At 42.8% G+C, this 144,179-nt stretch overlaps 3 protein-coding genes, 3 long non-coding RNA genes and 1 pseudogene across 11 annotated transcripts in view; 3 read left to right on the plus strand and 4 right to left on the minus strand.

The window, feature by feature from the left end:
* The first annotated feature begins 6,360 nt into the window (after positions 1-6,360).
* On the plus strand, positions 6,361-29,212 carry LOC112580427 (zinc finger protein 160). Of its 2 annotated transcripts, none has more exons than XM_025270239.3 (5): positions 6,361-6,510; positions 8,903-8,961; positions 14,295-14,377; positions 20,002-20,128; positions 27,195-29,212. In XM_025270239.3, exons 3-5 carry the CDS (start codon positions 14,363-14,365, stop codon positions 28,583-28,585), a joined length of 1,533 nt encoding a protein of 510 aa, XP_025126024.2. In that variant the 5' UTR covers positions 6,361-6,510; positions 8,903-8,961; positions 14,295-14,362; the 3' UTR covers positions 28,586-29,212. The 2 variants fall into 2 exon arrangements, with proteins under 2 accessions (XP_025126024.2, XP_025126026.2); XM_025270241.3 differs by having other exon boundaries at positions 20,002-20,118.
* Positions 18,772-19,170, minus strand: LOC112580434 (annotated as a pseudogene).
* Positions 29,213-40,743: 11,531 nt separating the features above from the next.
* Positions 40,744-48,473, plus strand: LOC123465113. The gene is made up of 2 exons (XR_006640192.1): positions 40,744-43,375; positions 44,731-48,473. It is a non-coding gene; the product is annotated as an uncharacterized LOC123465113 (long non-coding RNA).
* Positions 48,474-56,189: 7,716 nt separating this feature from the next.
* On the minus strand, positions 56,190-75,845 carry LOC102397654 (zinc finger protein 320). 5 transcript variants are annotated; one of them, XM_044931621.2, is made up of 5 exons: positions 75,525-75,613; positions 72,811-72,896; positions 71,274-71,350; positions 66,898-67,014; positions 56,190-56,524 (listed from the first exon to the last, which is right to left on the minus strand). In XM_044931621.2, exons 3-5 carry the CDS (start codon positions 71,286-71,288, stop codon positions 56,405-56,407), a joined length of 252 nt encoding a protein of 83 aa, XP_044787556.2. In that variant the 5' UTR covers positions 71,289-71,350; positions 72,811-72,896; positions 75,525-75,613; the 3' UTR covers positions 56,190-56,404. The 5 variants fall into 5 exon arrangements, with proteins under 5 accessions (XP_044787556.2, XP_044787552.2, XP_044787553.2 ...); XM_044931617.2 differs by lacking the exon at positions 66,898-67,014 and having other exon boundaries at positions 75,525-75,845; XM_044931618.2 differs by lacking the exons at positions 56,190-56,524; positions 72,811-72,896 and adding an exon at positions 66,014-66,315 and having other exon boundaries at positions 75,525-75,717.
* An 8,696-nt stretch (positions 75,846-84,541) lies between these two features.
* Positions 84,542-105,445, minus strand: LOC123464557 (zinc finger protein 347-like). The gene is made up of 4 exons (XM_045163229.1): positions 105,287-105,445; positions 95,788-95,914; positions 87,591-88,849; positions 84,542-84,649 (listed from the first exon to the last, which is right to left on the minus strand). The coding sequence occupies exons 2-4, from the start codon at positions 95,819-95,821 to the stop codon at positions 84,542-84,544; spliced, it is 1,401 nt and encodes a 466-aa protein (XP_045019164.1). The 5' UTR covers positions 95,822-95,914; positions 105,287-105,445.
* A 93-nt stretch (positions 105,446-105,538) lies between these two features.
* LOC123465114 lies at positions 105,539-107,220 on the plus strand. The gene is made up of 2 exons (XR_006640193.1): positions 105,539-106,295; positions 107,166-107,220. It is a non-coding gene; the product is annotated as an uncharacterized LOC123465114 (long non-coding RNA).
* Positions 107,221-138,275: 31,055 nt separating this feature from the next.
* LOC123465115 overlaps positions 138,276-144,179 on the minus strand; it is a 9,915-nt gene continuing 4,011 nt past the window's right edge. Inside the window, exon 2 of the long non-coding RNA XR_006640194.1 lies at positions 138,276-138,733. This is a non-coding gene — a long non-coding RNA (uncharacterized LOC123465115). The remainder of the gene's footprint in view (positions 138,734-144,179) is intronic.

Consider the following 144,179-nt stretch of genomic DNA (forward strand, 5'->3'; position numbering starts at 1 on the left):
TCTGAGAAATGCTAGGCTGGAAGAAGCACAAGCTGGAATCAAGATTGCTGGGAGAAATATCAATAACCTCAGATATGCAGATGACACCACCCTTATGGCAGAAACTGAAGAGGAACTAAAAAGCCTCTTCATGAAGGTGAAAAAGGCGAGTGAAAAAGTTGGCTTAAAGCTCAACATTCAGAAAACTAAGGTCATGGCATCTGGTCCCATCACTTCATGGGAAATAGATGGGGAAACAGTGGAAACAGTGTCAGACTTTTAATTTTTGGGGCTCCAAAATCACTGCAGATGGTGATTCCAGCCATGAAATTAAAAGACACTTACTCCTTGGAAGGAAAGTTATGACCAAACTGGACAGCATATTAAAAGGCAGAGACATTACTTTTCCAACAAAGTTCCATCTAGTCAAGGCTATGGTTTTTCCAGTGGTCATGTATGGATGTGAGAGTTGGACTGTGAAGAAAGCTGAGTGCTGAAGAATTGATGCTTTTGAACTGTGGTATTGGAGATGACTCTTGAGATTCCCTTGGACTGCAAGGAGATGCAACCAGTCCATTCTAAAGTTGATCAGTCCTGGGTGTTCATTGGAAGGACTGATACTAAAGCTGAAACTCCGATATTTTAGCCACCTCATGCAAAGAGTTGACTCATTGGGAAAGACTCTGATGCTGGGAGGGATTGAGGGCAGGAGTAGGGGAAGACAGAGGATGAAATGGCTGGATGGCATCACCGACTCGATGGACATGAGTTTGAGTGAACTGTCGGAGTTGGTGATGGACAGGGAGGCCTGGTGTTTTGAGATTCATGGGGTCACAAAGAGTCAGACAGGACTGAGCGACTGAACTAAAGTGAATAATGAAAAGAATGCCTACGAGATTTTGAATCAAACAGCCTGCTCTGAAACAAACCTAAGTGTGGGAGTTGGCTACTAGAAGTGCATCTAAGAAGATATTGCTAAGACTGATATATTTTGACATGTGTTTTTTAAAATAATGTGTAATCTGCCATTTTTGAATGTTCTGAAAATGTTGATTAGATCCCATGATTTGATGGGGGGTATGAAGTTCATCCATAAATCCCAAATCTTCGGAAGACTGTATTTTTCAGACTTTGTTACCCACATTTGAGAAAACGTTGTTGTTGTTCAGTTGCACAGTCATGTCCGACTCTTTACAACCCCATGGACTGCAGCAGGCCAGGCTTCCCTGTCCTTCACCATCTCCCAGAGCTTGCTCAAACTCATGTCCATTGAGTTGATGATGCCATTCAACCATCTCATTCTCTGTCGTCCCCTTCTTCTCCCACTTTCAATCTTTCCCAGCATCAGGGTCTTTTCTAATGAGTCGGCTCTTCACATCAGGTGACCAAAGTATTGGAACTTCAGCTTCAACATCAACCCTTCCAGTGAATATTCAGGATTGATCTCCTTTAGGATGGACTGGTTTGATCTCCTTGCAGTCCAAGGGACTCTCAAAAGTCTTCTCCAACATCACAGTTCAAAAGCATCAGTTCTTTACCACTCAGCCTTCATTATGGTCCAGCTCTCATATCCATACATGACTACTGGAAAAACCATAGCTTTAATATACAGACCTTTGTGGGCAAAGTAATGTCTCTCCTTTTTAATATGCTGTAGAGATTTGTCATAGCTTTAGAAAATAAAGACCTAAAATATATTACAACTTGCAAATAGAAAGTGAAAAATTCTAATTATGTTCACACTCAACATATAATCAACTTGAAATTACATTATGGACATAATTTAGTGTAATTTCCTAAACAAGTTTTGGGGAAAGATACTTAACATTTGGGCTTCCCTGGTGACTCAAACAGTAAAGAATTCGCCTGCAATGAACAAGACCTGGGTTCGATCCCTGGGTTGGGAGGATCCCCTGGAGGAGGGCATGGCAACCCACTCAAGTATTCTTGCCTGGAGAGTCCCGTGGAGAGAGGAGCCTGGCAGGCTATGGTCCATGGCATCGCAAAGAATCCGAAACAGCTGAGTGACTAAGCACGTCCTCCAAAGTATAGAATATTTTAAACAATGATGGAGCTCTCATCTAAAGTAAGAAAATGTTTTTTTCTCCTATTTTGCTTTCTGTTTTTAGGGTCCTATACGAAATTTTAGGGTTCTATACGAAATTATGGATGCTAGGTAAACTTATTGTGATAATCATTTCACAGTATCAGTTAATTTTTCTCTGTAGCTTAAACGTTCAGTTCACTTCTGTTGCTCATTCATGTCCGACTCTTTACGACCCCATGAATTGCAGCATGCCAGGCCTCCCTGTCCATCACCAACTCCTGGAGTTCACTCAGACTCATGTCCATCGAGCCAATGATGCCATCCAACCATCTCATCCTCTGTTGTCCCCTTCTCCTCCTGCCCTCAATCCTTCCCAGCATCAGAGTCTTTTCCAATGAGTCAACACTTCGCATGAGGTGGCCAAAGTACTGGAGTCTCAGCTTTAGCATCAGTGCTTCCAAAGTAATCCCAGGGCTGATCTCCTTTAGAATGGACTGGCTGGATCTCCCTGCAGTCCAAGGGACTCTCGAGAGTTCTCTCCAACACCACAGTTCAAAAGCACCAATTCTTCGGCGCTCAGCTTTCTTCAAAGTCCAACACTCACATCCATACACGAACACTGGAAAAACCATAGCCTTGACCAGATGGGACCTTGTTGGCAAAGTAATGTCTCTGCTTTTCAATATGCTATCTAGGTTGGTCATAACTTTTCTTCCAACAAGTAAGCGTCTTTTAATTTCATGGCTGCAGTCACCATATGCAGTGATTTTGGAGCCCAGAAAAATAAAGTCTGACACTGTTTCCACTGTTTTCCATCTATTTCCCATGAAGTGATGGGACCAGATGCCATGATCTTCATTTTCTGAATGTTGAGCTTTAAGCCAACTTTTTCACTCGCCTCTTTCACCTTCATCAAGAGGCTTTTTAGTTCCTCTTCATTTTCTGCCATATGGGTGATGTCATCTGCATATCTGAGGTTATTGATATTTCTCCCAGCAATCTTGATTCCAGCTTGTGCTTCTTCCAGTCCAGCGTTTCTCATGATGTACTCTGCGTGTAAGTTAAATAAGCAGGGTGACAATGTACAGCCTTGACGTACTCCTTTCCCTATTTGGAACCAGTCGGTTGTTCCATGTCCAGATCTAACTGTTGCTTCCTGACCTGCATACAGATTTCTCAAGAGGCAGATCAGGTGGTCTGGTATTCCCATCTCTTGAAGAATTTTCCACAGTTTATTGTGACCCACACAGTCAAAGGCTTTGGCAGAGTCAATAAAACAGAAATAGATGTTTTTCTGGAACTCTCTTGCTTTTTCCATGATCCAGCAGATGTTGGCAATTTGATCTCTGGTTCCTCTGCCCTTTCTAAAACCAGCTTGAACATCAGGAAGTTCACGGTTCACATATTGCTGAAGCCTGGCTTGGAGAATTTTGAGCATTACTTTACAAGCGTGTGAGATGAGTGCAATTGTGCGGTAGTCTGAGCATTCTTTGGCATTGCTTTTCTTTGGGATTGGAATGAAAACAGACCTTTTCCAGTCCTGTGGCCACTGCTGAGTTTTCCAAATTTGCTGGCATATTGAGTGCAGCACTTTCACAGCATCATCTTTCAGGATTTGAAATAGCTCAACTGGAATTCCATCACCTCCACTAGCTTTTTTCATAGTGATGCTTTCTAAGGCCCACTTGACTTCACATTCCAGGATGTCTGGCTCTAGGTCAGTGATCACACCATCATGATTATCTGAGTCGTGAAGATCTTTTTTGTACAGTTCTTCCGTGTATTCTTGCCATCTCTTCTTAATATCTTCTGCTTCTGTTAGGTCCATACCATTTCTGTCCTTTATTGAGCCCATCTTTGCATGAAATGTTCCCTTGGTATCTCTAATTTTCTTGAAGAGATCTCTAGTCTTTCCCATTCTGTTGTTTTCCTCTATTTCTTTTCATTGATCGCTGAGGAAGGATTTCTTATCTCTTCTTGCTATTCTTTGCAACTCAGCATTCAGATGCTTATATCTTTCCTTTTCTCCTTTGCTTTTCGCTTCTCTGCGTCTCACGGCTATGTGGAAGGCCTTCCCAGACAGCCATGTTGCTTTTTGGCGTTTCTTTTCCATGGGGATGGCCTTGATCCCTGTCTCCTGTACAGTGTCACGAACCTCATTCCATAGCTCCTCAGTCACTCTATCTATCAGATCTAGCCCCTTAAATCTATTTCTCACTTCCACTGTATAATCATAAGGGATTTGATTTAGGTCATACCTAAATGGTCTAGTGGTTTTCCATACTTTCTTCAATTTCAGTCTGAATTTGGCAATAAGGAGTTCATGATCTGAGCCACAGTCAGCTCCTGGCCTTGTTCACTGTATAGAGCTTGTCCATCTTTGGCTGCAAAGAATATAATCAATCTGATTTCAGTGTTGACCATCTGGTGATGTCCATGTGTAGAGTCTTCTCTTGTGTTGTTGGAAGAGGGTGTTTACTATTACCAGTGCATTTTCTTGGCAGAACTCTGTTAGCCTTTGCCCCACTTCATTCTGTACTCCAAGGCCAAATTTGCCTGTTACTCCAGGTGTTTGTTGACTTCCTACTTTTGCACTCCAGTCCCCTATAATGAAAAGGACATCTTTTTTGGGTGTTAGTTGTAAGAGGTCTTGTAGGTCTTCATAGAACCATTCAACTTCAGCTTCTTCAGCATTGCTGGTTGGGGCATAGACTTGGATTAGTGTGATATTGAATGGTTTGCCTTGGAAATGAACAGAGATCATTCTGTCATTTTTGAGACTGCATCCAAGTACTGCATTTCGAACTCTTTTGTTGACCATGATGGCTACTCCATTTCTTCTGAGGGATTCCTGCCCCCAGTAGTAGATATAATGGTCATCTGAGTTAAATTCACCCATTCCAGTCCATTTTAGTTCACTGACTCCTAGAATTCTGACGTTCACTCTTGCTATCTCTTGTTTAACCACTTCCAATTTGCCTTGATTCATGAACCTGACATTCCACGTTCCTATACAATATTGCTCTTTACAGCATCGGACCTTGCTTCTATCACCAGTCAGATCCACAGCTGGGTATTCTTTATGCTTTGGCTCCATCCCTTCATTCTTTCTGGAGTTATTTCTCCCCTGATCTCCAGTAGCGTATTGGCCACCTACTGACCTGGGGAGTTCCTCTTTCAGTATCCTATCATTTTGCCTTTTCATGGGGTTCATACTATTCATGGGGTTCTCAAGGCAAGAATACTGAAGTGGTTTGCCATTCCGTTCTCCAGTGGACCACATTCTGTCAGACCTCTCCACCATGACCCGCCCATCTTGGGTGGCCCCACATGGCATGGCTTAGTTTCATTGAGTTAGACAAGGCTGTGGTCCTAGTGTGATTAGATTGGCTAGTTTTCTGTGAGTATGGTTTCAGTGTGTCTGCCCTCTGATGCCCTCTTGCAACACCTACAGTCTTACTTGGGTTTCTCTTACCTTGGAAGTGGGGTATCTCTTTAAGGCTGCTCCAACAAACCGCAGCCACTGCTCCTTACCTTGGAGGAGGGGTATTCCTCACCACCACCCTTTCTGACCTTGAACGTGGAATAGCTCCTCTAGGCCCTACTGCGCCGGCGCAGCCACGGCTCTTTGGAGGTGGGGTTGCTCCTCTAGGCCCCAGCCCCTGGCCTCGGACGTGGGGTAGCTCCTCCCGGACGCCGCCCCTGACCTCGGACGTGGGGTAACTCCTCTTGGCCGCCTCCCCTCAGGCATGGGGTCCTCCCGGCTTCCATCCGTGACCTCGGACGTACACCATATTTGTCATTGTAAGAGTTGCTTATACAACCCCCTTTTATGTCAGTGTTTAAAGAGTTGGGTTTAGAAAGGGAAATAATTAAAACACGTTGGATAACAGAAACAGTAACACAATTTATAATCATTTAAAGTGTCTTGCTCTTTTTAAGGCTGTGGTTAGTGACCCAAATGATCACATCCTTTAAGTCCTCCATCTCAGACACCCAGGTACTACTGATCCTGAGTTTGTTGAACTCAGCACTATGCTGAGTTTGCTGTTTTGTAGTAGGGAATAGCCCATTTCTACCCAGGGAGAGTTTTTTATTTGTAATATAGAGACTAGAACTGCCCAAGTTCCCAGATCCCTGAATTGCTTCAGCCTCACTAGCAGGATCTGAGCACAACATGCTGTGAAAAACAGCTTTTTATTGAGAATAAACCCTTTTAGTCTTACAAGGAAGTATCTTGGCTTCCAACATAACTTGAAGCTTTTACCTGAGCAGTGTTACAGACCGTAACTTAATGCTGTCAAGGTAACAGGCCCCGCCCCCCTCCGCTGCCGGCCCCTCCCACGAACTCTGCGCACAGCGGGTGCTCGCCCCGCCCCTGGTCGGAAGCCGAGGCTCTAATACCAAAAGCCCTTTCACACAGACCCGGAAGTTGGAGAGCCCGGAGCCGAGATCCCCGAGGGGCGCCTAAGCTTCCTTCTAGAGTAAGTTTGCAGAGCTCGCTACCCCTCCAACCCCCACCTCCGCCCCCGCTCACTCATCCTCATGGTGTGGGAATTGCCAGCGACCTGAAAACCCTGGCACCCGGTGCTCGGCCCCGAATAGACGCTGCCGCTGCCGTTGCGGCCTAGTTGTCTTTTCGTTTGGGTTTTAAAGTGTTTTTGAGGCGGTTTCGGCCCTCTGTCCGCGTAGACACCGCCTCTGGCGACATTTTCCTGCTTAAAACCCTTTTTTACCTCTGGCCTCGCCAAGTAAAGCCCTCTCTCGCGAGTTGGAGTCGCGCCCCGCCGCGTCGCCTTCTCGACCGCTGGAGGCAGAGCCCGTCGCCCCCGCTCCCGGAGAGGCCGCGCCCTCTCCCTGGTCCCGGGATTCCGGAGAGCCCGCCCCGCTCCTGAGCCCCCTCCTTCCCAGCCCCTCTGTCCTCGCGTCTCCTGAGGCCGGTCCTTCTACCCGCAGGCCCCCCCTTTCCTGTCAGCCCGTCCCCTCACCCCGCGTAGGGTAGGTGACCTGGTCCAGCCTTGTGACAGCCAGTGCTGTTCCATGCCCTATTCAACTCGGTCGGAAAAGGTGCTCTTCCGGTCCCGGGGCGTCTCGTTCTGTGGCCCACTCAGTAAATTCAGGAGGCAGGAGGATCAGGAGAAGCAGAGTCAGAAGGACTGAGAGAAATAACTGCAACTGAGGAGAAAAGCATCAGGGAGAACCAATGGGAAAACTGAGAATGGCTGAGGGACTTGCAAAGGGATAGTCAAGTCAAAGAGATTAAGCCTTGAAAATAGCCCAGTGAGTAAAATGGAGAAGTATTAATAAATTAGAAAGCCAGATCTCCAGGGATTGGAAAACAGCATAGGGAGAACTGCCCCGTGTCAGTGATGGGAACGGGGAGGCGAAGCGCAATGAAGGACGTCAGAGGTGGAGAGGCCCTAACTGGGTTTTGGCCGGGTTTGAGTCCAGGCCTCTTGGGTTAGAGTCCCGAGTTGTGTTTTCATCCGGTTGGGGTCCCGCCACAGGGTTTGCGTCTCAATCTGAGGTGGCCGGTTTCATAGTGCTGGCAGAGAACGAGGTAAGGAGCAGAGGAAGAAAGGGGCTGGAAGGAAGCATAGCCACATGGGCTGCCAGAGAGTGGGGAGGAAGGGAGAGTCACAGCGAGAGAAGAGGAGTAAACTGGAGCGCAGAGAGGGAGCGGAAATGGGGGAAGAAAGAGGTAGACATAGGTATGGATTTTTGAAAGGCTCGGGAAGGTTTGGGGAGAGAGAGCATTTCGATGGGGAACGCATTGCAGCAGCCTGGGACAGGACACGTGTGAGGGAGGAAATAGGACAGGAACAGCAGGAGAGCAGAGGGAGAGAAAGAGACACCGAGACCCAGATGAAATAGGGAGATAGGTGAACAGAGGGGTAAGCTCGATCCAGGTGTGGCCAGTTGTTTGGATACAGATGATTTTTTTAGTTATACAGAGGAGGCTGAGAATTTCAAAACTCCTGTCTATAAGACTTGTGTCTTTTTTTTATTACTTGTGGCAGAAGATGACTTTCATTTGCAAACCCTGTTGAGCCTGGGGCAGTGGCTTGATTCACTGAGTTGTGAGTGAACCCTTTCCCTTGTCCTATCATAAGGTAGAGATCAGGGAAGAAGAGACCTGGAGCAAGAAATGACTGACTGTGTCACTCTGTGGTAGCTTTTTTTTTTTTTTTTAAGTTTTTTTGGCTGTGCTGTCTTCGGTTCTGTGCCGTGGGCTGAGGAGTTGTGGCTCCCAGGTTCTAAAGCACAGGCTCAGTAGTTGTGCACAGGCTTACTTGCTTGTACTTGTGGGATCTTCCTGAACCAGGGATAGAACCCATGTCCCCTGCATTGTCAGGCAGATTCTTATCCACTGTATTACTATTGGGTAGCATTTTTAAAGGAACACTTTTTTTTTTTTTAATGGATTCACATTTTCTCCTTTCTTTGTGTGTGGTGCTTTTTGTGGCTTGGAATAGGTCTTAATTCATTCAGTTTCTGTAATCATTTTTAACTTCAGAAATACGCTTTTTTAGTTTCCAGTATTGACTCATTGGAAAAGACTCTGATGCTGGGAGGGATTGGGGGCAAGAGGAGAAGGGGACGACAGAGGATGAGATGGCTGGATGGCATCACTGACTCAATGGACGTGAGTCTGGGTGAACTCCGGGAGTTGGTGATGGACAGGGAGGCCTGGCGTGCTGCGATTCATGGGGTCGCAAAGAGTTGGACACAACTGAGCGACTGATCTGATCTGATCTGATTCTACTCTTATCATCCTTTTCTAAATATGATTATTCTCAGTGTTTTTTTAAACTTTGACACCAGATTTTTAGATTAAAAATAATTCACAATTTTTTTTTTTCAAATTTTTTTCAGATTCATTCCTTGCCTGAGTGCTTTCTTCCCTTCATGTCGTACATTTGAAATTTTCTTTGGTAAGTAGTAAATCATCTAGACTATTTTGTGCCATACTTAGCAAAAATGTTACCTCGTTTATCAGTTCTAACGAGGTAGATGAACTAGAGCCTATAATACAGAGTGAAGTCAGAAAGAGAAAGACAAATACTGTATATTAATGCATATATATGGAATTTAGAAAGATGGTAACAGTGATCCTACATGCAGGGCAACAAAGGGAGACACAGATGTAAAGAACAGACTTTTGGACTGAGTGGGAGAAGGCAAGGGTGGGATGATTTGAGAGAATAGCATTGAAACATATATTACCATATGTAAAACAGAATGATCAGTGCAAGTTCGATGCACAAAGCAGGGCACCCAAAGCCAGTGCTCTGGAACAACCCAGAGAAACTGGGTGAGGAGGGAGGTGGAAGGGGGTTCAGGATGGGGGTATACATGTCCAATTCATGTTGATGTATGGCAAAAACCATCACAATATTATAAAGTAATTATCCTCCAATTAAAATAATTAAAAATTAAAAATGAGGAAACTGAAATTTTACAAGTTAATAAGCAAAGATCACCTCCCTTCCCTTTCTCTGAATTCATAGAGAAATAACATCTTGGAGGGTTTTATGTATGGGACATCGTGTAATAAAATAGACATATTTTCAACTGTGGTTTTACCAAAGACATGAATTGTGTGTATGTGTTTATGTGTGCACACACAAATGGATATTTCTGGTCTCAGCTCTTTACCAGAGAATAATGGAGGTATGACATTAGATCTTGTGAAATTAAAGGCATTTCTTTGAGATATGGGAAAATAAAAGAACATTTAACACAATAAAACCAACAAAATAAAATGCTTCATTCTTTCCTTTCAAAAAAAGAAAAAAAAACACCTAGTTTAACTAGTTAGTCTAATGGTCTGTTTTCTCCATTTTCTATGATCAGTGAAAAATGATCTGTGAGGTGATATGAAGATGTTTCCCTCAGGTCCCTTTTTGACTTTTCTGTGCAAATGAGGAAGGATGGGCTGGATTGACCTGGAACCTTCCAACAGAGCTTCTCTATTCATGATAAAAACAATTGCTCAGATCCTATTTCTAAGCTGACCCCTTACAAAGTTTTTTGTACCAGTGGATATATATTTTCAATTCTGTATTTTTAAAATATTTTACTGCAATCTTATAATAAAGAATTACCTGCTTGGTATCAGTTTGACCCAATCTTGAAAGAAAAGTTTCTTTTGCTTAGATACGTGACAGATGTTCCTGGTGTTAAATGGGATGGGCATTAAGGACAAACTTGGCCCCCTTGCACTTCAGCCTCTCATTTCATTATTCAGTTATACCTGGTTCTCTTCACTCAGCTCAGACCTTCTCATAAACGGCTTCTCTCTTGGCCTGAGGGAGCCTACTTGTAACATGGAGATGAGAGACTAGACCGGAAACTCAGCGTGAGCAACACTGACCCCTGAAATGATTAGCCAAATTGGCTGTGTGTCTGTGTGTTGCAGTTCTGGTTTGGAGGGAGTGTCTGGTGGTAATTAGAATTTTAAATAGATCCCAGTCCTCCCTCAATGAAAAACGAAAAAGAAAACTGTAGGATAGAGGCAGGATCACAGGCTGAGAATCAGATGACTTCTGTGAATAAGGCTAAATCTGAAGGGAGATTTTTTTTTTTATGTCCTGACGTTAGACCTCCACTGGCTTTCATTTGTTCTTGGGACAAAAGCTTGACTCCTCGCTGTGGCTCCACAGCCCTCTGTCAAGCTCAGGGCCCTGTAAGAGTCTCCAGCCTCACGAGCTGACCGTTTGCTCGTGGTTCAGCCTGTCTTGGTCTCATTTACCTTTTCTCTGTTTCCAAATACCAAAACCATTTCTGTCTGACTTTGTAGTTCCTTTTCTCACCTTCAGGTCACCCTGGCTCAGGCCCTTTGTCACCCTTCAAGTCTAGGCTCAGAGAGGTCTCCCCATCCCCTCCTAACAGTCTCTCTCATGTTACCCAGGTTTATTGCCTCTGTATCAGTTGCCAGCAGCAGAAATTAATGCCCTTCTTTGTGGATTATTTTAAGTCCTTCCTGGTTCCCCTCTTTTTAGGGCTCATAGTTTTCCTCTTCTTCCCAATGTGGCTGCAGTACCTGATACCGGAAATGTCTTTAGATGACAGGACTATGGGTTGGGCTGAATAATCCTCAGGGAAGACCAAGAGAACAGGGCAGGTGATGAAGATGTTTCCCATGTTCTGAACATTTCAGCTGTAATTGATCTTTACCCCATGTGACTACTTAATTACTCAAAAGAAGAGCCAAGAAATATAGGAAATCCCGAAAAGCCCTACAAAACTGGTGCCCTCAAGCAGTGGGCTAAGATGTCCCCATGTTTAGTCTGCTGGATTTAGTCCTCTGCAGCCCCCAGATCTAAGCTCTGTCCATCCAGGACCAGTCACCATCGTGGATAGCAGCTTTGCTTTCTAGGAGTTCATGTGCTCAGTGTCAACGATTGTGATTTCAGTGCACTGAGGATGAGCAGAAATGCAAAACCTAACGGGGCAGGAAGAAGACGCTGCCTGCCCCCCTGCAAGGGCTAGAATATCTTCCAAGTAGGTGTGGGTGGGGAAAACAAGAGAGAGTGAGACCTGGAGACCCTTGCTTTGAGACTTCATCATCTCAAATGCCTTTGTACATGGACTCCATAGTGGCCCCAGGTGGTGGCAGACTTTCCCAGGAGCGCCAGTCTCTTGGTTTCCATACTGCATGTACAGTGTCCTTTAGGTGGTAGCTCGTGGACACTCCTCTTGTGATCCCCTTTGCCAAGAAACCCCAGTGCGCTTTAGTCTTGCTTAGTCCAGTCATGCAGGGAGGAGAGGTAGACAAATGGGGAAAGCTGAGGGAGCCTGGTGGGGTCTGCAGGAGGCTTGTGGCAGTACTTGGGGGCATCAGGGTGAGCCCAGTGAATGGAGCGTGCGCCCATCCCAAGTGTAGTTGCAGGGACAAGGCAGGTGTGGATCTGTTGGAAAGGAATGTCTCAGTTCAGGCTGGAGAACCTGGGAGCGGGTTTGTTGGAGAGCCCGCATGGAATGGTTTGAAGTTCCAATGCCTTAGCTCGTGTTCCCGGGACAGCAGTGCTGAGGCTGACACTTGCCTGCACAGGTTTGATTTGACAACTCGTGACCACACGTGAGCAGCAATGAAGGACGTGGAATTCAGCCAGGAGAAGTCTTTTCCAGTGTTAGAACTGTGGCCTGGGCTGAGCCCGCAGGCACCTGTGGGTGCAGGAGGATGGGAGCCTTGGGCTTGAGGGGCTGGTTCTAGCAGGTGCCCCCAGCATCCACTCCACGCCCTGGCTTTTGTTGGCTCTTTTAGCAGGCAGGCACCATAGAGTAACAGGGAATATCTCAGGTCATTTTTTGCATCAACTTTGGTATCATTGTGTACTTGGGGTTGCCTGTGAAGAAAGGTTCATGTGCATTTGGAAAGATACCAAGAGAATCTGGAGTGTTTCCTTGGAAGATGCTGAGGTCTCAGTGGGCCATGTGGATCATTGGAATGATCCCTTTTTCATAGTCTTTGGAGATTTCGATGTTTGACCTGGATCACTCAATGTGAATGAAAATATGGTGTCTTGTGTCTGTGGATCCTTGGGTATCCTCTTTTGTATTTTGCCTCATGTGTGAGTCATCAGGGCTTGGAATGCTTTGTGTTTGTATAAGAGGGTTTGAGGCTCATTATGGGCTCTGTGTACACCATGAAAGTTTGTAAGTTTGTTTGAGGCCCACTGGGAAATTAGGAGTACTAAGGTTAAGGTTGCAGAATGCTTGTTATATGGTGGTCCTGCTCAGTAGGGATCTCTGGGCCCAACCTGAAAAGAGTCAAAGTCCTATGACGTAGGGGAAGATGGCTCCGAAAAATCAGAGGGCAGCCCGGAGGCTCGTCCTCTAGAAGATGGAGCTGCAACTCTCTTGCTGCCAGGCAAGTGCTGGGTTCTCTGTTATCTACTCCTGTCCCTCCCAAAATAAGCACACACACAGGCATGGTAGAGAAGACACAGAATCTTAACTGCACTCTTGGTGGTAAGGTAAATGGTACTGCTTTGTTGGAAAATAAAATGGAAGTTCCTTAACAAATTAATATAAAACAGTTCTACAGTCTGTCAAACCCATTTCTGACAGATATCCAAAGGAAAAGTGATCAGTTTTTCAGAGATATGTCCGGAGTCCCATGAGTGTGACTGGATTTGCAGTAGCCAAGGCATAGACACAGCCCAGATGTCTCTTGACAAAAGAATAGGTAACAAAAGTGTGGTATAGAAATATTTATTATATACTGTATACTCATGAACTATTTTTTCTCTATATATAAATATAAAAATCAAGAATCCTGCATTTATGCCAAAATGAATGAACCTAGAGAACATTATGCCAAGTTAAATGAGCCTGACAAAGGAGGACAGACAGTATGTGGAAACTAGAATTGTCAAACTCATAGAGCCATCGAGTGATAAGGCTGTTACCAGGAGCTGGGTGGAGGGGGAAATGGGGCACTGGTAGTCAAAAAGTAGAGATTTTCAGTTGTAGAATAAGTAAGTTCTGGGGATCTGAGGTACTGCGTGCTGCCGTTAGTGTTTCTATATCCTTGAAATTCACCCAGAGAGAAATAATACAGTATATTCATAGGTGGAAGTGTAACTTACTCGACTATAATAATTATTCAGTGTATGAATCTACCACATAATCACTTTGTACACAGTACGTTTATACCATTTTTGTTAGTTACACCTTAGTAAGGCAGGGAAAGAAAAAGAGAGTTGGGGGGTGCTCTTCTCCTCTGAATGGTGCTCAGCCCAGGCTTCACGTTTCATTCATGGGGCCTTTGCATACCCATGTTTTGTACCCTCTGACCAGAGATTTCCCCTTCAGGTAACTTGTGTTGGTCCACAGCTCGAGAATGTTTAAGATGCCCCAGCTGATTCCAATCTGGATCCCTCACTGAGCATCAGGACTCTGAGTCCTCCCAGTCCTGAGGGCTGAGATCTGGGCTGAGAAGGGCGTGCTCTGTTCTGACTGAGGATGGATCAGGGCCTGCTGTGTGACCTGAAGGAGACTGCCTGGTCAGCGGAGGTGCCCCCTGTTGCTGTGGACATGAGGCCTCACCAGGAGGGGAGTGTGATCCGACGGAAAGTGTGGGAAAGTCGATGTTGGTCTGTCTGCGGGAGTTGACTGTCCTGAGTCCCTCCTGAGACAGTGGCCACAGGGGACTGTGTGTTCCTCATGGTGAGGGCTTCCCTGTGTGTGTGGTTGGGGCTCAGGAAGGGGATGTGTTGACTCTAAGCATTAAACAGCATGTTTTCAACTTTCATGATAGACCTCTGAAGACTTACGTTGCCTGAGGAAGCTCTGAAGTTAAGGAAGAGGAAAGAAAAGGAGTGAGGCATGGCTCTTTCTCAGGTAAGGTCATATTTAGTCTGTCCTTCCTGAAATGCCCTTCTCTGGACTTGCTAATGGTGTCTGACTGTGGAGTGTCCTGTGTGACTCCTGTACACGCACACTCACCTGGGGCCTTCCCTCAGGGCCTGTTGTCTCCACTTAGATCCCGTCTCCCCATGACCTGGTGGCCTGGCCCTTGTGAGGAGGCTCCCCTGGGCACCATCCTGGGCAGGGCTTCTCACCCATGGGTTGGAGACAGGGTCTTAGTGCTGTTGGGAGTCAGGGATTGCTTAGGGCCTATCTGGATGTGCTATCTGCTCTATCAACCAGGGTAAGGAAACTGCACGTGGAAGTCAGGTATTAATATGCACAATAGCCGGTAAAATCTGGGAATCAGATCAATTAGGGGAAGTTTGTTCTGACTTTTTTAAGGCAGTTCAAACTAAAATGTGGGTCAATCTCTTTAAATCCTTATTGCTAATAGAATGGAAAGTTCAGAAATAGACATTAGTGAAACAGTGTTTTTTAGTTCATTATCAGATTTAAGCTATGAAATGAATCTAAGTCTTTGGCAGGTGGAAATATTCATCACCTCCATTCTTCAGAGGTTGTCCTTTCACTCTGTGGATTGAATCCTTTGACACAGAGATGTTTTAACCTTTAATGCAAGCAAGATTCCACCTTCATTCTTTTGCTGGTGGATATCTATTTTCTCAGCATCATGGTTATGGAGACTGTCCTTGCCCTTTTGTGTATCTTGACATCCTTGTGAATATACCTTACATATACACAAAGAATTATTTCTGAGTACTGTGTTCTGTTCAGTTGCTTTGTCTGTTTTTATACCAGTACCACATCACCTTGATTACCTTGTAATGGGTGTTGAATTAGAAAGACCTCCATCTTCCTTCTTCAAGAGTTTTGCTGTTTGCTCTTTGAATAGTTCTGTGACTTTCACCATGTTTTATTCTGCTTCTACAAAGATTGCCATGGCAGTTTTGATAATGAGTTAATTGATTGATTGATCCTTTGTGTGGTTATTAAAGAGTCTTTTTTGATATAGCATATTTCTTTTGTAATCTTTATGATTTTTACTGATGAAACTTTGTCATGTGGGAAAGAAGATAAATTTACTTCTTTTTCAATTTGGGGACCTTTGATTTCTTTTTCTCATCTAATTGCTCTAAGGGTTTCAGTGTTTTGTTGAACTGCAGTGCAGAGTGTGTGTCCTTGCCTTCTTCTTGACCTCAGAGGAAAAGCTTTCATTCTTTCCCCATTGCTGTGCTCTTTTCATAATGGCATTTATTATGTTGATGTTGGTATAATTTATTGTTTGTCGTTTGTTGAGTGTTCCATCTTGAAATGTTGTCAAATTTTTGTCGAATGATTTTTTCTGCATCGAGATGATCCTGTTTTTTTTTTTTCCATTAATCTGTTAATGTAGTGTTTCATATTAATTGATTTTTGTATGTTGACTTCTCCTTGCCTTATATGAATAAAATCCACTTGGTCATGGTGTCAGATCTTTTTATTTATTTTAATTGAAGGATAATTGCTTTACAGAAATTGTTGTTTTCTGCCAAATACCAACATGAATCAGCCATAGGTATACATATGTGCCCTCCCTCCCATCTTCCTCCCTATCCCACCCCTGTAGATTGTTAGAGAGCCCCTGTTTGAGTTCCCTGAGTCATTCAGCAAATTCGCATTGGCTCTCTGCTTTACATATGGTAATGTAAGTTTCCATTTTACTCTCTCCATACATCTCACCCTCTCCTTCCTCCCCTCCCGCTCCATCTGTTCTCTGTGTCTGTTTCTCCAGATCTTTTTAATGTGTTGAAGTGGGTTTGCAAGTATTTTAATTTTGCATCAGTATTCATCAGGAGTATTGGTTTCTAGTTTTCCTTTCTTGTGTCTTTGGGAAATCATCAAACTATTAGAATCATGATTGCTCCATACAATTAGCAGGATTAGTGGTAATTCTTTTGTAAATGTTGGTAGAATTTGGTCCTGTATTTTTCTTAGAGGTTTCTGACTACTTTTCAAATCTCTCTAGTTATAATGGGCTTCCCTGGTGACTCAAATCATAAAGAATCTGCCTGCAGTGCGGGAGACCCAGGTTCTATCCCTGGGTCGGAAGAGTCCCTGGAGAAAGGAATGGCTGTCTAGTCCAGTATTCTTGTCTGGAGAAATTCCATGGACAGAGGAGCCTTGTGGGCTACAGTGCATGAGGTCACAAAGAGTCAGACACGACTGAGTGGCTAACACTTTCACTTTTAACACTTCTCAATTTTTTAATTTCTTAATAAGTAAAAGAGTTTGTATGTTTCTGAGAATTTGCCAGTATCTCCTATATTCTGTCATTTATAGGCATTATTGGTCATAGTCCTTCCTTATCTTTAGAAACTTTCTTTGACCTCAGTTGTAATCACTCCTGTTTCATATCTGTTTTTAGTTCTTTGAATCTTTTTTTTCTCTTTTCCTTAGTCTAGGTGGGGTTTTCCTATACAGTTTTTTCAAAACATCAACTCTTGGTTTGTTGATTTTTATATTTTTCTGCTTTCTATTTTATCTCTGGTTTAATCTTTCTTATTTACCTGTTTCCTTCTGCTAAACTTGAGTTTAGTTTGTTTTCCATTTTCTGCTTCCTAGAAGTCTAAAAGTAGAGTTCAGATTTAAGATCTTTCCTCTTTTTTACTGTAAGCATTTAACAGTTCAGACTTTCTTTTTAGTACAGACTTCTCTCTGTGTTATAAATTTTGTAATGTTGTCTTTTTGTTTTCATCCATGTATTTAAAAATTTCCATGTGATTTTTTTCTTAGACCCATTTGTGGTGTAAGAGTGAGTTGTTTAATGTCCACATTTTGGGAATTTTCTTTTTTTCTTGTGTTTATTTCATTGTTGTTAGGGAAGATACTTTTATGGTATCAGTCTCTTAAAGTTGTTAATTTTGGCCTAACCTGTGGTGTCTCATAGAGAATGTTTTGTGTGTCCTTGAGATGCATGTGTTTTATGCTTTTGTTGGGCCGTGTGATCTGTACATGCCTGTTCAACTTGAACGTTGAAATCTCATACTATTCCTGTGCCACTATTTATGTCTTCCTTTCCCTTAATGTTTGCTTCATTTTTCTGAGATATCTAATGTTAGATGCATATATATTTTTACTTGTTACAGCTTTTTGGTAAATTGACCATTTTATCATTATACAATTTATCTCATTGCACTTTTTTTTTTCCTTCAGTTTATTTTGTCTGATATAACAGTCTCCCCTGCTCTCTTTAGGATGGACTGTCTTTTCCATCCTTTCACTTTTCACCTTTCCATGTCCTTAGGTTTGTGAGTGCTACTTGTTTCAACTCTGACAAACTCTGTGTCTCTTGCCCTGTGTTTTTCCTGTTACTTGTTCTAGTGGCCCCTGCTCATGCACATCGTATGGTGGTGAAAGACAGGCACCCTGGACAGCTCCTTTCATGCCACTGTAATTTCAGAAGGAATGTATTGAATGCTTCCTTCCCATCATGATGTTTCTTGAGATAGTCTTGCTTAATAACTATTTTTTTACATATTCTTTTTGCCATGATTTTTAATTCTCCAAGAAGTTTTTTACTTTACTATTGTGATCATTTTTTTTTGTCATAATCTAATGACTCTTCTAATTTCAAATCACTGTTTTATTGATGGAAAAAAAAGCAAAGAAAGTCTTTGGCTTCTGTTAATGCCTTGCTATGTAAATTTACATGGATAAAATTGTATTTGTAGTTTTGTATATGGTAATTTTATTATGAATTGAATTCAGGTATTTTTTTTTTATTGTTTTTACCAGTTTTCTTTTGGTAGCCTAGTATAGAATCCTGTTAACAAACTCAGCTGAGTACAAAAAATACATTTTTATTGTCTGAAAGATGCTGAAATACATGTGAATAAAAAATAAATGTGGATGATATAAAATTGTCTAATAAATCTGTCAAGAGATGAATCCTCTCATTTCAGTTAATTTTTTATAGATATGTATGCATGCATGTGCAAGTCTGTGGTTTAGATAGAAGACATCATGATTTAAAAACTACATATCACTTTTTTTTTTTTCAGTTGAAATTATGTTATCAGTATAATCTGTGGCCTTGGAATTTTCTAAACAATCCTGTTAGTGTTTAAGGAGTAAATGACTAACAGTTGTGTTTCTGTATCCACATCTATAATGACCTTTCATGCCATTCCACATTGTTCACCTTGGACTTTGTTTTTTTTTTCATAGTAATACAATATTTATTTGTTTTCCTTCTGTGAAACCGTGAGCCCACCACTTTTCCCAGGCTGGCTGGGGAGTTACAGGAAAGGGAACATACAGGGCAGACACAGGGGAAAGAACTATGGGAGGTGGAAACAGCTCCTTCACATCGTGAAGAAAATGAGCTAGACCACCATCAAGCAAAAGAGCCCCATGGCCTTTGAGAGGGCCATGCCCATGGCGTAGAAGAGCTACTGTTTGAGAGAAGGGTTCCTGGCATAACAGTGATGAAGCTCCTGAACACAGTCCCACTTCCAGGCCTGGAGCCAGCCACCCTTGCTGTGGCAGCTCCAGCTCCAGGGAACTTGTCTGCTGTGTCAGAGTCCCTTGAAATGGCACTGGTTCGGAAGCTGTGGCTAGGAATAAGTGAGATGGTCCGGGGACCTGGGGCTACCAAGCTGCTGTGGCTCTCATCGGTCAGTGTCTCCAGTCCTTCACCACCACTGTGGACAGTGATCACTCAACAGGGGGGAGGTTCTCCCGATCAGGGAGGGGGTGGAGACGAATTTGGCACAGGTGTCCATTTTCAGGGGATGAAGGCCAAAGGCCCAAGAGCTGCTCCCCATGCAGACAAAACAGAGGGGCAGGGAGGAGGCTCACCTTGGACTTCTTTCAAGTTTTCTTTAGGAGCCTTCTGTCAAAGGATTTTTAATGTTCTCTGTATTACTTAACTGTTAGATGCTTAAGCTTCAGTTGCTGAGCCCAAGCCTCTGAGTTCAGGTGCTTCGTGTAATATTTACCTTCTTGATCTGAGTTGAGTTTCTCAGAGTGTCTGTGACACAGTTTTTCTTCTGTAAGGTGGGAACAGATGGTTCTTTAATGAGCTATTACATTGATGACAGGTTCTTGCCTGTAAAGTACTTGTTTAATGTTTAGAGTAATACTACAGTAATTTAGAGCAGCCGGAAGCCTTCAGACACTTTTGGTCCTTGCTGCTGTTATCAACGTCATAACTGAAAATTTTGACCTTTCCATTAAAAGTGCCATGGACTTTGTCATCTCTGAATACACCACTCATGCTGTACCTCATCTAGATAATGAATTGCACTCACTGGGTAGAACATAAAATCTGACACTTCTGTATAGCCAATATACTGTTGAGTTGTATTTATATATATTTCATGGATTTTGAACAATGATGAAAATTCTGTATTAAATTGGAGGATCTCATAAGGTCTTAGGAAAAGCATAAGAAATTAAAATTAGAGATCCATAATTTCTCCAGATACCCCTGCATGGATCTGTTAGAACACATACTTGAACCAAGTCAATCCTTAACCCTTACTACCCTTTCTCTTTTGCATGAAAATGAGAACGTTTCATGGCCCTTTTGGTGACATGTGGTTTCATTTCAGGAACGACTGACCTGTGAGGATGTGGCCATTGAATTCACTCAGGAGGAGTGGGAATTCCTGGACCCTGCTCAGAGGGCCTTGTACTGGGACGTGATGCTGGAGACCTGCAGGAACCTGGTATCTGTGGGTGAGGATGACTTCCTTCCAGAGCTGCCCTTGGGTATCTGCATTTTCCCTGTGTGCCCCTTGGGAGGCCCTGATGTCTTTCATCTGAGGCTTCTGGTGACTCGGGCATGATACAGCTTCACAAGGTTAAACTGACCCTCGTCAGATGCTGTGTCTGTTTCATGTCACTGACTAAGGATCATACCTGCACCCCGTGCATTGGCAATGCAGAGTCTTAACCACTGGATCACCAGGGGAGTCCCAGAATTTCTGTTTCGGATCTGAATAGTATCTCCACATTGGAGCACGAGAAAAAGCTCTGGACAGTGGGGAGCGATGTAAAAATAGCTAAAAATACAATGTATAAAGAAAAACGAATATCTCAAAAGGGCTGTTTTTTTCTGTTTAGGAGTGGGACAAGTTGGTGGATTGGATTCTCTGTGGTGGTTACTTAGGAAAATGTAAGGAGAGTGGATAGAGAGATCGTCTTTTTGATCCTAGATCCTACGAGGGGAGCATATGTGAATCTCGCAGGCTCTTAGCTTGCCATCTGTAGGTCGAGCGCATGGTCCCATATCCAGATCCTGTAATGTCTGACCTTCATGTTGTGTTATTTTTATTCTTGTGCTGCTCTACCCAGTCTGGGAATGTCAGCTGTTCCCGATGTTACATTCTCCTTACTTTGTATCCTTTTACCTCTTAAATTTCTTTGAAATATATTCCTGAGGGTTTGAAATTTTATCTGGTTTCTTTGCTGTGATAACCCACCTATGTTTAATTGGCAGCCTCTGGTGAGTCTCTTTGGAGTGGATTTACTAGGTAACAGAAAACTGTGATGGAGACACTATTCCTAATGTTATTTTCTTGCTCTGTACAAAGTCACCACTTGAAGCTATCCAGTAGAGTGGTCAGTATGTTCTAGGATTATGAGAGAGAAAGTATCACGAGAGCCTGATACATCTTTCCAGGTTATTTTCTGGCTTTGGAGACTCTGTCAAGGGCACCATGACAGTGTTGTTCATGTGTATCAAGGACCATATATTTTAGCCTCTGTAAATGGTATGGGAATTTATCCCAGGACAACTTTGTCCAAGTTCACATTCTCATATCTATGAGGCTATTGGCTGCACTGTTGTTCTGTGCATTGTAAGTATTTTTTATTTTTTCATTGAGTCCAAATTTCTGTGTTACTCTTAGTGTTTCTGTTTTGTATTTGCAATGCTTTGGATGGTTGATTGGGGAATGGTCCCTATGGTGGAACTGATGATCAGTCCCTCTTAAAATTCTTTGTATATTCTTTTTACTCATTTATTATCAGATATATGATTTCCACATATTTTCTCTTTTACTGTTGATTGTCTTTTCAAACTCACTGCATTTTAATGCACAGTAGTTTATAATTTTGATATAGTTCAATTTATTATCTGGTTTTAATTTGTGGCCTGTGCTTTTGGTGTTATATCTGGTAAATCATTTGTGGGTCCAATTTCCAGAAACAGTTCCTGCACGTTTACTTCTAGGAGTTTTATACATTTGGGACTTAGGTTTAGGTCTTTGAGCCATTTTGAGTTCATTTTTGTCTATAGTGTAAGATAATGTTCCAAGTAAATTCTTTTGCTGGTGGGTGTTCAGTTTTGTCAACATGTCTTGTTTCATAGACTGCTTCCCCCACTTAGTAGTTTTTACACCCTTGTGAAACATCATTTGAACATCTCCACAAGAGGTGTTTTTGTTTTTGTTTTAACCATTCTTTTTAGGTATGCTGCTGCTGCTGCTAAGTCGCGTCAGTAGTGTACGACTCTCTGCGGCCCCACAGACGGCAGCCCACCAGGCTCCTCTGTCCCTGGGATTCTCCAGGCAAGAACACTGGCGTGGGTTTCCATTTCCTTCTCCAATGCATGCATGCATGCATGCCAAGTCGCTTCAGCTGTATCCAACTCTGTGTGACCCCATAGATAGCAGCCCACCAGTCTCCTCTGTCCCTGGGATTCTCCAGGCAAGAATACTGGAGTGGGTTGCCATTTCCTTCTCCACTTTTTAGGTATAGTTAATTTACAATGTTGTGTTTCAGGTATACAGCAGTTTACAAGACACTTAATATAGTTCCCTGAGCTATATCGTAGGTTCTTGTTGTTTATCTATTTTGTATATATATTAGTTTGTATATATTCAGACTCCTAATTTATCTCTCCCTTTCCAGCCCCTACCGCCATTCTGCACTATCTCCTTTGGTAACCATAAGTTTGTATTTTATGCTGGTGAGTTTATTTTGTGAATAAGTTCATTTGTATCATTTATTTCAGTTCAACATTATAATGTCCTATGATATTTGTCTTTCTCTGTCTGATTTCACTTAGAATAATCTCTAAGACTGTCTATATTGCTGGAAAAGGCATTACTTCATTGTGTTTTATGCTGTGGAAGTGGCAACCCACTCCAGTGTTGTTGGAGTTGTTGTCTTCAGTGCCATGAAGAATTTCACGGACAGGGGAGTCTGGCAGGCTGCAGGCCATGGGGTCTTAAAGAGTTGGACACAGCTGAGCTACTTTCACTTCACAATATTCCCTTGTATATATGTACCACATATTCTTTATCCCTTTATCTGTCAGTGAACATTTAGGTTGCTGCTATGTTTTGCCTGGTATAAATAGCGCTGCTAAAAACATTGGGGTGCATGAATCATTTTGAATTGGTTTTCATCCTTTCTGGATATATGCCCAGGATTGGAATTGCTGGTTCATGTGATAGCTCTATTTTTAGTTCTTTATGGAACCTCCATGCTATTCTCCAAAGTGGCAGTACCAATTTATGTTCCTTCCAACAGTGTAGGAGGGTTCTCTTTTCTCCATACCCTCTCAAGCATTTATTGTTTGTAGACTGTTTGATGGTGGTCATTCTGACCAGTGTGAGGTGATACATTTTTGTGGTTTTGATTTGCATTTCTCTCATAAGTAGAGATGTTGAACATCTTTTCAGGTGACTGTTGGCCATCTATTTGTGTCCTTTGGAGAAATATCTGTTTTGATCTTCTGCTCAGTTTTTGATTGGGTTGTTTGTTTGTTTTGATATTAAGCTGTATGAGCTGTTTGTATATTTTGGAAATAAATCCCTTATAGGTAGCATCATTTGCATATATAGTCTCCTAGTGCAAAACTTGTATTTTTGTTCTTTTTTTGGTTTCCTTTACCTTGCAAAAAGGTTTTAAATTTAATTAGGTCTCATTTGTTTGATTTTGCTTTTATTACCATGACTCTAAGAGATAGATCCAGAAAAATTTTGCTGACATTTATGTCAGTGTTTTGCATTTGTTTTCCACTATGAATTTTATAGTATCTGGTCTTGCATTTAGATGTTTAATGCATTTTGAGTTTATTTTTGTTTGTGGTGTTAGAGAATGTTGTAATTTCATTCTTTTTCATGTAACTATCCATTTATCCCAGCATCACTTATTAAAGCGACTTCTTCATTCTGTATTCTTTCCTCCTTTGTTATAGAATAATTGACACTAAGTAAATTGGTTTATTTCTGGGTTTTCTATCCTGTCCTACTGATCTGTGTTTCTGTTTTGTGCCATTATCATACCACTTCCCTGGTGGCTCAGAGGGTAAAGCATCTGCCTATAGTGCAGGAGACCCAGGTTTAGTCCCTGAGTCAGGAAGATCTCCTGGAAAAGGAAATGGCAACCCACTTCAGTATTTTTGCCTGAAAAATCCCATGGACAGAGGAACCTGCTAGGCTGCAGTCCATGGGGTCACAAAGAATCGAATATGACTGAGTGACTTCACTTTCACTTTGTTGACTGTAAGTTTGTAGTATAGTCTAAACTCAAGGAACATGATTCCTCCAGCTCTGTTCTTCCTTCTCAAGATCATTTTAGTTATCAGAGTCTTTTGTATTTGATACAAATTAAGTTTTTCTTTGTTTTATGAAATATGTCATTGTTAATTTCATAAGGGTTGCATTGAATATGTCGATTGCCTTGGATAGTATGGTCATTTTGACAGTGTTACTTCTTTCAATCCAAGAACATGGTATATTTTCCATCTGTTTGTGTCATCTTTGGTATCAGTCATCAGCATCTTATAGTTTTATGAGTACAGTTCTTTTGACATTTTAGGTAGGTTTATTCCTTAGAATTTTTTTATTTTCTATGAGATGGTGAATGGGATTGTTTCATTAATTTTACTTTCTGATATATCATTATTAGTGTATAGAAATGCAGCAGTATTCTATATATTTTGTATCCAGAAAGTTGACTCTGTTCATTGATGAGGTCTAGTAGTCATCTGGTGGCATCTTCAGGATTTTCTGTGTGTAGCATCATAGTGACAGTTTAGCTTTTTTTTTTTTTTTTTTTTTTACTTGAATTCCTTTTATTTCTTGTTCTTTTCTGATTGTTGTGGCTAGGACTTCCAAAAATGTGTTCAACAAAATTGGCAATAGTGAACATTCTTGTCTTATTCATGTTGTTAAGGGGAATGCTTTCAGTTTTTCCCTGTTGAGTATGATGTTAGCTGTGTGTTGGACATATACAGTCTTAATTATGTTGAGGTAGGGTTCATCTGTGCTGACTTTCTGAAGGGTTTTTTTTTTTTTATCATAAATGGCACTTGAATTTTGTCAGAACCTTTTCTGCATCTAATGATCTTCATATGGTTTTTAGTCTTCAACTGTTGTGATGTATTATACTGATTAATTTGTGGATATTGAGAAATCTTGTATCCCTGCAATAAATTCCACTTGATCATGGTATGATCCTTTTATGTGTTAGTAACTGAATCTGCTCTTTTGAACTCAGGTAAGGTCTAGGAGAGTAAAGCCTTTTTCTACAAAAATAAGTTGGATGCCTCAGAAAGGCTTTTGTAACTGGGAAGGTCTTCCAGAGTCAGTTTCAATCCCTCCTTTTCTTTGATACTCCTCGATCTTGAGATGAACATGTGTGGAAGAAGAAACAAAATAAATGTCCAGTAGAGAGGTTAATCATACTTGGCAGAGGAACCCAGATTTAGATAGCCTTTTCCTGGATTTTCCTTCTGATTTATGCTAATAAGATTCTTACACAATATCCTGGAATATTGTGTATGTTTTTCTTGAATATAAGCATTCCATTGTAACTTACAAAATTCACAGTTGGATACATTACATTGTAAATAGTATAACAGGTATTATCCTCCTTTCTCCATATATCACAGTCACTTTTAAAATCTCTCTTGTTTCTGTCCCATACCCATAGTATAATGGCCATAAACTTGCTGAACCAGTTCTTTTCTTTTAAGGTCAGTATAGTAGTTTGTGCTCTCAGTTATTTTCCTAAAGACATGCAGTCATAAGCTGTTATCTGACATAAACCTGTGTACCCTATGCTCCACGCAGGCCCTTTCTTAGTCCTGACCATTCCTCACATAGTACCTTGATACGGATGGAAACATTGTTCTTACCTATCACATCCCTCCACCTTCTACATACTCTCACTGTAAAGATAATGTCTGGTCATTTATTGAACAAGTTTCTCAGGACATGACCTAAATCACTCTGTACATCCATGATGGCTCACAAACCATTTCGAGATGGGGTGGTTAAATAATAGTTAAACAGAGTACTTCTCTCTTATATCTTCCTTGATATTTTCTTTCTAAGTTCCTTGTATTTTTTTTTTTTTTTTAATATTTTCTAGTCTATTCATTCGGTGGGTGGTCATGTTTACAAAAAAGTTTTCTCAGTCTGTAGGTTCAGATTCATATCCTGGTTCTCTTACCACTTTGTGCACCAATTGGGTGTGTTTCCTACTCTGATTAGAGAAAAACATGTTATTTTACTTCATGCCTTTTAAAGCAAATTAGTGCTGTCAGTTGTATTACAGTAATGCATGTTTTATAGTAAATACTCAAAATTTACTTAAAGCTAATATCTATATTCTGTCATGTTCTTTATGATATGACTTTATCTACATTATATCTTTTTAAATTTTTATTAATTTTTTAATTGGATAATTGCTTTACAGAATTTTGTTTTCTTTCAAACCTCAACTACATTATATCTTGTATGCTTTTCACTTGCAACATTTTTCAGCAATATTGTGTCTGACGCTAGTCAATAAATACACAAAGCACTCACTTTATATTTATTATATTTTGGTGCCATTAAACCAGGTAATTAAGAATAGTACATGGCTAGAGATAAGCCTTCCTTGGTGGCTCAGTGGTAAAGAATTTCCTGCTAATGCAGAAGATGCAGGTTTGATCCCTGAGTCAGGAAGATCCCATGGAGAAGGAAATGACAACCCACTCCATTATTCTTACCTGGGAAATCCCACGGACAGGAGTCTGGTGGGCTACAGTCCACGGGGTCGCAAAGAGTCAAACACGACTGATCGACTGAACAACAACATAGGTGGGGATTGCTTTGGTTATTGGCTGTTAGAAAACTGGTGAATATTTTACGTCTTAATTTATGTGTCATTTAGCGTGTATTCTGCAATACAGCTGACACATACTACTTGTTAACATTGTAAAATGCCTTTTCTTTTTGCGTACGTAGTTCTAGAGCAGATTTAGAAAACTGTGTTGTTTCCAAAAAATTGTTTTAGTCATATTCTTCATTTTCTCATTTGTTTTCGACTGTAAACAACCAATTATGAATAGTTAATTATTAATTGGGTAAGCTTGGTTTTGGATTATTTACTGTTATAATATATAATACATTGTTTAGAATTTATGTACAGTAAGTATGCAGAATACAATGATAGTATAATACTTTTCTTTTCAATTTGAGACAACTGTTGTTTGATACATTCCTAGGGGTCCTGGTAGAAAAATAACCCTGTTTTTGAGAGTTGGCCTAAGATTGTCCAATGTGAGTGTGTTTGGCATATGGTTTTTAAAAGTAGGCTACCTTAATGGTGAATTTATGTTATCATGCTTTCTTAAGTTAAGTATTCTATTACTTTAGTGTTTGTAGAAACTTAAGGTCATCATTGTGGTGTTTCATAACTTGGTGTAAGTATTACTTTTGGTGTAATATATATTCAACAAGAAAGATTTATTTGAATTATTGTGAGCAGGATACCTGTGGTTCTTTTTATCTTGTAGATATCTCTCCTACACATGTGATCAAGCATTTACAACCCAAAGCGACCAGTGATAAACGAGAAACATTCCAAACATTGATGCTGGGAAGACCTGAAAGCTGTGAAATTGAATGCTTTCATCTTTGGGAAAGTCAGGAAAATATGTGTGACTTTGTGTGTCAGGGGAGAGATGACAAAAGAAATTACAAAGGAACACCTGTAAGCCTTAATGGAAATGTGCCTGATGGAAGAGATTCGCATGATATAAAGGATGCAGGAATCAAGCCCTTTGGAAACAGGCTTGGATTTAACTTTCAGGATAAACTGCAGATATTTCAAACTGGCGGGATAATTTCTGAATATTATGAAGTTGAGAGGTCTGTCAACAACAGTTTCTCATTTTCACCACTTCAAAGAACCACTGTTTCTAATATATATGGGAATGATTTCATGAATCCTTCAGTAGTAACACAAGACCTCAAAGCACAGAGGGAAAAACCTTACAAATGTAATGAGTGTGGGAAAGCCTATCTTAAGGGCTCATACCTCATTAAACATCAGGCCATCCATATAAGAGAGAAATCACATAAATGTGAAGTATGTGACAAATTGTTTGATCAAAGTTCACAGCTTGCACGTCATTTGAAAATTCATTCTGAAGTGAAATGTTACAAATGTAACGAGTGTGGCAAAACCTTTAATGATAGCTCCACCCTTGCTAGACATCAGATAACCCACTCAGGAGCAAACTTACATAAATGTGATATATGTGGTAAAATCTTTGGTCAGAATTCATTCCTTGTAAATCATCAGAATATCCATGCAAGAAAGAGAAGTTACCAATGTAATGAGTGTGGCAAAACCTTTACTGACAGCTCAAATCTCAGGAGACATCAGAAAATTCATACAGGAAAGAAATTATTTAAATGTGATATATGTGACAAAGTCTTCAGCCGAAATGCACACCTTGCTGGTCATCAGAGGGTTCATACTGGAGAGAAACCTTACAAATGTAATGAGTGTGGCAAGCACTTTAGTCAACCTTCACAGTTCATAAGTCATAAGAGATTTCATACTGGAGAAAAACCTTACAAATGTGATGAGTGTGGCAAGGCCTTTCGTGTAAAGTCAATCCTTTTAAGTCATCAGACAGTTCATACTGGTGAGAAACCTTACAAATGTGATGAGTGTGGAAAAGTCTTCGGTCAAAAACCACATCTTCGACTTCACTGGAGAATTCATACTGGAGAGAGACCTTTCAGATGTGATGAGTGTGGCAAGTTCTTCAGTCGAAATTCACACCTTACAAGTCATCGGAGAATACATATAGAGAAACCTTTCAAATGTTTCGAGTGTGGAAAATCCTTTATTCAGGTCTCAGCACTCACTAAACATCAGAAAATCCATACATGAGAGAAACTCATGTGAATGTGGTATATGTTAGAAGTCTACAAAATTCAAAGTTCAAAATTTACACCCTACTCTTGGTCAGAGAATTCACACTACTGAGAAACCATACAAATGTCATGAGTCTGGCAACATCTTAGGCTTCATGAGAAAATTCATACTGGATAGAAGCCAGATATATATGTATTTATTAGTCAGGTCTTTAGAACATGGATTCATTCTAGAAAGATTCCTCACAAATTCCACAAATGTTGGGGGGGGGGGGGGGAAACAAACAAACAAACAAAAAACCCTATCCTCACTGCTCAAGTCTCAACAGTAGTATCAGAGTATTTATCCTGGAGAAAACACACAGCAATGTAATGTGTGTGGCGAGGATCTTACCCAAAAGTCACAAGATAGGAACATAGTGGAGCCATACTTCCCAGATTCAGTGATTGTGGCAAATCCTTTACCTTTTTCACTATATTTAGTCTCTGATGACTTTAGTTCAGGTACTCAGCAATTGCAGTAAGTTCTTTTCTTGTAAAAGAAACCTGAATTCTAACTCAGCAAAGATGATTCTTTGGGACAGTAGCCCACCATCTTTTTGGTCTCCTGGCTTTCTGAATAAAGTCACTATTCCTTGCCCAACAAGTAGTCTCTCAGTTAATGGCCTGTTGTGTGGTGAGCTCTAAGATCTTCGCTTTGGTAATACATTGATCAAATGCGTTTGCTACATGCATTTCATAATGGTCTCAGGGAAGGAATCAGATGAAGGGGCTGACTTCATTAGATACGATTCATTCACATCCGTGTTTCCTGGAAAAACACATAGCCTGAATTACAAAATTCAATAGTGTGTGTGATTTAGCAACAGGGAGGGCAGAAAATAATGTAAAACTAGGACATGACTCATCATGGTCAGTAGGATCAGGAAGCCCTTCCATACATAGTCCAGCCTGTATAAAACATAATGTTCTACCAACTGACCTTGAACAGAGTAGCCAAGATGTTAGAAGGACTGGGCTTTTCTTAGGAGAGGGACAGTTACCAGGGACTGATGGTGTGCTAGGGACAATGCATAGGAAAATGGCCATGTTCTCCATTGGATAGAAATAACTGTTGTATGTATGATTAAAGATTAGTTACTCTTATTTGTGGAAATTGAAGACAGAGCTGTCACAGTCTTTGTAGACTGGGACCTGGGGACTGGAGTCAACGAGAAGAAGGAAGCAGGGGACCCAAGTCTCGAGTAAAACAGGGTGCTTTATTTGCAAAAACACATGTTTCTATATCTTCATACAAGGCAGCTTTAGGCAGTAAAAAAATTGAGGAAAAACAAAGCCAAGCAGATAACAATCTTGAAAGGGCCAAGAAAGCATTTCATATCCTGAGGAAGAGGGGCATAACTGAATAGATTACCTTCAAGTAAAAGGTCACTGAAGGGAGTCACTGAAAGGAATCCAAGCAGATGCTCTTTCTCATGACCTCACTCTTGAGAACTGCATGCAGCTCTGCTCGTTCCTGTTTTCCAGGAACTCATAAGGAATAGAGTCTTTGAGAAACACAAAAGAAGAAAATAATATATTGTATCCTTTAAAGTTGAACATCCCTTGACAGTTCCCTCTTTTTTATTTTTTCATAATTGGTGATGACTGTAGGTACTTTTGTGAAAAAGGCCCTGACAAATTGAGTTTGTTTAGTTTGAACAATTTTAGTTGAAAGGCATGGTATATTACAAATATAATCACCAGGATAATTATCAGTGTTATAGTTCCAGATGCAATACAATGTGTAATGCTTTGAAGCCATCTTCGAGGGTCAAGCGCAGATAATTGATCAGCTAGCTGTTCAGCTAAGGTTCCCAAACTGTTGGAAGCGGGTAGACTCCTAGAGAAGGTTTCAAGGATTTCCTTTTGCAACAATTGTACACGTTTCAGTTCAGTTCAATTCAGTCGCTCAGTAGTGTCCAACTCTTTGCAACCGCATGAATCGCAGCATGTCAGGCCTCCGTGTCCATCACCAACTCCTGGAGTTCACTCAGACTCATGTCCATCGAGTCAGTGATGCCATCCAGCCATCTCATCCTTTGTCGTCCCCTTCTCCTCCTGCCCCCAATCCCTCCCAGCATCAGGGTCTTTTCCAATGAGTCAACTCTTAGCATGAGGTTGCCAAAGTATTGGAGTTTCAGCTTTAGCATCGGTCCTTCCATTAAATACCCAGGACTGATCTCCTTTAGGATGGACTGGTTGGATCTCCTTGCAGTCCAAGGGACTCTCAAGAGTCTTCTCCAACACCACAGTTCAAAAGCACCAATTCTTCGGCACTCAGCTTTCTTCACTGTCCAACTCTCACATCCATACATGACCACTGGTAAAACCATAGCCTTGATTAGACGGACCTTTGTTGGCAAAGTAATATCTCTGCCTTTTAATATGCTATCTAGGTTGGTCATAACTTTCCTTCCAAGGAGTAAGCGTCTTTGAATTTCATGGCTGCAATCACCATCTGCAGTGATTTTGGAGCTCAAAAAAATAAAGTCTTGACACTGTTTCCACTGCTTCCCCATCTATTTCCCGTGAAATGATGGGACCGGATGCCATGATCGTTTTCTGAATGTTGAGCTTTAAGCCAACTTTTTCACTCTCCTCTTTCACTTTCATCAAGAGGCGTTTTAGTTCCTTTTCACTTTCTGCCATAAGGGTGGTGTCATCTGCATATCTGAGGTTATTGATATTTCTCCAAGCAATCTTGATTCCAGCTTGTGCTTCTTCCAGCCCAGTGTTTCTCATGATGTACTCTGCATATAAGTTAAATAAGCAGGGTGACAATATACAGCCTTGACATACTCCTTTTCCTTTTGGAACCAGTCTGTTGTTCATGTCAGTTCTAACTGTTGCTTCCTGAGTTGCATACAGATTTCTCAAGAGGCAGATCAGGTGGTCTGGTATTCCCATCTCTTGAAGAATTTTCCACAGTTTATTGTGATCCACACAGTCAAAGGCTTTGGCAGAGTCAATAAAGCAGAAATAGATGTTTTTCTGGAACTCTGTTTCTTTTCCATGATCCAGCAGATGTTGGAAATTTGATCTCTGGTTCCTCTGCCTTTTCTAAAACCAGCTTGGACATCTGGAAGTTCTCAGTTCACGTATTGCTGAAGCCTGGCTTGGAGAATTTTGAGCATTACTTTACTAGCGTGTGAGATGAGTGCAATTGTGCCGTAGTTTGAGCATTTTTTGCATTGCCTTTCTTTGGGATTGGAATGAAAACCGACCTTTTCCAGTCCAGTGGCCACTGCTGAGTTTTCCAAATTTTCAAGCATATTGAGTGCAGCACTTTCACAGCATCATCTTTCAGGATTTGAAAGAGCTCAACTGGAATTCCATCACCTCCACTAGCTTTGTTCGTAGTGATGCTTTCTAAGGCCCACTTGATCACATTCCAGGATTTCTGGCTCTAGGTGAATGATTACCATCGTGATTATCTGGGTCGTGAAGCTCTTTTTTTTTTACGGTTCTCCTGTGTATTCTTGCCACCTCTTAATATCTTTTGCTTATGTTAGGTGCATTCCATTTCTGTCCTTTATTGAGCCCATCTTTGCATGAAATGTTCCCCTGGTATCTCTAATTTTCTTGAAGAGATCTCTAGTCTTTCCCTTTCTGTTGTTTTCCTCTATTTCTTTGCATTGATCGCTGAAGAAGGCTTTCTTATCTCTCCTTGCTATTCTTTGGAACTCTGCATTCAGATTCTTATGTCTTTACTTTTCTCCTTTGCTTTTGACTCCTCTTCTTTTCAGAGCTATTTGTAAGGCCTCCTCAGACAGCCATTTTGCTTTTTTGCATTTCTTTTCCATGGGGATGGTCTTGATCTCTGTCTCCTGTACAATGTCACGAACCTCCATCCATAGTTCATCAGGCACTCTCTCTATCAGGTCTTGTCCCTTAAATCTATTTCTCACTTCCACTGTATAATCATAAGGGATTTGATTTAGGTCATATCTGAATGGTCTTGTGGTTTTCCCTACTTTCTTCAATTTCAGTCTGAATTTGGCAATAAGGAGTTCATGATCTGAGCCACAGTCAGCTTCCCGTCTTGTTTTTACTGACTGTATAGAGTTTCTTCATCTTTGGCTGCAAAGAATATAATCAATCTAATTTCGGTGTTAACCATCTGGTGATGTCCATGTGTAGAGTCTTCTCTTGTTGTTGGAAGAGGGTGTTTTCTATGACCAGTGCGTTCTCTTGGCAAAACTCTATTAGTCTTTGCCCTGCTTCATTCCGTATTTCAAGGCCAAATTTGCCTGTTACTCCAGGTGTTTCTTGACTTCCTACTTTTGCATTCCAGTCCCCTATAATGAAAAGGACATCTTTTTTGGGGGTTAGTTCTGAAAGCTGTTGGAGGTCTTCATAGAACCGTTCAACTTCAGCTTCTTCAGTGTTACTGGTTGGAGCATAGGCTTGGATTAGTGTGATATTGAATGGTTTGCCTTGGAAATGAACAGAGATCATTCTGTCATTTTTGAGATGGCATCCAAGTACTGCATTTTGGACTCTCTTGTTGACCATGATGGCTAGTCCATTTCTTCTAAGGGATTCCTGCTCACAGTAGTAGATATAATGGTCATCTGAGTTAAATTCACTCATTCCAGTCCATTTTAGTTTGCTGATTCCTACAATGTCGACGTTCACTCTTGCCATCTCCTATTTGACCACTTCCAATTTGCCTTGATTCATAGAGCTGACATTCCAGGTTCCTATGCAATATTGTGCTTTACAGCATTGAACCTTGCTTCTATCACCAGTCAGATCCACAGCTGGGTATTGTTTTTGCTTTGGCTCCATCCCTTCAGTCTTTCTGGAGTTATTTCTCCACTGATCTCCAGTAGCATATTGGTCACCTACTGACCCAGGGAGATCGTCTTTCAGTGTCCTATCATTTTGCCTTTTCTTACTGTTCATGGGGGTTCTCAAGGCAAGAATACTGAAGTCATTTGCCATTCCATTCTCCAATGGACCACATTGTGTCAGACCTCTCCACCATGACCCGCCCATCTTGGGTTGCCCCACACTGCATGGCTTAGTTTCATTGAGTTAGACAAAGCTGTCGTCCATGTGATCAGACTGGATAGTTGTCTGTGATTGTGGTTTTAGAGTGTCTGCCCTCTGATGCCCTCTCTCAGTGCCTACCGTCTTACTTGGGTTTCTCTTACCTTGGATGTGTAGTATTTCTTCATGACTGCTACAGCAAAGCACAGCCGGTGCTCCTTACCTTGGACGAGGGTTATCTCCTCACGGCCACCCCTCCTGACCTTGAACGTGGAATAGCCCTTTTCCGCCCTCCTGCACCCGCACAGCCACCGCTCCTTGGATGTACGGTTGCTTATTTTGGCCACCACCCTGACCTCGGGCATGGGGTAGCTCCTCTTGGCCGCCGCCCCTGACCTCGGATGTGGGGTAGCTCCTCTCGGCTGCCGCCCCTGACCTTGGATGTGTGGTAGCTCCTCTAGGCTGCTCCTGTGCTGTTGCAGCCTGGTGATGGAAGAGTTAGTTCCCCAAGCGAGAGTCAAATCCATGCCCCCTCCCCCCCCCCCTTTTTTCCCCTTTTTCCTCTGTGCTTAGTTTCACTCACTCATAGTCACATGATGAGGCTTCAAACATTTCAGACCTCAAGCCAGAGCTCCTGGTGCACAATGACTGCACAGATACCTCACTTCGGAGGGTGGTGTGCAGCCGTGCTGCACACAACACTCAATTCAAGATGGTGGCTCCAGGCTGTACATTTAAAGAAGCGTTATTATGTGTATCTTGCAAATGCAATTTGGTTTGTCCCCAATTGTAAGCACTGTGGTTGAACCCAAGAGGAGTGATACAAAATTGAGTACAATTCCAGTTGCAATTTAGTAATACTTGTTTTTGTAAGTCTATTAATTGATCTCCAGTCCATTGGATGGCTCTTTTTAAATCCTGAATTTTATCTTGAACTTTTTTCATATATCTGAACCTGTGTCCCATATACTATGAGCATCTTTAGTCCAGTTTTGAATAAAGTTTTGTGTTTGAAGTTTGTAAAGCAATGTCTGCGACAGCAGCAATGGTGTAAATGGCTATTAACCCCCATATGCCAAGAATCAACCATCCGATGAATCACTTAGATCGTCGGAGTAATTTAGTGAGTAACTGAGAGGTAAGTCTTGCCATGGAACCCTCTTTCCAGGGTTGTTGGAGATCTACTGGCAACCACAGACTATGTCGAGATTGAAGAATCAAAAGGGATTCTTTTTTTTTTTTTTTTTTTAGAGAGAAATAGAGGATTTAAGACAAGTATACAATGTGCAATCTATACAAGTCACAGAACGTAAAGTCTTTTTAAATTGTAAGTTTCCTATGGCAATAACAAAAGGAAGGGGAACACAAGCTTGTATAAAATATGAATGAGTATAATGGAAGGAATAGTTACTATGACTATGACTCGTCCCTATGAACTATCCAGTCCAAGTTCCAAGTTTTTCAGTATTTGTAGCAAGTTTCCAGATGTCCCATTGTTCAGGCCCAATTCGTTTATTGAGGAAAATTTGAGGGCGATGAGGTGCCATTCCACCATCAAGCCAGCCAAGGAGTCCTTTGTCCATTGAACTGTTGGTAATCTTCCATGTTACTTGAGTAACATAATCACACATAGTACTGTTAATGTCATTTGAGCAGTTAGATAACCACATACCATAGGGTCCCCAATCAACAATGGTGTAATTGGCCACAAACATTAATTTCCATGATTTAGCTTGACATCTATCTCAATAAATAGGAGTATATTTAAAATCCTTATAAGTAAACCCCTTACATTCCAATTTTTGTCCTTTTCCTAGAGTTTTGTTAGTATTGACATCGTTCTCATAAAAGGACAGGACAGTAAAACAGTCTAAACAATGTGCGGAAGTTCTTTTTTGGAGGCAGGATGAAAGCCCACGTTTGTTGACTAACATTAATACATAATTCTGTTGGGCCCATGCATAAAGGAAGAATTTCATAGTCTAGAGAAATGTTAATTAATCTTTCTTCCTCAGGATGAGAGGGCCCCTCCAAGCTCCAAGGAGGAGGCATTTGTACAAGTCATTACTGGATACGACCAGTCCTATATCTGTCCATTCTACAACCTGCAATAAAGGGGGGTTAGGTATTTAAGGCCAATAAGTGTGATTAATCAAGACAGCCTGAGCGGGGGAAGAAAAAACAAGCAAAGCAAGCATAGCTGCAAAAATGTTTTCAGGATTCCGAGACATTCCCTGTTGAGAAACCAGATTTTCAGCTTGATTAGTAAGGGTTTTTATCTGTCCCCAAGTAGGGAGATCATAAGATTGATGACCTCGAGTGCGGTGTGTCTTGGAAATTTTTAAAGTCTCCATGGCTTGTACTGGAAACTCCTCCTCCTGGAGAGTTCCCGGTTTCTTCTCTATTTTGAAATACGGTGGCTCCCCTGGGGTGGATCTTCTGAAGAAGGAGCCAACTGATTTTGTTGGGTCCATCTGGAGAAATAGAAGCATACCCCTTTTCCTGTAATATTAATTTTCCAGATTTCCATTGTTTAGTGAACCCATCTTGATACCAAATGGGCAGAGGAAGGGAGGTATATATCCTTCAATGCTTTGAAATGATTTTCTCTTTTGTCAAAATATCTCTTTGCGGTAAGTTTAAAAAATTTAAAACAAATAAAGCTGTATTAACAATAGTTATAGGATTAAAGAATATATTGCATTGGAATCTAATAAAGTCTGCTCTGGATAAGTGTCAGGGGACCTTCAACTTTAAGGGATCCAATATGTTGCGTTTTCTTTCTTTGTGTGCCGTTTCTCAAGGACTCTCTGTTCCTTACCAGTTCCTGGAATACAGGATCCAGCAGCACTGCACGCAGTTCTCAGGACTGAGATCATGGGAAAGACCACCTGCTTGGATTCCCTTCAGTGACTCTCTTCAGTGACCTTTTACCTACAGGACTATCCATTTTGTTGCAGCTGATGGAATTTCGTTCTTAATGGCTGAGTAATCATTTTATTGAAGATATATAAGCATGCATTTCTGCAAATAAGGTACCCTTGTTTCACTGGAGACTTGGGTGCCTCGCGTCTTTCTTTTCTTTGCCTTCTTTTCATAGACTCCAGTCCCCAGGTACCCGTCTGTAAAGACCATAACAAGTGGTGCCCTAACAGGGACCTGGAGAACGCCCTTGTGAAGCGGACAGAGTGACTGTGGACCTACAGAGGTTGGTAAGTGCAGGGATATGGGACAAATGGCTGGAAAGACCCACCACTTTTCTACTTTATTTCATCATTTATTTAAAGTTCAAGGACTTTCGGTTTCACATTAGCGAATAAAGGCTTATCTCCAAACGGTGGTTGAACATAATCCCTGGTTCCCCGATGAAGGCAGTTTCAATTTAGAAATTTGGAACCAGATTAAAGAGAATGTTAAACGAGCTTCAAGACAGGGAAAAACTATTCCAATAGATTTCTGGCCCGTATGGGCTCTTATTAAAGCTGTGATTCTGCCATTTCAAGGTAATTCTAGCCTCCCCCTGATATTTGACAACAGGCGGAACACTTTTTACATGAATATGAATTAGATGATGAAACTTTACAAAAGGCTCAAGTAGAACAACATAAAATATTTCAAAATTTCCACACCAACCCTGCCCCAAGTGCTCCTCGTTTAATACAAAGTAAATTGCAAAACAGTTTCTTAGTTGTATTAGACTTCACTTACCTCTAGAGTTTTTTATACTCCCTTCTCTCCATTCCCCGATGGGACTTCTTGCCCAAGAAGAACACCCGATAGAATGGATCTATACCCATTTTAGAAGGACAAGGTCACTTACGCCCTATCTTGATTTGATCACTCTAATAATTATCAATGGGAGAAATAGAACTAAGACTAATTGGCTCCAATCCTCATAAAATTGTAATACCTGTTAATAAATATCAATTCGAGAATGCACTATAAACTTCTACCGATTTCCAAATAACCTTTCTGGAGTATTTTAGAGAAATTTCATTTCATTATCCTTCTAACAAACTCTGGAATTTCTTCAAAAATACTGAATCATCTCTCGCATTGTCACATCACAACCTATACCTCAAACTGATGTTTTCTATACAGGTGGGACCAAATATGCCAAAGCCCATTCTGGTCTCTCAAAGAATATAAAGTCTTTTATACTAAATTTTTTGTGGGCTCCAAAATCACTGCAGATGGTGATTGCAGCCATGAAATTAAACGATGCTCACTCCTTGGAAGGAAAATTATGACCCACCTAGATAGCCTATTCAAAAGCAGAGACATTACTTTACCAACAAAGGTCATCTAGTCAAGGCTGTGGTTTTTCCAGTGGTCATGTATGGATGTGAGAGTTGGACTGTGAAGAAAGCTGAGCACCAAAGAATTGATTCTTTTGAACTGTGGTGTTGGAGAAGACTCTTGAGAGTCCCTTGGACTGCAAGGAGATCCAACCAGTGCATCCTAAAGGAGATCAGTCCTGGGTGTTCATTGGAAGGACTGATGTTGAAGCTGAAACTCCAATACTTTGGCCACTTCATGCGAAGACTTGACTCATTGTAAAAGATTCTGATGCTGGGAGGGATTGGGGGCAGGAGGAGAAGGGGACGACAGAAGATGAGATGGCTGGATGACATCACTGACTCGATGGACATGAATTTGAGTGAACTCCAGGAGGTGGTGGTGGACAGGGAGGCCTGTCGTGCTGCAATTCATGTGATTGCAGTCAGACACGATTGAGCAACTCAACTGAACTGATAACTAAATTTCATTCTGCTCAACAAAATGAATTATATCCTCTTATTCAAGTTATTCACCTACATCCTTACTCAATTAATATAGTCTCTGACTCCTTATACTCAGTTTTTATATTAGGAAATATAGAAACCTCTATTATAAATTCCAATGAACCTATTATTCAACAACTTTTTCTCGAACTAGAGTATCTTATTAGGGACTGCACTTCCATTTATATTACCCATATTCCAACACATTCCTGCCTTCCCGGCCCTATGACTCATGGTAATGAACAAGCTGATAAACTTGTTTCTTTTGCTACTCCTGAGGAACAACATGCTCTATTGTACAATAATCCTGGCTCCTTAAACCAAATTTAGAAAATTCCATACCGCCATGCTAAAGAAATCATTAATAATTGCTATACTTGTAGACCCCTACATCTTCCACCCATTGCACAGGGTGTTAATCCTCGAGGATTACAACCTAATGAATTATGGCAAATGGATGTAACTCATTGCCCTGAACTTTCTCCATCTTCTTTCCTACATGTCTTTATCGACACAAATTCTTTTATATGGGACACATCTCTTTGAGGTGAGGCTGCACAGCACGTCATAACCCACCTATTAGCTTGTTTTGCAATAATGGGAACTCCTAACTCTATAAAAACAGACAATGGCCCTGCATATACTTCTAGGCAATTCAAACAATTTTTACAATCATTTTCTATTAAACATACTACAGACATTCCTTACAATCCACAAGCACAGGGCATAGTTGAACGAGCACATCACACACTGAAACTACAAATTAAAAAAAAAAATTTAAGGGGGAATACACAGGAAATTTCTATCTTCCTTATCCAGAGCAGATTTTACTAGATCTCAACATTATATATTCTCTAATCCTATAACTATTATTAATACAGCTTTGTTTTAAATTTTTTAAGCTTACCGCAAGGAGATTTCTTGACACAAGCAGAAAAACATTTCAAGGAATTGAAGGATACTTGTCTTCTGAAACTCCAGTACTTTGGCCACCTCATGTGAAGAGTTGACTCATTGGAAAAGACTCTGATGCTGGGAGGGATTGGGGGCAGGAGGAGAAGGGGACGACAGAGGATGAGATGGCTGGATGGCATCACTGACTCAATGGACGTGAGTCTGAGTGAATTCCGGGAGTTGGTGATGGACAGGGAGGCCTGATGTGCTGCGATTCATGGGGTTGCAAAGAGTTGGACACGACTGAGTGAACTGAACTGAACTGAAAGCAATGGAAATCTGGGAAAGTAATCTTTCAGGAAAAGGGGTATGCTTGTATTTCTCCAGATGGATCCAACGGACTCATTTGGCTTCCTCGGAAGATCTGCCCCAGGGGAGCCTCCGGTGTTCAAAATAAAGACAAAAAGACAAACCCCAGGGATGAAAAAATTCCAACACAGGCCATGGCGGCTCTAAAAATCTCCAAGAAGCACCACCCTCGACATCATTGACCTCAAGATCTCCCTACTTGGGGACAAATAAAAACCCTTACTAATCAAGCTGAAAATCTGGTTTCTCAACAGGGAATGCCTTAGAATCCAGAAAATATTTTTGTTGCTATGCTTGCTTTGCTTGCCTTTACCTCCCCTGCTCAAGTTGAATTAATTAATCATACTTACTGGGCCTATCATGAGAAATGCTGGACTGAAAGAAACACAAGCTGGAATCAAGATTGCTGGGAGAAATATCAATAACCTCAGATATGCAGATGACACCACCCTTATGGCAGAAAGTGAAGAGGAACTAAAAAGCCTCTTGATGAAAGTGAAAGTGGAAGGTGAAAAAGTTGGCTTAAAGCTCAACATTCAGAAAACGAAGATCATGGCATCCAGTCCCATCACTTCATGGGAAATAGATGGGGAAACAGTGGAAATAGTGTCAGACTTTGTTTTTCTGGGCTCCAAAATCACTGCAGATGGTGATTGCAGCCATGAAATTAAAAGACGCTTACTCCTTGGAAGGAAAGTTATGACCAACCTAGATAGTATATTCAAAAGCAGAGACATTACTTTGCCAACAAAAGTTCGTCTAGTCAAGGCTATGGTTTTTCCTGTGGTCATGTATGGATGTGAGAGTTGGACTGTGAAGAAGGCTGAGTGCTGAAGAATTGATGCTTTTGAACTGTGGTGTTGGAGAAGACTCTTGAGAGTCCCTTGGACTGCAAGGAGATCCTGCCAGTCCGTTCTGAAGGAGATCAGCCCTGGGATTTCTTTGGAAGGAATGATGCTGAAGCTGAAACTCCAGTACTTTGGCCACCTGATGCGAAGAGTTGACTCATTGGAAAAGACTCTGATGCTGGGAGGGATTAGGGGCAGGAGGAGAAGGGGACGACAGAGGATGAGATGGCTGGATGGCATCACTGATTCGATGGAGGTGAGTCTGAGTGAACCCCGGGAGTTGGTGATGGACAGGGAGGCCTGGCGTGCTGCGATTCATGGGGTCGAAAAGAGTCGGACACGACTGAGCGAGTGATCTGATCTAATCTGACTGGGCCTATATACCCAATCCCCCCTTTACTGCGGGTTGTAGAATGGACAGATAAAGAACCAATCTTATCCACCAATGATTCAGTACATAGGCCTCCTCCTTAGCTTGGAGGGGCCCTTTCATCCTGAGGAAGAAGGGAGACTAATTAATTTTTCTCTCGAGTATGAAGTCCTTCCTCTATACATGAGTCTAGCAGAATTATACATTAACTTTAGCCGACAGACATGGGCTTCCATTCTGCTTCCAAAGAAGAACTTTCGGAGATTGCTTGGACTGTTTACTGCCCTTTCTTTCTATGAGAACCATGTCAACACTACTGAAACGCTAGGAAAAGGACAAAAATCTTTATGCAAAGGGTTTACATATAAGAGCTTTAAATGCACTCCTGGTTCATTGGGACAGATGTCAAGCTAAATCAGGGAAATTAATGTTTGGGTCCAATTACACCATTGTTGATAGGGAACCCCATGGTATGTGGTTGTCTAACTGCTCAGATGATATTAACAGCACTGTATGTGATTATGCTACTCAAGTAGCATAGAAGGTTATGCTACGATGGAACATTACCATGACAAAGGACTTCTTGGCTGGCTTGACGGTGGAATGGCACCCCCTCACCCTCGAATCGTCCTCAATAAACAGATTGGGCCTGAACAATGGGACATCTGGAAAGTTGCCGCGAGCACCAAAGAACTTGGAAGTTGGACTGGATATTTCATGGGGACCAGCCGTAGTCATAGTAACTATTCCTTTTGTTATAATCTTTCATATTTCATGCAAGGTTGTGTTCCCCTTCCTTTTGTTATAGCTATAGGGAACTTGCAGTTTAATAAGACTTTACATTCTGTGACTTGTATAGCTTGCAGATTGTATAATTGTCTTAATTCCTGTGTTTCTTTGAAAAACAAATCCCTTTTGATTCTTCAGTCTCGACGTAATCTATGGTTGCCAGTAGATCTCCAACGACCGTGGAAAGAGGGTCCTATGGCAGGACTTGCCTCCCTGCTGCTTACTAAATTACTTCGATGATCTAAATGATTCATTGGATGGTTAATTCTTGGCATTTTGGGATTAATAGCCATTTGCACTATTGTCACTGTCGCAGACATTGCTTTACAAACCTGAATTCACACACACACCTTTATTCAAAATTGGACCAAAGATGCTTATACTATGTGGACCACTCAGGTGCAGATAAATGAGGAAGTTCAAGATGAAATACAGGAAATAAAAACAGCCATCCAGTGGGTCAGAGATCAATGAATAGATTTACAAAAACAAGTTATACTAAAATGTGACTGGAATTCTTCTCTATTTTGTATTACCCCTATTTGGTTCAACTATAGTGCCTACTATTGGGAACAAATCAAATTTCATTTGTAAGACATACATGATAATGCTTCCTTAAATGTACGATTATTACAAAAGGAAATCTTTGAAACCTTCTCTAAGAGTCTACCCTCTTCCAACAGTTTGGAAACCTTAGCTGAACAGCTAGCTGATCAATTACCTGGGCTAGACCCTCGAGGATGGTTTCTAAGCATTACACATAGTATTTGATCTGGAACTATAACGCTGATAATTATCCTGGTGATTATATTTGTAGTATACCAATGCCTTTCAACTAAAATTGTTCAAACTAAACAAACTCAATTGGTCAGGGCCTTTTTCACAAAAGTATCTACAGTCACCCCCAATTATGAAAAAATTAAAAAGGGGGGAATTGTCAGGGGATGTTCTACTTTAAGGAATCCAGTATGTTGTATTTTCTTCCTTTGTGTGCCATTTCTCAAGGACTCTCTGTTCCTTATCAGTTCTGGAAAACAGGAACGAGCAGAGCTGCATGCAGCTCTCAGGACTGAGATCATGGGAAAGACCACCTGCTTGGATTCCCTTCAGTGACTCCCTTCAGTGACTCTCTTCAGTGACCTTTTACTTACAGGACTATCCATTTTGTTGCAACTCATGGAATTTCATTCTTAATGGCTGAGTAATCATTTTATTGAAGATATATAAGCACGCGTTTCTGCAAATAAAGTACCCTTGTTTCACTCGAGATTTGGGTGCCCCACATCCTTCTTTTCTTCGCCTTCTTTTCATCTACTCCAGTCCCCAAGTCCCGGTCTGTAAAGACCATAACAGATAAGGAAGATAGACATGTTCCTGTGTATTCCCCATTTTAAAATTTTTTTTATTTGTAGTTTCAGTGTGTGATGTGCTCGTTCAACTATGCCCTGTGCTTGTGGATTATAAGGAATATCTGTAATATGTTTAATGGAAAATGATTGTAAAAATTGTTTGAATTGCCTAGAAATATAAGTAGGGCCATTGTCTGTTTTTATAGAACTAGGTGTTCCCATTATTGTAAAGCAGGTTACTGCCGCTGCTGCTGCTAAGTCACTTCAGTCGTGTCCGACTCTGTGCGACCCCATAGATGGCAGCCCACCAGGCTCCCCCGTCCCTGAGATTCTCCAGGCAAGAACACTGGAGTGGCAAGTTAATAGGTGGGTAAAAACATGTTGTGTAGTTTCACCTTGGGGAGGTGTGGCCCATATAAAAGAAGAACTCGTACCGATTGAGATATGTAAGAAGGAAGAGGGAGAAAGTTCAGGGCAATGAGTTACATCCATTTGCCATAGTTCATTGGGTTGTAATCCTCGAGGATTGATACTTTGTGCAATGGGTCGAAGATGTAGGGGCCTACAAGTAGAGCAATTATTAATGATTTCTTTAGCATGTCGGTATGGAATTTTCCAAATTTGATGTAATGAGCCAGAATTATTGTGTAATAGAGCATTATGCTCTTCAGGAGTAGCAAGAGAGACAAGTTTATCAGTTTGTTCATTACCATGAGCCATAGGGCCAGGAAGACAAGAATGTGTTTGAATATGGGTAATATAAATAGGGGAAGTGTGGTTCTTAACAATAGATTGTAGTTCAAGAAAAAGTGGTTGGATAATAGAATGACTAGAATTTATGGTAGAAGTTTCTATATTTCTTAATACAAAAACTGAATATAAGGGGTCAGAAACTATATTAATACAATAAGTATGTAGGTGAATAACGTGAATGAGAGCATATAATTCGATTTGTTGAGCAGAGTGAAATTTAGTATAAAAGACTATATTCTTTGAGAGATCAGAATGAGGCTTTGGTGTTTTTAGTCCCATCTATATGTGTTCTCAAATTGATATTTATTAATAGGTACTACAATTTTATGAGGATTGGGGCCAATTATAGCCTTAGCTCTATTTCTTCCATTGATAATGATTAGAGTGATCAAATCAAGATAGAGTGTAAGTGACCTTGTCCCTCTGAAATGGGTATAGATCCATTCTATTGCGTATGCTTGTTGGGTAAGAAGTTCTGTGGGAGAATGGGGAGAGGGGAGTATAAATAATTCTAGAGGTAAATCAAGTCTAACACGAGTAAGAAATTGTTTTTGCAATTTAGTTTGTATTAAACAGTTTTTCTCGTGCCTCTTGTTAAAGTGAACAAGGGCTATTTAAATCCGGATCTCTTTTTAAAGTGTTAAATAGTTAGTTGATAATTTGTAATGTCTAAAAGGGTATAATCCAATTTATATTGCCTAAAAGTTTTTGAAAATCATTCAAGGTTGATAATTTATTAACATGAATCTGTGTTAGTTGGGGAGTAATATGTTGTCTATTAACAAATCTTAAGTAATAGTAAGGTGTAGATGTTTGATTCTTTTCAGGGGCTTTGATTAATTTAGAAGCTTTTAAGCATTGTTGAGCTATGTCAAACATCTGTTGAGTTTCTAAAATAGATGGAGCTGAAAACAATGTATCATCCATATAATGAATAACAAGAAAGTCAGGAAATTGTTTTCTCACAGGTTCAAGAGCTTTGTCTACATCATATTGACACATGGTGGGAGAATTCATCATTCCTTGAAGCAACACAGTCCATTGATAATGTTTATGAGGCCCGATATGATTATGATAAGGAAGAAAGAAAGCAAATCTCTCTCGGTCTAGAGGGTGTAAAGGTATAGTAAAAAAGCAATCCTGTAAATCTATGATAATAATATTCCAGTTTTGAGGAATAAGTGGTAAGTGATGGAATTTCTAGTTGTAATGCACCCATAGGTTTCATAGATGTATTAACTTTTCGAAGATCTGTTAAAAGACACCATTTGCCAGATTTCTTTTATATTACAAAAATGGGAGAATTCCAAGGGGAACAAGATTCCTCAATATGTTTTAATTTCAATTGTGTATCTATAAGTTCCTTAGCAGCCTCTAATTTCTCTTTTGCAAGGAGCCACTGCTCTGTCTAAATAGGCTCATCATTTTTCCAAGTTATTTTAATAATTGTATTGTTTGTTAAATAAGTGGTGGCCCAAAGGAAAAATGTGGAATATATATTTGAGTTTGCCATTGCATAAGTAAATTTCTTCCTATTAAATTAAGGAGTGCATCCATCACATAAGGTCGTAATGTTGCAGGCTGGCCTGGTCCCTCATTTGGATATATTTGGACATTTTGATAAACCTCTTGTATTTTGGTTTGAGAAATCCCTGCAATTTGGTGAGAAATTTCCTGTATAGGCCAAGATTTGGGCCATAAATGTTTGGAAATAATGGTAATATCAGATCCAGTATCAAGAAGACCAGAAAATCTTTTGCCATTAATTTTCATATTTATATTTGGTCGTGCATATTCAAATACTATTGATGTCCATAAGGATTGCTTTTCATCTGTACTACCAAATCCACCTGTCCTTATACCATTAGAGGAGTTAATAGAAATGTAAGGTAAAAGAAGTAATTGGGCAATTTTGTCCCCCTTTTTGAATTGTCATAGTATCTGAGATGACATCATAATTTGAATTTTTTTTTATAATCTGAATCAATTATTTCAGGGTGGATAGCCATTTCTTTAGAAGTCAGACTAGATTGGCCAAGTATAAGGCAGAAGGTTTGTGGGGGTAGGGGTCCATAAAATCCAGTAGGTATTCTAGAAGGGACTGCTTGAGGAAAGAGAAGAAAATCATTTGGTGCCTGACTCTTGTGTGAGGCCTCCCTCATAGCTCTGCTGGTAAAGAGTCCGCCTGCAATGCAGGAGACCCAGGTTTGATTCCTGGGTCAGGAAGATCCCCTGGAGATTCTAGAAGGGAAGATATTCTAGAAGGGACTGCTTGAGGAAAGAGAAGAAAATCATTTAGGGCTGGTATATTGATGGCATCATTGCTGGATGTTGAAGGTTTGAGGGAAAAGATGACGTTTGCCCCTGGTTTTTGTTGATGGGGACCCACCCGGGGAGTCCCCATCTTTTAGTTTCCTGAAATAGGGTTCCCTTCAACATCATACTTAGATCGATATTTTTAGCCCAATGTACCCCTTTGTGACATTGAGGGCAGACTCCTAGAGGTTTTTTAGTAGTTTTAATTTTTTCTGTGTGTTTTTTAGGGCAGTTCTTTTTTAAATGGCTCTTATCTCCACAAACAAAACATCCTTCATTCCCCTTTTTAAAGGCAGCAGCCATTGCTTCAGCTAACATTTGCATTGTCTGAATTTCTGATCCTAAGTTGCGACAAGCCTTCAAATAATCAATAACATTCCCAATCTCACGAATTGGAGTGATGGCTCTTTAACACTCCTGATTCGCATTCTCATATGCAAGTAGTTTTTCTAATTGCACTCTTGTCTCTTCTCCAACAACATTATGGGAGATAGCAACTTCCAGTCTAGTTAAAAAATCAGCATAGGCTTCATTAGGCCCTTGTAATATCTTTGTGTAGTTACTTTTAGGTTCCCCTTAAGGAGTAATTCGATCCCAGGCTTCAAGGGCAGCTTCTTTCAATTGCTCATGCCACAAAGGAGGGCATTGTATCTGAGCTTTCACCAAGTCAAATTGCCCCATCCTGGTTAACATTTTAAAAGTAATTTGGTTTTGGGGAGTGCCAGCTCGAGTGTTAGAATTGGCATGATCTCGGGTCACATCATGAAACCACGTTATCCATTGAAGATATTTTTCTGGTTTAAGAAAAGCTTTTCTCAAAATTCACCAATCATAAGGAATAAAATTTCCAATAGAAGATGCCATAGCATTTAGAAGTTCTTTTGTAAAAGGAGAATGAGGGCCGTACATAGTTACAGCCTTTTTCATCTGTTGCATGTGAGAAAAATCAATGCCTTCGTATTGTGGTATTAGTTGCCCTTGAGCATAAACATTCCCTAACACAGGAAAGGCAAAAAGATCATCAGCCTCAGAGACTCGAGATTGCAAAGCCAGTAAATCAGAAAGCCTTCGTCGTGAAGAAGAACGAGTGGATCGTCTGTTTTCATAAATATGAGTGTGTGTTAGGGGCTTATAATTGTCATCAAAAAAAGTAATGTTGGCTTTAGTGTCAGAGAGCATCAGAAGAATCATCATCAGATTAATTTTGTCCTCTAATTGAGGGGACCTTCGGTTTCATGCCCGTTACAAGAGGAGGAGGAGGAGTGCTTGGGACAGCTGGAGCAGGGATGGTGGGAAAGTTTTGAAACATTTTATCTTTCTGTAATTGGGCCTTCTGTAAAGTCTTATCATCTAATTTATATTCGTATAATGAGCATTCCGCTTGTTGACAAATATCAGGGGGGCTAGCATTGCCTTTAAATGGCAAGATCACGGCTTTAATGAGGGCCCACAAGGGCCAGAAATTTATTGGAATATTTTCTCCCCGTCTTGCAGCTTGCTCAACATTTTCTTTAACCCAGTTCCAAATTTCTAAATCAAAACTGCCTTCATCAGGGAACCAGGGATTATATTTAACCACCGTTTGGAGACAAGGCTCTATCTTTTAACGCAAAACCGAAAGTCCTTTAACCTTAAATAAATGATAAAGCAGAAAAGTGGTGGGGCTTTCCAGCCATTTGTCCTATAACCCAGCACTTACCGACCTCCGTAGGTCCTAACAGTTACTCTGTCCACTTGCCTAGGGCTTTCACCAGGTCCCTGTTCGGGCGCCACTTGTCACAGCCTTTGTAGACGGGGACCTGGGGACTGGAGTTGACGAGAAAAAGGACGCAGGGGACCTAGGTCTCGAGTGAAACAAGGGTGCTTTATTTGCAGAAACGTATGTTTCTATGTCTTCATACAAGGTAGCTTTAGGCAGTAAAATAATTGAGGATAAACAAAGCCAAGCAAATAATAATCTTCAAAGGGCCAGAAAGCATTCCATATCCTGAGGAAGAGGGGCATAACTAAATAGATTACCTTTAAGTAAAAGGTCACTGAAGGGAGTCACTGAAAGGAGTCCAAGCAGATGCCCTTTCTCATGATCTCAGTCCTGAGAACTGCATGCAGCTCTGTTCATTCCTAATTTCCCGGAACTGGTAAGGAATAAGAGTTCTTGAGAAACGGGACACAAAAGAAGAAAATAACATATTGGATCCCTTAAAGTTGAACGTCCCCTGACACAGAGCAATTATTTTGAGCATCAAATTTGATCGGAACCAGGATAATATGTGTATGTGTATGAATCACATTTAACAGCTGTCATTACCATTTGCTAATGTTGTATTCAAAGAACTACATTCTGAATATATCAAGGTTTCCTGTTTCCATGAATAAAATGTAAACACTTCTGAAACGGCCCTGGATGAATTGTGTTTATTCCATCAACACAGTTTTATCTCCCTTCAGTACTTTATAAGAGCAGCTAAGAAAGTAGCATTAGGCTTTCAGGTTTAAATAAATATAGAACAATTTCTTGTCACCATGGAATCAAACAACATGAAGTTTAGGGGTTACATAGTCAAAATTTTTAACTAAAGTTACTCTCTCTACACTCTATAACAGAGCATTCATATGACTGTAATCCAAATAGCACAGCAGTGCATTTTAGACTGACTTCCATTAATGTGCAAAAATTACATCAAATAAACTTGAAGGTCTAATTTGCTTTTGCTTTATTTTTATTTTTGGCTGTGCTGGGTCTTCGTTGCTGTGTGTAAGCTTTCTCTAGTTGCTATGAGTGTTGGCTTTTCTTGTTGGGGAGCACAGCCTCTAGATGTGAGGACTCAGTAGCTGCAGCTCACAGGCTCTAAAGCATGGACTCGGTAGCTGCAGCACACACAGTTAATTGTGGTATGTGGGATCTTCTCAGACCAAGGATGGAACCTGTATCCTCTGCATTGACAGGCAGATTCTTAACCACTGAACCATTGGGGAAGTCCCTAATTAGCTTTATTGAATGATTGATGCATTGGGCAGAATTCAACCTGGTAAATGGGTGCACCAAGCAGCCTGACACAGTGGACAGTCTCAGGATATTGAGGGTATTTTCATGTGCATTTTGATAGCGTATGTATTACAGATTTTTGGCGTGTCCTTACTATGAAGTTTTTATTTAGATATGGGCTCTTGGTGTTTCTTAGACTTGGGTGACTGTTTCCTTTCCCAGGTTAGAGTGGTTTCAGCTGTTTTCTCCTCCTAAGATCTTTCCTGTCTTCTTCTGGGACTCCTACAGGGCAAATATTAGTGGCTTCTTATCCCAGAGATCTCTGTAAATGTCCTCCTTTTATTATTTTTTATTCTGTTCAGTAGTGGTGATTTTCAGTGCTTTTTCTTCTAGCTCACTAATGTGTTTTCTGCCTCATTTAGCCTGTTCTGATTCATTTTAGTTTCTGTTTTTTGTTTGTTTGTTTGTTTTCATTTACTATATTCCTCAGTTCTGTTTCATTGGTTGTTATATTTTCTAAGTCTTCGCTAAAGACTTCTCATTTCTCAGGTCGTGCATTCTTCTCCCAAGTTCTTTGATCATGTTTACTACCATTACTCTGAACTCTTTCAGGTAGATTGTCTATCTCCACGTTACTTAGTTCTTCTGGGGTTTTGTCTTGTTCTTCCCTCTGAAATATATTCCTCTGTCACCTCGTTTTGTGTAAATTTCTATTTGTACTTTAATCTATCTGGTAGTGTAGTTACGTTTCTTGACCTTGGAGAAGTGGCCCCCTGCAGGAGATATCCCAGGCATCCTTCCCCCGATCCAAGAGCCATAGGACATCTAATCCCAGGGTGGTGTCCACATGTATTTGCGGACATGGTTTTCAAGCTGTGGGACTCTACTTTTCTTGCTTTTGGTGGCTGCCCTCTGATGTGAAGAGCTGACTCATTGGAAAAGACCCTGATGCTGAGAAAGATTGAGGACAGGAGGATAAACGGGCGACAGAGAACTAGAGGGTTGGATGACATCACCGATTCAATGGATATGAGTTTGAGCAAACTCCAGGAGATGTTGAAGGACAGGGAAGCCTGGCGTGCTGCAGTCCATCAGGTTGCAAAGAGTCGAACACAACTGAGTGGCTGAACAACAACACTGCTGGTTGAGGCTGGTCTGGAGGCTTGTGCCTGCACAGTGGTGGTTAGAACTGGGTCTTGACACTTTTGTGGATAGAGTTATGTCGAAAGGCATGTGTACAGGAAGCCTTTGGGCATCCTGTCTGCTGATGGTTAGGGTCGCATCCTGGCCCTTTCATCCTTTGGCCTTAGGGGCCCCATTTCTGTAGCCTACAGGTTCTGAGTGGAGCCAGTGTCAGGCCAAGATGGAGACCTCGTGCAGAGGAGTGCTCTCTCGTAGTTCTGCCCTCAGGATCTGTGTCCCCTCGGTGAGCCACAGCCCACCCCCTACCCCCCGGAGATCCTTCAAGACCAGCAGGCAGGTCTCACCATCCAGGATCCTAGCAAAAGATTGTGTTTTGCCCTTCGTCTCAGTGTGCATGAGGCTTCATCTGCACCTCTTAAGAGTGAAGTCTCTGTTTGCCCCATTCCTGTCAGACTCCTGCAGTCAGAGCCCACTGGTCTTCAGACGTAAATGTTAAAGACCTCTTTGACCTTATTCATTGATTCATGGGTTGGTCAGCATCCCACCTGGTAAATAAATATGTGCTCCCATAAGCTGTCTGTCCTCTTTACACCAAGGTATATATGAATCAGTGGATTGTTTTCAAACTTCTGTGACCTGAATATGCTCATAAATGCCATGATGTGTACAAAGTAGGTGCAGCATAAACACGAAGAAGCTGAGTTTCTTTAGGGGTGGGGTTCACTTCCATGAAAAACTGAAATGGCAGAATGGTTAAATGAAATGTTTAATTTGGGAGTTGGCTGTGATCAGGTGCTTGAAAGTCAAGTGAGTAGAGCTGCACAAGCACACAGTGAAGGGAATGACTATGGATTCCAACTGTATTTTGTGACAGGGAACTAGTCTCCAGTGCCAAATGCCTGCAAGTCATCCTGCTGTTTCTCAGTGTTGTATTCACATTCAGAGCATGAAGATCTTGCAGAGAAAGTGAGATGTGTTCTTTTTTCCCAATCGAAAATACTTTCCTTGATAACTGATGTTAAATTGTACTCAAACTCACTTTTATATCACAATTTGGAAGTCCCTGTTTTAATGCTTTATGCATGCTATCTTTTTGAACTCCAAAATAAGTACTGATGTTCTTTCTCGTTTCCCAGATGAAGGAACTTGAATGCAACAAAAATCACCCCATCCCAGGAAGTGACTGAATCGGAGCTTGAATCTACGTTGTCTTGCCTCAAAGATCTCTTCACCATGTTGCTACACTGAGGCCCAGGTTGTTGGCATGGCTACAGTAATTCTTGTTGCAGTTGACAGGGCCGAGGTGCAGGCAGGCACAAAGCATGGGACGAGTCACCTTGTCCCAGTTGTATTTCTGGGGGAACAGCTGAGGGGAGGCTCCCTGAGGTGGCACTTCAGGCAGCAGACCAAGTGCAGGTGGACTCTCTGCATATAGTAATTCTGAGACAGTAGGGCCATCCACCAGCTCTGTGCCCACAAAAATCAAATGACGCTGGTCAGTTAGGATGACCTCAGTGTGTTTACAAAGATCTGTTGGAATAACTTAACAGAAAAACCTGAACAAACTGTTTGGCCAATCCAATAAATATCTGTGTCCAGTGGGCTGCCTCCCAGAAGAAAAAGACAAGGCATAAACATTTCATCAATGTATTTAGACTTTTTTTAAGACCTAATTCTGTTGCGTAGTTTAGTCTATAGAATACTGAAAATGTAACTTTTATATGCACCATATGTGTGTGCTAAGGCACTTCAGTTGTGCCTGACTGCTTGTGACCCTATGGACTGTAGCCCCCCCGCCCCACCCCCCCCCCCGCCGCCAGGCTCCTCTGTCCACGGGATTCTCCAGGCAAGAATACTGGAGTGGATTGCCATGCTCTCCTCCAGGGTATGTTGCTGACCTAGGGATTAAACTGTTCTTTACCATTAGCATCACCATGACCCAGTGATAAGTGCCTTGTTGTGGTAGTCCGGAAACGAACCCACAATATCTCCAGACCATGTCTTTAGTTACATTTCATCAGTCAGTGTTGCCAATGAATGTTTAAATAAGATGTAGGTACACTGATTACCATATAATCCCAGAAGAGAGATTATCCAAGGTGAAGTGGTATTTGTTTAGGCAAGAATGGTTCATTCTGATTGATAGAGAAGACACATTTCCTTTTAGCCAAGAACAAGTGTAAATTGGTGCCAACTACTGAAATAATTGGACAAGATTGTGGTTGCTGAGGTTTAGAAGAGAAACATAAGAGATAAAACACTTTAGAGTAACAATAATTTATTATCTATTAGAAATCATATCATTATTAATGGAGAACTAAAAGAGAAACTCTTGGCAGAACTCTATTAGCCTTTGCCCTGCTTCATTCTGTACTCCAAGGCCAAATTTGCCTGTTACTCCAGGTGTTTCTTGACTTCCTACTTTTGCATTCCAGTCCCCTATAATGAAAAGGACATCTTTTTTGGGTGTTAGTTCTAGAAGGTTTTGTAGGTCTTCATGGAACTGTTCAACTTCAGCTTCTTCAGCCTTACTGGTTGGGGCATAGACTTGGATTACTGTGATATTGAATGGTTTGCCTTGGAAACGAACAGAGATCATTCTGTCGTTTTTGAGATTGCATCCAAGTACTGCATTTTGGACTCTTTTGTTGACTATGATGGCTACTCCATTTCTTCTAAGGGATTCCTACCCACAGTAGTAGATATAATGGTCATCTGAGTTAAATTGACCCATTCCAGTCCATCTTAGTTCACTGATTCCTAGAATGTTGAGGTTCACTCTTGCCATCTCCTATTTGACCACTTCCAATTTGCCTTGATTCATGGACCTAACATTCCAGGTTCCTATGAAATATTGCTCTTTACAGCATTGAAACTTGCTTCTATCACCAGTCCCATCCACAACTGGGTGTTGTTTTTTCTTTGGCTCAATCCCTTCATTCTTTCTGGAGTTATTTCTCCACTGATCTCCAGTAGCATATTGGGCACCTACCGACCTGGGGAGTTCATCTTTCAGTGTCCTATCTTTTTGCCTTTTCATACTGTTCATGGGGTTCTCAAGGCAAGAATACTGAAGCGGTTTGCCATTCCGTTCTCCAGTGGACCACATTCTGTCAGACCTCTCCACCATGAACCGCCCATCTTGGGTGGCCCCACACTGCATGGCTTAGTTTCATTGAGTTAGACAAGGCTGTGGTCCGTGTGATCAGACTGGATAGTTGTCTGTGATTGTGGTTTCAGAGTGTCTGCCCTCTGAAGCCCTCTTTCAGTGCCTGCCATCTTTCTTGGGTTCCTCTTACCTTAAAAGGTAAGGAGCGCAGCCAGTGCGCCTTACCTTGGATGTGGGGTAGCAGTTTAGGGGGAAAAAAAAAAAGGTACCTCATGTTCCCGATAGTGACCTCAGCTCTGCAGTCACGGTTTTAGAACTTGCTGGAAACTCGCAGACCTGGGTAAAGAGGGAAGAGGAGCTGGGCGCTGGGCCTGAGCAGAAGGGCGGGGCCTGAGTAGAGGCCACTGAGAAGGGCAGGGTGTAGAGCACTAGCCAGCTTCCTGCTGAGAGGGGCGGGTGCATGATCTTCTGTTTGGTTCCCAACATAGCTTGTCTGGGCTGAGAAACACTTTATGGTCCCACCACTTCATGGGAAATAGATGGGGAAACAGTGGAAACAGTGTCAGACTTTATTTTTCTGGGCTCCAAAATCACTACAGATGGTGACTGCAGCCATGAAATTAAAAGACACTTACTCCTTGGAAGGAAAGTTATGACCAACCTAGATAGCATATTCAAAAGCAGAGACATTACTTTGCCAACAAAGGTCTGTCTAGTCAAGGCTATGGTTTTTCTAGTGGTCATGTATGGATGTTAAAGTTGGACTGTGAAGAAAGCTGAGTGCCAAAGAATTGATGCTTTTGTACTGTGGTGTTGGAGAAGACTCTTGAGAGTCCCTTGGACTGCAAGGAGATCCAACCAGTCCATTCTAAAGGAGATCAGTCCTGGGTGTTCTTTGGAAGGAATGATGCTAAAGCTGAAACTCCAGTACTTTGGCCACCTCATGCAAAGAGTTGACTCATTGGAAAAGACTCTGATGCTGGGAGGGATTGGGGGTAGGAGGAGAAGGGGATGACAGAGGATGAGATGGCTGGATGGCATCACTGACTCCGATGGATGTGAGTCTGAGTGAACTCCAGGAGTTGGTGATGGACAGGGAGGCCTGGCGTGCTGTGATTCCTGGGGTCGCAAAGAGTTGGACACGACTGAGCGACTGATCTGATCTGATCTGATGGTCTTCCATGTCTTGTTTTGCACCATTGATTCCTCCCTAGTTTAGGTAACTGTCACAGAACAGTTTTAAGGTAAAAACTTAAAATTCTGTGGGATCATTACACTGTAAATTAAGGTTTATTCTTAACTGGAGTCCTGCTGATGAGGCTGAAGGGATTCAGAGATTTGGGAACTGAAACCTGGTGTGGTGGCGGGGCTGGGGGTTAATGTAGGGTGGTGGCTGGACCCAGAAACCCAGATATTCCTGCAATTAGAATGTAAGCAGTTTAAGTAAACAACTGGATTTGTGTAGGGATGACAAGCTAGAATGTGAAACACACAACTCTTACAACCAGCTACTTTCTACTAACATCTGTAAGGAGAAAAGTGTCTTGACATCCTAATTCTTCAAAGATCAAGCTCGTTAGACACTACAGTGCCCCACCAACAGTGCAGAAAAACAGGCACCAGTGTGCGCTTTGGAGATACTGACCTTGGTACATAAGTAAGTGCCTCACGGGGCCATCCACCTCCTCAGCAAGTCTAGATAAGTTTGAGAGTCCCGTTAATACACTGCCAAGTAAAATTCAGGGTGATCAACCAATAACTGGGAGATCTGAAAACTAGGAGAAAAAGTGAGTGTCACTCAGTCGTGTCCAACTCTTTGTGACCCTGCCAGGCTCCTCTGAGGGCTACAGTCCATGGGGCCACAAAGAGTTGGACACGACTGAGTGACTTTCATTTTTTCTCCTAGTGCCTAGTGGGCTACAGTAGGCTCACTGCCATAGCTATGAGAAGCCTGCACACAGCAACTACAGAGTAGCCCCCATTTGCTGGAACTAGAGAAAGCCCATGCAAGGTAAAAGATCCAGCAGAGCAGAAAAACCAACACTGAGTGATCTGGACTGACCAAGATAAGAAGCATCAGGACTCCAACCTCCAAGCAAACCTAAGCCAGCTTTATGTAGGTATGGAATTTATACTTGGGGGTACTTAACTGGGTACTAAGGAAATTCTGCTTTAAAAATGGGAGCTGCTTTAAATTATGTCTGGCCAACATGGGAGCTCTTTTTGACATTCCAAAACTGGCTAGAGAAAGCCAGTTTTGTAAAACATCTGAGAATTCTGACCCTAAAGGATTAAGTCCTTCTAAGACGAACCTGCATTTCTTTCCTTGTACCTTTGTGATATCAATGTTCTACCCATCCTTTGAGGCATTTTGTTCTGAGAACTTGGTCTGGAAGGTACACACAGGGTTGTATTTGGCAGCCAGTCGAATAGACTGGACCAGCTCTCAGGGAATTTGTCATAAGGGGTCCCAGCCATTAATGGTCCCTGCCATTATTTTAACCTTCCTTTTGTCTGCTTGGACAAGGGCTTTCACTTTCTTAGACTATTTTGAAGGCTGCATTCTTTGCACCCTCTTGTGGTGACGTGTCTTATCGCCTTGAGGGGCTGTTGGGCTATTACTACTCAAAAGCCAGATGGTGGATCCTTTAAATAAGAGAAACTTTTAAACTGCGGCACTTTCAGAATTCACTAGCAACAGCTTTCGGCTTCCCAGGAGGCACTAGTAGTAAAGAATCTGCCTGCTAGTGCAGGAGACAAAAGGGCAGGGGAGCCTGGGAAGCTACAGTCCTTAGTGTCGCAAAGAGTCAGACAGGACTGAAGTGACCTAGCGTGCACCTGCACGCACACACACAAACACACACACACAGAAACAGCTTTCTTATAGTTTTATTTGTACCTCTGAAAAGATCAAATTAAAAGGTGAATACAAAGACATATAATGGTTAACTTTAAGAACCCCATAACGAAACAAACGAACAAAAAATTCAGTCTGGGAGAATTTATTTGTGGTTTCAGCTTCCCCTCAGTGGATCTCACAGGTGCTTATACAAACATTAGATGAGAGACTTCGCTGTAGGTCCAATGGTTAGGAATCCACTGCCAGGGAACACGGGTTAGCTCCCTGGTCCAGGAAGACATCATATATCACAAGGCAGCTAAATCCAAGCATCACAACTACTGAGCCCACATGACCTAGATCCGTGCTCTGCAACAAGAAAAGTCACCACAATGAGAGGTCCGCGCACCACTAGAGAGCAGCCCTGAGCCCAATAAATAAGACCCAGCACAGCCAAAAATAAACAAATGAATCATCCCCACAACCCTGTTGGTGGGAAGAACATGATTCATCTGGGGTTGTGAAGAAAGTGATTACATTTTATGAATCAAGAGGACATCCATGATACATTCGGAATAAAACAATAGCAAATGGTAATGGCAACAGTTAAATGTCAATCATACACATACTATTTGATTTCTTTCGATTAAATTTCCACTCAGATAACTGCTCTCTCGATGGTCAGATGGTATAGCACCCAGTCCTACAACACGCTGTGGTCTGTGTATGGAAGGGCGCCCTGAACAAACATGATAAGTTATGGCACAGTTTTACATTATTCTCTGCCCTTATGTGATGCCAATTCACACACCAGTGAATTGAATAATGCAGTGTCCCTGTTTTCTCAGTAAAGATGGATATGAATGAACCACACTTAATCAGGTTAGGCTCTTCATCTTACTAATTCCTCTGCAGAGACCATCATGAAAGGCCTGTAAGACAGCTGCAGAAGGTTTTCAAACTACTGCAGAAAAGTCATAGTGAAAGGTTGTTGCTGAACCACGAAAAGACACGGGGACTCTTGGCCTCCAGAGGAGAATTCAATCCATGACCAGAGATGAGGCTTGACTGCTCAGTGCTTTTGTGTAATAAAGTTTTATTAAACTATAAAGGAGACAGAGAAAGCTTCTGACATAGGCATCAGAAGCGGGCAGAAAGAGTACCCCCCTGGCTAGTCTTCAGCTAGATGTTATATAGTCACTGCTGCTGCTAAGTTGCTTCAGTCATGTCCGACTCTGTGCGACCCCAGAGACGGCCGCCCAACACGCTCCCCCATCCCTGGGATTCTCCAAGCAAGAACACTGGAGTGGGTTGCCATTTCCTTCTCCAATGCATGAAAGTGAAAAGTGAAGGTGAAGTCGTGTCTGACTCTTAGCGACCCCATGGATTGCAACCCACCAGGCTCCTCTATCCATGGAATTTTACAGGCAAGAGTACTGGAGTGGGGTGCCATTGCCTTCTCCGTATATAGTCACTGCTGCTGCTGCTAAGTCGCTTCAATCGTGTCCGACTCTCTGCAACCCCAGAGATGGCAGCCCACCAAGGTCTGCTGTCCCTGGGATTCCCCAGCCAAGAACACTGGAGTGGGCTGCCATTTCCTTCTCCAATGCATGAAAGTGAAAAGTGAAAGGGAAGTCACTCAGTTGTGTCCAACTCTTAGCGACCCCATGGACTGCAGCCCACCAGACTTCTCCATCCATGGGATTTTCCAGGCAAGAGTACTGGAGTGGGGTGCCATTGTCACTAGCAGTCTGTTAATGAAAGAAAGGAATGTCTTAAAACTCAGAATAGCACAAGGCCCCTCATCCATAAGATGTATTTGGGATAATCTTAGCACCAGATGATTCATCCCGGGCCATAAAAGGATTGACTTGAATCTTATAGAAAGGGCAGAATACCATACAAATAGTTTTGTTTACATAGATTAGGGGAACAACATCTGAGTATAACATACTGGTTTGTCAAGTAGCTTCTGAGCCATTAGGCGGGACCGACTTGAAGACAGAGTCTGGGGTAAATGCACAGTACATTAACATAGCTTAAACATTTCCATAAGAAAAATGCATTGGTTAACTCATGGTTTGAGAATAGTTAACTTCAGGTGAAACCAGGTGTCATTATGGCAACACAGTATTTTAAGAGAAACCTCCTTTTAAATTTGTATAGAGCAGGAAAAAAGTATCGCTTGTTTGTTTCCTCCTGCTGCTTAAAAGAGATAAAAATGTCTGACACTTGCAGCCTATTTCTTTGGTTTGGAGACCCCTGGCCTTCCTGCCTGTTACCCTCTCAATAGTAATATGGCCTTCTCAAGAAAACTCCACTAATTAAATACTTTACACACTGAAATACTGGCCTATCTTCCTACATGTCCTTCAGTTTCAACATATTAATATACACCTCATGTCATAAGTTTCAACATATTTAATGTAATTATTCTGCAATAGTATTGGAGGTTAATGTTGGAGAACTAAAGATTTATTTATTCCTAATATGAATTGTCTGATATGTGGCCTGCTGTAAGAACTGGTCTAAAAACTTAGCAAATTCATTACATCTATAAAGATTCTCCCCAATATGAATTTCTTGGTGAATCTTGAGACATACTGGCCTTCTTAGAAGTGTTTTCATATTCAGTATATCTGTTCAGTTTCTGGTCTGCATAAATTACCTCATTATGCCCAAAGTGTGAATATCTGGTGAAAAAAACTATAATCATTACCTGTACAAGCTTGCTCTCCAATATAAATCCTTTCATGTTTCACAGATTTGAACTTCAGGTTAAAGTTTTACCGTGCACATTATATCTGTGTAGTTTCTCTGAAAGACGTGTAATTTGAGGTCTAGTGCACGTGGAGCCTGGAGAAAGCCCTTGCCCACACATTTCCATGACTCCTCTTCACTATGGAATCTTGTTGTCAAATGCATCCAACTCAAGGTGAAACTTTTTCCACCCCCACTGCATTTGTAAACTACTGCTCCAGTATGTTCCCCACCTTACATTTGTAAGGTGTCTCTGCATTATGAATTCTCTGATGATGAGGCCTGTTACTGAAGACCTGGCCACACATTACATTTATATGGTTCCCTCCATAAGAGTTACCTTATGGTCACTTAAGATTGACTGCACTCTAAATGTATGGCTTCTCTCCAGCATGAATTTTCTCTTGCTTTGTAAGAAATGAATGCCTTCCAAAACACCTGCCACACTCACGATGTGGGTAAAATCTCAATTCAGAATTAATTAATTGATGGTTACTTAAGTCTGAACATAGAATCAAAGCTTTTCCACATACAACACGTTTGTGTGGTTTTCCTCCAGTGTGACTTTTCTGAGGGTCAAATAGATGATATGCTTTACTGCATTTGTTACATTTGTAAGTTTTCACTGTAGTATGGATTCTCAGACTATCTGAAAAGTGATTCCTGTGACTAAAGGCTTTGCACATAAATTACATGTCTATGGTTTCTCTCCTGTATGAACTGCCTAATGGTCAGTTAAGGCTGAACATGCACTAAAGGCTTTGCCACTCATTACATTTGTGAGATTCTTCTCCAGTATGAATTCTCCAATTAATTCCGAGGTGTGCAATTTAAGTAAGGCACACATATCATATTTACATGGTTTCTCTTTTGTATGAACTCTCTGATTGACTGTAAGGACTAAACTCTGACTAAAGACTTTGCCACACTCAGGACATTTGTAAGGTTACTCTCCATTATGAATTATTTGATGAACTGAAAAGTCGGTCTTGTACCTGAAGGCTGTGCCACACAAATTACATTTATATGCTTTCTCTCCTGTATGTATTGCTTGATGGTAAATAAAGGTTGAACGTGCACTATAAGCTTTGCCACACTCTTCACATTTGTATGGTTTCTCTCCAGTATGAGTTCTGTGATGAACTGCAAAGGAAGCCCTGTACCTGAAGGCTTTGCCACATAAATTACATTTATATGGATTCTCTCCTGTGTGAACTGCTTGATGTTAAGTCTGGATGTGCACTAAAAGTTTTGCCACACTCATCACATTTATATGGTTTCTCTAAAGTATGAATTCTCTGATGAGTTATAAGGCCTGAACTCTGACTGAACACTTTGCCACACTAATTACATTTGTAAGGTTTCTCTCCAGTAGGAATTCTCTGATGACTCCTAAGATATGAATTTTGACTAAAACACTGGCCACATACATCACACTGATATGGTTTCTCTCCAGTATGAATTCTCCAATGGAGTGTAAAATAAGATCTGAGACTGAAGGCTTTACCACATAAATTACATGTATATGGTTTCTCTCCTGTATGAAGTGCTTGATGTTTACTTAAGTCTGAATGTGCACTAAAAGCTTTTCTGCACTCATCACATGTATATGGTTTCTCTCCAGTATGAATTCTCTGATGAATCCCAAGGTGTGCATTTCAAGTAAAGTACCGGCCACATATATCACAGTTATATGGTTTCTCTCCAGTATGAATTCTCCTATGAACTGCAAGTGTTGCGTTTTGACTAAAGGCTTTTCCACATACTTAACATTTATACAGTTTCTCTCCTGTATGAACCGCTTGATGTCTAGTTAAGTCTGAATATGCACTAAAAGCTTTGCCACACTCATTACCTATGTAAGGTTTCTGTCCAGTATGAATTCTCCAGTGAACTGTAAAATAAGACATGTGACTGAAGGCTTTGCCACATAAGTAACATTTATATGGTTTCTCTCCTGTATGACCTGCTTGATGGTCAGTAAAGGCTAAATGTGCACTGAGCGCTTTGCTATATTCATCATATTTATATGGTTTCTCTTCAATATGAATTCTCTGATGAACTATAGGTCTAGCATTTTGACTAAAGGCCTTTCCACATACATCACATTTATATGGTTTCTCTCTATGGACCCTTTGATGTCCATTGAGTTCTGAGTCCTGAACAAAGGTCATGGCACAGTCAGTACATTTGTAAGGTTTTCCTGTGTGTGCTTCCTGGTCTTGTGCCAGTACTGAAGGGTGCATAACAGCACTCTCACATATATTAGAAATGCTGGTGCAGAAACGTTCTCTGAAGTGGTAAATCTGAGGTGCTACTGTTGATACTCCTCACAACTTGAATACATTCAAATGTTTTCCCTTCAGGTTGAAGTATCTACAGTTCATCTTTAAAGCTTGATCCATGCCTATTTTCAACAGGCCTATTTCCCGCTGCAATTCTACTGTGCTGATCACTTTCATTAATGAGATTTTTGATCTGGGTTATAGACATTCCTTTGTAATTTCTTTCATCATCTCTCCCCTGACAATCAAATTCATGCAAATTTTTCTGGATCTCTCTGAGGAAAATATCTGTGATTTCATGGCTTTCAGGTCTTCCCAACATCACTGTGTGAAATACTTCTTCTTTATCACTGTTTGCTTTTGTTGGTAATTTCTGGCTTGTATGTGTATGAGACATATCTACAAGATATAAAGAACCATAGGTATCCTATTAATTATAATTCATAAATAAATTCTTTCATGTTGAATACATGATCTTACACCAAAAGTAGTACCTATCCTGAACAGAATTATGAATCTTCCCATTGATTTTGAAAATAAAAGAAACACTAAAGGAATAGTGTTTAATAAAGAAAGAGTAATTGGGCTTCCCTGGTAGCTCAGTGGTAAAGAATCTGCCTGCCAATGCAGGAAACATGGATTCAGTCCCTGACCTGAGAAGATCCCACATGCCATGGAGCAACTAAGCCCATGAGCTACAACTATTAAGCCTATGCTTGGGAGCCTGGGAGCCACAACTATTGAGCCCATATGCTACAACTACACAAGCCATCACAACCTAGAGCCTGTGTTCCAAAATAAGAGAAGACAAGGCAATGACAGGCTCACACATCGCAACTATAGAGTAGCACCTGCTTTACACAAATAGTGAAAACCTTGTGCTGCAACAAAGACCCAGCACAGCCAAATAAATAAAATTTTAAAAAATTTTAAAAAAGTGATCACCTGTAATTCAAATTAATTTTACTGTAGGCTAGTTTCAAACACACAACGACAAAAACATTCACATAGTTCAAACCTATGTCAGCTCTCAAAGAAAAGGGTATTATGACACCATGACCCCAAAGCACACTCGAATTAGTAGTAAACATACTATTGTCTCATAATTGAGGAGGAAAAAAATACATTATACACAATATACACATATTTATACATAATTACATGCTAAAGAACAGACAGGGCTTCGCAAGTTTCTCAGTGGTAAATAATCCGCCTGCCACTACAGGAGATGCAAAAGACTAGAGTTCAATCCCTGGATCTGGATGAATCTCTGGAGACAGAAATGACAACCCACTCCAGTATTCTTGCCTGAAAGAAATTCCATGGACAGAGAAGCCTGGCAGGCTACAGTCCATGGGGTCACAAAGAGTCAGATACCTCTGAAAGACTGAGTATGCATGCAAAGACTAGACAATATATTGTTATAGTAAATAATCCAAAAGAAACTAAATAATGAATAATGTAAAAACTAAAGAGCAGTTTCTTAAAGAGATGGGAATACCCAACTTTATTGTCTCCTGAGAAATCTATATGCAGGACAAGAACCAAAAGTTAGAACTGAACATGGAACAACTAACTGGTTCAAAACTGGGAAAGCAGTCAAGGCTGTATATTGTCACCCTGCTTATTTAACTTATATGCAGAGTATATCACGTAAAATGCTGGGTTGGATTAAACACAAGCTGGAATCAAGATTGGCAGGAGAAATATCAACAATCTCAGATATGGACATGAATCCACTTTAATGGAAGAGAGAAAAGAGGAATTAAACAGCCTCTTGATGGGGTGCAAGAGGACAGGAAAAAAAGCTGGCTTAAAACTCAACAATCAAAACACTAAGACCATGGCATCTGGTCCTATCACTTGATGGCAAGTAGATGGGGGAAAAAAGGAAACAGTGCCAGATTTTATGTTCTTGGGCTCAAATATCACCATGGGTAATGACTGCAGCTATGAAATTAAAAGATGCTTACTCCTTGGAAGAAAAGCTATGACATAGCTAGAGAGCATATTAAAAAGCAGAGACATCACTTTTGCCAACAAATGTCCATAGAGTCAAAGCTATGGTTTTTCCAGTCATCATGTATGGATGTGAGAGTCGAATGATAAAGAAGGCTGATGCCAAAGAATTGAGAATTTCGAACTGTGGTGCTGGAGAAGGCTCTTGAGAGTCCCTTGGACTGCAAGGAGATAAAACCAGTCAGCCCTGAAGGAAGTCAACCCTGAATATTCATTGGAAGGGCTGATGCTGAAGCTGAAGCTCTAATACTTAAGACTTCTTGATGCAAAGAGCTGACTCACTGGAAAAGACCCTGATGCAGGGGAAGGTCAAGGGCAGAAGGAAAAGGGGGCAACAGAGGATGAGATGGTTGGATGGCATCACTGACTCAATGCACATGAGTTTGAGCAAACTCAGGGAAATAGTGAAGCACAGGGAAGCCTGGCGTGCTGTAGTTCATGGGGTTGCAAAGTATCAAACATGACTTAGTGATGAACAAAAAAAAAGAACAAAAGTGCAGTTTACAATTACACAACAAACAACATTAGGAAATAAAGGATTCATTTAAAACAATTTTTTTTTTTTTTTGGTCATACCACGTCCCTTGCGGGATTTTAATTCCACGACCAGGGAGTGAACCTAGGCCCAAGCAGGTAAAAGTACTGAATTCTAGCCACTAGACTGCCAGGGAATTCCCTCATGTGGTTTAAAACCAAAACAAAACACACTTTTATAAATATCTGTTATAAATCTATCTGTATACTGACGTATAGGCTATTTTATGACATTAACAAGTAGTTCATACCAGTTACATTGGATAATACATTCAGAAAGACCATCATCTGTAAATTAAAAAAATTAGTAAATGAAATATTCTCTACTTACACAACAGCCATTCAATATAGCAATTCCGCATCTATACAACTTATCCAGTTCACTGGCCCCAACATACATGTAAAGGGACATGCTTTGGGGTTCCCTGGTGGCTCAGGGGTAAATAATGCACCTGCCAGTGCAGGGCACATAGGTTCAAGTGCTGGTCTGGGGAGATCACACATGCCTCGGAGCAGCTAAGCCTATGCTCTAGAGCCTGGCACCTGTAACTACTGAAGCCTGGGTACCTAGAGCCCACACACTGCAACAAGAGAAGGCACTGCAGTGAGAAGCCTGTAGACCCTGTAGAAGAGAGTAGACCCTGCTTGCCAGAAGTAGAGAGAAGCCTGAATCACAACGAAGACCCAGCACAGCCAAAAATGAATAAAAAATAAATTATTTTTAAAATGTATTCTTATCACAAGAAAGGAATATACTTTAAAAACTTATTACCTGGAGTCAGAGACAACACTGTCAGAAATAAAATGCAAATTAACAGTATACATAATGTAATGTAGACAAAGGAACATGTCACAATAAGCATGACAAAAAGTTAATATATTTTTTACCCAAAAGTAATCTTTGAGGGAAATTCCCTGGTGCTCTAATGGCTAGGACTCTGTGCTTCCACTGTAGGGGGCACAGATTCCATCCATGAATGGGGAACTAAGATGCAACTAAGATGCAACTGCCTGTCGCATGCTGCAGCCAAAAGAAAAAAAAAAAAAACAAACCCCAAAATTCCTGATCTTTCCTCTAAAAGAGGCAATATTCTATGCAACCTAACAGCATTAATATTCCAATTTTACAAATAAAGGCAGTAGACTTACAGGAATTATGTTTTCTCCAGAGTCTAAAGAATATCATGGCCATCCTGTATCAAAAAAGCTACTTTCCTTTGTAAGTCATAATTTCATGGCTAAAATACACACCAAATAGTGCTCAAATTGACTGTGATAAGAAGGACAGAAGGGCTGATAAGAATCTTAGATTGTCACTCTGGGGAGATGGGGGTATTGGATTCATCAGAAGAATCTGAAGGGTAAAGAAACTTCCTACAATGGGGGCAGGAGTGGGGGAAGCTGGGCTCATCCTCCCACTGAGAGACAGGGGAAGTTAGAAGGGGACCAGCTGACTGAGAGGGAGATAGAAGGGTTGGGAGGGGTGAAAGGCCACAAAAGGACAGAGAATGGAGAGAGAAAGGGCAGTAGGGGACACTATTGGACCTGTGGGCTGGCTCAATAGAGAGCCGACTTAAAAAGTGAGGATTTGATCAGCTAAAATATAATTTGACATTGTAATGTGGACAATCGTCCTCACTAATCGCATAATTCTGTTTCCACTTGTATCTTCTCTTCAGACAGTTTTAAGTTAGCTTTATGTACTTCACAGTAGGAGAGAAGAGGATCCAGCCTCTCATCCAGCAGGGCAGATTCTTATCCTTTCTCAAGGGGTGAGAGTCACATTCAGTAACTTCTAAGGGTTCAGCCCACTGAATTTAAGGTCCCAATTCTCACATAATCCAGTGAATACATCCCATTTATTAGCTAATGAGTAAAGATGAACTTTCATCTCGGAATAAAAACGTCATCAATCTTAATCTCTTTTCTTACAGAGTGGCATTTTGTCTCACAAATCCTACTCACAGCACCAATTAATGTTTTGCCAAAAGTTTTCACTTTCATCTTAGGGTTAAAGGATTTGTTAACAAAATAAGCCATGTGTGCTATACAAATGAAAAAAGTGAAAGTGAAGGTGTTCACTTGTGTCTGACTCTTAGTGACCCCACGGACTGTAGGCCACCAGGCTCAACCGGCCACAAGGTTTTCAAGGCAAGAATACTGGAGTGGGTTGCCATTTCCTTCTACAGGGGATCTTCCCAACCCAGGGATCGAATACGGGTCTCCCGCATTGCACACAGACTCTTTGCCATCTGAGAAACCAGGGAATCCCTATACAAATAAATAATACATAATACAGATAAAGCATTATCTAGCTGACTCTCAATATACTACCATTTAAAGCAAAGAGAAATAGAAACAGCAGAGGATACATCATCAAATTGGCTTCTGACCAACATCCAGACTCAAACAGCGCTGGCGAATCCCAGGACACAGCACATGTGGAGTCTCAATTGGGAAAACGTCCCAGGCAGTGTGTCCATTCCATGGGTGAGACTTCAAAGATTGCAGTTCGAGGTTACTGCTTATAATCCCAGGACATGAACTGATATCATCATCAATCTGTGAGGAAACAGCAGCTCTGGTTTCATCTTAATGCTGTTTGTTTCGTCTTATAAAACTTGGATGCTGCTAAGCCTGGGGCTTGGTTGGTCAGAGCCCCTTCCAAGGGCTGAACAAACTCAAGATTTGTCCCCTAACTTATTTATGGTGCCACAAGCCTTGCACTCACAGCAGGGAGTCACGGCACTCACAGTCAGGGTGTGTCCAGACAGGTTAGAAGGAAGGTCACAAGAATGCACTACTTTGTCTTGAAGCCTAAACAAGACTATTTATTTAATTTCCTTAACATCCTGGTGGCTCTATGCCTGCAAATACAGGAGGCATGGGTTCGATCCTTCACAAGTTTGAAATCAGCTTTATAAACACTCAAGCATGGGGAAAACTCCTTGTGTATCACACAGTGGGCAGGTCACCTGAAGAAAGGACAAGTTTGAACTCCCGATGCCAATCATGAAGCCTTACATGTGAGAGTCAACAAGGCTCTGATCTCAGTAAGAAAAACAGGGGCTCCCAAGAGACACAGAGGGAACATGCAGAGGTACCCCAAAGTATATCACCACTTCGGAAGGAAGTGATCCTCACCCACAGCAGGATCCTGAGGGTCTCCACCATCATGTCCTTGTACAAGGTCCTCTGGGCAGGGTCCAGACATTCCCACTCCTCGGGAGTGAAATCTAGGAACACATCCTTGACGGTTAACTGTGTTTGAAATGAAAACACATTTCACCAACAGGCTCTGAGGAGGGTTCTTATTTTCACAGAAAAGGACAAGTGAGACAGGTAAGGTCAATTCAGCTGAAGTAATATTCTGATAGATCCATGCAAATCTATTTGGAGCAAATTGGTGGTCTCTAACTTAATTTCCTGTTTTTTCATAAGATGATGATATCCTCCAATCAACATTAATTTGTCATATGTGTGGACAAGACATGAAAAACAAATTACAATTAACAGTGGGTTGTCTATGCAGAAGTGTTACACTCAACACACTGAGTGACATTCACGATCTAGATGAGTTACAGCAAGACTGGTGTCTTCAGAGACAACAAAGTCCACAGTGACTTTAAAAGAACACACACTGTGATGAGGATGAATCATCACACTGACCAGAGGTGTCTCAACACTTCATACACACTAAGCATTACTCTAAACACTTTACACATATGAACTTCTCATCAACATAACAGCATATTAGAGAAGGATCTGTGTCCACCTTACAGGAGAGAAAACTCTGTCACTCTAAGAAATTACTCAGGTTAAACAGTTAAGAAATGAAGCAACAGCACTTGAGTTCAGGTGGTTGGGAGAGACAACTGAACCGAAGAAATTAAACAGTTAAGTAACAGTGTAAAGGACCATCCACAGAAAGTTCCCAGAGAATACAGGAAACAAGTTCAAGGAAGCTGTAGTGCAATGGAACAGTAAAATGATCACTATACAGAATCACCCCCTCTCCCTGCTAATCCATACAATGTCAGTAATCTTACTACTATTTATATCATTCATGTGATGAGATAGAAAAAACTTAAGGTCATGGAATACACTTAAGATACAAGTGCAACTGCTACAAAGCATAAAGCATATTTATGAGATGATGTTTTATAATAAAACCATGGAGTTACATATCCATGCACTCATGCATGCACATGTAAACAAACAGCTGATTGGAAAAAAAAAAAAAAGAGTTGTCTTTTTTCTTTCATTCAATCAAAATTTAGTGAGCATCAACTCTGTGTCCCGAACTGGGAATACAGCAGTATACATGATGGAGCTTACAATCCAGGAGCCAGCTGGCCAATTACATCCATAATTTTAACATCACTATTGTTATATGTGCTCTGAAACAGACCTGGTGCTAAGACAAGATTCAACAGAAAGTCTTGACCTACATCAAGAAATCAGATATCAGACGAGGTCTCCGTGAGGAAGAAACACTTAGGATTGGCAAGGTGGGAAATGGAAGAGTTTTGTAAGCAGAGAGAAGAGCCTGAGTGCCGGCTCTGAGGCAGGAAGATATTTAGTGAACAGAAAGCCAGCCAGTGTGACTGGGACACAGGGAACAAAGAGGGGTGATGCCAGGTAGAGGCTGATTTCTACAAGGTCTAGGATTTAGGACTTTATTCCAAAAGCTACTGGAAGTCACTGAAGAATCTGTAGGAAGAAAGTTAGAGGTTTAGATTTGTTTTTTTCGAGCTCACACTGTTGTGTGTCAAGGTCATTGTTGTTCAGTTGCTCAGTCGTGTCAGGCTATTTGTGACTCCATGGTAGCCTGCCAGGGTGGACATTTTGTACTCGAAAGAGTTGCCTTTTGACACATTCTGGGATGATACTCCCATTTTCTTTTACTTGTATATTTCAGCATCTTTGGGACATTAAAAATCAATCAGTTGTGTGTCAATAAGTTTGTCAGCATTCTATGTCTTTTTTAAAGCTTATTTGTTTTGGTTATGCTGGCCTTCGTTGCTGTGAGCGGGCTTTCTCTAGTTGCAGCTGCAGTGCCCGGCTCCTCATTGCAGTGGCTTCGCTTGTTTTGGGGCACAGGCTCTAGACAGTGCGGGCTTCAGGAGTTATGGCTCCCGGGCTCTAGAGTACAGGCTCAGTAGTTGTGGCACATGGGCTTAGTTGCTCTGAGGCATCTTCCTGGATCTGGGATAGAACCCATGCACCCTACATTGGCAGCCACATTATTATCAACTGTACTACCAGGGAAGTCCTCAACATTATCTTATTGTAGTTCAAAAAAATAAAAGGATACTAGTTCAAAAAAAATAAAAAGTAATACAAGCAGAACATAATATACAGAAGATTTATTCTAATGTGTATAAAATACCTGTGTTTAAAAATAATAGCAAAGCTTCCCTGGTGGCTCAATGGTAAAGAACCCACTGACCAATGCAAGAGACATGGCTTGTTGCCTGGTCTGGTAAGATCCCACATGCTGAGGGGCAACTAGGTCCCTGAGTCTCAATTCCTGAGCCAGAGCTCTAGAGCCCAGCAGGTGAAACTACTGAAGCCAGTGCACTCTAGAGCCTGTGCTGCAAAATGAGAGAAGCCAATGCAAGGAGAAGCCCCCACTGCAATGAGAGTGGCCACCACTTGCCAGAATGAGGGAAAAGCCACTGAAGCAACGAAGACCCAGTACAACAAAAAAATATTAAAAAAAAAAAAAGTGACTTTATTCTTAATTTGAGGTATGTAGTTATGTTTGTGTATGAGTACATAATCAAAATTTTATTATTATAGTCCATTAATGAAATATTTAATTAAGATTAGGAAAGTTGGAGAATTCCCTGACAGTCCAGTGGTTAAGATCCCACACTTCCACTCCATGATTTTGGGTTCAATCCCTACTAACAGAACTAAGACCACCCAAGCTCACCATGCAGCCAAAAAAAGAAAAAAAATTAGTAAACTTGATTTCACAGTTTAAATGAGAAAAGGTAATGAAACACTCTCTAGACCTGAAATCTCTTTCTCAACTTTCCATTCCATTGCCAAAACTAAGATTTTTAAGAGATGTGCATTTAATTTTATTTATTAGACTCTGATGCTGGGAGGTTTTGGGGCAGGAGGAAAAGGAGATGACAGAAGATGAGATGGCTGGATGGCATCATCGACTCAATGGACGTTGAGTTTGAGTGAACTCCAGGAGTTGGTGATGGACAAGGAGGCCTGGCATGATGCGATTCATGTGGTCGCAAAGAGTCAGACACGACTGAGCGACTGAACTGAACTGATTATTATTTTTTAAAAATATATTTATTTTAATTGGAGGCTAATTACTTTACAATATTGTAGTGGTTTTGTCATACATTGACATGAATCAGCCATGGGTGTACATGTGTTCCCCATCCTGAACCCCACTCCCACCTCCCTCCCCATCCCATCCCTCTGGGTCATCCCAGTTCACCAGCCCTGAGCACCCTGTCTCATGCATGAAACCTGGACTGGTGATCTGTTTCACATATGATAATATACATGTTTCAGTGCTATTCTCTCAAATCATCCCACACTCGCCTTCTCCCACAGAGTCCAAAAGACTGTTCTATACATCTGTGTCTCTTTTGCTGTCTCGCATATAGTTATTGTTACCAACTTTCTAAATTTCATATATATGCGTTAGTGTACTATATTGGTGTTTTTCTTTCTGGCTTACTTCACTCTGTATAATAGGCTCCAGTTTCATCCACCTCACTAGAACTGATTCAAATGTATTCTTTTTAATGGCTGAGTAATATTCCATTGTGTATATGTACCACAGCTTTCTTATCCATGTGTCTGCTGATGGACATCTAGGTTGCTTCCATGTCCTGGCTATTATAAACAGTGCTGCGATGAACATTGGGGTACATGTGTCACTTTCAATTCTGGTTTCCTCGGTGTGTATGCCCAGCAGTGGGGTTTCTGGGTCATATGGCAGTTCTACTTCCCGTTTTTTAAGGAATCTCCACACTGTTCTCCATAGTGGCTGTACTAGTTTGCATTCCCACCAACAGTGTAAGAGGGTCCCCTTTTCTCCACACCCTCTCCAGCATTTATGTACTATAAAAAGTCAGATCTGATTCCCCCTCTTTTCCAGATTTTAACAAGTACGTGCACACTAATACCTGACTTCCACATGCAGCTTCTTTACCCTCGTTGACAGAGAGCAGACAGCACATCCAGATGGGCCCTAAGCAATCCCTGCTGCCCAACAGCACTGAGACCCCGTCTCCAACCCATGGGTGAGAAGCCCTGCCCAGGACAGTGCCCAGGGGAGCCTCCTCACAAGGGCCGGGTCACTGGGTCATGGGGAGACGGGATCTAAGTGGAGATGATAGGCCCTGAGGGAAGGCCCCGGGTGAGTGTGCGTGTACAGGAGTCAGACAGGACACTTCAGAGTCAGACACGATTAGCAAGTCCAGAGAAGGGCATTTCAGGAAGGACAGACTGAGAACCCACTGAGAAGATGACCTTACCTGAGAAAGACCCATTCATGACACATTTTCTTTCATCTTCTCGGCTTCTTCCTCACGCAACACAAGTCTTCAGAGGTCTATCATGAAAGTGGAAAGCATGCTGTTTAATGCTTAGAGTCAACACACCTGCTTCCTGAGCCCCAATCCCCCACACAGAGAAGCCCTCACCATGTGGAACAGACAGTCCTCTGTGCCCACAGTCTCGGGAGGGACTCAGGACGGTCAACTCCCGCACGGAGTCCAACATGGGACTTTCCCACACTTTCCTTCGGATCACACTCCCCTCCTGGTGAGGCCTCATGTACACAGCAGCAGGGGGCACCTCCACTGACCCCACGATGCCCTTCAGGTCACACAGCAGGCCCTGGTCCAGCCCCACTCAGGGCAGAGCACCCTCCCGTCCCCCAGGGCCTGATCTCAGTCTCAGAAGTGGAGGCTAAGAGCCCTGGTGCTCAATGCAGGATCCAAATCAGAATCATCTGCGCCTCTGTGCAAATTCCTGGGACGAGGCCCCACACGAGAACCTGAGGAGCGTGTCTGATGGGGGAGAATCGACTAACCAAAGGGGTATGTGTATACATACCATACACCATGTGACCATGTGACATGTGTACACCGTGAAATATTAATCACAATCCACGAACCAACACATCCATCACCTCCAAAATCCCATGTTCTCTGTGGGGTGAAAACACTGACGATGCACTCTCCTGACATATTCCCACTGTGCAGTAATAGAATAGGATTAACTACGGTCAGCATGCTGCACATACCTCCCCAGGACTTACTCACTTCACAACTCATAGTCCGTACTTTGTGACCAACATCTCCCATGACAACGCTTGTCTCTCTCTCTCTCTCACACACACACACCCCCATTCACTGGGTTCATCAAAAGGTCCACTCTTGCTCTCACAATCCTCCTGGAGACACCAATGAAGCTTCCCTTCAGCTTCTCCCATTTTTCTACCTCTTCTCCGTGCATGGTTGAAAAAGAACAGAGACCACTAGGCATGCATAGTGCTACAGAAATCTGCCCAAGCAAATTTCAGCATGACAGCAAATCCAAGGACACTGGGACTGAATATGGAGAAAAAGAACCTGGTCCTCTTGGGAAAACCTATCAGTGACTGTGGACATTATGTAGCTGAGAAATACACAGACTGAGTTCAATAAAGAAGTCACAAGACGAGAGAGCCCCCAATCTCACTGGCTCATGTTCTCCCTGCTCACAGCTAAATGCAAGATAACCACATTAAACTCAGCATCCGCTGCAATGGGCAGATGAGCTGCTGGAAGGCAAAGCTGCTGTCCAAGACGGAAACTGGCCCCTGGATGGACAGAGCTTAGAAGACCTGGGGGCTGCAGTGAGCAGTGACACTGCAGACTAAAATAAGGGGACACCACAAGACACTAGATCTGTCAGGCTTCTTAGGACTCTCACATCTTTTTGCTTTGAGTAAAAAGTCTCCACATGGGGTAAGGATCAATTAGAGTTGAAATGTCCAGAACAGACATGGGAACCATCATCACCTACCCTGTAACCTCCATCTCCCCTGAGAATTCTTCAGCCAAACACACATTCATAGTCTGTGAGATGTTGTAAGAGATGTTGCACATATCCTGGAAGGAAGAGGAAAATGGGGCATCCTTCAATGAAGGGAAACGAGGAAACATTCCAAATAATCAAAGGAGAAGGCCATCTCTGATGACGGTGATTAATATAGAGGCAGTAAATCTGGTTAACATGACAGCAAATATCAGAAGGAGATGGGGAGACCTCTCTAGCCTAGACCTGAAGGAAGAGAAAGAGCAAGGGCAACAGTGATATAATGGCCAAAGGTAGACGTAGCAACTAAGATCCGAGACAGAGAAGGTTTTGGTGTCTATGAACAAGGACTAAGTGAATGTGACCAGGACAGACTGACCATGAGAAAGGGGTGAGCTCCCAGGATGAGGCTGGAGACACTGGAAGAGACCTGAGGATGACAAAGGGCTGTGGAGCCACCTGAGGAGTCAGGATGCTGCCCTGAGGACATGGGGAAGCCAGCAGAGGTGGGAATCCTCCCTTCACATCGACCTTTATTCACAGAAGACAGTTCATGATTCTGTCTCTGAGCCTATGCTCCCACCTCCACCCTACTATTGTCCTTTTTCATGTTGCAAGACTGGGATCCATTTCAAATTCTAATACCAACTGGGCAGTCCCTCCAAGAACTGCCACACACCCAATTTGGCCAATCATCTCAGGGGTCACTGTTGCTCAGCTTCTGGACCTGAGGGGAAACATCATCAGATCAACTCAGCTCACTAGATGTGAGATCACATAAAAGAGAGGAAATTGGAGTATCAGACTAACTGCTTACATTACGTCGTGACTGTTAACCTCTACTCCACACCAGGAAAAGGGAAGGGGCTGACCCACCTCTGAGAGAATCAAGACACTGCAGCAGCTTAAACTTCTATAACCTCTGCACATAGATGTTATCTTTTAATACAGATAATTACAAAATGCACAAGCCTTACAGACAGAAGTTTTGCAATTCTCATTTTCATCTGTATAATTTAAAAAAGAATGTCTTAAACTTAGTAGATTTTAAAGCCAAAAATCAATGTATAACAACTTAATAATTCTTATACAATCGATTCAGCACTCGTCTGGATCTAGTCGCCTCCCCCACCTGCACAATAGTTGTTTCCACTTCATCTGGTTTATCTGTTTCCCTACTTCTTTCTCCGTCTCCCTTTCTCTTCCCCTCTGCTCTCCTGCTGTGCCTGTCCTCCTCTCTACTTCTTCCCTGACTCCCATCCAGCCTCTCTCTGCCATTTGTTCCCCGACAAGATGCTTTCTCTCCATCCTCCCTGGTGATCCTCAATCTCCCACCTTTCTTCCTCCATCTCTGCCCTCCCTTCCTCCCAACTCTCTGGCATCCTCAAGTGGCTGTGCTTCCTTTCAGCTTCCTTTCTCAGCTCCTCCAACCATTAGGAGCCCCCTTTCTCTCCCAGCAGGATACTGTTTGTAGGTCAAGGTCCCAAGTCTTGTATCCCCTTTGAGGGCTCTCTGTGTGAACTGCCTCTCCACTGTCGCCTTCTTTGGGACCCCTGATTTACAACCCCTCTCCCCTGAAGACTATATAAGGGGGCGGCAGAGGATGAGATGGTTAGATAGCATCCCTGACTCAACGGACACGAATCTGAGCAAACTCTGGGAGAAACAGGGTTCGAAAAGACTGGGGCGGAACAACACCTCCCTATCTTGCTCACCTTTAACTCTCAGGAAATCCTGTTTTTCTCTAAGCTTTTCCCCTAGCCTCTACCTTCAAGGCCCATTCTTTTTCATGCTGTTGTCTCTTCACAAGTTCCTCACAATCTTCTTCACTGCCACTGCTTCTTCCTCGCCACTGCTTCTTCCTCATGTTTCTCTTCATTTTCTATTTCTCTAGGAGTCGCTGTCTCTGCTTGTCCTGACAACCCCTCGCCCACTATTTACAGGGATGGTGACTGATTAAGAAGCCCGGTTCCCGCAAAAGCCAACCAGCAACGGGTGGAATTTGGGACGGAACCTCGGGTGCCACGTGGCTGGCGCACGTCACCTCCCCCGACACCGGTGAAAGCAACGTCATTATGAAGAGAAAGCCTACGGGGCAGAAACACGGGCCTGAGGAGACGCGAGGACAGACGGGTTGGGAGGGAAGGGGTCTCAGCAGCGGGGCGGGCTCTCCAGAATCCCAGGACCCGGGAGACAACGCGGCCTCTCCGGCAGCGGACAGGTCGGGGCGGTCGGCGTGGCTAGGGGCCGCGGAGCTAATAAACCCACCTCGCGGAAGAGAATTGTATGCGGTGTAGGAAGGGCAGAGGGGTCAGTGAGGTCAGTAAATGGTTTGAAGTAGGAAAGAGGTGCGAAACGGAGCGTCTCTGTGGACCAAAAGCTGGAAGTGCTTCAGAGCAACTTTAAAGCAAAATGGCGGCGCCCCTTTGGCGCTCACCAAGACGCCTGGAGAAGGAAATGTCAACCCACTCCAGTGTTCTTGCCTGGAGAATCCCAGGGACGGAGGAGCCTGGTGGGCTGCCGTCTATGGGGTCGCACAGAGTCGGACACGACTGAAGCGACTTAGCAGCAGCAGCAAGACATCTGAACTTGCTGGGGGTGGGACGGGCGCAGGGATTTAGAGTCACTAGCGAACCTGAGACTCGGGGTAACGAGGAAAGGAGACTGAAGGCGCAGGTTTGATTAGAAACAGAAAAACTCACGCGGAGCTGAGAGACCTCCACTTGCCGCGCTCCGCTTCCGGGTTTGCGGGAATCTGCGTGCACGCGCAGTGAAAGGGCGGAGCGGCATGGGGGCGGGGACTCAGCGGAGCCGGGTCGTCGGAGGACGGGGCGTTGAGCTAAGCCGAACACGCGTCGGGACATCGGGAGTGTGAGGAGGGCCTTCGAGGCGTTCTGGGACAGACCTCTGGGAGAAGAGGGTGGGGGCGGTGCGGTGCGGCGCGGCGCGGAGAAACAATTCATTACTGTAATCACCTCTGAAGCGGACTGCAGCCAGAGTATTAAAACAGGCCTGCTCCTTGCAAGGAAAGTTATGATAAAACCAGAAAGTGTTAAAAAGAAAAGGCATTACTTTGCCAACAAAGGTCCCTATACTCAAAGCTATGGTTCTTCCAGTAGTCAGGTAGGGATGTGAGAGTTGGTCCATAAAGAAGGCTCAGCATAGAAGAACCGGTGCTTTTGGATTGTGGTGCTGGAGAAGAGTCTTGAGGGTCCCTTGGACTGCACGGAGATCAAACCAGTCAATCCTAAAGGAAATCAGTCCTGAATGTTCATTGGAAGGAGTGAGGCTGAAGCTGAAGCTCCAGTACTTTGGCCACCTGATGGGAAAACCTGACTCAGAAAAGTCCCTGAGGCTGGAAAAGACTGAAGGCAGGAGGAGAAGGGGGACAACAGAGGACGAAATGGTTGGATGGCATCACCGACCGGATGGACAAGTTTCAGCACGCTCCAGGAGATGCAGGATGGGAAGTCTGGCTGCTTTAGTCCATGGGGCCGCCAAGAGCCGAACACGACTGAGGTACTGAACAATAACTGCTCCTCGCCCCACCCATCCCATATAATCATCTCAGGCTTGAGTCTAGCACTGGCAATCAACCTTAATGCACAACATGTAAAATTATCCCTCAAATGTCTTCACATTCTCCAATCTCTTAGGATCTTTCCCCACTATTACACAGCACAACCCACCGCACATGTCAGCAATCCAAAATTCAGCCCTATCCCCACTGGGTTTCATTGGACTGGAAAACATCCAACAAAACCCCACTTCTTTAATTCAAAGAAAATTTTCTACACTAGTATCAGACCATATGGGCTCCCCAGGTGGCTCAGTTGGGAATTTGCCTGCCAGTGAAGGAGCTACAAGAGATGGGGCTTCAATCCCTGAATCAAGGACCCCCAGGATTAGGAAATGCAACCCACCCCAGTATTCTTGCTTGGAAAATCCCATGGACAACGGAGCCTGGTGGGCTACACTCCATGGGGTTTCAAAGAGTCAGAGGTGACAGAGCACAGCGACCATTCTGTATTTCTCTTTGACTCCAGTGCTGATACAATGATTCTAGTGCTGATACAACTAACTAGCATCACTGAAAATAATCTCCTAAAATGAAGAGTCTTTGTAGTCAACTTATTACTCTGGTCATATAAACTAGAAAAGGACAGTAATAAGCCTCCCTAACACGGGAGAAAAAACTCCAGCTCCATCACTAATCTCCAAAGTTGAAATTCTAATCTAGTTCATGAACACTTTTTACAGGATATTTATAAAATTATTGTGTCATGTCGTAATCAAAATGACTTTTTCCCTATAAACTAGTATATATTTCGTGCACCATTTGTGTCAGGATTTTACATGGAAAGGACTCGAACCCCAAGCCTCTAAGTCCACAACTGAATTTACTTGGGGTGGAGGAACGGGTGGATGAGTAGGAAAGTCTGGTGACCCAAGATCACAGATATGGAGCAGAGGCTCAGTTTAACAAGAAAAAAAGAACAAAAAACAGTACCACATGTTTCCAATGGTGACTACACCTACCATTTGTTTTGAACTCCGCTTCTGGGCATGAGGGGCGGGCCCAAGTGGGCCAGAGCAGATACTGGCATGTTCCATCCTTTAGTTGCCAGGCCTTTTGTCAGGCTTTAGAAGTACTTGGTGCTTCACTGATGGTTCAGATGGTAAAGGAATCCACCCAGAATGCAGGAGTCTGGGTTCGCTCCCTGGGGTGGGAACATCCCCTTGAGGAGGGCATGGCAACCCACTCCAGTCTTCTTGCCTGGAGAACCCCATCGACAGAGGAACCTGGCGGGCTACAGTTCATGTGGACCCAAAGAGTTAACATGACTGAGCGACTAAGCACACACACACAGTGTTTCATGTCTTGAGTTGCACCACTGATTCATCATTAGTTTAAGTAACTATCTGTAACAGTTTAAAAATAAAAGCTGGAATTCTGTGGGATAATAACTGTCAAAAGTAAGGTTTCCTGCTGATGAGGCTGAAGCAATCCAGAGGCCTGGGAACTAAAACCAGGCATGGCCACTGGGCTGGGGGTAGGTGGGAGTGGGGTGGGGATTAATGTAGGGTGGTGGCTGGACCCAGGAATATTCCAGAAATTAGTATTATTTAGCAGTTTAAGTAAATAAGAACTAGCTTTGTGTGGGAATGACAGGCTAGAATATAGAACACACAACTCTTAGAATGCACTACTTCATACTAACAGTTCTAAGGTGAAAAATGTCTTGACATTCCACTTCTTCAAGGATCAAGCTTATTAGTCACTGAAGTGGCCCAGCGACAGTGCACCCTGAGGGGAATGCAGGATGGAGAAAAGCAGGCACCGTTCAATGCTTTGGAAATTCTGGCCTTGGTATTTCAGGAAGGGCTGCTTAGGCCCATCCTCCTCCTCAGGAAGTCCAGATAAATTTGGGCGATTCTCTCCTGGTTTCAGATCACCCAGTTATTGGTTGAGGACACCAAACTTTATATAGCAATGTATTAATGTACATAGGCCCCCAGTGAAAAGATACACGAGGATCCTGGTTGAAAGATACTGGGATTTCCTCAGTTGAAAGACACTTAGTGGTACCTCCCTGGTGGTCCAGTGGTAAAGAATGCACCTGCCAATGCATTGGACAAGGGTTTGATCCCTAGTCTGGGAGGATACCACGTGTCTTGGAGCAACAAGCCTATGCAACACAAGTACTGAGCCTGTGCTCTAAAGCTTGTGTTCTGCAACAAGAGTAGCTACAGCAATAAGCCTGCACACAGCAACTAGAGAGTAGCTCCTGCTCTCTGCTAACTAGAGAAAGACCATGTGCAGCAAAACCAAATCAGCGCAGCAGGAAAAGAAAACACATTGAGTGCTGTGCACTGACCAAACCAAGGAGGGTCAGCATTCCTGTCTCCAAGCAAGCCCCAGCCAGGTTTATGTATTTTATGTACAGAATTCATAGCCCCTGGTCGCCACAAAGAGAAAAAAGCCAGTGCAACAATGGAGATCTACAGGCAAAAGTAAATTTTAAAAATTGTTAAAGAGAGAAAAAATTTCCTGTAATGAAAACTGCATTCTTCTTTATAAACAGTGTTTCTATTCTATGCTTGTGATGACTTAGCTTCAAATATGTTTGAGATAAACTTGTTTACATCAAAATATATAATACTTAAGTCTATACTTCTCAATGAAATGGAAAGTCAAAATTACTAGATGATCATTTGATGGTAATTAGGCAGTTTATTTTTTGTTTCAAAATTTGAATGCATTTTCTTCCTTTTCTTTGTTGTTTCAGGAAGCTCTGTCAGATGTGGACAACAAAGCAGAATGTAAAATATAAAGTCTTCAGAAGACAGTTTATTTTCACCAAAATTATCAGTTTTGCACCACTTATAAGTATTTCCATATGTATTAATGTACAGAGCTCAAGTCCTAAAGGAAATTTCTTCATATTTTTAGGGCATTTACTATGTCCCCTCTCATTGTCTTATGTGCATTTTAATCTTACACATCTCAAAATAACCCACAAATGTATTTGATAGTGTAAGGCAGGGAAGAAATGTAAACTAGAAACTAAGTCTAAGTCACATGTGGACCAAAAAAAAAAAAAAAAAAGGTAAGGAAAACCTACTGAAAAAACAAAATAGGGTGGCACGATTTGAGAGAAAATCATTGAAACTTACATATTACCATGTGTAAAATAGCCAATGGGAGTTTGATGTATGACAAGGCACCCAGACCTACTGCTCTCTGAAGACCTGGAGGGATAGGGTGGGTAGGGAAGTGGGTTCAGGAGGGAGGGAATATATGTATGCCTATAGCCTATTCATGTTGGTGTACTGCAGAAACCATCACAATATTGTTAAAAAAAAAAAAAACAACAGAAATTTTACTACAGCTGACACTGAACCATGGAGCATATTACTTATTTCTATAATGTGACATCAACAGTTTAATATCCTCTGGAAAACAGAACTTCTATTTAGTATTTAACCTAATAAATATTTCCAATCATATAATGTTCATTCAGTTCAGTTCAGTCACTCAGTCGTGTCTGACTCTTTGTGACCCCATGGACTGCAGCACAGGAGGACTCCCTGCCATCTGTCACCAACTCCCAGAGCTCATTCAAATTCAGGTCCATCGACTTGTTGACTGCATTCAACCATCTCATCCTCTGTTGTCCCCTTCTACTCCCACCTTCAATCTTTCCCAACATCAGGGTCTCTTCAAATGACTCGCTTCTTCACCTCAGGTGGTCAAAGTATTGGAGTTTCAGCTTCAGCATCAGTCCTTCCAATGAATATTCAGGACCGATTTCCTTTAGGATGGACTGGTTGGATCTCCTTGCAGTCCAAGGGACTCTCAAGAATCTTCTCCAACACCACAGTTCAAAACAATCAATTCTTTGGCCCTCAGCTTTCTTTATATCCATATATGACTACTAGAGAAACCATATCTTTGACTAGACAAACCTTTGTTGGCAAAGTAATGTCTCTGCTTTTTAATATGCTGTCTAGGTTGGTCATAGCTTTTCTTCCAATGAGCAAGCGTCTTTTAATTTCATGCATGCAGTCACCATTTGCAGTGATCTGGGAGCCCTAGAAAATAAAGTCTTTCACTTTTTCCATTGTTTCCCTACCTACTTACCATGGATGCCATGGTTGTAGTTTTCTGAATGTTGAGTTTTAAGCCAACTTTTTCACTCTCATCTTTCACTTTCCTCAAGAGGCTCTTTAGTTCTTCACTTTCAGCCATAAGGGTGGTGTCATCTGCATATCTGAGGTTATGGACATTTTCTCCGGCAATCTCGATTCCAGCTTGGGCTTCCTCCAGCCCAGCATTTCTCTTAATGTATTCTGCATATAAGTTAAATAAGCAGGGTGACAATATACAGTCTTCACGTAATCCTTTCCCTATTTGGAACCAGTCTCTTGTTGATGTCCAGTTCTAACTGTTGCTTCCTGACCTGCACACAGATTTCTCAAGAGGCAGGTCAGGTGGTCTGGTATTCCCATTTCTTGAAGAATTTTCCAGAGTTTGTTGTGATCTACACAATCAAAGGCTTCGGCATAGTCAATAAAGCAGAAGTAGATATTTTTTTGGAACTATCTTGCCTTTTCAATGATCCAATGGATGTGGGCAATTTGATCTCTGGTTTCTCTGCCTTTACTAAATCCAGCTCAAACATCTGGAAGTTCGTGGTTCACAACCTGTTGAAGCCTGGGTTGGAGAATTTTGAGCAGGCATGTGAGATGAGTACAAATGTGAGGTAGTTTGAAGATTATTTGGCATTGCTTTTTTAGGGGGTTGGAATGAAAACTGACTTTTTGCAGTCCTATTGCCACCCCTGAGTTTTCCAAAATTGCTGGAATGTTGAGTGCAGCACTTTAAGGATTTGCAATACCTCAACTAACTGAGTGATCACACCATCACGGTTATCTGGGTCATGAAGATCTTTTTTGAATAGATATGTAATGTTCATTAGGCTACTGTAAAAATACCTTAGGTAAAAGATAGTAAACAGTTATTTATCCATTTAGTAACATAGATAAATAGTAAGCTACGACCGTCTTCAACCATATGAACAATGGAACCTATATGTACGATACAGGAATGTTATAAATTCATAGCATGTGTAAACATTCATTGTTTTTTTAAACAGTCTCACTGTGGTTTTTCGATGTTTGACTACTGACTCCTTTAGACTTTAAAAACAACTGCTTCCTGTGCTGCATCTCTGGGCAGGCTGAGAAAAAAATCTAAGGCCTCCTTCCTTTGATACCAACTAGTAGTTCACCAGAGCAAAAACTCTCCCCTCCTTGCCATCCAGTAATCATCTTAACACTCCAAGAATGTCACCATTCCTTTTTAAGTATGCTTTTCCCAAAAGCATGGAAGAGAAAAGGAACGATATACTATTTGAATGCAGAGTTCCAAAGAATAGCAAGGAGAGATAAGAAAGCCTTCCTCAGGATCAACGCAAAGAAACAGAGGAACACAGAATAGGAAAGACTAGAGATCTCCTCAAGAAAATTAGAGATTCCAAGGGAATATTTCATGCAAAGACAGGCACAATAAAGTACAGAAATGGTATGGGTCAAACAGAAGCAGAAGGTATTAAGAAGAAGTGGTAAGAACACACAGAAGAACTATACACAAAGTATCTTCATGACCCAGATAAACACAATGGTGTGATCACCAACCTAGAGCCAGAAATTCTGGAATGTGAAGTCAAGTGGGCCTTAGGAAGCATTACTATGAACAAAGCCAGTAGAAGTGATGGGATTCCAGTTGAGCTATTTCAAATCCTAAAAGATGCTGTGGATGTGCTGCACTCAATAGGCCAGCAAATTTGGAAAACTCAGCAGTGGCCACAGGACTGGAAAAGGTCCGTTTTCATTCCAATCCCAACGAAAGGCAATGCCAAAGAATGCTAAACTACTGCAGAGTCGCACTCATCTCACACACTAGTAAAGTAATGCTCAAAATTCTCCAAGCCAGGCTTCAACAGGATGTGAACCATGAACTTCCAGATCTTCAACCTGGATTTAGAAAAGGCAGAGGAACCAGAGATCAAATTGCCCACATCAGGTGAATCATCAAAAAAGCAAGACAGTTCCAGAAAAGTATCTACTTCTGCTTTATCGACTATGCCAATGCCTTTGATTGTGTGGACCACAACAAACCCTAGAAAATTCTTCAGATGGGAATACCAGACCACCTGACCTGCCTCTTGAGAAATCTGTATGCAGGTCAGGAAGCAACAGTTAGAACTGGACATCAACAGACTGGTTCCAAATAGGGAAAGGGTTACGTGAAGACTGTATTATTGTCACCCTGCTTATTTAACTTATATGCAAAATACATTAAGAGAAATGCTGGGCTGAAGGAAGTACAAGCTGGAATCGAGATTTCCGGGAGAAATGTCCATAACCTCAGATATGCAGATGACACTACCCTTATGGCAGAAAGTGAAGAACTAAAGAGCCTCTTGAGAAAAGTGAAAGACGAGTGAAAACGTTGGTTTGAAACTCAACATTCAGAAAACTAAAATGATGGCATCCGGTCTCATCATTTCAAGGAAAATTAAAGGGGAAATAGTGGAAACAGTGTAGACTATTTTCTTGGGCTCCCAAATCACTGCAGATCATGACTGCATCCATGAAATTAAGACACTTCCTCCTTGGAAGAAAAGTTATGACCAATCTAGACAGCATATTAAAAAGCAGAGACATTATTTGCCAACAGAGATCTGTCTGATCAAACGTATGGTTTTTCCAGTATTCATGTATGGATTTGAGAGTTGGACTATAAAGAAAGCTGAGCACCAAAGAACTGATTATTTCGAACCGTGGTGTTGGAGAATCTTGAGAATCCTTTGCACTGCAAGGAGATCCAACCAGTCTATTCTAAAGGAAATCAGTCCTAATATTCATTGGAAGGACTAATGCTGAAGCTGAAACTCCAATACTTTGGCCCCCTGATGAAAAGAATGGTCTCATTTGAAGAGACCCTGGTGCTGGCAAAGATTGAGCGCAGGAGAAATGGACGGCAGAGGATGAGATGGTTGGAGCGTATCACTGACTCAATGGCCATGAGTTTGACAAGCTCCAGGAGTTGGTGATGGACAGGGAAGCCTGGCATGCTGCAGTCCAAGAGATCACAGAATCGGACACGACTGAGCGACTGAACTGAACCAAACAGTTTGGCAGGCTACCATGTTTCCACTAGAAAGCTTCAGCAGTTAACATTCTCATAAGAGTTCAACATATGGCTTCATTTGTCTCAAAATCCAAACCAAACTTTGGGTTTCGTTGCATCTTGTTCTTTCAGTGACTGCAAAGTAATAAGATCCAACATATTGGGGACTGAATATATGAAATTTCTAGTTTATCAAACAAAAATATTCCCATAATATAGTGTGGACTCTAAACTATTTCTGGGTCTTCCCTGGTGCTCAGTGGTAAGGAATCCACCTGCCAAACAGAGACATGGGAGAGATCCCTGGTCTGGGAAATTCCTACATGCTTTGGAGATATCCTATAAGCCACAACTATATGACCAATAACAAATGAATAACAAAAAATAATTTATTTCAGGATCCTCCCAGCTCAAAAAGAGCTATCACTTTTAACCTTATTTCCAAAGTGTTTTATTTCTTAGATTTTGCACATTTATTATTCATATTTTCACTTCATGTAAATTAGGCACATGCTATTAGTTTCATTTTGGCACAAGCAGATATCGGAAATATAACTGTTCCGTTATGGACAGAGTGTGGTGTAATAACTGAAGTCCAAATTATAAGTATATAATCCCAAAATTGTCTATTGTTTGATGTCATCATGAAAAGAAATTCTTCTACATTTTTTCTAACCTGGAGTGCCTTTGGTGTATTCCTAGTTTCTGTTATGAAGTTGAGGTGGTGAAAAACTGTGTTGTTGGAAGAAACATGATCCATTCAGGGTTATGGGGAAAATGATACAAATTTTATTAGATTACAAGACTTAGGAAATATTCTGAAGAAAACAGAAGTACAACACAAATTGCAGGATTCAGTGATGAAACAGATACACACGCATATTTTTCTGGTTCTTTTGATCCCATTTTCTTCAATTTCCAAGAAGTTTCCATTAATCATTTATATGCAATGGAAACAGCCAGTTAAGGGAGAAAATGACCAGCATTCCCCTGCTATAAGTTCTCCCACGTAATCAGTCTTCAGTAACCTGTCAACTCCCCTCCCATGAAAAGCCCAAGCCCCTTAATGTCCAGGTTGCTCTTTGCATAGGCAGATGGTACATCATTCAGTCCTATAATCACGGTGGCCTGTGTACAGAAGGGCATCCTGAACATAATGAGCATGCTGAGTCCTGTCATGGTTTGACATGCTTCTCTGTCCCTTGCTGATCCTAATTCACACACCACTGAATTCGCTATTTTAGTGTCCCTGTTTACCCATGAAAGATGGATATTAATGAAGCACACCTAATGAAGTCTGCTCCTTTATCTTACCGATTTCTTTGCAGAAACCATCATGAAACTCCCTAAGAAAGCTATAAAAGCTTTCAAACCTTGCAGAAATGTCATTAAAAAATAACATCACCTTTTCAAGAAAACTCAATTAAATACACACTGAAGATTAGTGATCATTTCAACAGATCAGGAAGTTTCAGCATACTTAACATAATTATACTGCCATAACACAGGAGGTTAATTGTTGGAAAACTAAAGATTTAATCCTAAAATGAATCTTCTCGTGTGATCTGTTGTAAGAACTGTCCCAAAATTTTATGAAAGTCATTACAATTCTAAGGATTCTCCCCGATATGAATCTTGGGGAGAATCTTGAGGAAATAAATTTTCTTAAATGTATTTCCAAATTCAGTTTATCTGTAGTTTCTGACCTGCATAAATCACACCCAAGGTGTGAATATCTCATGAAAAAATTCATTACTTCTGTAAGCTTGCCTTCTCAGGTTCCATCATTTTGATCTTTGCCTTAAGGCTTTAGTGAGCACATTACTTCTGTGTGGTTTATCTGAAACATATATTCTGAAGCCTGCAGAAAGGCCTTTGCCATCCAATTCCAAGACTCCTCTTTACTATGGAGTCTTGTTGTCTAATACTTCAACTCAAGCTGAAACTTTCTCCACCTCCATTGCATTTGTAAAGCACTGCTCCAGAATGTTTCCCAACTTTGATGTTTGGGTAAAATTCTTTCCAGATATTGTATTTGTGTGGTTTATCTCCAGGATATATGTTCTTAGATACCTAAAGCGGGAGCAGTAATTGTGACAACTGCCATAAAAGTTGCATTTCTAAGTATAAAGTATTTGCTGAACACTGAGATACAGGGAGCACCTAAAAGCCTTGCCACATATTCTGCACTAGTAAGCTTCTCTGTAGCATGGAAGATCTGATAGTTGGTGAGATGTGACCCCCGAGTAAAGGTTTTACATACTCATGTCACTTGTAAGCTTTCTCTGCAAAATGACTTCTTTAATGAAGCCTGAAGTTGGATTGTTGCCTAAAAACCCGACACACTTATTACATTGATACAGTTTTTACCTAGTGTGAATATGCTCAAGAAGCCTGAGGTGTAAACAAAAAGCCTGGCCACATTGATTATCTTTGGAAGTCCTCTGGAGTATGGGTCACCTGATGTCTTTTTAGGCCTGAATGCCACCTGAAGGATTTTCCACACTCATATTTGTAAGATTTCTTTGTATTATGAATTCTTTGATGCTGGGAATGATCAGCCCATTACTGAAATCCTGGCTGCAGACATTTACATGATTTCCTCCACTGGAGGGATTGACTGTGCTCTGAAATGTATGGATTCTTGCCGGGAAGCATTTTCTCATGTTTTGTAAAAAACTGAATGCCGTGCAAAAGACTTACCACATGCACTACGTAGGTAAGATTTCAATTCAGAATTAATTACCTGAGGATTAGTTAGATCTGAATACAGAATCAAGCCTTTGCTACATCAACCACATTTGTGCAGTTTCCTCCAGTTTGACTTTTCGGAAGGTCAAAAACTTCACGTAGTTTACTGCAGTTGTTTACTACATTTACATACAAATGTAGTCATTTGTATGTTTTCACTGCAGTACTGATTCTCAGATGATCTGCAAAGCCATTCCTTTTGACTACAGGCTTTGTCATATAAATCCCATTTATGTGGCTTCTCTCCTGTATGAACTGCCGAATGGTCAGTTAAGGCTGAACATGAACTAGAAGCTTTGCCACATTCATTTCATTTGTACATTTCTATACAGTACAAATTCTCTGGTGAATCGTAAGGCCTGAACTCAGATTAAACACTCTGCCACACTCATCACAGTTGCACTAAAATGCTTCTCACAACTGTTCCATTTGTAACAGTTTTCTCCACTATGAATTAGCTGATGCTTCCTATGATGGTCATTTCAAGTAAAAAACTGGCCACATACATTATATTTCTATGCTTTCTCTCCTATATGAACTACCTGATGGTGAGTTAAGGTTGACTGAGCACTAAAATTTGTAACCATTGTTTCAATTGTAAGGTTTCTAATATGAATTCTCTGATGAACTGCAAGGTTTGTGTTTAGATTACAAGCCTTGACATTGAGATCACATTTGTTTTCTCTCCAGTATTAATTCTCTGATGAATTCCATGTTGTGCACTTCAAGTAAAGGATCAGCTACACGCAACACATTTATATGGTTATTCTCCAGTATGAATTTTGGATAAACTGCAAGCTTACCAATATGACTAAAGGCCTTGCCACAGACAACACATTCATATGCTTTCTCTCCAGTATGAATTCTCCGATTAATTGCAAGGTTTGCAGTTTGACTAAAGGGCTTGCCACAAACATCTCTTGAAAATGAGTTCTCCAATGAACTGCAAAGTAACAGCTGGAATTGAAGACTTTGCCCCATAGATACATTTCTGTGCTTTCTCTCCTGTATGAACTGCCTGTTGGAGAGTTAAGGCTGATTTGAAACTAAAGACCCTGCCACATACATCACATTGATATGCTTTCTGTCCAGTATGAATTTTCTGATGAGATGTAAGGCTTCCTTTTACTCTAAAGGCCTTGCCACATACATCACATTTTTATGGTTTCTCTTCGGTATGAATTTTCCGATGAGTTCTAAGGCTTCTATTTACACTAAAGGCCTTGCCACATATATCACATTTATATGGCTTCTCTCCAGTATGAAGCCTCCAATGAATTGCAAGTTGTCTGCTTCGAGTATAGCCACGGCCACATACATCACATTTATATGGTTTCTCTCCAGTATGAAGGATCTGATGAACTGTGTGGCTTTCTTTGCGAGTAAAGGCCTGTTCACACAGATCACACTTATATGGCTTCTCTCCAGAATGAACTCTCTGATGAATTACAAGTTGTGCTTTTTGAGTACAGCCACGGCCACACACATCACATTTATATGGTTTCTCTCCAGTATGAAGGATCTGATGAACTGTGTGGCTTTCTTTGTGAGTAAAGGCCTGTCCACAGAGATCACATTTATATGGCTTCTCTCCAGTATGAAGTCTCTGATGAATTCCAAGGTCTGATTTTCGAGTATAGCCATGGCCACACACATCACATGTATATGGCTTCTCTCCAGTATGAACTCTCTGATGAATTCCAAGGTCTGACTTTCGAGTATAGCCACGGCCACATATATCACATTTATATGGTTTCTCTCCAGTATGAAGGATTGGATGAAGTGCCCGACTTTCTTTGCAAGTAAAGGCTTTTGCACACACATCACATTTATATGGTTTCTCTCCAGTATGAGTTCTCCCATGGTTTTGAAGGTGTGCATTGTGCTTAAAGCAGTGGCCAAATACATCACATTTATACGGTTTCTCTCCAGTATGATTTCTCTGATGAACTGCAAGCCTCATATTATCATTAAACGCCTTGCCACATACGTCAGCTTTATATGGTAATCTTCCTATATGGATTCTTTGATGTCTAGTGAGTTCTGAGTCCTGAAGCATGGTTATGCCACACTCATTACTTTTGTAAGATTTTTTCTTGTGTCCTTCTAGGTCTGGGGCCTGTTCTGAGGGATGCATAACAGCACACTCATTATTATGAGAATTGCCTTTGCGGACACTATGAGTTCTCTGAATTGGCAAAACTGAAGCACTACTGTTCATATGCATCACAACTTGACTACGTTCAAAAATTGTCCCTTCAGACTGAAGCATCTGCAATTCATCATGAAAGTTTGATCCGTGCCTTTCAACAGGCTTATCTCCTTCATCATTTCTACTCTGATGATCTCTTCCATCAGTAAGATTTTTGTTATGGGATATAGATATTCCATAGTCTCTTCTTTCATTATCTGTCCACAGACTCTCAAAACCATCCACAGTTTCCTGTATCTTCCTGAGGAAAAAATCTTTAATTTCAGAAGTTTCAGCTCTCCCAAATATCACTCTTTGAAAAATTTCTCCTTTTCCACTGTTTCCTTTTGCTTGTAATTTCATGGTCATATCTATACGAGACACATCTACAAGATATAAAGAACCACAGGTATCGTATTAATTACAATTCATAAATAAATTTTTTCCTGTTGAACACATGACATTATACCAAAAGTCATACCCATCCTGAACAGTATTTTGAATCTTCCCAATGATGAACTAAAAATATAAGGGACACTAAAGGAATAGAACTCCCTAAAAAAGAAAAGAGCAATCACACAGAATTCAAATTAATTTTAGGGTACCCAAGTTTGAAAGACACAATCAGGAAAACATTCATTTTATGCAAACCCATGTCAATTCTCAAAGGAAAATATCTTTTCCCACCATTATCTCAAAGCTCATTCTATTTGGTAGAAACACACTTCTGTCTCATAATTGAGGATAAAAAAATAGTAAAAATTCCATGGATGGGGAGCTTGGCGGGCTACAGTCCATGACACCACAAAGTATCAGAAAGGACTGAGCAACTAAGCAAGAAAGGATCAACAAGGCAATACACTGTAATGGTAAATAACCCAAAGGAAGCATTCTAACAAAAACTGTAAAACATAAATGGCAGTTGACAACAGTTCAACAAACACTGCATAGTGAAAATAAAGAATTTATTAAAACAGCCCCCCTCTCCATCAGGGCTTATGAGATCTTAGTTCTCTAACCATGGATTAAACCCAGGACACTGTAGTGAAAGTGCTCCTATCCACTGGACTGTCCGGGAATTCCCTAAAATAATTTTTACAAAAAAGAAAGAACACTTTTCTAAATACTTCTTATAAATCAATAACTAGACAGACATACGGCATTTTATAACAAGTGGTTCGTGTGAGTTATACTGTGTAAAACATACTGTCATCTTTAAATGACAAAGAATTAATAAATGAAACAATCTCTACTTAAATAACAGCCACTCAATATAGCAATTGCCTATCTATACAGTATCCTTCACTTACTCGGTTCATTGGCTCTAAGATACATGTAAAGGAACAAGCTTTGAGGCGTTCCTTATGGCTGAGAGGTAAAGAATATGCTATAAAAGACGAATATTATTTGAAAACTTATTAACTAGAGTCAGAGACAAACTCTTCAGAACGAAATGTAAATTAACAATATACAGGATGTAATACAGACAAAGAGATATGTCACAATAACCATGACATGAAGTAAATATGCATTTTAAGCAAAAGTAACCTTTGAGGCAAATTTCCTGATCGTCTAGTGGATAGCATTACATGATTACACTGTAGGGGGTACAGATTCCATCCCTGAGTGGAGTACTAAGATCCCGTCAGCCACATGGTTCAGGAAAAAAAAAAGTAACTTCTGACCTTTTCAGTAAAATAGTCAAAATTCTATGACACCTAAAAGCATGAATTACCTCAATTTTTCAAATAAAAGTAGTAGATTCCCAGGGTTCATGAACATAATTCCATGGCACATGAAAGTAATGAGCAAAGCAGGACTGAAACCCAGACCTACAGATTCATACATGTTCTTTAACCACCAGGGCCCACTTGGGCAGAACAGATTACAAAAGGTTACAACAAACTTCATGACTTTAAAAAGATAAGGTCGAGTGAGACACAAGAACTGATCTGCGTAACAAACAGCCTTACTCAGCCATCTCACCTATAAATGGTTTCTCAAGTACCACTCCCCAACATATCAATTCATGTCCTGAAAATGTGGTTCAGTGGATGAGCATGGGTCATTTTGTACAGTATGAGCATGGACAGAAGGAACCTGGAGCATGATTCACATATGCAAGACTGGGGATCGAAGAGAAGATCTCTGAGTCCACCGTCCTTACAGGCTTCCTGAGTTACAATCACAGAAGATAAAAACCACATTCCTGTTACACATACCGCTGACTGCTACTGCTACTGCTAAGTCACTTCAGTCGTGTCCAACTCTGTGCGACCCCAGAGACGGCAGCCCACCAGGCTCCCCCGTCCCTGGGATTCTCCAGGCAAGAACACTGGAGTGGGTTGCCATTTCCGTCTCCAATGCATGAAAGTGAAAAGTGAAAGGGAAGTCGCTCAGTAGTGTCCGACTCCTAGCGACCCCGTGGACTGCAGCCTACCAGGCTCCTCCGTCCATGGGATTTGCCAGGCAAGAGTACTGGAGTGGGTTGCCATTGCCTTCTCCCACACATACCGCTGAAGATTGTGGCAAAAGCAGTAACAACAGGAATAGCTGAGGGTTCTGAACAGGAAAACAGGTTGAAGGCAGCTCTGTATAGGATCCGAGATACCAAATGCAATCAAAGATTGGCCATTCTCTTCCTTCTTCCAATGAGGTCTCCCAAGTGCAGCAAATAGGAAGAGAACCAGGCTGGCTCCAGGGATTACAGCTCTGGAGGTGTTACTATTGCTCTACATGCCCCAAAAAGTGGACATCCCACAGAATCCAGCACAGAAGGGGGACAGAGAGGAATTAGATCCCTTTGAAACACCTCATCACATGCTCCCCAAAATCAAGCAACAACATTGACAGGAGTCAAATGACACACTGCTACAGATAATAAAAAGACCTACCCTTTGGGACCTCTTTTCTTGAGGTCCAGTTTCCATAAACCTTTCTCTCCTTTTTTTTTTAAATCACTTTTTTCATTTGTAAACAGCCACCTGTAAGTCAGACTGAATTTCTTCTTCCCTAATAAAATGTAATTTTTATGTAGGAGACAGATGTGCTCCAGATTGGATATCTACAATCAGTCACCCTTCTCTCTGCATTCCCTGAGACAAGAGATAGCTAGGCTCCAGTTGAGGAATCTATACCTAACAAATACAGTGTAAATAGCCAGTCTTTGTCGTTTACCTCAAGGGAATAATCATGGCAATGACAAAGAAAGGAAAAAACCCTATTAACAGAGACACTACACATGTGCAGAAAGGTCACTTGAGGTCAAGTCAGAGGATAATTCAGGCCATAATGAGTCTTGCTTCTCCCAGAAGCCTTCACTTCGAGATACATCTTGGTTAGGGTGTGCATTCACACCCCAGGGGGAGGTCCTGAGACAAATTAACCAGAGGGGACAAAGGAAGGTGACTGACCCAAGGGGAGACGAAGACCTGGAAAATTGTACCTTTAAAAAGAATTGACATTTACCAAAGGTGGGGCGCTCTCTCTGATCTAGCCCATGCGCCTTTCTGCATATACTTTTCCTTTCAATAAACATTTTCCTTTACTCTTTGCCTTGTGCTTCTTCATCTGAATTCTTTATTGACTAGGCAGGCAACACTAGGGACCTTAGCCCTAATTGTTGGCTGCTGTGGTCCAATGGTCAGGACCCTTGGTCTAGGAAATGAAGACCTTCCTTCCAGCTTCCACTCATTGCTATGAGCATCCAAACTCAATTTCATTTCTCACACCTTTCTCACTGAAAACACACATCTTACCTTTCTTAAGCAACCATGATCTGTGCTTTATATTGCATTTTCTAGATTAGTGAACATAAATACTAGTGATAACTTTTAAAAACATTTGCTTTCTTATAGACAGTATCTCAGAGTATCACCAAACATTCATCAATAGTCCTAAATCTCTCAATGTAACACAACAGAAGTATTACACAATGTGGATGACTCAAGCCATAATTAGATGAGTAAACATTAATACTAGATATTTAATATTGAATATTTCCCAGTTCACATGAACCTGAAATTCATTTAGGTTAATTTCCCTTCTAATTGATTTGTATGCACTTACTGTTTTTTTTTTTTAATTCATTATTATTTTTGGCTTCACTGGGTCATCATTGCTGCTCTGTCTTTCTCTCATTGTGTCAAGCGGCAACTACTCTCTAGTTGTGGTGAATGAGCTTCTCATTGTAGGTACTTCTCTTGTGGACCATGAGCTCTAGAGCATGTGGGCTTCAGTAGTGGTGGTGTACGGGCTTACCTGCTCTGCAGCATGTGGAGTCTCCCTGAACCAGGGATAGAACCTGTCCTTTGCACTGGCAGGTGGATTCTTTACCATTGAGCCACCAGGGAAGCCCAAGTGCTTCCTTTCTTTTAAAGCCAATTGAGTAAGAGCTCATTTACAAATAAACCTCAGCAATATTATCCAAAATCAAAGACACACACTGAGACACGCATAAATCCAGACAGATTTAAAATGTCTCTCTGACCCTACTAGAGTTGGTATCCTCCTCCACGGGATCTTCCCAAGCCAGCGATTGAACCCACATCTCCTGTGGGTTCATCTCCAGTGTCTCCCACACTGGCAGGCAGCTTCTTTACCACTAGAGTCATCTGGGATCCCTGGTAAAGGTTAACTTCAAGCTTTTCTGTAGGCAGGGCTTTTTAAGAAGCTAGCTGTTTTTATTCCATATGCAAAAAGAAATGGTTTTTTAGTTTCAAAAGAAAAAAGGAAAAATCATTTTAACCAGTTTTCTCCAGAGTCTAAAGAATATCACAGCAATCCCTGTGTCAAAAAACTTATCTTCCCTTTCAATAGTCACAGTCTTATATCTAAAATACAGAGTAAACAGTGTTCAAATTGACTGTGATTAACTGGGGCAGATGGATGATAAAAATCATAGATTGTCCATCTTGGGAAATGGGGCTCCTCTCTTGATCAGAAGAATCTGAAGGGGTAAAGACATTTGTTAGAGTGGGGGCAGGAGTGGGAGAAGCTGGGCTCCCCCTCCCCACTGAGAGACAGGGGAAGTTAGAAGGGGACTAGCTGATGGAGAGGGAGACAGAGAGGTATGAGGGGTGAAAGGCCACAACAGGACAAAGATAATGGAGACAGAAAGGCAGTGGGGGACACTGTTAAGAGATGTGGGCCAGCACAGGAGAGAGCCCACTTAAAATGTGAGAATTTGATCAGCTAATATATAATTTGACATAATACGGAGAACCATCATCACTAATCGCATAATTCTGTTTCCAGTTGTAACTTCTCTTCAGACAATTTTAAGATCGCTTTATGTACCTCCTGTACTTGCCTGGTGGCTCAGCTGATAAAGAATCCTCCAGCAATAAAGGGGAGACCTGGGTTCAATACCTGGGTTGGGGAGATCCCTTGAAGAAGGGAAAGGCTACTCACTGCAGAATTCTGGCCTGGAGAATCCCATGGACTCTATAGTCCATGGGGTCGCAAAGACTCCGACATGACTGAGTGAGTTTCCCTTTCATTTTATGTACCTCACAGTAGGAGAGAGAAGGATCCAGCCTCTCATCCAGCATGGCATTCTTATCCTTTCTCAATGGGTGAGAGTCACAACTATTCAGTAACTTCTAAGGGTACAGCCCTCTTTAAGGTTCCAATTTTCACACCATCCAGTGAAAACATCCCATGTATCAGCTAACTGCTGGTGCTGCTGCTGCTAAGTCTCTTCAGTCGTGTCCAACTCTGTGCGACCCCATAGACAGCAGCCCACTAGGCTCCCCCGTCCCTGGGATTCTCCAGGCAAGAACACTGGAGTGGGTTGCCATTTCCTTCTCCAATGCATGAAAGTGAAAAGTGAAAGAGAAGTCGCTCAGTTGTGTCCGACTCTTAGCGACCCCATGGACTGCAGCCCACTAGGCTCCTCCATCCATGGGATTTTCCAGGCTACAATACTGGAGTGGGGTGCCATTGCCTTCTCTGGTATCAGCGAACTAGTAGTAATGCAAATCTTCCTATTAGGAAATAAAAACTTCATCAACCTCTTTCTTCTTACAGAGTGGCATTTTGTCTCACAAATACTGCTCACAGGGCCAATTAAAGTTTTGCCAAATGTTGTCACTTTCACCTCAAGTTCAAAGATTTGTTAACAAAATAAGCCACTTGTTCTGTAGAAATAAATAACACAAATACTTATTATAGAATTATCAAGCTGACTTTCAATATGCTAACAATAAAAAAAAGCGAAGTAGAAACAGCAGAAGATACATAACCAAATTGGGTTCTGACCAACATCCAGACTCAAACAGTGCTGGGAAGTATCGGGACACAGCCCATCTGGAGCCCCAGTGGGGAAAAGGTCCCAGGCAGCATGTTACAGTTATGCGTGAGACTTCAAAGATTGCAGTTTTGGGTTAGCCCTTATAATCCCAGGACGCTAATTGATATCATCAGCAATCTGTGAGCAAATAGTAGCTCTGGTTGCATGTTAATACTATTTGTTTGTCTTACAAAACTTATAATGTTGCTAAGCCTACAGCTAAGTAGGCCAGGGCACCTCCAAGGGCTCAACAATCTCAAGAGTTGTCCCCGATCTATCTCTGGTGCTGCAAGCTTTGCACTCACAGCAAGCAGTCAGGGCACTCACAGTCAGGGCAGTGTCCAGCCAGGTTAGAAGCAAGCTCACAGGCCTGCTTTAGAGAGGACCTAGACCCTGTGCCTCCTGCATTGCCAGGTGTAGAATCCAACTTCTTTTGTCAGCCAAGAAGTGATGGCCATTATAGACGGACAGAAAAACATTCACAAATTAATTTACTATCTGCGTCCTTCTGAATGTACAGGAAACAGTATAATATACAGTATAATATGCAGATACCTGGGCTTCCTTGGGGCTCAAAGGTAAAGTATCCACCTGCCACGCAGGAGACGCGGCTTCGACCCCTGCGGGGGAAGAGCCCCTGTACCAGGGCATGGGAACCTACTCCAGTTGTCTTGCCGGGAGAATCCCATGGATAGAGGAGCCAGGAGGGCTACAGTCTACTGGGTTGCAGAGTCAGACACAATTGTACCAACTGAGCACACAGGCATCCATGTATCTAGTTCTTTCCAAGAACTACTGAACCAAGAATACAAGGGTAGAAAACAGGGAATTGGATATTTTAAAGTTCAAAATCAGCTTTATAAATACTTAAGCTGTGTAGAAATTTGTGTATCACACAGTGGGCAGATCACCCAAAGAAAGGACAAGGCTATGAACTCAGTCAAGCAAAACAGGGGCTGGCAAGAGACACAGAGGGAAAACACAGAGATACCCCCAAACCAGAATCCAACTTCACAGGGAAGTGATCCTCACCCACAGACAGCAGGTTCTTGTAGGTTTCCACCATCACGTCCCGGTACAAGGCCCTCTGAGCAGGGTCCAGGCATTCCCACTCCTCTGGAGTGAACTTGATGTCCACATCCTCAACGGTCAACTGTGTCTGAAATGAAAGCATATTTTACTAACAGCACTCGGGAAGATTCTTATTTTCACATGAAATGAGAAGAGGTTAGAGGGGTAATGATCAATTCAGGTAATTTTCCTGTTCTTTCATAAGACTATGACATCTTCCAATAAACATGAATTTGTCACTCGTATGGACAATACATGCAGAATATAAAAATAAATTCAACCAGTGAGTTCTTTATGCATAAGTGTTACACTATACACACCGAGGGACATTCACTATCTAGATGAGTTACAAGACTGGTGTCTTCAGAGACGACAAAGTCCACAGCGGCTTTAAAGAACACACATTGTTTTGATTATGACATCATCACACTGATGACAGGTGTCTCAACACTTCCGACACACTAAGCATTACTCTAAGACTTTACACAGATGAACTTATTGTCAACATAACAGCACATTAAAGGAAGATCTGGGTCCATCTTACCATGAAAACTCTGTCATTCTAAGAATTTGCACAGATTAAACAGTTAAGAAATGAGGCAACAGCACCTGAGGTTAGGTGGTTGGGACTGGCAACAGAAATACCAGAGCAGCAAAGTATATCCAGAGAGAGTTCCAAGAATACCTGAAACAAGTTCAAGAAAGCTGAAGTGCAATGGAGGTGTATAATCCCAGATCTTTTGTCAGCCAAGGAAAGACAGACATGATAGATGGACAGAAAAATATTCACAAATTAATTTACTATCTACCTCCTTCTGAATGCACAGGGAACACTATAATATGCAGTATCATATGTAGGTATCTGGGTTGCCCTAAGGCTCAGCAGTAAAGAATCCGCCTGCAATGCAGGGGACATGGTGTTCATATCTCCAGGGGGAAGATCCCCCTGGAGGAGGGCATGGCAACCCACTCCCATATTCTTGCCTGGAGAATTCCAGGGACAGAGGAGCCTGAAGGGTTATGTATGGCCCATTGGGTCACAAAGAGTCAGACACGACTATAGGACAAATGGTCACTGTACAGGGTCACCCGCTCTTCCCACCAACCACACAATGTCAATACTCTTACTACTGTTTCCATCATTCACGTAATGAGGTAGAAAAAACTTAAAAGGAATGGAAAACACTTAGATATAATTTCAACTGCTACACAGCATAAAACATGTTTATGAGATGATGTTCTGTAATAAAACCATGGAATTACAGATCCATGCACTCACACATGCAAATGTAAACACACAACTGGTTGAAACAAGGAAGACCTATTTTTTCTTTCAATCCAAATTTACAGAGTGTCAACATGGGCCCCAAACTGGGAGTACAGCAGTGAACATAATGGAGCTTACAGTCTAGCAGCCAGCCACCCAATTACATCCATAATTTTAAAGTTACTATTGCAACATGTGCTCTGAAACAGGCCTGGTGCTAAGAGAAGATTTATCGGAAAGTCTTGACGTACATCAAGAAATCACACAAGGTCTCCATGAGGAGGAAGCACTTAGGATTGGCAAGGTGGGAAATGGAAGAGTGTTGCAAGCAGAGAGAACAGCCTGAGTGCTGGCTCTGAGGCAGGAAGGTATTTAGTGAACAGCAAGTCAGTCAGTCTAACTGGGACACAGGGAACAAAGAGGGGTGATGCCAGGTAGAGGCCGCTTTCTACAAGGTCTTTGGATTTAGGACTTTATTCCAAAAGTAACTGGAAGTCACTGAAGAATCTGCAGGAGGTAAAGCAGAGGTTTAGATTTGTTTTTCAGAGCTCACTCTGCTGTGTGTGGAGGTTGTTGTTGCTTTGTTGCTCAGTCGGGTCAGATCTTTGCGACCTCATGGTAGCCCGCCATGCTCCTCTGTTCATGGGATTTTCAGGCAAGAATACTGGAGTGAGTAGCCATCTCCTACTCCAAGGTGATGCCTTTTGACACATTCTGGGATGATACTCTCGTTTTCTTTTATTCACGTGTATTTCAGCATCTTTAGGACATTAAAAATGCATCAGTTTGTACTTCAGTAATTTGTCTGCATTCTATGTCTTTTTCAAGTTATTTATTTTGGTTTTGCCGAGTCTTTCTTGCTGTGAGGAGGCTTTCTGTATGTGCAGCTGCAGTGCACGGGCTTCTCATTACAGTGGCTTCTCTTGTTTTGGAGCACAGAATCTAGAGTGTGTGGGTTTCAGTAGTTATGGTGCCTGGGCGTCGTTGCTCTGAGGCATCTTCCTGGACCTGGGATGGGACCCATGCACCCTACATTGGCAGGCATTCTTATCCACTGTACCACCAGGGAAGTCCTCAACATTATCTTACACTAGTTCAAAAAAATGAAAATACAAGCAGAAAGTAATATACAGAAGACTTATTCTAATCTGTATATAATAGCTATATGTAAAAATAATATGAGGGCTTTCCTGGAGGCTCAGTGGTAAAGAATCCACTGGGCAGTGCAAGAGACACAGGTTTGATCCCTGGTAGGTAAGATTCCACATGCCAAAGGGCATCTAAGCCTGTGAGCCTCAATTTCTGAGCCAGAGCTCTAGAGCCCAGCAGGTGAAACTACTGAAGCCAGCATGCTCTAGAGCCTGGGCTGCAAGAAAAGAGAAGCCACAGTAATGAGGAGCCCACACACCACAACTAGAGAGTGGCCATCACTCGCCAGAACTGGATAAAGCCAGTGAAGCAATGAAGAGCCAGTACAGCAGAAAAGTATATTTAAATATAGTAATATTATCTTATTCTTATTGTTAGGTATGTAGTTATTAACAAAACCCAAAGTTTATCTTTTCATTCCATGACCAAATATTGCATCAAGATTAGGAAAGTTGGGGGAATTCCCTGTCAGTCCAGCGTTTAAGATCTTGCTTGCACTTACACCACAGCGTTTCAGGTTCAAGTCCTCCTCAAGGAACTAAGACCCTGCAAGCTGCATCGTGTGGCCAAAAAGGAAGAATAAATAATTAGCAAACTATATTTCATAGTTTAAATTAGATGCTGTAATGAAACACTCTCTAGCCCTGAGGTCTCTTTCTGAACTTTTCATTTCACTCCCAAACATTTAAGATTTTCAAGGAGGTCCTCACTTAGTTTTAAATGTACTATAAAAAGTAGGACTGATTTCCCCTTATTGGACTCTTTTTCAGATTTTGGCACGTATTATGCATTTTAATACCTCACATCTATATGCAGCTTCTTTACCCCGGTTGACAGAGAGCAGACAGTGCATCCAGATGGGCCCTAAGCAATCCCTGCTGCCCAACAGCACTGAGACCCCGTCTCCAACCCGTGGGTGAGAAGCCCTGCCCAACACGGTGCCCAGGGGAGCCTCCTCAAAAGGGCCAGGTCACCAGGTCATGGGGAGACAGGATCTAAGTGAGGATGACAGACCCTGAGGGAAAGCCCTGGGTGAGGGTGAATGTACAGGAGTCAGACGACACACTGCAGAGTCAGACAAGATTAGCGAGTCCAAAAATGGGTACTTCAGGCAGGACAGATTGAGAATCCACTGAGAATATGACCTTACCTGAGAAAAAGCCATTCTTGACATGTTTTCTTTCACCTTCTGTTCTGGGCTTATTCCTCAGCTAACACAAGTCTTCAGAGGAGTGTCAAGAAGGTGGAAAACATGGTATTTAATGCTTAGGGTCAACACATCCCCTTCCTGAGCCCCAACCACACACACAGGGAAGCCCTCACCATGTGGAACAGACAGTCCTCTGTGGCCACTGTCTCAGGAGGGACTCAGGACAGTCAACTGCAGCATAGAGTCCAACACGGGACTTTTCCACACTTTCCCTCGAATCACACTTCCCTCCTGGTGAGGCCTCATGTACACAGCAGCAGGGGGCACCTCCGCTGACCCCACGATGCCGTTCAGGTCACACAGCAGGCCCTGGTCCAGCCCCACTCAGAGCAGAGCACCCTCCCCTCCCCCAGGGCCTGATCTCAGTCTCAGAAGTGGAGGCTAAGAGCCCTGGTGCTCAATGCAGGATCCAGATCGGAATCATCTGTGGCTCTGTGCACATTCCTGGGGCGAGGCCCCACATGAGAACCTGAGGAGCGTGTCTGTTGGGGGAGGGGTACAATACATGCCCAGGCAAAATGCCTCATGATCTCATGTGAAGCCTGGGCTGAATACCACTCAAGGGGTCAAGTCCAGACTACCTCCCACTTTCTTCTTTTCCAGCCTGACTGACATTGAACAGACTAACAGGAAGGGATGTGTACACATACCATGCACGATGTGACCATGTGACACATGTCTACACTGAAATATTTATCACAATCCACGAAGCAACACATCCATCACCTCCAAATCCCCATGTTCCGTGTGTGGTGACAACACTCATGACTACTCTCCTGACACATTCCCAGCAGGCAGTAACAGAACGGGATTAACCACGGTCAGCGTGCTGCATGTACCTCCCCAGGACGCACTCATTTCACAACTCAAAGTCTCTACCTTTCGACCAACATCTCCCCATCTTCCCCACCTCCCAGCCCCAGATGACCACCATCCCACTGTCTGCTACTAGTGGTTTCAGATTTTTACATTCCACATATAAGCGAGCACATACAATCAGTCTTTTCCTACCTGCCTTAATTCACTTACCATAATATTCTCTACATTCATCCAAGTGGTCCCAAGTGACAAAAATCGCCATTTTTGTGGGTGCATGTCATTATATACGTGTTTGTGTTTCTCTGAGTGTATGCTACCTACCAGGACTTTTCTGGTAGCTCAGACGTTAAGGAATCCGCTGCCAATGTTGGAGACCCGGGTTCGATCCCTCGGTTGGGAAGACGCCCTGGAGAAGAGAATGGCAGCTCACTCCAGTATTCCTGCCTGGAGAATTCTATGGAGAGGAGCCTGCAGGCTACAGGCCAAGGGGTTACAAGAGTCAGAAATGAGTGATCCCAGCCCGTCCCCAAACTGTTATCTCCAAACTCTAATAATAAAAGACAGATGTGTAGGCTGATGCACATATCTCAATGCGACTTCAATATCTTCCACAGAAACACTGCAAGTTTTGTTTTTTTTTTTAACTTCCAAATGCATCTGAAACTTTATGAGCAACTCAAAATAACAGAAATACCAAAGGTAACACACGAAGTGATCACTGGGGTTTTACCGACAGTTATGCTATGGGTTGCATACTTAATTCTCACCCTCCCTAAAGACCACAAAAAATCCAGTGTGGAGGGGGTGCTGTGAGGCACCTCCTGGATCCCGCCCCCCTTCTCTGGGACCACTGTCCCCATCCTCCTGCACCCAGACCTCCCTGTGGGCTCAGCTCAGCCCTTGCTTCTAACACACTGCAGGATAACAGTCTTCTTCCCAATCCCACAGCCTTTCTTCCTCCACAAGTGTGATCACGAGATTCCCAATTAAACCCAGTCATGCAAACCTCAGTCACAGCATCTGTGTCCCCGGAAAACTGAGCTAAGACACTGGCACGCCCACCATTCCACACAGCACACAATTAGCCATGAGCCCACGTCCAGGACCTCCAGCCAGAACTGGGACCCCCTTTGTCAACAGGTCCACACGCTCCGTGATCCCACAATTATGCTTGTCTCTCTCTCTCACACACAAACACACCATTCATTGGGTTCATTAAAAGGTGCACTCCTGGTCCCACAACCCTCCTGGAAACCCCGACACGCTCCCCCTCACTTTCTCCTATTTTTCTACCCCTTCTCCGTGCACAGCTGAACAAGAACAGAGACCTCTAGGTGTGGGCATTGCAAAAGAAATGCACCCTAGCTGCAAATCCAAGGAGACTGGACACTCAGTATGGAGACCAAGAAGCTGGTCCTCTTGGGGAAACCACTTAGCGACAAGGACGTTATGTAGTTGAGGGATGGTTGGACTGAGTTCAGTAAAGAAGTCACAAAGAGAGAGAGGCCCCAATCTCACCGGCTCCTGTTCTCCCTGCTCATAGCTAACTGGAAGATACCCCAGGTCATTAAAGGGGGGAAGGTGGTTTGGGGATAGGGAGGTGTCGTCTCCTACATACTCCCCTAAGATACTGACCAGTCTAATCACAGGAAACTCAGCATCTGTCGCTGAGCAGATGAACCACTAGAAGGCAAAGCTGCTGTCCAAGATGGCAACTGGTCCCTGCATGGACAGAGCTTAGAAGACCTGGGGGCTGCAGTGAGCAGTGACACTGCAGACTAAAACATGGGGACACCTCAAGACACTGGATCTGCCAGGCTTTTTAGGACTCCAACATCCTTTTGCTTTTGAGTAATTAAGTCTCCACATGGGGTAAGGATCAATCAGAGTTGAAATGTCCAGAACAAATATGGGAGCCATAATCACCAAGCCTATAACCTCCATCATCCCTGAGGATTCTTCAGCCCAGCCCACAGTCCCAGTCCTCACCCCCAGAGTGAGATGCTGCAAGCATCCTGGGAGGAAGAGGAATACGGTGAACCCTTCAATGAAGGGAAAAGAGGAAAGACTCCAAATAATTAAAGGAGAAGGGCATATCTGATGAGGGTAATTAATACAGAAGCAATAAACCTGCTTAACATGACAGAGACTATCAGAAGGAGATGGGGAGACCTCTCTGGCCTAGACCTGAAGGAACAGAAAGAGCTAGGGCAACAGTGATACAATGACCAAAGGTAGGAGTAGAAACTAAGATCCGAGACAGAGAAGGTTTTGGTGTTTATGAACAAGGACTAAACGAATGTGACCAAGACAGACTGACCATGAGAACAGGGTCGGCTCCCAGGATGAGGCTGGAGACCCTGGCAAGAGGTGGGAGGCCTCCCTACAGACTGAGCTTTATTCACAGAAGATGGCTCATGATTTCCTCTCAGGCTCTGAGCCTATGTTCCCACCTCCACCCTACTGTTGTCTTTTCCTTTTGGAAGACTGGGACCTATTTCAAATTCTAATAACACGTGGGCTCTCCCTACAAGCAGAACTGCCACACACACAGTCACACACCCAATTTGGCCAATCATTTCAGGGGTCAGTGTTGCTCAGCTTCTGGACCTGAGGAAGCATCATCAGACCAATTCATAGCTCACTAGTTACTAGATCACATAAAAGAGAGGAAAATGGAGTATCAGACTAACTGCTTAAATTAGGTTGTGACTCTTAATATAAAAGATCACTGACACCCTTATCAAACATTCATCAAAATGGTCTATAACTATTTATTAGTTACCAAAAAATGTTTTCAAAATAAAACATAAACAAGAAACAGCAAATGGGCCTCTAATAAATGTGAAACAAACCTAAGGTGAATCAGCTTATTAAAATTTTTTTCATTGAAGAATTCCGGTGTAAAGTTTAAAAAAAATTTCAGAATATAGAGTATTTAGAAAAGAATGACATGAATTAGTTACAGGAGTCCACCAAATCTTATTTCACAAATGAATAATTGTTTATAAGAAGGTGGGTATTCAATGAACTATTCAATGAACTAATTCAATGAACTAATCCAAGATACAAAATAATGAAATATAAAGAAAGAAGAAAGCAAAAAGTAAAACCATCACAAAGAATATTTTTACTGTGCCTGGAAAAGGCATCATGTAGTAAGAGTCAGTTCTTGCCCCACTTCTCCTCTCCATAACCTCTACTCTGCACCAGGAAAAGGGAAGGGGGTGACTCACCTCTAAGAGAGTCAAGTCACTGCCGCAACCCCCACCTCTATAGCTTCTGCACGTGGATGTTACCTTTTAATACAGAAAGTTACAACACGCACAAGCCTTACAAACAGAAGTTTTGCAATTCTCATTTTCATCTGTATAATTTCAAAAAGAAAGTTTTAAACTTAGTAGATTCTAAAGCCAAAAATCAATGTATCACGACTTAAAAATCCTGATCAAATCAATTCAGCACTCATCTAGATCTAGTCCGCTCCCAAACCTGCACACTACTTGTTTCCACTTCATTTAGTTTCCCTACTTTTTTCTCCGTCTCCCTTTCTCTTCCCCTCTGCGCTCCTGCTGTGCCTGTCCTCCTCTCTACTTCTTCCCTGACTCCCATCCGGCCTCTCTCTGCCATCTGTTCCCTGTAAAATGCTTCTAATCCAACCTCCTTGATGATCCTAAATCTCCAAGAATTTCTGCCTTTCTTCCTCTATCTCTGCCCTCCCTTCCTCCCCTCTCTGGCACCCCCAAGTGGCTATGCTTCCTCTCAGCTTCCTTTCTCAGCTCCTCCAACCACTGCTAAGTCGCTTCAGTCGTGTCCGACTCTGTGTGACCCCATAGACGGCAGCCCACCAGGCACCGCCGTCCCTGGGATTCTCCAGGCAGGAACATTGGAGTGGGTTGCCATTTCCTTCTCCAATCACTAGGAGTCCCCTTTGTCTCTCAGCAGGATATTGCTCTGTAAGCCAAGATCCCACCTCTTGTGTCCCCTTTGCGGGCTCTCTGTGTGAACTGCCTCTCCACTGTTGCCCTCTTTGGGACCTGTGATTTACAGCCCCTCTCCCTTGAAGGCTATACAAGGGGGCGACAGAGGATGAGATGGTTAGATACCATCCCTGGACTCAACAGACATGAATCTGAGCAAACTCTGAGAAATAGAGGGGTCGTAAAGACTCGGAATGAACACCACTACCTCCCTATCTTGCTCACCTTTAATTCTCAGGAAATTCTGCTTTTCTCTAAACTTTTTCCCTAACCGCTACCTTCAAGGCCGATTCTTTTTCATGCTGTTGTCTCTTCACAAGTCCCTCACCAATACTCTTCATTGCCGTCGCTTATCCGTCATCCTTTTCTCAATTCAGTATTTCTCTAGGAGTCGCTGTCTCTGCTGCTTCTAACCCCCCCGGCCTCCTATTTGCAGGGATGGCGACTGAATAAGAAGCCCGGTTCCCGCAAAAGCCAAATCGCAACGGGTGGAATTTGGAACGGAAGAACCTCGGGTGTCACGTGACTGGCGCAGGTCACCTCCCCGACACGGGACAGGGCAACGTCACTATGAAGGCATGGCCTGCGGGGCGGAAGGGCCGGCCTGAGGAGACTTGAGGTGAGAGGGACTGGGAGGGAAGCGGTCTCAGCAGCGGGGCTGGCTCTCCAAAATCCCAGAACCGGGGAGCGGGGTGGTCGGGGCGGCCAGGGGCCGAGAGGACGAGGCTGGGGGCCGCGGAGCTAATAAACCCACCGTATGCGGTGTAGGAAGGGCAGAGGGGTCAGTGAGGTCAGTAAATGGTTTGAAGCAGGCAAGAGGTGCGAAACGAAGCGTCGCTGTGGACCAAAAGCTGGAAGCGACTTTAAAGCAAAATGGAGGCGCTCCTTTGCTGCTCACCAAGACGTCTGAACTTGCTGGGGATGGTGGGACGGGCGCAGGGATTGAGAGTCACTAGCGAACCTGAGGCTCGTGGTACCGAGGAAAGGAGGCAGCAGGCCGCAGGTTTAATTAGAAAGAGAGAAACTCACGCTGACCTGAGAGACCGCCACTCGCCGCGCTCCGCTTCCTGGTTTGTGGGACGCTGCCCGCACGCGCCGTGAAAGGGCGGAGCGGCCTGGGGGCGGGGACTCAGCCGAACCTGGTCGCCGGGGGGCGGGGCATTGAGCGAAGCAGAAGACGCGTGGGGACAGCGGAAGTGTTAGGAGCAGCTTCGGGGCATGGGGGGCCGGGCCTCCGGGCGCAGTGGGCGGGGCGGGGCGGCGGGGAGAAACAATTCATTACTGCAATCACCTCTGAAGGTGACTGTAGCCGGAATATTAAAACAGGTCTGCTCCTTGCAAGGAAAGTTATGATAAACCCAGACATTGTATGGAAAAGGCATATATAATTCCAGAATACCTAAAGAGTGAAACGCAATTTTGAAAGCTATCATAGTCGTTGCATTTCTAAGTATAAAGTGTTTGGTGAACCATGAGTTTGAAGCAGTACCTGAAGGCCTTGCCACATTCTGTACACTAGCAAGGTTCTCGCTAGGATGGATCATCTGATGGTTGGTAAGGTGTGACCCTGAGGTAAAGGTTCTACACACTCATGTCACATGTACGCTTTCTCTCCAGAATGAGTTCTTTACTGAATCCTGACTTCAGACGGTTGTCTAAATCCCCTGATGCACTCATTTCAGTGATATAGCTTCTACCTAGGGAATATTCTCAAGAAGCCAAAGGTGTAAACACCTGAAAAGCCTGGCCACATTGATTGCAGTCGTATGGTCTCTGCAGTATGGATCACCTGATGTCTTTTCAGGCCTGAATGCCAACTGAAGGATTTGCCACTCTCGTACACTTGTAAAGTCTCTCTATATTATGAATAATCTGATGATGGGAATGATCAGCCCATTACTGAAGCTCTGACCACACACATTATATTTATGAGTCCCTCCAATCTAGACTGGAGGGATTGACTGCGCTCTAAATGTATGGCTTCTCACCAGTATGAATTTTGTAAAATCCAAATGGCTTCCGAAACACATAACACAGGCACTAGGTGAGTAAGACTTCAATTCTAATTAATTATCTGATGGTTAGTTACATCTGAACACAGAATCAAAGCTTTGCCACACCTAGCACATTTCATGTGGTTTTCCTCCAGTTTGACTTTTCTGAGAGTCAAAAAGTAGATATACTTAACTGCATTTACTACACTTGTAAGTTTTCATTGCCATATGGATTCTCAGATGATCTGCAAAGTCATTCCTTGTGACTGAAGGGTTTGTCACATAAATTACATTTATGTGGTTTCTCTCCTCTAGGAACTGCCAAAAGGTCAGTTAAGGCTGAGCAAGCACTAGAAGCTCTGCCAAATTTGAATGCTTTCTATACAGTATGAATTCTCTGATGAATTATAAGGCCTGAACTCAGATAAAAGGCTCTGCCATACTCATTACATTTGCACTAAATGTCTCACAATTGTTCCATTCTTAACATTTTTCTCCACTATGAATTATCTATGATTTCTACATGGTCATTTCAAATATAACACTGCCCATATACATCACATCTCTACGCTTTCTCTCCTATATGAACTGCATGGCAGTGAGTTAAAGCTGACTGTTCACTAATATGTTTGGCACAATTGTTACCTTTCTAAGGTTTCTCCCCAGTATGAATTCTACAATGAACTGCAAGGTTTGCATTTAGATTAAAGGACTTGCCGCTGAGATCTCATTTATATGCTTTCTCTCCAGTATGACTTCCTCAATAAACTACAAGTTTTCCAATATGACTAAAACCCTTGCAACAGATATCACATTTATGTGGTTTCTCTCTGGTATGAATTCTCTGATGAAATGCAAAGTAAGAGCTGGAACTGAAGACTCCTCCACCAAATTACATTTCCATGCTTTCTCTCCTATAGGAACTGCCTGATGCGGAGTTAAGGATGACTGTGCAATAAAACGTTTGTCACAATTGTTACATTTGTCAGGTTTCTCTCCAGTATGAATTCTGCCATGAACTGCACAGCTTGAAGTTTGACTGAAGTCCTTTCCACACACACATTTACACGGTTTCTCCCCAGTATGATATCTCTGATGAACTGCAAACTTTGCAGTTTGATTAAAGCCCTTGCCACACAGAACGTTCCTATGAATGGGTTTTCTCCAGTTGAGGCTGCAGTGCACGGGCTTCTCACTGCAGTGCCTTCTCTTGTTTTGGAGCACAGGCTCTGGAGTGTGCAGGCTTCAGGAGTGGTGGTCCCGGGCTCTAGAGCACAGGCTCAGTAGTTGTGCCGCATGGACTTAGTTGCTTTGAGGGATCTTCCTGGACCTGGGGTGGAACCGTGCACCCTACATTGGCAGGCACATTCTTCTCCACTGTACTAGGAGGAGTCCTCAACATTATTTTATACTAGTTCAAAAAAATAAAAAGTAGTGTAAGCATAAAGTAACATACAAAAGACTTTAACTACAATCTCTATAAAATACCTATATTTAAAAATAATATGAGGGCTTCCCTGGTAGCAAAGTGGTAAAGGACCCTTTGGTCAGTGCAAGAGACATGGCTTTGATCCCTGCTCCGGTACAATCCCATATGCCAAGGGTAACTAAACTCATGAGCCTCAATTTCTGAGCCAGGCTCTAGAGCCCAGAAGGTGAAACCACTGAAGCCAGCCTCCTCTAGAGCCTATGCTGCAAGAAAAGAGAAGCCCCAACAATGCCCACACACTGCAACTAGAGAGTGGCCACCACACAGAACTAGATAAAAACCACTGCAGCAATGAAGAGCCAGTACAGCAAATAAATATATTTAAAACACAGTAATATGTTTTAATCCTTAATGTTAGGTATCCAGTTATTAACAAAAGCCAAAGTTTATCTTTTTGTTCCATGAACAAAATATTGCATTGAAATTAGGAAAGTTGGGGAATTTCCTGGAAGTCAAGTGGTTAAGTACTCATATTTTATTGCAGGGTTTCAGGTGCAATTCCTACTCAGGGAACTAAGACTCCACTAGCTGCAACATGTGGCCAGAAAATAAAGTAAAAAAAACCCAAAAAAACAAAAAATGTTTATTTCATAGTTTCAATTAGATGGTATAATGAAACATACCCTAGCCCCGAAGTCCCTTTCTGAATTTTCCATTCCATTCCCAAATCCTTAAGATTTTCAAGGATGCTCAATTACTTTTAAATGTACTACACAAAGTCAGAACTGATTTCCCCTTAGTGGTCTCTATCCATATTTTACAACATACTGTGCATGTTAATACCTGACGTCCACCTGCAGCTTCCTTACCCTGGTTGACAGAGAGCAGACAGCACATCCAGATGGGCCCTAGCAATCCTTGCTGCCCAACAGCACTGAGACCCTGTCTCCAACCCGTGGGTGTGAAGCCCTGCCCAGGGTGGTGCCCAGGGGAGCCTCCTCACAAGGTCCTGGTCACAGGGTCATGGGGAGATGGGATCTAAGTGAGGACGACAGACCCTGACGGAAGGTGTCTGGTTGAGTGTGCATGTAAAGGTGTGAGACAGGATACTCCAGAGTCAGACAAGATTAGTGAGTCCAAAGACGGGTATTTCAGGAAGGACAGACTGAGAATCAACTGAAAATACAGTAAGAAATACTTCTTACCTGAGAAATAGCCATTCCTGACTGTTTTTTCCTCTTCCTCCTCTTCTAGGCATCCTGGGGCAACAGGAAGCTTCAGAGGGGGTGTCAAGAAAGTGGAAAACATGCTGTTTAATGCTTAGAGTCAACACAGCCCCTTCCTGTGTCCCAACCACACACACAGGGAGGACCTCACCATGTGGAACAGACAGTTCTCTGTCACGCGCTGTCTCAGGAGGGACGCAGGACAGTCAACTCTGGCACAGAATCCAACACAGGCACTTTCCCACACTTTCCCTGGCATCACACTCCCCTCGTCGTGAGGCCTCATGTACACAGCAGCAGGGGGCACCTCAGCTACCCTGAAACCCTTTTCACTGCCTCTTCTCCAGTACAGCTGAACAAGAGGGCTAAAGAGCAGAGACTATTGGGCGTGGGCATCACAACAGAAACACACCCAAGCCGTAAATCCAAGAACACTGAGCATTCAGAATGGAGACCAAGAACCTGGTCCTCTTGGGAAAACCTGGCAGCAATGGCGAATGAGGGATGGTTGGTAAAGAAGTCACAAGAGAAAGGTCCCATCTCACTGGCTCCTCTTCTCCGTGCTCACAGCTCACTGCCAGATACTTCAGGTCATTAAGGGGGTGTGCGGTTGTTGGATGGGGAGATGTCTCCTTCATATGCCTTTAACTTGCATACCTTCTGGCCACTCTAGCCACAGTAGTAAACTCAGCATCCCCTGCTCTGAGTAGATGAACTGCTAGAAAGCAAAGCTGCTGTCCAAGATGGCAAACGGTCCCTGGATGGACAGAGGTTAGAAGACCTGGGGGCTGCAGTGAGCAGACACAGCAGACTAAAATAAGGTGGCACTTCAAGACACTAGATCTATTGGGCTTTTCAGGATTCCTCACATCTTTTTGTTATTGAGTAATTAAGTGAACATGGGGTAAGGATCAATTAGACTTGAAATGTCTAGAACAGATATAGCAACCACTATCACCTACCCTATCTCCTCTGTCTCCTCTGAGAATTCTTCAGCTGAACCCACATTCCCAGTCCTCACCCCCAGAGTGAGATGCTGCAAGCATGCTGCGAGGAAGAGGAATATGGGGCATCCTTCAGTGAAGGGAAAAAAGGAAAGATTACAAATAATTAAGGAAGAAGGGCATCTCTGATGAATGTGATATAGAAGCAGTAAATCTGGTTAATGTGACAGCAAATTTCAGAAGGAAATGGGGAGACCTCTCTGGCCTAGACCTGAAGGAACATAAAGAGCAAGAGCCACGGTGATGTAATGACCAAGGGTAGAAGAAAAAACTAAGATCTGAGACAGAGAAGGTTTTGTTGTCTATGAACAAGGATTAAGTGAATGTGACCAGGACAGACAGACCAGCTTCCAGGATGAGGCTGGAGACACTGGCAGAGACCTGAGGGTGACAAAGGGCTGTAGAGCCACCTGAGGAGTCAGGATGCTGCCCTGAGGACACGGGGAAGCAAGTGGAGGTGGGAGGCATCGCTTCATATTGACCTTTATTCACAGAAGACGGCTCATGATTGTCTCTCTGACTCTGAGCCTATGTTCCTGCCTCCATCCTACTGTTGTCCTTGTTGCATTGTGGAAAACTGATGTATTTCAAATTCTAAGGACAAGCGGCAACTTCCTCCAAGAACTGCCACACACAGTCACACACCCAATTTGGCCATCATTTCAGGGGTCACTGCTGCTCACCTTCTGGAGTTGAGGAAACATCATCAGATCAACTCATAGCTCACTAGTCACCAGACCACATAAAAGAGAGGAAAATGGACCATCATACTGCCTGCTGAAATTAGGTCTTGATTCAATAAAAATTATCACTGACATCCTTACTAAGTGCTCATCAAAATAGTCTATAACTATTTATTAGTTACCAAAAAACATATCCAAAATATAACATAAAGAGAAGACAGCAAAAGGGCCTCAAATAAACATGAAACAAACCTAAAGTTAATCAGCTTATTAAAATTTTTTCCTTGAATAATTCTGGTGCAAAGTGAAAAAAAAAAACTGTTAATATAGCATATATTTAGAAAAGAATGACTCGAACTAATTATAGGAGACCACGAAATCTTATCAGAAGCAAATAGTTGTTGAAAAGAAAGTAGGTACCAAATGAACTAATTGTTAACCCAAGCTACAAAAAGAATTAAATGTAAACAAAGGAGAAAGCAAAAAGCAAAACCATCAATAAGAGCATGTTTAAAGTTCCTTGAAAAGGTACCATGTAGTAACAGAGTCTGTCAATTCTTAGACCACTTCTCCTCTCCCACAACCTCTACTCCACACCAGGAAAAGGGAAGCGGGTGACCCACCTCTGAGAGTCAAGTCACTGCCTTAGCCCCCACCTCAACAGACTCTGCACATGGATGTTATCTTTCAATACAAATAATAATAACACCCACAAGCCTTACAGAAAGTTTAGAAATTCTCATCCTCCTCTGTATAATTTAAAGGAAGAAGATTTAAATTTATTAGACTGTAAAGCTAAAAAATCAATGTATCACATCTTAATTCTTTATCCAACCAATTCAGCACTCGTCTGGATCTAGTCCCCTCCCCCACCTGCACACTAGTTGTTTCCACCTCATTTGGTTTATCTGTTTCCCTATTTCTTTCTCTGTCTCCCTTCCTCTTCCCCCCTGCTCTCCGGCTGTGCCTGTCCTCCTCTCTACTTCTTCCCTGACTCCCATCCTACCTCTCTCTGCCATTTGTTCCCCATAAAGGTGCTTACTCTCCAACCTCCCTGATAATCCAAAATCTCCCTGTATTTCTGCCTTTCTTCCTCCATCTCTGCCTTCCCTTCCTCTGAACTCTCTGGTACCTCCAAGTGCAAAGCTTCATTTCAGCTCAATTTCTTTCTCAGCTCCTTGAATTATTCAGTTCAGTTCAATTGCTCAGTCGTGTCGGACTCTTTGCGACCCCATGGACTGCAGCAAGCCAGACTTCCCTGTCTATCATTAACTCCCTGCGCTTCCCTGGTGGCTCAGAGGGTTAAGCGTCTGCCTGCAATGCAGGAGACCCAGGTTCGATTCCTGGGTCAGGAAGATCCCCTGGAGAAAGAAATGGCAACCCACTCTTTCCCAGCATCAGGGTCTTTTCTAAAGTGTCAGCTCTTTGCAACAACTGGCTAAAGTATTGGAGCCTCAGCATCAATTCTTCAAATGAATATTCAGGACTGATTTCCATTAGGATTAAGTGGTTTTATCTCCTTGCAGTCCAAGGGACTCTCAAGAGTCTTCTCCAACACCAGACTTCAAAAGCATCAGTTCTTTGGTGCTCAGCTTTCTTCACAGTCCAACTCTCACATCCATACATAACTACTGGAAAAATCATAGCTTTGACTATATAAACCTTCGTCTGAAAATTAATATCTCTACGTTTTAATATGCTGTCTAGGTTGGTCATAGCTTTTCTTTCAAGGAGCAAGTGTCTTTTAGTTTCATGGCTGCAGTCACCGTCTGCAGTAATTTTGGAGCCCAGGAATATAAAGTGCATCGCTGATTCCATTCACTAGTAGTCCCCTTTCTCTGCCAGCAGGATATTGTCTGTAGGTCAAGGTTCCAAATCTTGTATCCCCTTTGCGGGGTCTCTGTGCGAACTGCCTCTCCACTGTCACCTTCTTTGGGACGGCTGATTTACAGCCCTTCTCCCTTGAAGGCTATAGAAGAGGGCGGCAGAGGATGAGATGGTTAGATAGCATCCCTAGACTCAACACCCGGAGAAGGCAATGGCGACCCACTCCAGTACTCTTGCCTGGAGAAGCCCATGGACGTAGGAGCCTGGTAGGCTACAGTCCATGGGGTCGCTAAGGGTCGGACATGACTGAGGGACTTCACTTTCACTTTTCACTTTCATGCATTGGAGAAGGAAATGGCAACCCACTCCAGTATTCTTGCCTGGAGAATCCCAGGGACAGAGGAGCCTGTTGGCCTGCTGTCTATGGGGTCGCACAGAGTCAGACATGACTGACGCGACTTAGCAGTAGCAGCAGCAGACTCAACACCACCTCCCTATGTTGCACACCTTTAACTAAACGGAGACCCTGCTGTTCTCTAAGCTTCTCTCCTTTACCCACCGTTACCGTCAAGGCTTATGCTCTATCATGTTGCTATCTCTTCCCAAGTTCCTCACCAATCCGCTCTGCTGCCATCGTTTCTCCATCATGCTTTCTTCAATTTCTAATTCTCTCAGAGTCGCTCTCTCTGCTTCTCCTAACCCTCCTGGCCTCCTATTTGCAGGGATGGCGACTGATTAAAAAGCCCCCACCCGCAAGAGACACATTCCAGCGGGTAGTATTTGGGACACAGAACCATAGGTGTCACATGGCTGGCCCAGGCCACCTCCCCCCACACGGAGTCGAGGTAACGCGCTAAGGAATGACTGAGGGGCAGAATTACCGGCCTGATGAGACGCGATGACTGAACGGCTGGGAGCGCGTGGGGCTCATGAGCGGGACGGGCTCTCCAGAATCCCAGGACCGGGGAAAGAACCCGGCCTCTCCGGTAGCGGGGGCCGGCGCGGCCTCCAGGGGCCGAGAGGGCGAGCCTGGGGACAGCGGAGCGAATAAACCCACATCGTCCAAAAGAATTTCACGTGGTGCAGGAAGGGTAGAGGAGTCACTGAACTCAGAAATTGGTTTTAAGCAGGAAAGAGGTGGGAAACGAAGCGTCTCAGACCAAACGCAGGCATCCGTTTCAGAGCGAGTTGAAAGCAAAATGGAGGCGCCTCTTCGCCACACAGGGACATCTGAATTTGCTTGGGGTGGTGGGACGACCGCGGGAATTTAGGTTCAGTAGCGACCCTCAACTCACATTACAGAGGAAAGCTAACAACCAGAAGAAAATTTGAAAGGAAAGACAGAAACTCAATTTTGGCTGAGAGCTCCGCTCTCTCCTCTCCGATTACGGGTGTGTGACGCTGTGCGCACGCGCAGTGAAAAGCCGTAGCGGCCTGGAGGCGGGGCCGAGGGGAGCCAGCGCTCAGGGGCGCGGGCTGGAGAGAAATCAGGCCTTGCGTGAGGCCAGTGGGAGGGTGAGGCGGCCGGGGTCTCACTGCAGTCAGTAAATGAAAAGACGGCCTGCTCCTTGAGAGGAAAGGTATCATAAAAGTAGACAGTGTATTTTAAAGCAAAGGCATCACTTTGCAAACGAAGGTCCCTAATGTCCAAGCTATTGTTTTTCCAGTAGCGGGTACAGATGTGAGAGTCGGTCCATAAACAAAGAAGAGCAAAGAATTGGTGCTTTTGGATTGTGGGGATAGAGAAGACTTTAGACAGTCCCTTGGACTGCGAGGAGTTCAGTACTGGGTGTTCATTGGAAGGACTGATGTTGAAGCTGAAACTCCCAATACTTTGGCCACCTGATGCAAAGAGCTGACTCATTTGAAAAGACCCTGATGCTGGGAAAGATTGAGGACAGGAGGAGAAGGGGGCGACAGAGGAGGAGAAGGGGGCGACAGAGGATGAGATGGTTGGATGGCATCACCGACTCATAGACATGAGTTTGGGTAGACTCCGGGAGTTGGTGATGGAAAGGGAGGCCTTGCAAGCTGCGGTTCATGGGGTCACAAAGAGTCAGACATGACTGAGTGACTGAACCAAACTGTTGGATCATTGTAAAAGCAAAAGAGTTCCAGAAAACTATCTACTTCTGCTTTATTGACTATGCCAAAGCCTTTGATTGTGTGGATCACAACAATCTCAGAAAAATTCTTCAAGAGATGGGAATACCAGACCACCTGACCTGCCTCTTGAGACAGCTGTATGCAGGTCAGGAAGCAACAGTTAGAACTGGATATGGAACACCAGACTGGTTGCAAATAGGGAAAGGAGTACACGAAGACTGTATTTTATCACCCTGCTTACTTAACTTATATGAAGACTACATCATGAGAAATCCTGGACTGCATGAAGCACAAGCTGGAATCAAGATTGCCAGGAGCTGCTGCTGCTGCTAAGTTGCTTCAGTCCTGTCTGACTCTGTGTGACCCCACAGATGGCAGCCCACCAGGCTCCACCGTCCCTGGGATTCTCCAGGCAAGAACACTGGAGTGGATAGCCATTTCCTTCTCCAATGTGTGAAAATGAAAAGTGAAAGTGAAGTCGCTCAGTCGTGTCCGGCTCTTAGCAACCCCATGGACTGCAGCCTACCAGGCTCCTCTGTCCATGGGATTTTCGAGCCAAGAGTACTTGAGTGCATTGCCATTGCCTTCTCCGATTGCCAGGAGAAATGTCAATAATCTCAGATATGCAGATGACACCAGCCTTATGTCAGAAAGCAAAGAACTGAAGAGCCTTTTGATGAAAGTGAAAGAGGAGAGTGAAAAAGTTGGCTTAAACTCAACATTCCGAAAACTAAGATCATGGCATCTGGTCCCATCACTTCATGGCAAATAGATGGGGAAACATTGCAAACAGTGGCAGACTTTATTTTCCTGGTCTCCAACATCACTGCAGATGGTGACTGCAGCCATGAAATTAAAAGACGCTTGCTTCCTAGAAGAAAAGTTATGACTAGCCTAAACAGCACATTAAAAAGCAGAGCCATTTCTTTGCCAACAAAGATCTGTCTAGCCAAAGCTATGGTTTTTCCAGTAGTCATGTATGGATGTGAGATTTGGACTATAAAGAACACTGAGTACCAAAGAATTCATGCTTTTGAACTGTGGTGTTGAAGAAGACTCTTGTGAGTCCCTTGGAATGCAAGGAGATCCAAAGAGTTCATCCTAAAGGAAATCAGACCTGAATATTCATTGGAAGGATTGATGCTGAAGCTGAAACTCCAATACTGTGGCTACCTGATGAGAAGAACTGATTCATTTGAAGAGACTCTGATGCTGGGAACGATCGAAGGCAGGAGGAGGAGGAGGGGATGTCAGAGGATGAGATGGTTGGATGGCACCACCGACTTGATGGCCATGAGTTTGACAAGCTCCAAGAGTTGATGATGGACAGGGAAGCCTGGCATGCTGCAGTCCATGGGGTCGGAAAGAGTCGGACACTACTGAGTGACTAAACTGAACAACTTGGAAGTCTACCATGATTCAACTAGAAAGCTTCAGCAGTTAAACATTTTCATAAGACTTCAGCGTATGGCTTCATCTGTCTCAACATCCAAACCAAACTTTGGGTGTGGTTCCACCTTCTTTTTTCAGTGACTGCAAAGTAACAAGAACCAACATGTTGGGAACTGAATATATGAAATTTATAGTTAACAAAAAAAATTCCCATCATATAGTGTGGATTGTAAAGTATTTCTGGATCTTCCCTGGTGCTCAGTGGTATGGAATCCACCTGTCAAGGAGGAAACATGGGAGAGATCCCTGGTCTGGGAAATTCCTACATGTTTTGTAGATATCCCATGAGCCAATAACAAGTGAATAATAAAAAATATTTCAGAATGCTCCCAGCTCACTTTAACCTTATTTCCAAAGTTTTTTATTTCCTAATTTTTGCACAGTTATTATTCCTATTTTCACTTCATGTAAATTAGGCACATGCTATTAGTTTCATTTTGGCACAAGAGGACTCAGGAAATATAACTGCACTGTTATGTACAGAGTGTGGAAAGAATAACTCAAGTGAAAATTATTAGAATATAATCCCAAAGTTGGCTATTGTTTGATTTAATTATGAAAAGAAATTCTTCTTTCAACCTTGAGAGCCTTTGGTGCGTTGCTAGTTTCTGTTATGAAGTACTGAGATGGCGAAAACTGTGTTGTTGGAAGAAACAGGATCCATTCAGGGTTATGGGGAAAATTACACAAACTTTATTAGAGCACAAGGCTTATGATACATTCTGAAGAAAACAACGGTACAACAGAAATGGCAGCTATCAATGATGAAACAGATACACACACATAATTTTCTGGTTCTTTTGACTCAAGTTTCTTCACAATAGCTTTCCACAAATATTGTATTAGTGGTTTATCTCCAGGGTATATGTTCTTAGATACCTAAAGAGTGAGTAGTAATTATCACAACTGCCATAAAATTTGCATTTCTAAGTATAAAATATTTGGTGAAAACCGAGATACAGAGAGTACCTAAAAGCCTTGCCACATATTCTACACTGGTAAGGTTCTCTCTAGTATGGATAAACTGATGAATGGTGAGATGTGATCCCGAGTTAAGGTTTACATACTCATGTCACTTGTCAGCGTTCTCTACAAAATTAGTTCTTTACTGAAACCTGACTTCAGATTGTTGCCTAAAAACCCTGACACATTTATTATTACATTGATACAGTTTTTATCTAGTGTGAATATTCTCAAGAAGCTTAAGGTGTAAACAAAAAGCCTGGCCACACTGATAACATTTGGAAGGTCTCTCGAGTATGCATCGCCTGATATCTTTAGGCCTGAATGGCACCTGAAGGAATAATGAATTTTCCTGATGAAGGGAATGATTGCCCATTACTGAAATCCTGGCCACAGACATATGATTTCTTCCACTGGAGGGATTGATTGTGCTCTGAATGTACGGATTCTTGCCAGTAGGTATTTTCTCATGTTTTGTAAAAAACTGAACACCTTCCAAAAGACTTACCACATGCACTACGTGCGTAAGATTTCAATTCACATTAATTACCTGAGGATCAGTTAGGTCTGAATACAAAATCAAAACTTTACCACATCTACCACATTCATGCAGTTTTCCTCCAGTTTGACTTTTCTGAAGGCCTAAAACTTCATATACTTTACTTCATTCACTACATTTGTAAGTTTTCACTGCACTACTGACTCTCAGATGATCTGCAAAGTCATTCCTTGTGACTGCAGGCTTTGTCATACAAATCCCATTTATGTGGCTTCTCTCCTGTATGAACGGCCGAATGGTCAGTTATGGCTGAACGTGAACTAGAAACTTTGCCATGTTCATTTTTATGCTTTCAATAGAGTATGAATTCTCTGATGAATTATAAGGCCTGAACTAAGATTAAAGGCTTTGCCATACTCATTACATTTGCACTAAAATGTTTCTCACAATTCTTCCATTTGTAACAGTTTTCTCCACTATGATTTATCTGATGCTTCTTATGATGGTCATTTCAAGTAAAGCACATACATCACATTTCTATGCTTTCTCTCCTGTACGAACAGCCTGATGGTGAGCTAAGTAAGACTGACTGTCCATTAAAATGTTTGTCACCATTGTTTCAATTGTAAGGTTTCTCTCCAACATGAATTTTCTGATGAACCGTAAGGTTTGCATTTAGATTACAAGCCTTGACATTGAGATCATATTTATGTGTTTTCTCTCCAGTATGAATTCATCTCCAGATGAATCCCAAGTTGTGCACATCAAGTAAAGCATCAGCCACAAACATTTATATGGTTTCTCTCCAGTATGAATTTTGGATAAACTGCAAGCTTACCAATATGACTAAAGGCCTTGTCACAGACAACACATTCATATGCTTTCTCTCCAATATGAATTCCCCGATGAATTGCAAGGTTTGCAGTTTGACTAAAGGCCTTGCCACATACATCACATTTATATGGTTTTTCTCAAATATTAGTTCTCCAATGAACAGCAAAGTAACAGCTGGAATTGAAGACTCTGCCTCATAGATACATTTCTTTGCTTTTCTCTTGTATGAACTGCCTGATGAAGAGATAAGGATGACTGTGCACTAAAAGCTCTGTCACCATTGTTAATTTGTAATGTTTCTCTGCAGTATGAATTCTTTGATGAAATGCAAGGGCTGATTTGAAACTAAAGACCTTGCCACATACATCACATTTATATGCTTTCTATCCAGTATGAATTTTCTGATGAGATGTAAGGCTTCCTTTTACTCTAAAGGCCTTGCCACATACATCACATTTGTATGGTTTCTCATCTGAATGAATTTTCTGATATGTGAGGCTTCCATTTAAACTAAAGGCCTTGCCACATATATCATATTTATATGGTTTCTCTCCAGAATGAATTTTCCAATGAGTTGCAAGGCTTCCATTTATGGTAAAGGCCTTACCACATACATCACATTTATATGGTTTCTCTCCAGTATGAATTTTCTGATGCGATGTAAGGGTTCCGTTTACTCTAAAGGCCTTGCCACATACATCACATTTATATGGTTTCTCAACAGTATGAATTTTCTGATGCGATGTAAGGGTTCTGTTTACTCTAAAGGCCTTGCCACATACATCACATTTATATGGTTTCTCTCCAGTATGAATTTTCTGATGAGATGTAAGGCTGCCATTTACTCTAAAGGCCTTGCCACATACATCACATTTATAGTGTTTCTCTCCAGTATGAACCCTCTGATGAACTGCAAGTTGCGTGCTTTGAGTATAGCCACAGCCACATACATCATATTTATATGGTTTCTCTCCAGTATGAAGGATCTGATGAACTGCATGGCTTTCTTTGTTAGTAAACACCCGTCCACACACGTCACATTTATATGGTTTCTCTCCAGTATGAGTTCTCTGATGAACTGCAAGGTAACACCTGGAACTGAAGACTTTGCCACATAAAGTACATTTACGTGCTTTCTCATCTGTATGAACTGCTGCTGCTGCTAAGTCGTTTCAGTCATGTCCGACTCTGTGCGACCCCACAGATGGCAGCCCACCAGGCTCCTCCATCCCTGGGATTCTCCAGGCAAGAACACTGGAGTGGGTTGCCATTTCCTTCTCCAATGCATGAAAGGAAAAAGGGAAAGTGACACGACTCTTAGCGACCCCATGGACTGCAGCCTACTAGACTCCTCTGTCCATGGGATTTTCCAGGCAAGAGTACTGGAGTGGGGTGCCCGTGCCTTCTCCGTGTATGAACTACTTCATGTATTTTTAAGGACGCCCGAGTGAAAAAACATTTGTCACAGCTGTTACATTTGAAAGGTTTCACTTCAGTATGAATTCTCCGATGAATTCCAAGTTGTCTGTTCCGGTTAAGCCGCAGCCACATACATCACATTTATACGAATTCTCTCCAGAATGATTCTCTGATGAATTCCAAGCTTTGACTTTCAAATATAGCCACGGCCACATACATCACATTTTTATGGTTTCTCTCCAGTATGAAGGATCTGATGAAGTACACAGCTTTCTTTGCGAGTAAAGGCCTTTCCACACACATCACATTTATATGGCTTCTCTCCAGTATGAACACTCTGATGAATTTCAAGTTGTGACTTTCGAGTATAGCCATGGCCACATACATCCCATTTATATCGTTTCTCTCCAGTATGAAGGATCTGATGAAGTGCACAGCTTTCTTTGTGAGTAAAGTCCTTTCCACACACATCACATTCATATGGTTTCTCTCTAGTATGAGTTCTCTGATGAACTGCTAAACAACACTTGGAACTGAACATTTTGCCACACAAATTACATTTACATGCTTTCTTATCTGATTGAACTGCCTGATGTTTATTTAAGGATGACAGTGCAAAAAAACGTTTGCCACAGCTGTTAACACTTGTAAGATTTCACTTCAGTATGAATTCTCCGATGATTTTTAAGTTGTCTCCATCCAGTAAAGTCACAGCCACATACATCACATTTATATGGCTTCTCTCCAGTATGAACTTCTGATGAATTCCAAGTTGTGACTTTCGAGTATACCCACAGCCACACACATCACATTTATATGGTTTCTCTCCAGTATGAGTTCTCTGACGAACTGCTAAATAACACCTGGAACTGAACATTTTGCCACACAAATTACATTTACATGCTTTCTCATCTGTTCGAACTGCCTGATGTTTATTTAAGGATGACAGTGCAAAAAAAAAACGTTTGCCACGGCTGTTACATTTGTAAGATCTCACTTCACTATGAATTCTCCGATGAATTCTAAGTTGTCTCTTTCCAGTCACATCACAGCCACATACATCACATTTATAAGGGTTCTCTCCCATATGAACTCTGTGATGAATTGCAAGTCGTGACTTTCGAGTATATCTATGGCCACACATATCACATTTACATGGTTTCTCTCCAATATGAAGGATCTGATGAAGTGAATGGCTTTGTTTGCAAATAAAGGCCTTTCCAGCATCCGAGGCCAGGGGCGATGGCCGGGAGGGGCAACCCCATGTCCAAGGAGCGGTGGCTGCGCGGGCACAGGAGGGACTAGAGGAGCTATTCCACGTTCAAGGTCAGGAGGGGGGGGGGGCAGTGAGGAGATACCCCTCGTTCAAGGTAAGGAGCAGTGGTTGTGCTTTGCTGGACCAGCCGTGAAGAGATACCCCACGTCCAAAGTAAGAGAAACCCAAGTAAGACAGTAGGTTTTGCAACAGGGCATCAGAGGGCAGACACACTGAAACCATACTCACAGGAAACTAGTCAATCTAATCACACTAGGACCACAGCCTTGTCTAACTCAATGAAACTAAGCCATGCCCGTGGGGCAACCCAAGACGGGCGGGTCATGGTGGAGAGGTCTGACAGAAGGTGGTCCACTGGAGAAGGGAATGGCAAACCACTTCAGTATTCTTGCCTTGAGAACCCCATGAACAGTATGAAAAGGCAAAATGATAGGATACTGAAAGAGGAACTCTGTAGGTTGGTAGGTGCCCAATATGCTACTGGAGATAAGTGGAGAAATAACTCCAGAAAGAATGAAGGGATGGAGCCAAAGCAAAAACAACACCCAGTTGTGGATGTGACTGGTGATAGAAGCAGGGTCCGATGCTGTAAAGAGGAATATTGCATAGGAACCTAGAATGTCAGGTCCATGAATCAAGGCAAATTGGAAGTGGTCAAACAAGAGATGGCAAGAGTGAATGTCGACATTCTAGGAATCAGTGAACTAAAATGGACTGGAATGGGTGAATTTAACTCAGATGACCATTATATCTACTACAGCGGGCAGGAATCTCTCAGATGAAATGCAGTAGCCATCATGGTCAACAAAAGAGTCCGAAATGCAGTACTTGGATGCAATCTCAAAAATGACAGAATGATCTCTGTTCGTTTCCAAGGCAAACCATTCTATATCATAGTAATCCAAGTCTATGCCCCAACCAGTAACGATGAAGAAACTGAACGGTTCTATGAAGACCTATAAGACCTTTTAGATTAGATCAGATCAGATCAGATCAGTCGCTCAGTCGTGTCCAACTCTTTGCAACTCCATGAATCGCAGCACGCCAGGCCTCCCTGTCCATCACCAACTCCCGGAGTTCACCCAGACTCACGTCCATCCAGTCAGTGATGCCATCCAGCCATCTCATCCTCTGTCATCCATTCTCCTCCTGCCCCCAAACCCTCCCAGCATCAGAGTCTTTTCCAACGAGTCAACTCTTCGCATGAGGTGGCCAAAGTACTGGAGTTTCAGCTTCAGCATCATTCCTTCCAAAGAAACCCCAGGGCTGATCTTCAGAATGGACTGGTTGGATCTCCTTGCAGTCCAAGGGACTCTCAAGAGTCTTCTCCAACACCACAGTTCAAAAGCATCAATTCTTCAGTGCTCAGCCATGTTCACAGTCCAACTCTCACATCCATACATGACCACAAAAAACCATAGCCTTGACTAGACGAAGCTTTGTTGGCAAAGTAATGTCTCTGCTTTTGAATATGCTATCTAGGTTGGTCATAACTTTCCTTCCAAGGAGTAAGCGTCTTTGAATTTCATGGCTGCAGTCACTATCTGCAGTGATTTTGGAGCCCAGAAAAATAAAGTCTGACACTGTTTCCACTGTTTCCCTATGTATTTCCTATGAAGTGGTGGGACCGGATGCCATCATCTTCATTTTCTGAATGTTGAGCTTCAAGCCAACTTTTTCACTCTCCACTTTCACCTTCATCAAGAGGCTTTTGAGTTCCTCTTCACTTTTTGACATAAGGGTGGTGTCATCTGCATATCTGAGGTTATTGATATTTCTCCCAGCAATCTTGATTCCAGCTTGTGTTTCTTCCAGTCCAGCGTTTCTCATGATGTACTCTGCATAGAAGTTAAATAAACAGGGTGACAATATACAGCCTTGACATACTCCTTTTCCTATTTGGAACCAGTCTGTTGTTCCATGTCCAGTTCTAACTGTTGCTTCTTGACCTGCATACAAATTTCTCAAGAGGCAGATCAGGTGGTCTGGTATTCCCATCTCTTTCAGAATTTTCCACAGTTTATTGTGATGCACACAGTCAAAGGCTTTGGCATAGTCAATAAAGCAGAAATAGATGCTTTTCTGGAACTCTCTTGCTTTTTCTATGATCCAGCAGATGTTGGCAATTTGATCTCTGGTTCCTCTGCCTTTTCTAAAACCAGCTTGAACATCAGGAAGTTCACGGTTCACATATTGCTGAAGCCTGGCTGAACTAACACCCAAAAAAGATGTTCTTTTCATTATAAGGGACTGGAATGCAAAAGTAGGAAGTCAAGAAACACCTGGAGTGACAGGCAAATTTGGCCTTGGAATACAGAATGAAGCAGGGCAAAGCCTAACAGAGTTCTGCCAAGAGAACACACTGGTCACAGCAAACACCCTCTTCCAACAATACAAGAGAATACTCTACACATGGACAATACCAGATGGTCAACACTGAAAGCAGACTGATTATATTCTTTGCAGCCAAAGATGGAGAAGCTTTATACAGTCAGCAAAAACAAGATCAGGAGCTGACTGTGGCTCAGATCATGAACTCCTTATTGCCAAATTCAGACTTAAATTGAAGAAAGTAGGGAAAACCACTAGACCATTCAGGTATGACCTAAATAAAATTCCTTATGATTATACAGTGGAAGTGAGAAATAGATTTAAGGGACTAGATGTGATAGATAGAGTGCCTGATGAACTATGGAATGAGGTTCGTGACATTCTACAGGAGACAGGGATCAACACGATCCTCATGGAAAAGAAATGCAAAAAAGCAAAATGGCTGTCTGGGGAGGCCTTACAAATAGCTGTGAAAAGGAGAGAAGTGAAAAGCAAAGGAGAAAAGGAAAGATATAAGCATCTGAATGCAGAGTCCCAAAGAATAGCAAGAAGAGATAAGAAATCCTTCCTCAGCGATCAATGCAAAGAAATAGAGGAAAACAATAGAATGAGAAAGACTAGAGATCTCTTCAAGAAAATTAGAGATACCAAGGGAACATTTCATGCAAAAATGGGCTTGATAAAGGACAGAAATGGTATGGACCTAACAAAAGCAGAAGATATTAAGAACAGGTGGCAAGAATACACACAAGAACTGTACAAAAAAGATCTTCACGAACCGGATGGTGTGATCACTCACCTACAGCCAGACATCCTGGAATGTGAAGTCAAGTGGGCCTTAGAAAGCATTACTACAAACAAAGCTAGTGGAGGTGATGGAATTCCAGTTGAGCTGTTTTAAATCCTGAAAGATGATGCTGTGAAAGTGCTGCACTCAATGTGCCAGCAAATTTGGAAAACTCAGCAGTGGCCACAGGACTGGAAAAGGTCTGTTTTCATTCCAATCCCAAAGAATGGCAATGCCAAAGAATGCTCAAACTACTGCACAATTGCACTCATCTCACACACTAGTAAAGTAATGCTCAAAATTCTCCAAGCCGGGCTTCAGCAATACGTGAACCGTGAACTTCCAGATGTTCAAGCTGGTTTTAGGAAACACAGAGGAACCAGAGATCAAATTGCCAACATCCTCTGGATCATGGAAAAAGCAAGAGAGTTTCAGAAAAACATCTATTTCTGCTTTATTGACTATGCCAAACAAAGCATTTGACTGTGTGGATCACAATAAACTGTGGAAAATTCTGAAGGGTTTGGGAATACCAGACTACCTAACTTGCCTCTTGAGAAACCTGTATGCAGTCAGAGAAGATTAGCCAGTCCAAAGACAGGTATTTCAGGAGGGACAGATTGAGAATCAACTGAGAATATGACCTTACCTGAGAAAGAGCCATGCCTGACTTGTTTTCTTTCGTCTTCTTCTTCTTCTGGGCTTCACCCTCAGGTAACACGAATCTTCAAGGTGTATCAAAAAGGTGGAAAACATGGTGTTTAATGCTTAGAGTCAACACACACCCTTCCTGAACCCCAACCCCACACACAGGGAAGCCCTCACCATGAGGAACAGAGAGTCCTCTGTGCCCACTCTCTAAGGAGGGACTCAGGACAGGCAACTCCCACACAGAGTCCAACACAGGACTTTCCCACAATTTTCCCTTGGATCACACTCCCCTCCTGGTGAGGCCTCATGTACACAGCAGCAGGGGGCACCTCAGATGACCCCACAATTCCCTCAGGCCACACAGCAGGCCCTGGTCCAGCCCCACTCAGAGCAGAGCTCTCTCCCCTCCCCCAGGGTCTGATCTCAGTCTCAGAAGTGGAGGCTAAGAGTCCTGGGCTCAATGTAGATCGGAATCATCTGCAGCCTGTGCACATTCCTGGGGCGAGGCCCCACACGAGAACCTGAGGAGTGTGTCTGATGGGGGAAGGGTACAAAACATGCCCAGGCAAAATGCCTCATGATCTCATGTGAAGCCTGGGTTGAACACCACTCAAAGATTCAAGTCCAGCCTACATGCCACTTTCTTCTTTACCAGCTTTACTGACATAGAACGGCCTATCAAGAAGGTGTTGTGTATACATTCCATGCACGTTGTGACCATGTGACACATGTATACACTTTGAAATATTTATCACAGATCACTAACCAGCACATCCATCACCTCCAAATTCCCGTGCTTTGCGTGTGGTGACAACAGTGATGATTTATTCTCCTGTCAAACTTCCAGTAACACAGGATTAACTACGGTCAGCATGCTGCACACACCTCCCCAGGATGCACTCATTTTACAGCTCAAATCTGTACCTTTTAACCAACATCTCCCCTTCTTCCCAACCTCCCAGCCCCAGATAACCACCATCCACCTGTCTGCTACTAGTGATTTTCACTTTTTCACATTCCACATAGTGGAAGCACATATAGAATCAGGCTTTTCCTGTCTGTCTTAATTCACTTAACACAATGTTTTCTACATTCATCCAATTGTCCCAAGTGACAAAAATCATCATTTTTATGGGTGCACAATATATCATTATATATGTGTGTGTACGCTTGTATGTATGTTACTGACCTGGAACCTGGGCTCTTTAATCAACTGCATTAGTTAAGAGACCAAAGGAGAAATTCAGGGAAGGCTTTATTTTGACTCCTGCTGCAGTAAGGTGGAGCTAGAATAAGAAGTGTGTGCCGAGCCTACAGTCCTACTGCCCATCGCACAGTCCTAGTCCTCACCCCGAGAGTGAAATGCTGAAAGCACCCTGGGAGGAACAGGAACACGGTGCACACTCCATAAAGGGAAAACAGGAACCACTCCAAATAATTAAAGGAGAAGGGCATGTCTGATGAGGGTGATACAGAGGCAGTAAACTGGCTAACTTGACAGCTAATATCAGAAGGAGATGCGGAGACCTCACTAGCCTAGAGCTGAAGGAACAGAAAGAGAGCCACGGTCACAATTTAATGACCAAAGGTGGGAGAAAAACCTAAGATCAGAGACAGAGAAGGTTTTGGTGTCTATGAACAAGGACTAAGTAAATGTGACCAGAACAGACTGACCATGAGAACGGGGTCAGCTCCCAGGATGAGGCTGGAGACCCTGGCAGCGACCTGAGGATGACAAAGGGCTGTGGAGCCACCTGAGAAGTCAAGATGCTTCCCTGAGGACACAGAGAAGCCAGTGGAGGTGGGAGGCCTCCCTTCACATTGACCTTTATTCACAGAAGACAGCTCATGATTCTCTCTGACTCTGAGCCTATGCTCCCACCTCCATCCTACAGTTGTCCTTTGCATTGTGGAAAACTGGGATTCATTTCAAATTCTAATAACAAATGGGAACTCCTTCCAAGAAAAACTGCCACACACAGTCACACACCCAATTTGGCCAATCATTTCAGGAGTCACTTTTGCTCAGCTTCTGGACCTGAGTAAACATCATCAGATTAACTCATAGCTCACTAGTCACCAGACCACATGAAAGAGAGGAAAATGGACCATCATACTAACTGGTTAAATCTGGTCCTGATTCAAGAAAAAAGATGATTGACATCCTTACTAAGTACTCACCATAATAGTTTATAACTATTTACTAGTTACCAAAAAAATGTTTCCAAGATATAACGTAAAGAGAACACAGGAAATGAGCTTCAAATAAATGGGAAACAAACCAAAGTTAATCACCTTATTAAAATTTTTTTCATTGAAAAACTCTGGTGGAAAGTGGAAAACAATAAAAAACCAATTGACAAGACACCATATTTACAAAAGGATAATCTGAACTAATTTCAAGAGACCACCAAATCTTTTCAGATGTCAATAGTTGTTTACAACAAAGTAGATATTGAGATGAACTAATCTTTATCCCAAGCTAAAAAAAGAATTAAATGTAAACAAAGGAGAAAGCAAAAAGGAAAGCCATCACTAAGAACATGTTTAAAGTTCCTTGAAAAGGTACCATGAAGTAACAGTCTGTCAATTCTTCAACCACTTCTTCTCTCCCACAACCTCTACTCCACACCAGGAAAAGGGAAGCGGGTGACCCACCTCTGTGAGTCAAGTCACTGCCTTACTCCCCAATTCAACAGACTCTGCACATGGATGTGTTCTTTCAATACAAATAATTACAACAACCACAAGCCTTACAGACAAAAGTATTGCAATTCCCATCCTCCTCTGTATAATTTAAAGGAGCAAGATTTAAATTTATTAGATTGCGAAGCTAAAAACCAATATCAGATCAGATCAGATCAGTCGCTCAGTTGTGTCTGATTCTTTGCGACCCCATGAATCGCAGCACGCCATGCCTCCCTGTCCATCACCAACTCCCGGAGTTCACCCAGACTCATGTCCATCGAGTTGGTGATGCCATCCAGCCATCTCATCCTCTGTCGTCCCCTTCTGCTCCTGCCCCCAATCCCTCCCAGCATCAGAGTCTTTTCCAATGTGTCAACTCTTTGCATGAGGTGGCCAAAGTACTGGAGTCTCAATTTTAGCATCATTCCCTCCAAAGAAATCCCAGGGCTGATCTCCTTCAGAATGGACTGGCTGCATCTCCTTGCAGTCCAAGGGACTCTCAAGAGTCTTCTCCAACACCACAGTTCAAAAGCAACAATTCTTTGGCGCTCAGCCATCTTCACAGTCCAACTCTCACATCCATACATGACCACAGGAAAAACCATAGTCTTGACTAGACGAACCTTTGTTGGCAAAGTAATGTCTCTGCTTTTGAATATGCTATCTAGGTTGGTCATAACTTTCCTTCCAAGGAGTAAGCGTCTTTGAATTTCATGGCTGCAGTCACCATCTGCAGTGATTTTGGAGCCCAGAAAAATAAAGTCTGACACTGTTTCCACTGTTTCCCCATGTATTTCCCATGAAGTGGTGGGACCGGATGCCATCATCTCTGTTTTCTGAATGTTGAGCTTCAAGCCAACTTTTTCACTCTCATCAAGAGGCTTTTGAGTTCCTCTTCACTTTCTGCCATAAGGGTGGTGTCATCTGCATATCTGAGGTTATTGATATTTCTCCCAGCAATCTTGATTCCAGCTTGTGTTTCTTCCAGTCCAGCGTTTCTCATGATGTACTCTGCATAGAAGTTAAATAAACAGGGTGACAATATACAGCCTTGACATACTCCTTTTCCTATTTGGAACCAGTCTGTTGTTCCATGTTCAGTTCTAACTGTTGCTTCTTGACCTGCATACAAATTTCTCAAGAGTCAGATCAGGTGGTCTGGTATTCCCATCTCTTTCAGAATTTTCCACCGTTTATTGTGATCCACACAGTCAACGGCTTTGGCATAGTCAATAAAGCAGAAATAGATGTTTTTCTGGAACTCTCTTGCTTTTTCCATGATCCAGCGGATGTTGGCAATTTGATCTCTGGTTCCTCTGCCTTTTCTAAAACCAGCTTGAACATCAGGAAGTTCATGGTTCACATATTGCTGAAGCCTGGCTTGGAGAATTTTGAGCATTACTTTACTAGCGTGTGAGATGAGTACAATTGTGCGGTAGTTTGAGCATTCTTTGGCATTGCCTTGCCGGGAGCCGGCGAGAGACATTCCACTCGTGACAAAGGTCATGAGGAAGGAGGCTCGGCATACGCAAAGGCGGGATCGAGCCTCGGGAGTGCCCCCGGATATTCTCGAGCATCGACCCCCCAAAAACCAGAGTCTGCCTACTTTATTGCTTTGTGCTCTCACCTCTGACTTTACTGGGGGCTGTCCCCCACCACCATCTCGCTCTCTCTGTCAAAGAGTTAACTTACAGCTCCAATTAATAAAGTTCCTGGGCAATTAGGAGTGTTTAAATCCAAACCCCTCAGATGGCTCTCTAACTCACCTGACAAGTTTACCCGGACACCTACAGCTATGCATACGATTGTTTACAGTCTCCCAGCCTCCAGAGGCACGGGAAGCTTAAGATATTCAAATAGCTTAGAGCCTCTCAGAGAATTAGAAACTGTCAGAATAAAACTAGTAAAAGATTTCATTGATGAGCCAATGTTTGTTGCCAAGTTTTCACATCCCCTGAATTGTATCCTTGAATGTGCATTAATTAATATAGTTGGTATGTAGAAAAAATAAGTAGTGGCCTTGGTGTTAGTAACTTTAGACCCTTAAGGTAGTAAATTCTTTCCTTTGTAAACCCATTACACATCCACCCTATAGGAACGTAATCTTATCTTCGGAAGATGGCGCCAAACCTTAAAATAATTACTCTTAGAGAAAATAAGTCTTTGTTGATAAGTCCTTGTCAAGAGTCATAAAATGTTAATAGGCCTCTGGCCAGAAGATGATGTAAATCACCTAAACCATTTGTATACGATAAATCTGCAGGAAAGAAACCCTGGTTTTTGATAAGCATCAAAGACTGCTGATTTTGCATCCCCTATTATCCTCTATGTGTAACTTAGGGTATAAAAGCCCCTGTTGAAAATAAAGCTATGGGCCTTGCTCACCAATGCTTGGTCTCCCCATGTCATTCTTCCCTTTAACTTCCAGCTGAGTGTCCATCTGGAGCGCGGATGTCCTCTGCGACCATTTATTTGCCTGGGCTTCTAAGACCCACTCGAGAAGGTGTCTAAGGTGGGGCACCTTCCACTATTCGAGAGGGCGCCTGCGGCCTCCGTGGTCAGAGCTAACCTGGTGTCAAGGGTTATATTGATTTTCCGCGTAAACCAAGCCACTCAGCTTCTTTTCTCCACTGAATTTTCCTACTGAGCTATCCTCATTCTATTACTCTTTATTATCTCTAATTAACATTTGAATAGGTCGCCTAGCCGTCTCTCCTTCGAATACCCTGGATCAGCCGGGGCTGGACCCCGGCAGCCTTTCTTTGGGATTGGAATGAAAACAGACCTTTTCCAGTCCTGTGGCCACTGCTGAGCTTTCCAAATTTGCTGGCATATTGAGTGCAGCACTTTCACAGCATCATCTTTCTTCTTTCATCTTCATCATCATCTTTCATCCATATATCATGACGTAATTCTTTATCCAATCGATTCAGCACTCTTCTGGATTTAGTCCACACCACCACCTGCACACTACTTGTTTCCACTTCATTTGGTTTATCTGTTTCCCTACTTCTTTCTCTGTCTCCTTTTGTCTTCTCCTCAGTTCTCCTGCTGTGACTGTCCTCCTCTCTACTTCTTCCCTGACTCCCATCTGGCCTCTCTGCCATCTGTTCCTCATAAAGATCCTTTTTCTCCATCCTCCTTGATAATCCAAAATCTCCTTGTATTTCTGCCTTTCTTCCTCCACGTCTGCCCTCTCTTCCTCCCAACTCTCTGGCACCTCCAAGTGCAATGCTTCCTTTCAGCTCACTTTCTTTCTCAGGTCCTCCAATCACTCAGTTCAGTTGCTCAGTCGAGTCAGACTCTTTGGGATCCCACGGACTGCAGCATGCCAGGCTTCCCTGTCCATCACCAACTCCCGGAGTTTGCTCAAACTCATGTCCATCCAGTCCGTGATGCCGGCCCTTTCTCCTCCCACCTTCAATCTTATCCAGCAACAGTCTTTTCCAATGACTCAGTTCTTCTCATCAGAGGCCCCAAGTATTGAACCTTCAGCTTGAGCATCAGCCCTTCCAATGAATATTCAGGACACGTTTCCATTAGGATTGAGCCGTTTGGTCTCCTTGCAGTCTAAAGGACTCTCGAGAGTCTTCTCCAACACCACAGTTCAAAACCATCAACTCTTCGGTGCTCAGCTTTCTTTATGGTCCAACTCTCACATGCACACCTAACTATTGGAAAAACCACAGCTTTGACTATAGACTTTTGTTGGCAAAATAACATCTCTGCTTTTTAATACGCTGTCCAGGTTGGTCATAGTTTTTCTATCAAGGAGCACGCATCTTTTAATTTCACAGTTGCAGTCACCATCTACAGTGATTTTGGAGCCCAGGAAAATAAAGTCTGTCACTGTTGCTGTTCACTAGTACTCCCCTTTCTCTGCCAGCATGATCCTGTCTGTAGGTCAAGGTTCCAACTCTTGTATCCCCTTTTCTGGCTCTCTGTGTGAACTGCGTCTCCCCTGTCGCCCTCTTTGGCACCCGTGATTTACAGCCCGTCTCCCTTGAAGGATATAGAAGGGGCCGGCAGAGGGTCAGATGGTTACATAGCATCCCTGGACATGAATTTGAGCAGAATTGGGCTTCCCTGGTGGCTCAAAGGTTAAAGCGTCTGTCTGCAATGCAGGAGACCTGGGTTCGATCCCTGGGTTGGGAAGATCTCCTGGAAAAAGAAATGGCAACCCACTCCAGTATTCTTGCCTGGAGAATCCCATGGACGGAGAAGCCTGGTGGGCTACAGTCCACAGGATCCCAAAAGAGTCGGACACGACTGAGCGACTTCACTTCACTGGGAGATACAGGGGTCGCAAAGACTCACACTCAACACCACCACCTCCATACGTTGTTCACCTTTAACTTTCTGGAGATCCTGCTTTTCTCTAAAGTTCTCTCCTTTACCAACCGTTACCTCCAAGGCTCTTTCATGTTGCTATCTCTTCGCAAGTTCCTCACCAATCCTCTTCATTGCCATCGCTTTTCCCTCATGATATTTTCAATTTTCTATTTCTCTCGAGGTCGCTGTCTCTGCTTCTCCTGACCCTCCTGCCCTCCTATTTGCAGGGGTGGTGACTGAATAAGAAGCCCCCTCCCGCAAGAGCCAAATTCCAGCGGGTTGTATTTGGGACACAGAACCATGGGTGTCACGTGGCTGGCCCAGGAACCTCCCCACAGGGGGTCAGGGGAAACGGTCTAAGACACGAATGCCTGAGGGACAGAACTACCAGCCAGATGAGACGCGACGACTGAGCGGCTGGGAATCTCAGGAGCCGGGCGGGCTCTCCAGAATACCGGGACCTGGGAGAGAACCGGGCCTCTCCGGGAGCGGGAGCCGGCGCGGCCTCCTGGGAGCGAGAGCACGAGCCTGGGGACCGCAGAGCGAATAAACCCACATCGCCCAAGAGAATTTCACGTGGTGCAGGAAGGGCAGAGGAGTCACTGAGATCAGAAATTGGTTTAAGCAGCAAAGAGTTGCGAAACAAGGCGTCTCAGGAAGTAAACGCAGGCATCCGCTTCAGAGAGAGTTTAAAGCAAAATGGAGGCACCTCTTCGCCACCCAGGGACATTTGAATTTGCTGGGAGTGGTGGGACGGGAGCGGAGATTTAGATGCAGCAGCGACCCTCAACCCACGGTACAGAGGAAAGACAACTGCGAGAGGAAGACTTGACTAGAAAAAGAGAAACTCACTTTACGCTGAGACCTCCGCTCGCTGCACTCCGCTTTCGGGTGCGTGACGTTGTGCGCACGCGCAGTGAAAAGGCGGAGCGGCCTGGAGATGGGGCCCGAGCGGAGCCCGGCGGTCAGGGCCGCGGGCCAGAGAGGTTAGGCCTCCGTAGGGACAGTGGGAGTGTCAGGCGGCAGCGGGGCGACGGCCAGGGCCTCACTGCTGAAGGTGGCTGCAGTCAGGAAATGAAAAGACGGCCTGCTCCTTGAGAGGAAAGGTATCATAAAAGTAGACAGTGTATTTTAAAGCTAAGGCATCACTTTGCCAACGAAGGTCCCTAATGTCAAAGCTGTTGTTTTTCCAGTAGCAGGTAGAGATGTGCGAGTCGGTCCATAAACAAAGTTGACCAAAGAATTGATGCTTTTGGATTATGGTGATAGAGAAGACTCCTGAGAGTCCCTTGGACAACAAGGGGATCAACCAGTCAATTCTAAAGGAGATCAACCCTGAACATTCACTGGAAGGACTGATGCTGATGCTGAAGCTCCAATACTTTGGCCAACTGATGCAAATATCGGACTCATTGGAAAAGACAATCATCAGGAAAGATTGAGGGCAAGAGGAGAAGGGGGTGACAGAAGATGGTTAGCATCACTGACTCAATGGACATGAATTTGAGCAAACTCCAGGAGACAGCGAAGGACAGGGAAGCCTTGCATGCCGCAGTCCCTCAGGTCGCAAACTCTGGACACCACTGAGCAAGGGAACAACAGAATACATATACATATATCCATCTTTTTAAGTTTTTTTTTTTCTCCATATAGCTCATTACAGAGTATTTAGTAGAATTCCCTGTGCTATATAATAGGTCCTCATTACTTATTCACTTTATGCATAGTAGTGAGATGAAGTGAAAGGTATGTTAATCCACATCTCCCAATTTATTCCTTCACCTCTCACGTCCTGATAACCATACGTTGTTTTGTATGTCAGCACGTCTATTCCTGTTTTGTAGAGAAGTTCATTTGTACCCTTTGTTTAGATTCCACAGATAAGTGATACCATATGATATATGTCTTTCTCTTCTGTCTCTTGTTGATAGAAAAGCTGAAGTCTCCCAGACCCCAGTGACACACAAGAGAAAGGCTCAAGCACCTACTAGTTAGAACAAAAGAACCATAGACTCAGCGTCTAATACACATTTCTGAGTTCTTTTTTAAAAACATTTTTTCATTTGACTGCATCAGGTCCCATAACTTCATGGCAAATAAATGGGGAAACAGTGGAAAGAGTAACAGACTTTATTTTCTTGGCTCCGAAATCACTGTAGATGGTGACCACAGCCATGAAATTCAAACACGCTTGCTTACTAGAAGAAAAGTGATGACAAACCTAGACAGAATATTAAAAAGCAGAGTCATTATATTGCCGACAAAGGTCAGTATAGTCACAGATATAGTTTTCCCAGTAGTCATATATAGATGTGAGAGATGAAGTACACACAAAGATGAGCGCCAAGGAATTGATGCTTTTGAACTTTGTGTTGGAGAAGACTGTTGTGAGTACCTTGGATGCAAGAAGATCCAATCAGTCCATCCTAAAGGAAATCAGTCCTGAATATTCATTGGAAGAAATGATGCTGCAGCTGAAACTCCAATACTTTAGCCAATTGATGCTAAGAGCTGACTCATTAGAAAAGACCGTGATTCTGGTAAAGACTGAAGGCAGGAGGAGACGGGGACAACAGAGGATGAGATGGTGGATGGCAAGACTGACTCAATGGACAAGAGTTTGAGCAAGTTCTGGGTGATGTTGGAGGACAGGGAAACCTGGCTTGTTGCACTCCATGGGGTTGCAAAGTGTGGGCCATGACTGAACAGCATCATAAGCAATCACATAATGCTACCACTCCAGTAGGAATTTTCTCTGTCTTAGGGCTATAATACTTGGCTGCAAGCCTGGGAAAGTGTTCAACTCTCCCTTGAGCTAACCTGCTGTGCTAACACTGTCATCCAGTCTAATAAACTTTATTCTCCTCCCTTTCGGCCTCACGTCTGGAAATCCTTTTTCAAGCTGTGCACGGACCATTACAGTCACTCTGAAGCACTGGCCTATCTTACGGGGGACAGAGCCAGCTTGAACTTGGTCACACCACTAATCTTGGAACATACCCATTGCCACGCATAGGGCTCAATCAGAGGCTCACACTTGCTCCTTCCCACAGCTCTCCTGCAGACCTCAACACTCCCCTCCACTTTCTCCCATTTTTCACCAGTTTTCATGCACAGCTGAGCAATAGGGCTACACGGCAGAGACCACTGGGCATGGGCATTGCAACAGAAACACACAAGCTGCAACTCCGAGGACACTGGGCACTCAGTACGGAGACCAAGAAGCTGGTCCTCCGGGGAAAACCTGCCAGCAACTGGGGACATCTCAAAGTTTAGGTCCCTGAGATTTGGTTAGATTGAGCTCAGTGAAGCAGTCACAAAGAGAGAGAGGCCCCAATGTCACTGCCCAGTGTCCTCCCCCACTTAGACCTAAATGGAAGATACTCCAGCTCTTTAAGGACAGGGGGGCCTCCTTCATAACCCCTTAGATTCCAAAGCTTCTGGCCACCCTAACCACAGTAAAATCAGTATCCTCCGCTCTGAGCAGATAAACTGCTGGAAGCAATGCATGCAACAGCCCTCATATGAAGTCTCCCATTAACAGGAATACCATTCCTCAACAGGCTTCTACTCTGCAGATCTTTTATTCAATCCACCAACATGTTGCACACCAAGACCTGAGTCTATTAATAACCCTGTCTCTACATCCTGCACAACTATGTACAGCACTCCTGTTATCATCTTCCCAATTCTAGAACAATCTCCCTTCTCCAATTAATTTTAATTAATGAAGACAACCCACTCCTACTCAACTCCATCAAAGCTCTATTAGCTGGAAGCATTTTCAATGATTTCTTATCTCTGACAATATTCCAGCAACAGCAGTCCCGCAACCCTAACCCTAACTGGGCCTCATTACTTGAAGTTAACTGCTCCTCCCCCTCGCCCCCCATAATCATATCAGGCTTGAGTCTAGCACTGGCAGTCAACCTCAATGCACAAAATCTAAAATTATCCCTCAAATGTCTTCGAATTCTCCAGTCTCTTAGGATATTTTCCCACTATTATATACCACTTTCCACCACACTTGCCAGCAATCCAAAACTCAGCATTATCCCCACTGCGTTTCATATCACTGGAAAACATGCAGCCAAAACCCACTTCTTTAGTTCAAAGAAAATTGTCTACACTAGTATCAGACCAAAGGGACTCCCCAGGTGGCTCAGTGGTAAAAAATCCGCCCGCCAATGAAGGAGATGCAAGAGACGGGGGATCCATCCCTGAGTCGGAACATCCCCACGGTTAGGAAATGGCAACCCACTCCAGTATTCTTGCCTGGGAAATTCCATGGACTGAGGAGCCTGGCCGGCTACACTCCATGGAGTCGCAAAGAGTCAGACAGGACTGAGCACAGAGAACATTTATATTTCTCATTGAGTCTAGTGCTCATACCAGTAACTAGCAGCACTGAAAATAATTTCCTAAAATGAAGGGCCATTGTAGTCGATTTAGTACCCTGGTCATATAAACCAGAAAGAGACAGTAATATGGCTCCCTAACACTGAGAAAAGAGTGTCAGACTTTATTTTTTTCGTGCTCCAAAATCACTGCAGATGGTGACTGCAGCCATGAAATTAAGACACTCCTTGGAAGAAAAGTTATGACCAACCTAGATAGCATATTCAAAAGCAGAGACATTACTTTGCCAAAAGGTCCGTCTACTCAAGGCTATGGTTTTTCCAGTGGTCATGTATGGATGTGAGAGTTGGACTGTGAAAAAAGCTGAGAGCCGAAGAATTGATGCTTTTGAACTGTGGTGTTGGAGAAGACTCTTGAGAGTCCTTTGGACTGCAAGGAGATTCAACCATTCCATTCTAAAGGAGATCAGCCCTGGGTGTTCTTTGGAAGGAATGATGCTAAAACTGAAACTCCAGTACTTTGGCCACCTCATGCGAAGAGTTGACTCTGATGCTGGGAGGGATTGGGGGCAGGAGGATAAGGGGATGACAGAGGATGAGATGGCTGGATGGTATCACCAACTCGATGGACCTGAGTTTGAGTCAACTCCGGGAGATGGTGATGGACAGGGAGGCCTGGCATGCTGCGATTCATGGGGTCCCAAAGAGTTAGACACGACTGAGCGACTGAACTGAACTGAACACTGAGAAAAAACTCCAGCTCCACCAGCAGTTCCAAAGCTGAAATTCTGAACTAATTCCTGAACACGTGTTTTCAGATATTTACAAAATTATCAGGTGCCATGTCATAAAATGACTTCTTCCCTATAAATTACTAGGTACTTCGTAATTTTTACACCGGGATTTTACAGAATTCTACAGGATTTTATACCGAAAGGAATTCAGTCCCCGGGCCTCTCACGGACACTGAACTGACTTGGGGTGGAGGAACGGGTAGGGGAACAGGGAGGTCCGAGGTGACCCGAGACCACGGATATGGAGGAGAGGGGGATACCGCAGGCTCAGGTTAAGAAAAATAAAACATTAAACTACCCTCGATTCCCAGGGCGACCGCACCTACCAAGAGCTGGCTTCAGAATTTGCTGTAAACTCGCCTGCGTCGTGTACAGAGGTAAAATACTCCTCCGCCCTTAGTACAAGACTAAAGCCTCAGCGAGGGGCGGAGAGTAGGACACTCGCCTGCCGCTGGGCGTGTGAGGGGCGGGACGTAGACAGGCCTGCGTCTAGGGCGTGAGGGTAGGGGCGTAGGATCCCCACCCTGCGTCTGGGCGTGTGAGGGGTCTGGCGTAGGACACGCCTGCGTCTGGGGTTGCGAGGGGCGGAGCCGAGCGGGGCCGAACCTCCACGAAATGAACCCAGCGAGGATTAGCCGCACAGAGTGGGGCCAAGAGGATACTTGCAGGCTTCTAGGTTCGGTTCCCGAGGCGTCTTGTCAGTGTTGAAAAGTACTTGAGGGTTTCCTGGTGGCTCAGACCGGAAAAGAATCTGGCTGCAATGCGGGAGACCTGGGTTCCATCGCCGGACTGGGAAGATCCCCGGAAGGAAGACATGGTCACTTCTGTTCTTTTCTGGAGAATCCCGATGGACAGGATCATGGCTGGCTAGAGTCCGTAGCGTCCCAAGGAGGAGGGCACGGCTGAGCAACTAATCACTCACACACTCATACAGAGGGTTTTACACGTCTTGGGTTGCATCATAGATTCTTCATTAGTTTAAATAACTGTAACACTTTTAAAATAAAAGCGTAAAATTCTGTGGGATGATTACGTTTGAAACGAAGAAGGTTGTCTCTTAACAATAGGATTCCTGCGGATGAGGCTGAAGCGATTCAGAGGTCAGGGAACTGAAACCTGGTGTGGCCGCACGGCTGAGGGTGCGTGAGGGTTGATGTGAGGCGGTCGTGGGGGTGGGGCGGGGGTTGGTGTGGGGTGGTGGCTGGACCCAGGAATATTCCCGCGATTAGAATTAATTGAAGCAGTTTAAGTAAAGAAGAACTGGATTTGTGTGGGAATGACAAGCTAGAATATAAAACACACAACTCTTAGAATGGGCTACTTCATACTAACACTTCTAGGGAGAAAAAATGTCTTGACATACCACTTATCCAAGGATCAAGTTTAGTAGTCACTGCAGTGGCCCAGCGACAGTGCACCCTGACGGGAACGCAGGATTGAAAAGCAGGCGCCATTCTGTGCTTTGGACCTTCTGGCTTGGAAGGGCCGCTTGGGCCCATCCTCCTCAGCAGGTCCAGATAAGTTTGGAGAATTGTCTCCTGGTTTTTAGATCACCCCGTTATTGGTTGAGGACACCAAATTTTATGTGGCAATGTATTAACATACATAGCCCCTCAGTTAAAAGATACATGAGGATCCTGGTTGAAAGATACTGGGATTTCCTCAGTTGAAAGACACTTAGTAGCACTTACCTGGTAGTACAGTGGTAAAAATCCACCTGCCAATGCATTGGACACAGGTTTGATCCCTGGTCTGCAAGGATACCACGTGTCTCGGAACAACAAGCCTGTGCAACACAAGTACTGAGCCTGTGCTCTAAAGCTTGTGCTCTGCAACAAAAATAGCTACATCAGTGAGAAGGCTGCACACAGCAACTAGAGAGTAGCTCCTGTTGGCTGCAACTAGAGAAAGTCCACATGCAGCAAAACCAAATAAACATAGCCAAAAAAAAAAAATAAATAAAGATATTGAATGTTAAAAAATTATTAAAGGAGAAAAAAATTTCCTGTAATGAGAACTACATTGTTCTTTATAAAAAGTATTTCTGTTCCATGCTTGTGATGACATAGCTTCAAATGCCTTTGAGGAAAACTTCTTTACATCATAATATATATTACTTAAGTCAATACTTCTTTAATGGAATGGAACATCAAATTACTAGATGGTCATTTGATGGTAATTAGGCACTTTATTGTTTGTTTAAAAATTTGAATATATGTTCTTCCTTTTCTTTGTTGTTTCAGAAATCTCTTGTCAGATGTGGACAACAAAGCAGACTGTAAAATATAAATTCCTGAGAAGACAGAGTTTATTTTCACCAAAATTATCAACTTTGCACCACTTATAAATATTTCTATGTGTAGTAACTGACTGAACTCATCTCCTGAAGGAAATGTGTTCATATTTATAGGGCACGTACTATGTCCCCTGTGATTGTCTTATGTACATTTTAATCTTACAGGTCTCAAAATAACCCACAGACAAATGTATTTGATAGCCTAAGGTAGGGAATAAATGTAAATTAGAGATTAAATCTGGGTCACAATAATAGCTTATGGTGTCAGATTCTTGATCTCTGAAGAAGATTTAGCTTTGGGACCAGGAACCAGACTTGATCAATCGAGAGCTATTGTGTAGCAGAGTTTTATTAAAGTATAAACAGGGACAGAGAAAGCCTCTGACATAGACATCGGAAGGAGGTAGAGAGTGTCCCTCTCACTAGTCTTTAGCAAGGGAATTATATACTTTTTAATTAGTTATTACAATAAATCAAAAGAATGTCTTAAGTTTGTGACAATTTTACCAGACCCACTCCCACAATTTACATCTTAGGATAACAGGATTAGAACTCAACAACAGAAAGATCCTACCAGATCCACTCCCATAATATACATTCTAAAATACCAGGATTAGTCAGAAGGTTTTCAGGAAGGAAAAACTGTCCTCAAGCAGGATACATTGTTGTTATATAATCCCTAGTACAGAGTTTCTGGAGAAGGAAATGGCAATCCACTCCCATACTATTGCCTGGAAAATCCCATGGACAGAGGAGTCTGATAGGCTACAGTCCATGGGGTTGCAAAGAATCAAACACGATTGAGCGACTTCACTTTCACAGAGTTTAAACTGAGTTGTGTAAGCATCAGTTCCAGGCTTAAAGAAAAAAAGCCATTTTATATGACTAAGACTAAGGAATGTAGAGAGGGGGAAAAAAGTTTGTCCTTTCCTCCTTCTGGAGAATTCCAGACCCCTATCTCCTCCTTGAGAACCCCAGACCCCTTTCACCTCCTCGGGGACCCCAGACTTCTTATCAACCTGCCTAGGAACTGACTCTTTCATTCCCCCCTTTTCTTTTAGGAGAATTATGTTGCTGAGGGTATGGGGAATCGTTTTTGTTCCATAACTACTTCCTACTGTGATGGGGCGCTGCCCCTAAATTGTTGAGGCAACATATTCACCTAACCCTTATACTGAGGGTCTCTGATCCAGTAGGCCCAAGTAATAGTTGGAGGAGTCTGTGGCACTCCTAGGAGCCTGAACAACCATTTGTAACTGAAAAGCTTTCAAAGGGTTAGAAACAAATCCAGTTACACAGTTACAGTTGCAGGGAGCAAACAGTAAAAACAGAACAATTAGAATTATTATGATTAAGATAGTTTTCCACCATGGGAGCTGGTTAACGTTTCCCAAAGTGTGGTGACTGAGGCTTCAGGAGAATCCATAGCCTGAATCATCTTGTTCATGTGTTTAGTAAGTGAGTAACATTAGTGCTCATATTGGATATGAATAATGGCACAAGTACCTCCCTGTCCAGCCCTTGGAATATCTAAGACCAATCTGTTCTGTAAAACCACGCTTGTAATTTGTATTTGTTCAGCATTAAGGCCTGAAAGTTAGCCAGAGTATCAGCTCTTAGCATAACATCTGATCTGTAGTCCCCAGAGAGGGAACCGTTATTGCAGCCAGATAATCATACCAGTGAAATACACATTTTGCCCTGTGAGTTTTAAGGTTTGGCAGAGTAGTAGGCTTCTCTGGAAGCTCTGAAAATATGAAGCCAAGAGTGAAAGCTAGGCCTAGGGTGCATCTCCCTATTAAGCTGTTAGGTAGGTAGAATAGGGAAAAGGAGTCCAAAATGGCGGTGGCTAAAAGACAAGGAAGGTCAAAGGAAGGTCTGAGGACCAGAGTGAAAACTTCAGACAGAACAAACAGCACTCCTGGCTAAGCCCAATTTGCATAGGGCAGGCCCAGGTGGAGGAAAAAACATATAAAAGGAGGAGCCAAAGCGCTTCCTCATGGACTCTCTCTTCCGCGTGCATGCGCACACACTCTCTCTCTCTCCCTCCCCACGCACTCCTCCACTCTCTTCTCTTTGAGTCTTGGATTCCTCTGATATCTCCTAAATAAAATAGAGCTGTAACACTGATTTGCCTAAGAGCTGTAGCACGGTTTGTCCAAGACCCAAGAGCTGTGACGCACCGAGGGCTTTAATGTGCGTCGCTCCAAATCTTTGTTGTGACGAGACAAAGAACCGAGGAACATACACTCGTGTGACATCTACCTCCTGGGACCCCTGGGACTAGAGGATCCCTGAACAGGTTGAGGCGTGACAACCTTTCGAAGTCACAGCACCATAGATGTCATGCGAGTGTATGTTCCTCGGTTCTTTGTCTCGTCACAACAAAGATTTGGAGCGACGGACATTAAAGCCCTCAGCGCGTCACAGCTCTTGGGTCTTGGACAAACCGTGTTACAGCTCTTAGGCAAATCAGTATTACAGCTCCATTTTATTTAGGAGATATCAGAGGAATCCAAGACTCAAAGAGAAGAGAGTGGAGGAGTGCGTGGGGAGGGAGAGAGAGAGAGTGTGTGCGCATGCACGCGGAAGAGAGAGTCCGTGAGGAAACGCTTTGGCTCCTCCTTTTATATGTTTTTTCCTCCACCTGGGCCTGCCCTATGCAAATTGGGCTTAGCCAGGAGTGCTGTTTGTTCTGTTTGTTCTGCCTGAAGTCTTCACTCTGGTCCTCAGACCTTCCTTGTCTTTTAGCCACCGCCATTTTGGACTCCTTTTCCCTATTCTACCTACCTAACATTCCCCCCTCAAGAGATAGGAGGCCCAATTCTTTGGGAATAGGGGCGTCGAGGTCTTTCTGGCTACTTCCTGCTGAACTGGGGCAGCGAGGGGTATTGGGCCTCCCCCTCTTGCTAGTCTCAATCTTCAGAGTCCTTATAGTGGTGTCCAGGGGTGTGTGATATTTTTCGTGGTCAGCTGTAGTTTTATATCTTTGTTGAACTGGCACTGCATGTTGTAGCTGATTGACCTGGGCAGAGACAAAACAGGTTAGACAATTGACAGTACATGGAATAATCATAGGCATCATCAATATAGCATAACGAGGACTAGTAGGGACATTGGTCAATTTTAAATTCACATGGCCAGGATGGCTCAAGTCCCTCCTTGTTCAGGAATCAGAAGATCTATCTCCTGTCTGTTTTGGAGTACAGTCTCTGTCAAGCTGTGTTGGCCCCTTAGAGTTATCCTGAGAAATCTTATCCCCAGAAACCAGATTTTGGGGGTGTTCATTAGAATGACACTCATTGGTAGTCCTGAATAGGTATCTGAGATCTCCCAGGGGCTCACAGGTGTATTGAGTGTCCTCTCCTGTTTTCTTCCATGCCTTGAATCGTGAGTAGTGAATCCAGGAGTCATGTCCTGGTACCTTGACTGCTGTGGGGGTAGAAAGTATTACAGGGTAGGGGCCCTTCCATGTGGGCTGGAGTTGAGCCTTTGGGGACCCATCTTTCCAGAATTTTATTAGGACTTGAGTTCCTGGAGCATATAGTGGTGACTCTTTGGAATCTTTTGGGTCCTGGTTCATACCCCACAAGTGTATATCCTGTTGGAATTGCCCCATGGCTATGGTATAAGACTGGAGGGTTTGAACCTCTGGATCTAGGAAGAGGTCATTGACATAAACAAAAGGTCTCCCATATAGCATCTCATAAGGACTAAAACCAACCTGTTCCTTAGGGGCAATGCGGGTGCGGAGGAGAGCTATTGGTAAAGCCTCCTTCCATCCCAGGGAGGTCTCCTGGGTTATCTTTTTTATCGCTGATTTTAAGAATTGATTGGCTCTTTCTATTTTTCCTGAAGATTGAGGCCTCCAGGCACAATGGAGATAATAAGTAATGTCCAATGCTTTTGAGACTCTTTGGGTGACCTTAGAAGTAAATGATGTCCCATTGTCACTTTGTAATGACCTGGGCAGACCAAATCTTGGAATGACTTCATGGAGCAGTTTTTTTACCACCTCCTCAGCCTTCTCAGTCCAGGTGGGAAAGCCTTCAATCCATCCTGTGAATGTATCTATCATGACTAATAGGTTATTTATACCCTTGAGAAACTGGCATCTGGGTGAAGTCCATCTGCCAGTCCTCTCCTGGGTAGGCCCCACGTCATTGGATGGGCTGGGCCAGCTGGAGTCTTCGATCTCCTTGTGGGTTGTTTAATTGGCAAGTGGGACAAGAGGAGACCACCTGTCTTATAGTTGTTTGGAGGCTTGTTCCTCTGAAAGACCTTTCTAGTAATCTTTGGAGGGCCTTTTCGCCTAAATGAGTAGTGGCATGTAAGGAGTTAACCAACTTCCATTGGAGGTTTCCAGGCAGAAAAAGGAGTCCCTCCTTTTGGAACCACCCCATATGATCTTCTTGAAAGCCCTCGCTCTTAGCTTTAAGAATCTCACCTTCAGTATATGAAGGAGTTTCTGGCAAATTAGTCTGTGGAACTAAGGTGGCAATCCCTATTAGGTCATGGTTCTGTAATGCTGCTCTCCTAGCTGCCTGATCAGCTGCTTGGTTCCCTCGTGCCACTTCTGTGTTCCTTTTTTGGTGTCCTTTACAGAGGGAGACTGAAACCTCAGTGGGCAGGTGGACTGCCTCCAAGAGTCGAAGAATCTGATCACCATGTTTGATTGGGGACCCTCGGGTGGTCAAGTGGCCCCTTTCTTTCCAAACAGCCGCATGTGCATGTAGCACCAGAAAGGCATACTTGGAGTCAGTGTAAATGGCTATTCTTTTTCCTTTTCCCAGCTCTAAAGCTCGAGTCAGGGCTATGAGCTCAGCTAATTGGGCTGAAGTACCTGGTGGCAGAGGCTTAGCCTCTATGGTCTCAAAATTGAAGACTACTGCATACCGGGCTCTTCTTTTTCCATCCAAGACAAAGCTGCTTCCATCAGTGTACCAGATTTCCTCAGGATTGGTCGGAGGATCTTCTGA

This window comes from Bubalus bubalis, chromosome 18 (genome assembly GCF_019923935.1).
Source record: "Bubalus bubalis isolate 160015118507 breed Murrah chromosome 18, NDDB_SH_1, whole genome shotgun sequence".
In the NCBI taxonomy this organism is placed as follows: Eukaryota; Metazoa; Chordata; class Mammalia; order Artiodactyla; family Bovidae; genus Bubalus; species Bubalus bubalis.

Excerpts from the sequence above, each read along its gene's own strand:
- LOC123464557 (XM_045163229.1), bottom strand. The coding sequence starts at position 95,821 with ATGGTGGAAACCTACAAGAACCTGCTGTCTGTGG. Across the intron at positions 88,850-95,787 it reads CAAGAACCTGCTGTCTGTGG|ATGTGTCTCGTATAGATATG; the intron begins GTGAGGATCACT and ends TATATCTTGTAG. Across the intron at positions 84,650-87,590 it reads AGAAACCATATAAATGTGAT|GCCACCGTGATTATAGGACT; the intron begins GTATGTGGCCGT and ends TTCTGTACACAG.
- LOC102397654 (XM_044931617.2), bottom strand. The coding sequence starts at position 75,785 with ATGAATTGTTTCTCCGCGCCGCGCCGCACCGCACCGCCCCCACCCTCT. Across the intron at positions 72,897-75,524 it reads TGGAGGTCTCTCAGCTCCGC|GATATGTGCAACATCTCTTA; the intron begins GTGAGTTTTTCT and ends TCTTCCTTCCAG. Across the intron at positions 71,351-72,810 it reads GGGGAGATGGAGGTTACAGG|ACCTCTGAAGACTTGTGTTG; the intron begins GTAGGTGATGAT and ends CTTTCATGATAG.
- LOC112580427 (XM_025270239.3), top strand. Across the intron at positions 20,129-27,194 it reads CAGGAACCTGGTATCTGTGG|ATATCTCTCCTACACATGTG; the intron begins GTGAGGATGACT and ends TTTATCTTGTAG.